General features: G+C 38.6%; 1 protein-coding gene, 1 long non-coding RNA gene and 6 pseudogenes across 2 annotated transcripts; 6 read left to right on the top strand and 2 right to left on the bottom strand.

The window, feature by feature from the left end:
• Positions 1–27,277: 27,277 nt before the first annotated feature.
• On the top strand, positions 27,278–29,538 carry LOC139477086 (protein transport protein SEC31-like; annotated as a pseudogene).
• Position 29,539: 1 nt separating this feature from the next.
• Positions 29,540–65,109, top strand: LOC139477087 (rho family-interacting cell polarization regulator 1-like; annotated as a pseudogene).
• A 26-nt stretch (positions 65,110–65,135) lies between these two features.
• Positions 65,136–66,035, top strand: LOC139477088 (rho family-interacting cell polarization regulator 1-like; annotated as a pseudogene).
• Positions 66,036–72,847: 6,812 nt separating this feature from the next.
• Positions 72,848–73,990, top strand: LOC139477089 (uncharacterized; annotated as a pseudogene).
• Position 73,991: 1 nt separating this feature from the next.
• On the top strand, positions 73,992–74,604 carry LOC139477090 (uncharacterized; annotated as a pseudogene).
• Positions 74,605–82,145: 7,541 nt separating this feature from the next.
• Positions 82,146–92,606, bottom strand: LOC139477091 (putative ankyrin repeat protein RBE_0220). Its single transcript, XM_071259640.1, has 3 exons — positions 92,465–92,606; positions 83,760–83,960; positions 82,146–82,465 (listed from the first exon to the last, which is right to left on the bottom strand). Exons 1-3 carry the CDS (start codon positions 92,604–92,606, stop codon positions 82,146–82,148), a joined length of 663 nt encoding a protein of 220 aa, XP_071115741.1.
• Positions 92,607–93,086: 480 nt separating this feature from the next.
• Positions 93,087–95,644, top strand: LOC139477092 (rho family-interacting cell polarization regulator 1-like; annotated as a pseudogene).
• A 19,624-nt stretch (positions 95,645–115,268) lies between these two features.
• LOC139477170 (uncharacterized) lies at positions 115,269–115,837 on the bottom strand. Its single transcript, XR_011654143.1, has 3 exons — positions 115,751–115,837; positions 115,581–115,661; positions 115,269–115,338 (listed from the first exon to the last, which is right to left on the bottom strand). It is a non-coding gene; the product is annotated as an uncharacterized lncRNA (long non-coding RNA).
• Positions 115,838–144,179: the final 28,342 nt, after the last annotated feature.

Here is a 144,179-nt window from a genome sequence, read left to right on the forward strand (position 1 = left end):
GATTTAACGGATATAGGTTTCTCCAGTCCTTGTACAGCCTTCTTCTCACCCATTGTAACTTTACCTTCAACATCTTGAATGAGGAGCTTATGTGTTACTGAACTGATGGTAGAACGGATAAATATAGCCATCCCAACGTCCCCAATGCAGGCAAAAAGACATGAAGAAATGAAGGGAATATTTCTGTAAAAAAAAACGAAATATATTTTTGTATATATTCATATATACATGTGACATACTAGTTTTTGCAAACGAATCTTGCAAATAGAAGTTGCAAGTTTGTTAATACAGTAAATACACAATTGAACATAGAGATGTAATTATATCAATGATCACCATGTTCAGCGGCAAATGTCTTTAGTTAACAGATTGGCCTTATGTGGGCTTGTTTCCTAAGCTATCAACTATTCTGAGATCTCTGACCAAACAGGTATTACATATAATGGATGTGTTATTCGTGGCTTTACCTGTGGAACAACTCCACAACTTTGATTTAGAGCAGCCAGACGTTCGACTACAGCTGGTTGGTGCAAAATGGGTTTGTTTCAATTGTGTTTTCAGTTTCAGAAGCCGACCAATGCCAAGAACGAGGCTTTAAACATTTTAAATGTAATGGCAATGGCTGTTACTTAAGCACTCATGTCAATGTAATGTCCATTTAAACTGTTCCCATTAACTTTAAATGTGATGTTAGTGAAGGGTGACTTTTTCTCTCCAACTGACAGTGGATTTGGACAACAATAAGATGATAGTGAACCTTGTGCTGTCAATGCACGGCGCGCCACTTTCACTTTACCAGAGGTAAATGGGAGTTGGTTGGGTCACGGATTCGTTCATTCACATGTTATTTAATTCGTTTGAGCCCATTATGAAAGTCTTAATCTTGAGGAGATGAGCAATTTTGAAGAAGACATAATGGCTTTATCCATAACAAATTTCATGTACGTACATATTTTTCCAGGACATACATTAGAATTAGTGAACAATTACATTTTAGAGTTAAACTTGAGTCAGGATATGTTATTTCCAGTAGTGCTATCAGTGTATCGACAAATAAAATAAGCAAGAATGGAGTTATACATACTTTCTTATTTCCACTTTCCTTTCCAACTCAAGAAGATGTGAAATCTTGACTTCCCGGTAAGAACGCAAATGTACCTCGAAAATAAGAAAATTCTGTTGCCTTCCGAATACATGTATGCAAGACATATCATTTGTCCAACACATCCCTGTGTCAATGTTGAGCCAGTCAACCTTTCTTTTATTAATTATCATCTCATCCCATTTATCCTGTTTCTTCAGTGAATTTCCTATCAGCATGTAAAGTTCAATGATGTATTTTCGCCCTTTTTTACTCAGACAGTAGAAATCATTAGCAAATGAAGGGCTCCAAGTCAACGATAAAATTCGGGCAGGTGGTCGTTGAAAGTCTTTTGTGATCCAATTGTCTTTCAAATCTGTAATGTAAAATATGTAACGTTGTCAAAAGCTATTGGAACATGCAGTAACACTGTCAAATTGATTTTTTAACAGAGGTAAGATCAGAGTCAGGTTTAGGTTTGATTTTGGTGGGCGGTGGGTGGTGTTAGTGGTAGAGGTAGAGGTGTGGGTGTGGGTGTGGGTGTCAGTGTCGGTGGTCGCGTTTGAGAATGGAATTGTCATCTTAGGTGTCGCAATTAGCTATCAAGAATAACAACCCCTGAAATGTTTCAGGTACAAACGTGACATTCACCCGGATTAGTTTTCTAGGTCTGCTGTCTTTGTCAGTACCGAACCAGCGCTCGTTGGTAGACGCCTAAGACCTGCACCACGCCATGATAAAAATGGAAATTCGAAATGCAATATTTTTCCAACTTTAAAGAGACATTTAATGAAATAATAATTCGAATTCCGTGTAACAAACAGTATTTCAGAAGCACATACATATGCTATGTATCTTCACATTGTAGCTCTGATTACTGGTTGCAAATTCAAAAAGCAAGCTTACTGTTACCCATTCTACCATGACGAAATAATAGAGAATATACAATTAGGAGATAAAGCTACTGTGTTTTAATGTTGTCTCACTTATGGTTAGATATCTCTTTTTTTCCAAATCTATAAATAAGAAGTATCTACGCCACCTTGGAACTACATCACATTTCAAAACTTTAAATTATCTCAAATCTAAATTAATGTCTTGTTATAAAATAAAATTTACTTAAACATATCCCTACTGCCAAAGCAATCGTATTCGGTCGATAAGAAGCGATTTTTGTTCTTAGTTTATGAAATAAGCGTGAATTTGCCAGAAATGAGGTTTGGTGATGTAACAGGAAATGCACGTGCAAACTGTCTGTCTCAACAACGCGCCTCTAACGCCGACTCCGCTGTTCCCGTGTTACCGTCAGCATTTTTACGACAGACTGGTTGGACATTGGACAGGCCACGAAGAGGTCGACCACCCGTGACTATGACTATGACTAAGACCGCCACATCCACCCATTTCAGAAACCACAGCGATGTCAAAGGCAGCAACAGCACTGGGACATCGAGTCAGTCTGCAGACTGTATACCGACGATTCAGGAAATATGGAATTCGAGCTCGTCGACCGTACCACGGCGCAATGCTAACGCATCAAAATCGACATGTCTGGTTGATATGGACCGAGCAAGTTGGACGCTGGCAAGTGCGTGAATGGAGTCGACTGATGTTTTCTGATGAAAGCAGATTTTGTCTGAACAAAAACGATGGTAGGGCTCGCATATACAGACTACAGGGTGAATGTTTAACGAAAACTTGTGTCCAACATGTTCGAACATTTCGAGGCGGTAGCGTTATGATCTGGGCTGTCATCTGCGGTGATATGACAACGAGGCTGGTTGTTACTCGGGGGAACCTAAGGTGACTGGCAAGCGATATAGGGACGAACTTCTGCAACCACCAGTGCAGCCATTTATTCCTCAACAACCATATGGTGTTCTTTTTCAGCATGTTAATTCTACGCAGCATACTGCAAGGATTACAACCAACTTGCTAAATAACGTCAACAATCATGTCTTACCCTGGCCTGCACGTTCCCAAGACATGAATCCGATTGAACACACGTGGGACAATCTTGACCGACAGTTGAAAAAACTAACCGTGGCCTGACCCACCGTTCAGGAGTTGGAACATTATCTCATTGACGAAAGGCAGATAATCCCACCTAACTTCATCCGACGTCTACATTCCAAAATCATTTTCTACAGGTCAAATTCTTCCTATACAAAAAGGCCATGGTAAACCAAAATATGACCTTGACAATTATTGAGGAATAACAATGACGCCTGTATTAAGCAAACTCTTTGAAAGACTTCTTCTCAACAGAATGACGCCTGTATTAAGCAAACTCTTTGAAAGACTTCTTCTCAACAGAATAGAGTCGTGGGTAGATAATTACATAGACTTTCCCCATCATTTGCAATTTGGATTTAGACGTCACTGTGGTGCTAAAACGGCTGTACTTACGTGAACAGAAAATATTGCATATTACAATGAAAGGATGTCGCCTGTATTCTGTGCGTCCTTAGATAACGAAAAAGATCTGGGGGAAAGATGATGATGTTATTCTTTCGTTTTTACTTGGTGGATGCCCACGAGAATGAATTTTGGAACTAGAAAATGATGTGTGGGCCGAACATGTATGGGACCATCTTAACCGACAGTTGAGAAAATCAATCATGACCTGAACCACCGTTCAGCAGTTGAAACATTGTTTCATTGACACATTATTAATTTAGGAGATAAATATTTCGTTTTGTAAGATTTGTGTGATGTTATGCTGAATGGATGTACGGAAATTTCATTTGAACACGACGCCGTAAGGCGGAGTGTTCAAATGAAAAATTTCCGAACATCCATTCAGCATAACATCACGCAAATCTTACAAAACGAAATATTTATCGACATTGTAACATGAACGTTAATTAAATCGATATTTAGGAGGAACTAATTTACAGAGCGCATGACACAACAAGACTGTCGTTAGTAATACGTCTCCTTGTGCTCACCTTCGAAAAGATGCATGATATGGGGTGCCGCGAAACCGATCAATGGTTTCGAGGTACTCCAATAATGATGGTCCATTTTACGAAAGGGGTGGTCACATGTTCAAGCCCATTTCTCAGAAAATAAACAAACAACAGGAAATATCACAAATTCAATTCTTTATCACAGTTCCTCATCTTACTTGTAATTTGTAATTATGCGTATCTATTAAATACAAATAATCAAAATTAGAAAAGGCGTACATACTGTTTGGCACCTATACAAGAAAGTGTCAACTCGCTGAGGTAGTGACAAGAGAGGTCAAACATGTGCGAGATTTTAGATATGCAGCTTAGCTGGGATGGAAAAAGTTGTTTACTGTCACAGTGGAATTACATATGTGAAAGAGACCATGGGAATTAGCAGAAGAATTAACGTGGAAGTTATTCACGGGAGCAGTGGACAGTGGCAGGATATTTGTATCTTGGACAGGTACCAAATTACGTTCGTTAGCGAGCTGCTGCTGTCCCTGAAGAATGTTCGAATAATGTCGTTTTTGAGCCGAGCTCGAGTCAATGGAATACGACTTCAATGATTCATCGGTTTTGTGGCCGGTAATTTTGCAAATCTCGCGATTTTCGATGCCTGCGTTTGACAGCAAAGTAACAGCAGTTGCCCGAAGACAATGGTTTGTATACACTTTGAGACCAGCGTTGGTAGAAATTTCTTTCATCATGTTGCCAATGACATTTACAGCAACTGGCCTCGTGGTGTACCATTCGGTGTCGTCGACGTGGACTCGCCTCTTGGGAGCCTGGTAAAAAAGCACCATTGTTGGGATTGAGGAGAGACATGTATTTTTTTAATGAAAGTACAGGACAGAATTGGTCCGATGTTGCATAAATGCATTTGTTGGGCCCATTTGAGTCTTTGAGGTCCCCCCTGTGATTTTTTGTGACTTCGGAGTGTGTCATTTCAATGAACTCAAACCCCTGTTCATCGGTGGATACACGAAAGGAAAATGCAGTTAATTCACTTTGGTTTTCTTTACCACGATGAGCGAATAGCAGCATGATAGCAGCATGATGTGTTGTCTGGTCAAGGCCATCGCGCTTGAGTTTTTTTATCATGGACAGAAAAACATTGTTTGCAGTGTGAAATTCCCGGTCTTGGATAATGTTTATGCTGCGCTCAAATGGCGGTCCCCTGATGTGCCTGTGTATGGCAGCACGCAACCAAACAAAACTCGATTTTGAGTAAAGATCTCCCTCAGCATTTCTGACTTCGGCATAAAAGAACCTCACTCTCTCATTCAGTTGAGAAGCAGGAAGCTCTTCGAACTTGGGTTCAAAACCTCGGAAACCAAGCCATTCTGGAAGTGAAAAAGATTGCCTTGTTCAGGGTACAAATGTGACAGTAAGTGGGAGTAATTTGTTATTAGTCCTATTACGGCGTCGTGTTTAAATGAAATTTCCGTATATCCATTTAGCATAACATATCTCAAATCTTACAAAACGAAATATTTAATTTACGTTAAGATTTTGGTTAATCTCGTTATATCATTGCCAATTTTTGCGATGACACATTGGTCACGCTTTACATTGCTATCATGGCAATGGTGAACTCTCGCTGATGTTGATCGAATCTGCGTAGGAATTTTAGGTATGTGTATTTGTATTCTTTTATGTTTCAATGGCTTACGTCGAAATATTTTAACTCCCCAGGAGGTATTACGCCCAGTAGATTTGGAGAGGTTCCCATCCGCGATGTCCTGTACTGCATTTGCATCAAGGGACGCGAAGCGGTCACTGGACGCTTGAACTTTTGGCTCTACGGAAACGCTGGCTGTATTTCCTAGTTCAGGGGCCATCTCAGAAAGGTTTTCAGCTTCAACAGCTGTTGTGAGTAATAATAATAACAAAATTAGGTGGGTGTATGAAAGTCATAACTATTATAGAGTTGCTATAAATGTTTTTACTCTGTTAAAAAATGATTTTCTTTTCTTTTCCCTTTGGCCAAGCCCAAGAAAACTACATCATTTATGATTATGATTAGGTAATTATTGAAAATAGGTAAATTTCATTTACCTTCAAATTCTTGAACTATCTCAGCAAATGTCTCGTCGTCCCAATCACTCAATATTTCATCGAAATCTCCGATGTGGAAGTCAGGGTAAATTTCCATCTGTTCCTCCATGTTGATGATTTCAAAAATAGTTCCATTGATTAATGTATACATACACGGTGATGAGACCCCAAAAATTCAGCGATGTTATGCTCATTCGACAACACTTTTTAACCAATCAGATCAGAGAACATACCTACTTTTATGTTACAATAGACATTAGACACTCTTATACCCCTTTTTTAAGCATTTTCTCACAACTGTCGTAATGTGAATTTTGTAATTTTTGACCCAACATGTCCTTGTGTCTGAGTCAGATCACGAGTTTATCATTGAATGAAATGAAGCTTTCCGAACCTGATGGTCAACGATTATTCTAATGAGTTATATACATCTCGATTGTCTACATGCGTTCGTTGTTAGTAACTCTTCCAACATGGTGTACACTTTCTTTTGGGCATTATTTTACTATGACAACAGTGATTTGAAAACAGCGGTCACTTGCAATGCTGACCTACACAGGATACAAAGGTCCGCTATACTAAAACATTCCAAAAAGGGGTCATGGGTTGTTATAAATGTAATAATTATCATTGAAGTGCAAATTAGCTGGACTATTGCTGAGTGCGGCGTAAAACAACAAACCAACCAAACAAACCAACTTTCCACTTTTTATCCTTGGACATTTGCGACATTCAAACTTGTAACAGGTATCAAATTTATATGTTCTAAATCAGTTCAGTATTTTCACTTGATTTTCTTGGGTTTTAAGCCGCAAAAAATTACCTCCTGCTGTTATGTTGAATACGTGAGTTTTTCGTCGTGTCGACATTCCGCCTGTTCTTTGTAATTTGCCTTGTAGGTCTGGAAAGAAAATATAAGTACTGGTAAACGAAACAATGATGTACAGAACAATATTCATCATTGTAACATTAAGTATCAGTAGCATGTACGTTTCTTTCGGATCAAAGAGTGTGTTTTTATCATAGACAAACTACATGCAAGTGACATGTACAATTGTTGTGTTACGCGGTATTGAGCCATACTCCAGATATATGACGACAGCCTGTGAATAATCAAGACTGGATCAGACAACCGAGTGATTAATACTGTGATTGATTGATTAATTGTTGTTAAACGAGGCACTTAGCAATATCCAAACTATTTGACGGCGCTCTGTAAATAATCGAGTCATGACCAGACAAACCAGTAATTGACATCACGAACATCGATCCACGCAATTGATGACATGCAATTAACCAAGTCACCGAGTTTGACCACTCGAACCGCGATGTTGTCTCCCAAAACCCCTGAATCCAGACAAGATGACGTGGAAGTAATTGTAAATAAATATAAGAAATCAGTACTTGTTCCTATTACAATGTAGAGTGGCAAAACTCATTCCATAAGCAAAACAAATCTAGTAAAATTGTTCACCTACCATAAACACGGGAGGATAGGGTACAAATCAAAATTTCAAATTTGAAAATGTTCTCCCCATGTGAACCATGAAACATTTTCGAAGCTTTACTGAGGACTTAGTGAGTGAGTGAGTTAAATTTTAAGTCACATCGGCAATATTTCAGCCATATCATGACTATCAATAGTTAAACATTGTACATATATTGAAAGTGATTTAAAAACCTGTCAACAAAGGACAGTAAAATCACTAGATTAATAACAGAAAAAAGATATAAAACTAGTAAGGAATTATAAAAGAGCATAGCACAGTACATGACGATACAATATAAAAATTGGCTACAGATCGTCAGCAGTTGAAGGTAGATCACCATGCTAGGGTCCATGGGGACTTACAGTACTTTTGCTACCTGCATGGACCCCAGCCGGATTTACATTATCCTTTCAGCTGTTTGCGATTATTGACAAGTTTAGCCAAAGTTAAACGAACATAAATACTACGAATAAAAACGTGGCTGAAATAAATATACTTTGAAAGACGTGGTCTTACATACTGAGGACTTACTGTTGTAACCCAGATGAAACAACGATTTGAGCAAGAGTTAAATAACGCTCTTTGAATTGTTCACCTGAAAATCATGGGAACATATGGTACAAGTCATAATAGGGAATTGCATCATGTCGCTGATGCGTCAAATTTGGAAATGTCATCCCCATTCTACCAGATAACATTTTGGACTCTTTACTGAATGTTGTAATCGTAATACAACTTTAAGACTTTGAGAATAAACAAATATGTAATATGTTTCCCAAAGGCTCATATCATACATTGTTTTATTCCTAGCATATTTTGTTTACGATACGGAGAAATACACGGTTAATACTCTCTCTATATGTGAAGTCATCGCTTTATCTGTACCATATCAATTTGTGATGTAACGTCTGATTCAATAACCAGACAGGACCATCAAGCCTTGGCACGCTGTACCTTTTGTAACACATTTCCCCGAAGCATATGTAGACAAACGTTTTTTGCCCAGAAATTCATATTTAGCACATACCATTCTGAACACACTTTGTTTCACCAACTCGAGACTGCAAACATCTGCAACGTTGCTGACGCTCGGTACAGGGAACCTGTGAAATAACAGAATGTGTTAACGTCCGCTTGGAGCAACATTTATATTATATGTGTCAGATGCATGTGGAAGGAATGCTGAAGTGCTGCAGGTCGGTGACGTTACCTACATTTGTGTTTGTTTAGTTGTTTAACGCCGCACTCAGCAATCTTCCAGCCGTAGGACAGAGGTCTGAAATTTAATCTTAGCCAGACAATCCAGTGATTGACATCATGAGCATCGATCTATGCAATTGCTTTACGATACGATGCATTAACCAAGGCACCGATCCTGTTAGTCGCTGCACAAATTATGATAAGCATAGGACCTATTCTAACCTGGATCTCCACGGGTAACCTATGTTAGTAAAACCCATGAGCTCAGATGTGGTGCAGACGGACATAAGGATCAAGTTCGGTCAAACTTGTCCCTGACGCGAAACGCAATTATAAAGTGAGCTGTGACACGATGACCAGTGACCACTGACCACTGACCCTGTGTCCATGTCTATGACACAAACACCCGAGCCCAGTGCAATAATGTAAAAGTGTACTGCTGGACAGCTGAAGTTATCACTTGTTTAGTCTTGTGAATTTTTGTTTGTCACTGTGGATAAGTTGTGTTTTCAAGACACCGTTGTTTACTTCGTGCACCAAATGCATACTTCCTTCAACATTTAGATTATTTACTTGCATCAAAATTTCACTGAAACTGCACTAGCAAAGATATTTGAAGGTATTTTCTTTATAATAATTCTTCGTATTCCCAAATAGGTACATTGTGTAAAGCCCTTTTCCAAAATCTACCATCGTTACAGTGCTGGCATGTCACTAGAACCGACATAAAACTGAAATTCAACAAACAAGCATGAGACTGATGCAGAAAAACTGGAACACCTAAGGGACGCATCTCCGCACTGCAAATATCAGCACCTAGAGTAGGCCCAATCTTCACAGGTAAAGTAGGGTACCATTGATCATCCCAATCAATTATATCTATCAATGAAAGCGTCTCTCTCTGGGTTCAGATTACAATACCGTACGTGTACTTACTGAACTTGTTTTCTTCCAACAAATCCAGTCTTCGTCACTCTGTGAATCCTTTGGTTTACCATCCGGCACATTCTTTGATATACTGCCTAACCTGCAAGTCAGCGTCTTGGAGTTAAATCTCACATGACTGCAACTAGCAAGCTGCAAGCATTTAGTGAGACACTGCAAACACCCGAATGGCTCGAATTCAGCAAGAGTGGTGTCGTGAGGACACTGCTTTTCTTGGGCATATTTTCTAAAAACAGTCATGTCCTTGATCTCCTCTATCATATACACTGAGACCCACGCCATGCTAAACCAAAACCAATACACTCGAGGTGTCATTGTTGAACAACAAGGTGTAAGAAGCTTGAAATCTTTGATACCAACACTGCAGGGAATGTAAAATGTTCTTCCTGTGTAATCGTCTCAAAGCTACTGCTCCGTCTGTAGCATGTACAATGACGTGGCACGGGGTTATCTTTTTTATCGTCCGCTCAGCCAATTACAATAACTGGGGCGGCAAGTTTGCAGGTTGGCCAGTCATGTGAACAACTACAGTCCATGTGTCGCTCTTAACAGTTGACTCACCATTATCGTTAAAACATCATCATCATTATTGCTATTGACGAATGCACGATAGCGTGGACTTCATGTGCACTGCTCCAACTCCTCCACAGTTTCCTGTACAGATGAAATGGATTCTTCCACTGATCGCACCAGCGATGTTAAACGCTTATGGAGAGATTTATGGAGATCATCAATATTTCACACTGATTCCAACATTAAATTGAGAGTTATTATGTTCAAGGCTTTCTATATATTGTTTTCTATTAAGAGATAAGCTTGCGTTCTCCACTCACTGTGACAGTGATCGATGACTATGACGTCTTTAGCACATATCGTTTACCTTTATAGTCAATATAATGAATAATCTCATCAGCAAAACTAAACTTGACAGACTATTATCACTTAATTAGCTATTTAAATGACGTGTGAATGTATCATAAGACATTAGATAGTTAAACCGAAGTGTTAATGCCATAAAGTCTTCATGAACTTACAACATATATTGATATATTAATATGTGAAATATCATTTATGTTCGTCCCGTGTTATTAAACATAATAAACCATATACTAATACATAATACTTAAATTTAGACGAATAAAAACCTGTCATCGACGGACAGTATGATAATTAGACTATCACAGTTTAGAAGTAAAACTAGTGGATAAGAATTAAAAAAATAACCTATGATTCAACAATACATTATAAATAAACGGGCTATAGATTGCCAGCAACCAAAGTTAGGCCACCGCCAACATTGAAGTCTCAACAATACCAATACATACTCTTCCTTGGTGTATTAATACGTTCCAATCGATATAAGCGGGAGTTTTTGTGCATGTGCAGCTTGGTGGTTTGGAACTACAATGTTTTTCTTAAGAATGTTTTCCAACATTTGTCCCTGTATATTTCATCATATACGTCGTTTGTATCGTGAAATACCTTCCTTGAGACAAAAAGGGCACAATCGCATTAAGTATTCAATATTATTATGACGTCCCGTTTCTATTGCAATTACCACATCTAAATCTTGACATGGCTGTGCTGATAGATAAAGGTAGAGTAATGACTTAAACTGACTATAATAATATGTCTTTGAAGAACTACCTAGTTCTGTAACCCATTTTTGATGGAGATTATCAAACAATCTCTGCTTGAATGTTGAAATAAATGTATCAATATGACCCACATCCTGTGCAACTCAAACAAATCCAAATCCAAATTGAAACAGAATATGTTTTATATGTGTGACCCAATTTACTTTTTCATTCTCATCCTGTGATAACATCATGCTATAACATTGAAATGGTAATATATTGTCATTGAAATTAATAAGTTTAGTCTAATATTTAACGGCTCTTGTCATATAAATATACTGGAGAGGAATTCTTAAACATTCCCCTAGAACCATATCATTTGTAGCACTTCTACCAACTGTAAGTATCCATTTACATAACTTTATCTGTACACTTTCAAATCTCCTACAGTAATTCACACCCCATGTCTCTGCACCATAACAAAGAATGGGTACAACTGTAGCATCAACTATTTTAAACAAATCTTTACATGATAAATTACCAAATTTCCTGGAATATGTATAAATAGCCAATAAAGCCTTTTGTGCTTGGGTGGTAAGTGAAAGATGTGCCTTACTCGAAACAAGTTAGGGCGTAAAAACCAGATCCAGATATCTATATGACGATACAACATCAATCTGTTTTCCCATAAAATACCACTTCTCATATGCACACGAAGGGCCTCCATTACGAAAAAACATTATCTTTGTTTTATTCAAATTAACTTTCATACTCGTTACATCACAAAAGTGTTCCAAGGCATATATCTTTTTTTGTAACTGTAAACACTTATCTGCCATAGATGACACATCGTCAGCAAACATCAAAACAAACATCTCTTTAAGGAAGGTGAAACATAGACACCCCTGCCACCGGTTTCTTGCATGAAGTACATTAACTTGTTTATAAAAATAATAAAAAACTGCAGGCTAAAGGTACATCCCTGCCTCGTACCAATTTTACACCTAAAATAATTTGATAAACCACCAGAGAGTCTTACACAAGCACTTAAATGTGAATACATTGAAACTATTATCTTAAAGAAATTGCCTCTAACTCCTACTTCATTTAAGCTTTTTAACAAAACGTCATGTTTAGTTGAATCAAAAGCCTTTGAAAAGTCTATAAATAAACAATAAATCTTCCATTTTTCTATGGGCATATTTTTGGGCAATATATTGCCAACAGAAAATACTATCAATAGTGGAGCGATTAGCTCTGAAGCCAAACCGTGCTTCATTAATGACATTATGTTTTAATGCTGCAGGCTGGAGTTAAAGAGTAGAGCAAAAAACTTTACAAATAATATCTATCAAGGAGATTCCACGATAATTGTCAATACAGTGTTTATCTCCTGCCTAAAATAATATTATACTTATCCCCCATTCTTTAGGGAATTCACTATTATCAAATATGTTGTTAAACAATAAGACCAACACATGAAGAATGTAATCTGATGATGCTTTCAAAAATTCAGCAGCAAGGCCATCAGGACCAGGGGATTTATTTAATCCCAACTTATCAATATGAAACAAAACTTCTATCATGGTAATAGGGCCATTTAAGTTAAATATAGATGCCTCTTCTACCTCCATATTACACATGTTATCATCAAAACTCTCAGTGGATATGTTATCTACACACAGAAGGTTACTAAAATGCTGTATCCTATCATAGCTACTTATTTGTTGTGACATGCTTTCACCATAAGCACCCTGTTTTAGCCTTCTCCAAAATAATTTAGCATTGTTTCTACAGTCAATTAAATTTTGTCTCATATCAACCTGGTAAACATATCTCTTCAATCTAAATTTAGATTTAAACAAGTTTTGCAACTTTCTAAATTCACTAAAGCCATAACCCTGGTCTCTATGGGCCCGTAGAGCATGATACTTTCTATTGTTTTTAAATCTTCTAAATCACTTTCCCACCTTTGAGTATGCACAGGTCAAATTCTGGGTTGCAGAATTTAAGAGGGGTCGGGTGAACCTGGAAGATGAGCCACGCCCTGGCAGGCCTGTAGAGGTGACCAATGACCAATCCAGTGAAGCTGTGAGACAACTGGTTGTGAAAGACAGGCGAATGAAGGTGTCAGAAATGGCCAAGGCCTTGGACATTTCATAGGGAAGTGTCCATACCATTTTGCATGATCGTCTGGGTATGAGGAAGCTGTCTGCCCGATGGGTCCCGAAATGTCTGAGTGATGATCAGAAGGCTGTATGTGCGTCAATGTGTCAGGCACTTTTGACACAATGCAGTCGGGATGCAGACAACTTTATGGAGAGAATTGTTACTGGTGAAGAAACCTGGGTACACCACTATGACCCAGAAACCAAAGAATAGAGTGAGCAGTGGACTGGCTTTGCTTCACCCCTTCCCAAAAAGTTTAAGACTCAACTATCGGCTGGCAAAATCATGGCAACCATCTTTTGGGATACCAAAGGGGTCTTGCTCATTGACTACTTGCCACGTGGCCAGACTATTACTGGAGAGTACTACTCCGATCTCCTGGACCGTTTGTGGACTGCTATTCTTGCCAAACGTCATGGAAAGATCACAAAAGGTGTGTTTCTCCAAAATGATAATGCCAGAGTGCACACCTGTTGACTTGCGGTTGCCGCAGTGAAGCGGAACGGGTTCAAAGTATTGCCTCATCCACCTTACTCACCAGACCTGGCACCAAGCGACTACTTTCTCGTCCCAAACTTGCAGAAAGACGTCATTTCCGGTCCGATAATGAACTCACGACAGCAGTGGAGGGTTGGTTACAGGAACAACCCCATGGTTTCTATCACAACGGGCTTTTAGCACATCACTGGACAAAGTGCATAGACCTCAATGGTGATTATGTGGAAAAAGAAGTGAGGAGCAGTAGCAAATAGGTTAGGCTGGTTATATATTGAATGGCCCTCGTATATCTTAACCACTCTCTGCCAACATTAGGACCCTTATCAGTATCAGAAAAAATCCTTACTTACACAACCTTCATGTTCATTATTAATATCATCCAAGGAAATTCTTAACGAGCAGTACCAAATAGCTATACCAAAATCGGATATAGAAAAGATAGTTGTTGATGACATCATGAAGTCAACAACACTATGGCCATTATGTGTAAAACATGTGAAATTACCACATTTGTCATTAAACAATCTGCCATTAAATAGATGTATACCAAATGTACAACATGTTGCGACCAATGTTTTACCATAGTTATTATGAGAAGTATCTTTATTAGATCTAGGCATACAAAAATCGTCAGCTGGGTATCCATCAATGCTATCACCATTACTAGATAAATTAATATTATCATCTGGAATGTAGTCCTGAAAATCCTTTGTTCTGGCATTAAAATCGCCAGCGATATATATTTCTTTATCACTATGGTCACTTACAATAGTTTCCAAATACCGTTCAAACACAACCATGCCATTATCTTTGTTGTGATATATAGGGGAATTTTCCGGAGAAATGTATAGGAATATCATAACCGTATCAGAGTTCCACGAAAGTTAAGTGTTTTTCAAAAAGGAAAACGACCATGTCATGAAAACCATCATAAATTCTAGATATATAGTTATGTAAAATCCAGTATTCCTTTATAAGAACAGTCACTCCACCACTAGGTCGGCCACGACGTTTAGTTTTCTGGCGTACACTGTTAAAAGATCAAAACGGGACATGAAGGTTGTGAAATCGTCAGGACTTGTAGCAAAAGATTCACAGAGTGCTATTATGTCTTAGTCGTGACAGAAGAGTTTGACCTGTGAATATTCATTATCGTGTCTCCTTATTCCTTCAATGTTCCATGACAGAATACGAAAGTCAAAAGGGCCATGGCCAATTCTTCATTTTCTTTGAGTATTGTCCCGTGGAGTTACCTCCCTTGAGCGACGGATTGATAACCGGACCAATCCTCACATGCAGCAGCCTCATTATCAGTGATATCACTTGCAATATCATTAAACTTGAGAACGTTTTTCTTCTCTCTATCAAACATGAACACATCATTGTCCACAGTTAGCTTGTTCACAAGCATTTTCGGCTTTTCCCCATCACTTAAAGCATGACCAAAAAATGCAAATAAAGCTCTCCTGTTCTCCCTGATTTTCTGAGGAAAGTCCTCGGATACTCTTTTGTCTGAATCCTTGGGAGGTGTTCCACGGCTACGTTTATAAATGTCACTTTTCTTTTTCGGAAACAAAAACTTTGCAACAATAGGGGACGATTCTCTTCTAAGGTTTAAACACTGGTGTCATCCCATGATGTGTATTACTGTTTATGTCGACAAGTAAGGACAAACTTCACTATATCAATATCTCCTCCACGAAAGGCTAAATGAAGGATGTTGCTACCAGCTTTATCTACGACAGATAGATCAGCTTCTTTTTCCAAAATACACTCAAATACTGCTCTATTGCCCCAAACCACTGCATTCAACACTGGCGTCATCCCTTCAAACTGTTTACTGTTTACGTCCACAATGTTTTGTGTGAGAACATATTTTACAATCTCCACGTTTCCTCCTGAACTTGAAAGATGAAGGATAGTTTCATTATCATCATCTACCTTTGTCATATCAGGTCCTTTAGTCACAAGTAATTTAAATACTTTGCTATACCCCACTGATGCAACCAGCATCAATGGTATGGTCTGATCCCAAAACTAAGTGTTGATGTCCGCAATGGTTAGATTGTCCCCTAACAACGCTGCTAGCAAGACTGGTGTTTTACCATCATTCGCTTTACTGTTTATGTCCACAATGTTTTGTGTTTGGACATAATTCACTGTATCTACATTTCCTCCTCTGTAGTCCCAATCAAGGATAGTTTCTGCTTTTGATCAACTGCTGATGGATCAGCTCCTCTCTTTATTAGTAAGTCAATCATGTCTGTTTCCTCAACATGCTGCCAGCTACACTGGCGTAATCTCTTTGTGCTCCTTTCTATTTATGTCCAAAATGTTTTGTTTGAGGACATACTTCACTATATGTACGTTTCCTCCTCGACAGGAAAGTTGAAGGATATTATCACCGTCCATATCTACTTTTGATATACTGGCTCCTACTTCTATAAGAAAAGAAAAGACTTCCATCTTTCCAGACTCTACTGCAAACATCACTGGCGTTTCCTCGAAATATCCGCTTCTTTCAATGTCATTGATGTTCTGTGAGTGGATATATTTCACTATCTCCACGTTTCCCTCTTTACAGGCCACATGTAAGATATTGTTTTCATCATCATCCAATAGACCATGTAGGTAGCAGAAGTACCGTAAGTCCCCATGGTCCCTAGTATGGTGGCCGAACTTTGGTTGCTGGCGATCTACAGCCCGTTTTTATAATGTGTCGTCTGATATAATTTGATCTTTTTATTGCTCTAAAAATAGTTTTTAAATTATAATCTGTGATATATTGCTAATTGTTTTACTGTTTTACAGGTTTTTATATATAATATAAATGTTTAACTTGTTCAAGTCACGATATGGCTGAAATAGTGCCGATGTGACTTTAAATATTAACTAACTCACTCACTCACTCATCATCCAATAGACACAGATCAGCACCTTTCTTCACAAGTAATTCAAGTATTTCCCTGTGTCCTTTCTCTGCAGCTATCATCGCCGGTGTACCATTCTTCCCTCTTGTATTGATGCCCACAGTATCTTGAGACAAAATCACCTTGACTTGAGGCAGATCTCCAATTGTGCAGGCATCAATGAGATTGGTGTTGTCAAAGGTCTGGTTTTGGTCTTGGTTATCTCCACCTGAAGGCCAACATGCAGACATGACACAATGTTCAGTTTTAGACGTTTACATGTTTCTAATGAACTTTTAACAATATATGTCAGTAAGTACCTTTGACACAGGCAGCCTTTCCAACACGAGTCTCCAGGCACCTGCTCCCTTGGCAAGTGCTAATTGCACAGACGGCAGCTCGGACCTAAAGACAGACACTAAGGGCTCATTAGCTCACTTTCACTTAATTTCGTAATTTTTTTCATCATCATTTGACATAGAGTCAGCAAATGAACTGGGCTTAACACTGCTTAGAACAGTATTTCAGTCATATGACGTCGTATCGAACAAGGAAAGATGCAGTCTTTTTAGGTTTAGGACTCGTGAAACCCATTAGTAGTGAAGAACTTGTTGGTGTTGGTCAAGTACTTGTATATTTTGGAAGTCAAGTATTTCCTTGTTTCGTCCAAGTGACATTAGTCTATAAGGCTAACTAGGCGTATTCGTCTAACTTTAGTGTCCCAGAGACCTATTTTGGGGAAAGGCCTTCAGTGCCCATTTCTCCTCATCTAGCTAAGTCGGTTGTCTGTGCACCTTGTCGATTGTCTTGTCAGAGTGTGGTTTTAGTCATCTTTGTAATAGCTGGTATAAAATTGTTTAGTTGACGAGCTTGTACATTCGTTGTCTGTATATTCATTCATCTGTGATCGATGTATGTGACAAATAGGACCGACTCTTTAGATAATGATAATAAAAATAATAATAATAATAATAATAATAATAATAATAATAATAATAAAAGAAGAAAAAGAAGAAATGAGTGTCAACCAAGCAAAGTGCCATATCACGACGATCCGTATTTACGGAGAGGCTATCTGAACGACCACAGCATCGAGTTTATGTGCAGTGTGTTGAGAAGATCAACAATACTGCAGAGTCTTTCGCTGTGAAAGAACTTGTTTTACTGGCCTGAAAAGTGACACAGATGGTTTTCTGTTTGTTGCTCAGGACCAGTCACTTCCCACTCGAAACCGTCAATGTTTGATTTTGCAGCAACACATTGTCACTGGATGCCCAGCTTTGACACAAACACAGTATCTTAAACGACATGATGGTATAACTCAATCTTTTTATTACCGTCTTCGCCATGCTTGTAGTTTTGACACCTAGGTCCATCCTCCATGGACTTCATGGAAAATGATAAATACGATTTCTTTTGGAATAGGCCCATTTACAGCCTCAGACGTATCTAGGCCAACCAAGCTACTTTTGTCCTTTCTGATAAATCCGATGAAATCATTTATATCATTGATTTTTTTCCCCACTATTGTGATTGAAAAGATTGAGGGAAAACATGGCGGACATCACTTTCAAAATGTCACGCTTGAAACCCAAGTTTTCCGACTCCCCATGGTTCTTGGTGCCTTAGGTTTGGTACCTACTACTACTACTAATAATAATAATAAAAACTGTAAACTTTATCACTTTGTCTATTATTCGTACATTTTGCTTCATTGTGTTTATTTTGCACTCATCAGACACATAATGTTCATTCCTTATCTGAACTTTTAAACACAGTTTCTAATCACATGATTTTAGCATATTAAAAAGAAATCAGTCTGCATGAGAGAATATAGATTTTTATCTAAAAAATCCCTTTTTACCCTTGAATGTAATATTGATATGTAAGGTTTTAGTGATTTTCAGCATCACTTTTATTTGTTTGATTTGATATGGTTAGATTAGACATTTTCTCGCCACGAATAGCTGCAAGATTTCTTTTGCGGCGTTAAGCAAAAAATACTCACTCAGTCACTCTTTATTTAAAACCTTAGTAGTATGACAAAGCGAGATACACAACTGAAAACTGAATGTAAGTCGACCATGGGTCGACACGGCTAAGAAGGACGATGCTGCCTCTCACACCTGACCTTTATGCAGTGCATTGGATCCAGAACAGTATCTTCACGATTACCCGATAATAGTTCCATATTCACAGCAGAAGCACACGCAATTTTAACAGCACTAACATATATCAAGAACAAATCCAAATAGAAAGAATTCATTATTGTTTTTGATTCACTTTCGTGCCTTGTAAACATCCATTTTTAATTGATATTTTCGAGTTTTTTAATGATCTTGCGACATGAAATCATCTTTTGTTGGTTACCAAGCCATTTTGATATCGCTGGTAATACAATGGCTGATGCTGCTGCACTCAACAAATCTATGTTTTTTTAAAAGAAATATAACTTCTTCATAACTTTTGATGTAGTAACTGTATTGTTTTACAAATTGGTAAAGCTAATTATTAACTTAGATTGTTAATTGCTGTACCCTCGAGGGGATTTGGAGTAGCGTAAAACTATTGTCCCCCTTGAGAGGGTATGTAAGTCCCATATCATTCGAAGTATTTTTCTGCATGCAAGGCTTTTAAACGTAGAATATTCGTCATTTTAATCTTTGGCTTAATTGGTACACTGTCGCCAGTGACTGAAGGGATGATATAAATCCTGCCGGGGTCCATGCAGGAAGCAAAGGCACTGTAAGTCCCCATGGTTCCTAGTCTGGTGATCTCCCTTTAGTTACTGACGATCACTAATATTGTGTTGTTCACTAATTCTTCTGACTATTATATATTCTCAACTAATTTTAATAGACTCTGTGATATTCTTGTTATTGTACTGTCCATCGTTGACAGCTTTTTATTTTGTATAAATATATGTATTATTAATGTACTTCTCGTCACGATATGGCTGAAATACTGCCGATGTGACGTTAAATCTTAACTCATTCACTTACTTAATGTGGTTTCTTTAGTTCTTTGGTTGGAACCCAGATGAACAATGATTACCACCCCAGGTTTGATAGCTCTCTCACCTCACAAATTCAGCTCCTATGTCATAAATGGTACTCAAATGAATTACTGATGTCAAAATGTGGTGACGATAATTCTAAGTAGGTAAGGTGACGTACATTCCAGCCAAGACGAAGTTATGGTACTGTGAATATACTGGAATATACTGAAAGATGTAACTGTGTCTGAGTCTTATGTCTGAGACATTTAAACAGGTTTTAGAAAGTGAGTTAAATACGCTTGATCTGGAGGAGTGTGATAACGTCTCATCAAATAAGTACATCGCTTGTGGCCCATACTCTTATTGACAGTATAAAACTGTGGTATGATACCGAGTGTAAATAACAATACATTCTCAAAGAATATTGCACAGTTTAATAAAGACTGCAGTAAGTTGAAAAGAGACAAATATAAATCAGTAAAATCACATGTGACTTTGGACATTTGAGACAGTTTAATAAGTTCTGATATAAATTCAGAGGGATGTGTGGTCATCGTTAAGATATCACAAATTATATTTTATTACCCTGTAATAGTTCGAATACAAAGGCATTTTGGACTTGTGATCCTAAACTTAGAAAAGGTTCTGGACACGAAATGTTCGACTATAACAGTGATGCTCTGTTTGTGGGAAGATATTCACAGCCGTGACTTTGTTAAATGGTTTTGTTGAGCTTATGAAAACGTATCCTGAGTGCCCAAGTGATTTCCGTAAAGGGTATTCTACCATAGACTATATGTTTACTTCACAAAGCATCGTACACAAGTGCTTATCTAAATGCAAGTGTTGTTCTGTAAGGCTTTTAAAAGATTAGGTTAACAGGGACCTTGTATATTTTGTTTTGTGATCTGGTAACATTCATAAGGAAGAAAATTTATGGATTTTAGCTTCTTTATTATGAGGAACATCTGTCAACAAACTAGACCTGAAATTCGCTATTTCGGAACACATCCTCAAGTGATGGTTTTTACATTTCCAAATGCTAATCACCTATCGGCGCCAATTATGTGGTGGCTTCCCTTGTTACGCTTCAACCTTTTGTTACCTTATTACCTTTGTTGTACATAGATATGCTATCTGCCTCATTGTATTCATTCACCTCATGAAGCAGTAAGCATGTACTACGAAACGTTGTTCTCCTCATAATAAAGAAGTTGACATTCATAAATTCCCTTCTGGCTCGTCTGCAGCCTAAAAAGCGGCTGCTCAGTCATGCTCAGTCACATCCGTGTTGATGCGTTTGTAAATACAATATAGCAACAAAATATAGATGGAAACGGTGAGACGCTTATGATACAACTCAGAAGCATGGTCTGTAAATAATTCACTCTGGCAGTCACAATCCAGTGATTATTATCATGAGCATCGATCCTCGCAACTTGGATCGATGACATGCATCGACCAAGTCAGAGAGCCTGACCACCCGATACCGCTGGTCACCTCTTACGAGAAGCGTGGATCGATGTTCATGATGTCAATCACTGTATTGTCTGGTACAGATTATTAACAGACCGCCGTCATATAGTTGGAATATTGCTTAGCGCGGCGTTAAACAACAAACAAAAAGCAAAAGTAAATATATAAAACTAAGAACTCACATATAACGTTATAATCATATTTTAAGCCAGCAAATGGTTGTAGGCATTGTGAACATAACTTTTGAACATGACAGCTACAGAGAAGTATTTGGTCTTCTCGATAATCATTCCTAAAAAATATGCTTGACGACGATTCATAGCACTGTGTAACACGAGTTCATTGTATATGGTCAAGTAATCTAATTGATGTATTGTAAAAAATGTATTTGCTATTGTAAAATCTTGGCATCAACTCTGGAGGAAATAAAGAAATTCATTCAGTCATTTATTCGTTGGCATATGGACACTCAGAATACCAAGCAACCATTTAAGAGGTTAGGGTCTTGACTACACAATTTCCATCAGCTTGCTAACCTATATATGATAGATATCCAGGTCCAGTTCAATAAGGTACAGTTGGGGACCACGATGACCAGCACCAGCGCCGTCCCAGATGAGAATGATAATGATATCTCTCACACCTGACCTTTATGTAGAATCTTTAGTGACAGCATTTTAGGCTGGAACCCATCTTAACCATGATTACCACCCCAGGTGATATAGCTCTCCTTTCACATTTAGCTGGTGTGTTATCACACTATGTAAATGAATTAATGATGTAATAATTTTAAGTATACAAGCGTGTGTGGCCACATTCAGATGATGTACACAATATGTAGCCAGTAACAACCCATGTCTCTCCTCAAGCCACAATATATCTACGGAAAGGTTTTTGTCGCCTTTATTATTTTTGCCAGTGTTTGTGATAAACTAAAGGATTGATAAAAAATGTTATTGATTTAATCTGTATGAAAATATGATTTATAGCTGTACCATTGCCATTGTCTTCAGCAACCCATGCTTGCCGTAAGAGGTGACGATGCTTGTCGTAAGAGGCGACTAACGGGATCGGGTGGTCAGGCTCGTTGATTTGGTTGATGCATGTCATTGTATGCCGATTGCGTCGATCGAAGCTCATGGTGTCAATCACTGGACTGTCTGGTCCAGACTCGATTATTTACGATTATGTCACAACAGACATATGTGAACATATCTCCTTGTCAAATTTATAGGAATAATCCTCTTTGGGGTAGTGTTCACACAAGCTCTAAGGGTAAGATTATTGAAGAGTTCATTTCCAACAACGATTTGTGTATCTCCAATGATAGTTCTAACACTAAAATACATCCTGGAAAAGGAACATGCTCCTCTTTAGATGTAACACTGACAGACACAGACTTACTTAATGAATGTGAATGGTCGGTCCATGAAGATCTTTGTGGAAGTGGTCATTTTCCAACTACATTAAAACATATTACCCCCTGTGATATCCCTCCTTCCACAAGATGGAACTTTACTCAGGCCAACTGGCACTTATTTGAAATACTTGCGTCTGAAAATATTCCTGATCCTATACAATCTTTTTCTGATGAAGTTCACAAAAATTGCGGATGAATGTATTCCAAAGTCCTCTGCAAATTCACACATCCAAAAGCCGTAGTAACGAAAACTGCAAACAAGCTAGGAAGTCAAGGAAAAATGCAGAACAATATATCCGTCGCAATCCTATGGTACATAATTTGAATAAATTAAGATTTTAAATGCTAAAGAAGGCGCACGTTTAAACAAAATATACGCCAATCGTGGCAAAACTATGTCTGAAAATTAAATGCACGAACTCCAATATCCAAGGTTTGGAACATGATTCAGAAAATAAAATAAAAATTCTCCAAATCCAGCATTCACCATCTTAAAAATGGGGATGAACTATTAACACATACTAAAGATATTGTAAATAAACATGGTGAAACACTCGCTGCACATTTTACCCATCGAACTATGTCCATAAATTTCAAAAACAGCAAGAAAAGAAAACTCTTAATTTTCAGTCAGATAATGGAGAAGATTACAATGAATTGCTTTCCATACATTAACTCCATACTGCCCTTGGGCCAGCTTATGATACTGCTTCAGGTGGTGATTACATCCACCATCACCTCCTGAAACACCTGCCAGGACCATGTTTGGAAACCCTACTTCTGATTTTTGTTGAGATAAGGACATCCAGCAAAATCTTCGTGGCGTGATGCCACAGTTGTTCCAATACCGAAACCTGGATGGGATCATACTGATCCCTCAAATTATCGACCTTTACCAGTTGCGTTTGCAAAACCGTGGAATGCATGATCAATAATTGATTTATATGGTGCGTGGGAATCTAATAATTTAATAACAAATATAAGACGTGTTTTCCGTGAAAACAGGAGTACCACTGATCATCTAGTTCGTTGAGAATAATTTGTAAAAACATTCATTAACAAACAATATGATGTGTCTATCTTTTTCGATCTCGAAAAAGTATAGGACATAACGTGGAAATATCCTGTCTAAGATTTTAAACGATTCCATTGATTGATCTCTGTTCATGGATGATTTTAACATTTCCTGTCGTGGTATCAGTAAGAATATAATCAATTAAGAAGATCATACAATACTTACAAGTCTTTCTTAACCGATGGCTCCAAGGATGGTGACGCAGTTGCTTGCCCTACAGTCATTGGATCCAGAACCATATCATCCAGATTACCGAATAAAAGTTCAACTTTTACAGCAGACTCACAGGCAATACTAATAACTCTCAATTATATCAAGACTATTTCATATGAACATCCACTTTTACACGAAATTATCGAATTATATAACGATCTTGCTTCTGGCCAATATGAGATCGTCTTTTGTTGGTTACCAAGCCATATTGGTATCATTGGTAACACAATTGCCGATGCTGCTGGAAAAGTAGCACTCAACAAATCTGTGACAGCACTTCTTATCCCATACAAGACCTCGTAGACCTCGTAATACCCATGATGTATTTGCCTGAGGGGAGAGTGAGTGAGTTAAGATTTAACGTCACATCGGCAATATTTCAGCCATATCGAAGTTATTATATATTATCAATTGATTAAAACCTGTCATCAATGGACAGTAAAATAACTACAATATCAGAGATAAATCGTTCCCCAGCAGGATTTACACCATCCCCCTGAGGGGAGAGAGAGATGGTACATGTGAGCCACTTCTTTACGTTGAGATCGACAGGCGCACAGCCCAAATGACATATTGTATAACGCACCTGATATAATGTACCATGTACGCGATATACTGTATAGTGAATGTAATACTATGTTTAGAAATGACAATGTGCAGTAGCATATTATGCAGTAATTCACTGAGTGGTAGTCTCTATAAGCAAAATATGTCACTTGATGGGTCCTAAAATATTTGAAAAGTGAGACACTGAATCCCTTGCTTTGATGTGTTATTGGGGCGGTCGGGTAACCTAGTGGTTAAAGCTTTCGCTCGTCACGCCGAAGACCCGGGCTCGATTGCCGACATGGGTACAATGTGTGAAGCCCATTTCTGGTGTCCTCCAACGTGATAATACTGGAATGTTGTTGAAAGCGGCGTAAAACCATACCCACTCACTCGATGTGTTATTTTATTAATTTGTTGATATCATGTTTGTTTTGTTTTGTTTTTAATTTTTTCAATCATTTTACATTTATTTGATAAAATGTGACATTCCAGTACGTAGTTGATGAATCATCTAAATAGATGATGGCAAGTTGACCAAAATTTATAGAATAGGCCAATGTCACATTCAATAATCACTGAACATTTAGTAAGGTTGTAGTAGTTTCTTATTTGGTTCTGAAAGATTTGAAATGACGGAAGACTCTGATTTAACTTACTTTTAAATATAAGGTCTTTTGTTATCAAAAAGGTGATATTTAGAGGGTCGTTGTGCTTTTCTGGAAAACCAATCATCATTTTTCTTTGGAATTTCGATTTGGATGTTAGCCTTTTGAAGTAGCCAAACTTCAGGACCAAAAAAGGTGGATTGGTGTCTCGATATCAACTGAACAACAACTGCAATTTCGACTTTCAACGTAATCTAAATTACACAAGAAAACGTTAGTCGGAAGTATATGATGAAGTATTTTGTATTGGAGCCATTGCAGTTTAGTGTCTCTCGTACATCGAAAAGGCATTCTATTGTATTGGGACCAGTTATCAATTGAGTCATCCTTTAGAGTATTCTTTTCCCATTTCGTACAGTGTAATTTTTTGTAGTGATATCTGAAATTGGTAAGTTGTAGAAGCATTTCGATCCATTTGCAAATTTAAGAACATTTTCGATACTTGGGGGTATAATTGGATTTTGCAACTTGTTCAGTTCTTCTAGTTGAACATTACTTATCTCGAAAGATTTTGAAAAGTTGTTAAATGACAGAAATTTTCCATCTTTGTCAAGGAGGTCATTTATGAAACGTACCCCCTTTTGATTCAAGGTGCTATAAAAGACGGGCTTACGCCCAATACATATATTTCTGTTAAACCTATTATTATCGGCCAGTAAATGATTTGCGTTATGTTCCAGTTGAGCGTTTAAATTCCACCAGGCAGTCAGAATATATTTGTAGTAATTGTTAGGGGTAAGTGGTAGTAGTTTATTTCTTAAGTAGTTACAGTTATGTTCTAGTATATTGCCTGCACCTACCGGTAACTTGGGAAGATTAAGATTAAATAGATAACTCCACTTGGATTTCCAAATAAGAAAGCGTCTTATCAATGATATTATTTTTAGCCTGGATTGTTGCTTTAATGTTAGGGACATTGAACCCTCCATCCTTTTTTTTCACAAATGATTTGGTTTCTCATTATTTTGTTAGGCTTATTCTTCCAGATAAACTTAAAACAATTTGTTTGAAACGCATTTACAACATCAAGGTTTGTATTTGGTAGTGAACTGAATAAGTGATGTAGCTTAGGAATAATTAACGATCTTAAAATCGTGTTTCTGCCAAGGGGTGTTGATATTTGTTGATATCATAATATGTATCGTGAAAATGAGCCCGCTACAGTCATTCCACCATATCAATTAGAATCTAAGCAAACATGTGCGCGCCGTTGTCATCAGGAAATTATTGTCATAGACCAGAATGCATGTGTTCCCCCACACAGGGGCAAACCATCCCCTCCATTTGTGCTGTACTTCCGTGATAACTTGTTCCTCATCATTGTAATACCTTACGAAATATAACTTTCGAAGGGACATGGCAAAGAGAAATGTACCATCACTATTCCATTTCATGTACTCAGGTTTCTCCAGTCCTTGTACAGCCTTCTTCTCACCGATTGTAACTTTACCTTCAACATCTTGAAGGAGGAACTTATATGTTACTGAGCTGTCGGTAAAACGGACAAATATAGCCATTCCGACGTCCCCAATGCAGGCAAAAAAACATGTAGAAGTCGAGCACAGATGTCTGTAAAAAAACGAAACATATTTATATGTATATACACAGTAAAGTTCCAACTCTCAGGTACAATATAGTAATAATTAAATAAGTGGAGTAAGATTGAACACAGTTTTAATAGGCTAGCCCTTTCAACTTACCACATAAGAGTCTCATCAGGCCATAACTGAATAACAGACATGAAATTTGGGAAACATATTTATATGTATATACACAGAAAAGTTCCAACTCTCAGGCACAATATAGTAATAATTAAATAAGTGGAGTAAGATTGAACACAGTTTTAATAGGCTAGCCCTTTCAACTCGTACCACGTACGAGTCTCATCAGGCCATAACTGAATAACGGACACGAAGTTTGGGAAGCATGTGCCATTTGATCCTAAGGGACCAATCATTATTTTAGAAATGAAAGTTAAGTGATTTGTCACTAATGCTATGGTTCACTACTGTAACAGTGTCATGTGTGTTATGATGTAACATTTGGGACAGAAATTTTACAGTGAGGACATATCGTCAGTTGAACTAGTATTCTGTAGGAAAATTGCAAGAATAATTCATGGCTGTTTGTACGCATAATAATTATAATGAACTCAATGAATTTGCTTGAAAGTTTTAAAAAATGCACATGCATGGCCAGAAAACAGACAATACGGCAAGTATATGTTACAGTTGTGACGTAGGATGGTAACAGTTGTAACTGAAATGGATCTCAATACAGATTCTGCGTTACTCACATCACCACTGAAACTAATAAATGTTGTTTCAATTACGTTTCATGAATTTATTTTCAAAATTACCAAACTTACATGTGTGATTGCAACAGTAATGAGTATTTTAAATACTGGTAACAGTTGGGACACTTAATTGTAACAGTAGTGACGAGAGATTTAGCGATTGTAACAAATTTTGTCCATTGATAAAAATGTTAGCTTATTCCATAGCTGTTTTGAAACAATATTATATGTAAGCTTGACATTGCTTGACAGATTTGTTTGAACTGATTGACATTATTGTTCTAATCTTAGTTGCTTTGTAACAGTGGGGACACAAAATGTAAGAGAAGGGACAACTGATTTAAAGTTGTAAGAAAATGGTTTTGGAGATGAAGTTTTACATTTGCAGAGAATTACTTTCAAGGTGCATTTCTCATTAAGAACTGTTTCACAAAAACTGAAACCGATTTCTTTGAATTACCAATAGCTTTACTCGAAGTGCATATGTTGTAACAGTGATGACACTGAATTGTTAGAGTAGTGACTTGGGATTTTACAGTATGTTAGTGTTTTTTATTTTTAATATGTGTTTAAAACATATCTATTTTACGAAACTGACTTGAACTAAAATATTGTTAGACATATTTTCTCCAATATAATGAATTAAGTGGTTCTGTAACAGTGGTGACAGAGGGATATAAGGGTTTTGACTAACTGGTTACAAATAGGTTTATGTTTTCAATAGTGACAGAGTACTGTAAGGTTAGTGATAATGTATGTACAAACCCAATTTATTCCGTTTGACGTCTTTGACTATTGATTATGTTTTCCTTGCAATTTTTTTTGATATTATTGTTAACATAATTTCTCCATTCAGTTAACACATGTTTTTGCAACTATAGTGACTAGGGTTGTGAAATATTTTCAATCATATATTTGGCTTTTTCAGTGCAAAGAATCAAAGATAGATTTGAATGCGGTGTGAACGCCAAAGGCGCTACAGGCAAAAGAAGAGATGGCACTCCAGAAGCATATTCATCTCTGAATAGTTTTGCACCTATGACACAAGTGGTTAGAGTCAATTTGGAAACACCTATGACACCAGTGAATCTTGGTCAGTCCATGATGTAGGATATTCAAAAGACATCTTTACCTCTGGACAGTTTGGAAGCACCTGCATATATCAACAGTGAATCCTAGTCAATCCATGATGCAGGATGATCAAAAGAAATTTTTACCTCTGGACAGTTTGGAAGCACCTATGACAACAGTGAATCCTAATCAGTCCATGATGCAGGATGATCAAAAGACATCTTTACCTCTGGACAGTTTGGAAGCACCTACGAGAACATTGAATCCCTGTCGATAAGTGATGCAGGATGGTCAAAAGACATCTTCACCTCTGAACAGTTTGGAAGCACCCATGACAACAGTGAATCTTGGTCAGTCTATGATGATGGATGTTCAAAAGACATCTTTACCTCTGGACAGTTTGAAGCACCTATGACAACAGTGAATTCTAACAAATCCATGATGTGGGATGTTGAAGAGACATCTTTACCTCCGGAAAGTTTGGAACCACCTATGACACCAGTGAATCCCGGTCAATCCGTGATGCAGGATGTTCAAAAAACATCTTCACCTCTGGACAGTTTGAAGACACCAGTGAATCCCGGTCAATCCATGATGCAGGATGTTCAAAAGACAGCTTCACCTCTGGACAGTTTGGAAGCGCCTATGACAACAGTGAATCCCAGTCAATCCATGATGCAGGATGTTCAAGAGACATCTTCACCTCTGGACAGTTTTGAGGCACCCATGTCATCAGTGAATCTCAGTCAATCCATGATGCAGGGTGTTCCAAAGACATCTTCTCCTCTGGACAGTTTGGAGGCATCTATGACAACAGTGAATCCCAGTCAATCCGTGATGCAGGATGTTCAAAAGACATCTTCACCTCTGGACAGTTTGGAAGAACCTGCGTATGACAACAGTGAATCCCGGTCAATCCATGATGCAGGATGTCCAAAAGACATCTTCCCCTATGGACAGTTTGGAAGAACCTACGTATGACAACAGTGAATCCCAGTCAATCTGTGATGCAGGATGTTCAAAAGACATCTTCACCTCTGGAGAGTTTGGAGGCATCTATGACAACAGTGAATCCCGGTCAATCCATGATGCAGGATGTCCAAAAGACATCTTCCCCAATGGACAGTTTGGAAGAACCTACGTATGACAACAGTGAATCCCAGTCAATCTGTGATGCAGGATGTTCAAAAGACATCTTCACCTCTGGACAGTTTGGAAGTACCTACAACAACAGTGAATCTTGGTCAATCCATGATGCAGGATGTTCAAGAAATATCTTCAGCTCTGGATGAAGGGGGAGATGGAAAATCACATGTCAATGATGTTTATGTTGTTTTGTGAGTTACCCATGTCTCAGTATTTTTCTACAACAGTGTTTTGAAAGTGTTTTTCGTTGTAAAACCAACATGTTAGACAGGCTGTTTTCATTCAAATTAAAGCTTATTCACTTTATATGATGTGTTTGTGTTTGATAACATCATTTGTTGCGTTGAAAAAAGGAATGTTGAAGTCATATCAAATTTCATGTTTCATCCAAAAGTCACCACTGTTATGCTTGTCACAACCATTACAAGTAATGTCAATACTATTATCGGCCTAAATTATAGTAAATATTAATTATCTTCCTTTTGTTTTATGTTTTATCTGTTATTGTCTAATAAATAAGCATGTAATTGTATGTTTTGACAGAAATCCGCCAGAACAAACAATGTTTTAGTACAAGAAGACTTGTGTCATAGCTTAAAATTTTATCAAAATGTAAATGATAAACCAAAACTTACCATGATTTTTTTTATATTTTCTTCAATTTTGTTTCTTTTGAGTTTTCTGTGTATAACTTTTCACAGAAAATGATATTAACACTAAAAAGCCCAGTTCAAATAACAATTTAAAAAAATCCTTCCTTTACAAGTAAAAGTAGTGACTTGTAATTTGCATTTTTCGTTTTCAAAAGTCCACAAAAGCAATATTAGGATTCATTAAGGTTGCAAACTCTCTACCTTAACTCGAAAACATGTTGTTTTTGTATTATTGAACCAAAATCAAGGAAAAGAAATATTTGCTTTTTGAAATTCAGAGGCACAAAATATCTCACACATTGTGAAAATGATAGGTTGTCCTTTCTTGCTGGACACCAAGTGGACATTTTCAAGTTGAACGTTTGTTAATACAGTAAAAACACATTTGAACATAGAGATGTAATTATATCAATGATCACCACGTTCAGTGCCATATATCTTTCAGTTTCTGAAGTAGTCCAATTCCAAGATCAAGGCTTTAAACATATTAGATGTAATGGCCATGGCTATAGGTGTTTCTTAAGCACTCATGTCATTGTAATGTCCATTTTAACTGTTCCCATTAACTTTACATGCGGATTTAAAAGTGGATTTGGACTAGAATAAAAGATAAGATGATAGTGAATCTTGTGCTGTCAATGCTTGGCGCTCCACTTTGACTTTACCAGAGGACTAAATATATATATGCCATACCTTCACCTGAGCTGTCATTCCACACTACATGGGAGCTGGTTTGGTCAAGGATTCGCTCATTCACACGTTATTTTATTCGTTTGAGCCCATTGAGTAAGTCTTAATCTTGAGCGTATGAGTAATTTTGTACAAGACATAATGTAATTTGTCCTTAACAAGTTTCATGTAGCTACATATTCTCCAAGGGCATTCATTAGAATTAGTGAACAATTACGTTATAGAGTTAAACTGGATGTGCTTTTTCCAGTGCTGTCTGTGTATCGACAATTAAAATAAGCAAGACTGCAATTATACATACGTTCTTATTTCCACTTTCCTTTCCAATTCAAGATGATGTGAAATCTTGTCTTCCCGGTAAGAATGCAAATATACCACAAATGTCAACACATCCGGTGGCTTTCCAAATACATGTATGCAGGACATATCATCATTTGTCCAGCACATCCCTGTGTCAATAGTGCCCCAATTAACCCTTTTTTGACCAATAAAGATGTTAGCCCATTTAGCCTGTTTCATCAAGGAATTTCCTTTCAGCCTGAAAAGTTCAATGACGCTTTTTGTCCCAGTTTGACTCAGACTGTAGAAATCATGAGCAAATGAAGGGCTCCAAGTCAACGATAGAATATCGTAGTCAGGTCGTCGTTGAAATTCTTTTGTGATCCAATTGTCTTTCAAATCTGTAATGTAATATGTTTAATGTTGTCAAAACCTATAGGAACACGCAGTAACACTGTCAAATTGTTTTTCTAACAGGGGTAAGATCAGAGTCAGGTTTAAGCTGGGTTGGGTGGGTGGAGGTAAATATGTCGGTGGTCACGTTTGGGGAGGGTGGTCACAATTGTCATCTTGGGTCGCACAATTAGCTATCCAGTGTATCAATCCCTGAGATTTGCCAGGTACTAACGTGACATTAAGGCCGATTAGTTTTCTAGGTCTGCTGGCTTTGTCAGTACCGAACCAGTGCTCGTTGGTAGTCGCCTAAGACCTGATCCACGCCGTGATGAAAATAGAAATTCGAAATACAATAGTTTTCCAAATTTAAAGAGACATTTAATGAAATAATAATTCGAATTCCTGTAAAACACGGTATTTAAGAAGCACACACATATGCTATGTATCCTCCTTTGTAGCTCTGATTATTGGTTGATAATTCAAAGCAAACTTACTGCTACCCATTCTACCATGACGAAATAATAGAGAATATACATATATATTTTCTTATAAAATATAAATGTTTCACGACATTTTACTTAAACATGTCCTTACTGCCAAACCAAACGTATTCGATCGATAAAAGCGAATTTTATTCTTAATTTGTGAAATATACGTGAATTTGCCAGAAATGAGGTTTGGTGATGTAACATGAAATGCACATGCAAACTGTCTGTATGAAACGGCTTAGGCGACTCGTTACGAATACAGTTACAAAAAGCACACATCATTATGCCCCGTTTAACAAGCAAATTAGAGAGAGAGGGCGATGTGAATGTCTCAACAACGCGCCTCCAACGCCAACTTTGCCAGAAGACGCCGCCGGTCTGTGTTACCATCAGCAATTGAATGCAACGTTTACGACAGTCTGGTCGGACATTGGACAGGCCACGAAGAGGTCAACCACCCGTGACTACATGTATGACAATGACTAAGACCCCCACATCTAGGCAACTCATTTAGGAAACCACAGCGATGTCAATGGCAGCGACAGCACTTGGACATTGAGTCAGCCTACAGACTGTATACCAACGATTTAGGAAATATGGAATTCGAGCTTGTCGACCATACTGCACATTGCCAACGCATCAAAATCGACATTACCGGTTGATATGGACCCAGCAAGTTCGAGTTTGGCAAGTGTGTGACTGGAGTCGACTGATGTTTTCTGATGAAAGCCGATTTTGTCTGTACAAAAATGATGGTAGGGCTCGTATATGCAGACGACAGGGTGAACGTTTAGCGAAAATATGTGTCCAACATGTTCGAGCATATGGAGGCGGTAGCGTTGTGATCTGGGCTGGCATGTGCGGTGATCTGACAACGATGGTGGTTGTTACTCGGGGAAACCTGACTGCCAAGCAATAAAGGGACGAACCTGTACAACCACTTGTGCAGCCATTTATTCATCAACAGCCATGTGGTGTTCTTTTTCAGGATGTTAATTCTTCGCCACATACTGAAAGGATTACATCCAACTTTCTGAATATCGTCAACACTCATGTCTTACCCAGGCCTGCACATTCCCCAGACATGAACCCAATTGAACACATATGGGACCATCTCGACCGACAGTTGAGAAAACTAACCATTGCCTGAACCACCGTTCAGGAGTTGGAACAATGTCTCATTGACGCATAGCTGGAGTGCGGCGTAAAACTACAAACCAATCAACTAAACCAACTTTCCACTCATCATCTTCGGAAATTTGTGATATTCAAACTCGTAACATGCATCAAAATAGTTCAGTTTTTTCACTTGATTTTCTTTGGGTTCAAGCTGCAACAAATTACCTTCTGATGTTATGTTGAGTACTTGAGTATAGCGTTGTGTCGACATTCTGTCTTTCCTTTGTAATTTGCCTTGTAGGTCTGAAAAATATATATATATATGTACTGGTAAACGTAACACCGAAGAACAGAACAATATTCATCATTGTAACATTACATTTCAGTAGCATGTACGTTTCTTTCAGATTAAATGGTGTATTTTTATCATAGGCAAACTACATGCAAGGGAATGTACATTTGTTGTTTAACCCAGATATATGACAACAGCCTGTGACTGATTAAGACTGGATCAGACAACCAAGTGATTAATACTATAATTGATTGATTGATTGATTAACACCGCAGTTAGCAATATCCAAGCTATATGACGGCGCTCTGTAAATTATCGAGTCTGGACCAGACAATCCAGTAATTGACATCATGAACATCGATCCACTCATTTGGAATTGATGACACGATGTCAACCAAGTCACAGAGTTTGACCACTCGAAACGCGATGTTGTCTCCCAAAACTAGCATAGGTTACTGCTGACATTTAATTCAAATCGGAATCCTCACAAGGTGACGTGGAAGTATTTGTAAATAAATATAAAAAAATCTGTACTTTTTCCTATTACAATATATAGTGACGAACCCCATTCCATGAGCATTAAATGTCTAGTAAAATTGTTCACCTACCATAAAACACGGGAGGGTAGGGTACACGTAAAAAATTGTCACATTTGAAAATGTTCTCCTCATGTGCACAATAAAACATTTTGTAAGCTTTACTGAGGACTAAGGTAACTGTTGTAAACCCGATGGAACAACGTATGGAGTAAGAGTTGTAGTGTTGAATTGTTCAACTGAAAATCACGGGAACATATGGTACAAGTCTAAATAGGGAATTGCATCAGACATCATTCATGTCACTGATGCGTCAAATTTGGAAATGTCGTCGCCATTCTACGATACAACTTTGTGGACACTTTACTGAGGCCTTGATTGTTGTAACCTTAATAAAACAGCAAAGGCAAGAGGTGTGTGACGCTCTCGGTAATCTTGGTAGAACGAACTTGAACTGCTCAAATATTGACATGAAGGGAAAGCTATGCATGTTGTCTTGGTGAAAGACTTTTAGATTAAACAAATATGTAATATGTTTGCCAAAAAATCACGATTCATTTTTTTCCTAGCATATTTTCTTTACGATACGCAAAAATACAAGGTTAATACCCTCTAAATATCTGAAGTCATCGATTTATCTGTACCATATCAATTAGTGACATAACGTCTACTTAAATAACGAGCCAGAATATACCTTTTGTAAAACATTCACGCGAAGCATATATAAACAAACGTTTTGTGCCCAGAAATTCATATTTAGCACACACCATTCTGAACACACTTTGTTTCACCACCTCGAGACTGCAAACATCTGCAACGTTGCTGACGCTCGGTACAGGGAACCTGTGAAATGAGAGAACAGGTTAACGTCCACTTGGAGCAACATTTATATTATATGTGTATCAACTGTCAGATGCATATGGAAGGAATGCTCAAAGTGCTGCAGGTCGGAGACGTTACCTACATTTGTGTTTGTTTAGTTGTTTAACGCCGCACTCAGTAATCTTCCAGCCGTAAGACGGAGTTCTGAAATTAAATCTTAGCCAGACAATCCCGTGACTGACATCTATGCAATTGCTTTACGATACGATGCATTAACCAAGGCACCGAGCCCGACAACTCGATCCTGTTAGTCGCTTCACATATTATGATAAGCATAGGACCTATTCTAACCTGGATCTTCACGGGTAACCTACGAGCTCGGATCTGGTGCAGACAGACATAAGGATCAAGTTCGGTCAAACTTGTCCCTGACGCAAAACGCAATTATATAGTGAGTTGTGACACGTTAACCAGTGACCAGTGACCACTGACCCTATGTCCATGTCTGTGACACAACCACCAGAACCCTATGCATTAATGTAAAAATGTACTGTTGGGCAGCAGAAGTTATCACTCTTCTTTAGTCTTGTGAATATTTGTTTGTCACTGTGGATAAGTTCTTTACTTCGTGCACCAAATGCATACTTCTTTCAACAATTAAGATTATTTACTTGCATCACACTTAACTGAAGCTGCACTCTAAACATATTTGAAGGTATTTTCTTAATAATAACTCTTCGTTATCCCCAATGGGTACATTGTGTAAAGCCCTTTTCCAGAGTCTACCATCGTAACAGTGCTGGCATGTCACTAAAACCAACATAAAACTGAACATAAGACATTGAACAAACAAGCATGAGACTGATGCTCAAAAACGGTAGAAACACAATCAGGGGGATCCCAACTGGTGGTCAGTGGCTTCTGGCACGCCTAATGGGCGCATCTCAGCGTTTCAGATATCATCGCCTAGACTAGGCCTAATCTTCACAGGTAAAGTAGGGTACCATTGATCATCCCAATCAATTATATCTATCAATGAAAGCGTCTCTCTATGTTCAGATTACAATACCATACGTGTACTTACTGAACTTGTTTTCTTCCAACAAATCCAGTCTTCGTCACTCTGTGAATCCTTTGGTTTACCATCCGGCACATTCTTTGATATTCTGCCAAGCCTGCAAGTCAGCGTCTTGGAGTTAAATCTCACATGACTACAACTAGCAAGCTGTAAGCATTTAGTGAAACACTGCAAACTTCCGTACGGCTCGAATTCAGCAAGAGTGGTGTCGTGAGGACACTGCTTTTCTTGGGCATATTTTCTAAAAACAGTCATATCCTTGATCTCCTCTATCATGTACACTGAGATCCACAGCATGCTAAAACAGAACCAATACACTCGAGGTATCATTGTTGAACAAAATGGTGTAAGCGGCTTGGAATCTTTGATACCAGACTTGCAGGGAATGTAAAACGTTCTTACTGCGTAATCGTCTCAAAGCTACTGCTCCGTCTGTAGCATGTACATTGTCGTGGCATGGGGCTATCTTCTTTATCGTCCGCACAGGCGACTACAATAACAGGGGCGGCAAGTTTGCAGGTCGGACAGTTATGTGAACAAATACAGTCCATGTGTCGCTCTCAACAGTTAACGCACCATTATCGTTAACACATCATCATCATTATTGCTATTGACGAATGCACGATAGCGTGGACGTGTGCACTTCTATTGACGAATGCACGATAGCGTGGACATGTGCACTGCTCCACACTCCTCAACAGTTTCCTGTTCAGTTGAAATGGATTCTTCCACTGATCGCACCAGCGATGTTAAATGGTTATGGAGACATTTATGGAGAAGTAGGCATCAACATTTCCCACTGATTCCATTATTAATTTGAGAGTTATTCTGTTCCGGGCTTTCTATATATTGTTTTCTATCAAGAGATTAGATTGCTTTCTCCACTCACTGTGAAATTGATCGATGACTATGACGTTTGTAGCACATATCGTTCACCTTAATAGTCAATAAAATTGATTAATCAAAACAGCAAAACAAAACTTAACAGACTAGTAACACTTAATTAGCTATTTAAATGACGTGTGCATCTATTAAAAGGCATTAGATAGTTAAACCGACGTATTAATGTCATAAAGTATTCATGCACTTACAATATATATTGATATATCTTATATATTCATATTTATTAATCAAATTAGATCCCGATTACAATGCATAATTTGTATTATGTGAGTAACTTGGTGTTCCATCATGTGTGTCTTACTAATTAATAAGCCAACGATCTGGCAATAAACGATACTTTAGCAATAAGATTATCACGCAACGTTTGTTATCTAAACTTTTAACATGAATATATTGAATTGAGTTTCTTTCTTGTTTTCGACGTGCTTCCTCGAATAATAATTAATATATTGCACCTCAAACATTAAGACACAAGATTAACATTTGAGATATAGTGATATATCTGGGACAGATTGAGTGACCTCGTAACACCCATGATGTATTTGCCTGAGGGGAGAGTGAGTGAGTTAACATTTCACATCTTATCGGCAATATTTCAGCCATATCGTGACGAGAATATTTATGATACTTAAATCTAGACGAATGAAAACCTGTCATGGACGGACAGTATGATACCTAAACAATCACAGTTTAGAAGTAAAACAAGTGGAGAAGAATTAAAAGAATAACCTATGATTCAACAATACATTATAAAAAAACGGGCTGCAGATCGTCTGCAACCAAAGTTGGGCCACCGTACTAGGGACCATGGGGACTTACAGTAATTCTCCTACAGAGATAGATTGAACATGTAAAACGACACGTTAATAATAGAGACATGGTGACTTGTGTCAGTGAACATTTAAGTCTCAACAAAAAATACTCTTCCTCGGTGTACTAATACGCTCCAATCGATAGAAACAGTTCTAGTGGATGTGCAGCTTTGAGGTTTGGAACTGCAATGTTTTTCTAAAGAATGCATTCCAACATTTGTCGCAGTATATTTCATCATTGTATCGCGAAATAGTGTCACGATATACGAAGGTACAAGGAAAGTACTGGGAGAACGACACATAGAACATGGCACTAGAGTTTTTGGCACAAATAAATTGACAGGATAGTGGCGCAAACTTGGCACGATTCTGAAGCAGAACTGACGCGAATATGGTGCGCTCAGCTAATGTTGCGATTTGGGCACTCAACATTTTCAAAATAGTACTCATATCTTAAAGCAGATCTGTATCAAGATGTTGGGTACCATGGACCTGTTATATAACTACGGATATAGGGACTACGCTCACCTGTGTCCCCACGGAGTTAATCCTTAGATGTGTATCAAGTCGTAGGGTACAACGGACTGTGTAGGGTACTGTGTCCCAACGGAGTCGGTATGCAAGCAGATCTGTATCAGGCTATTGGGTACTGAGGGCCTACACTCACCCTTGTCCCCACTGAGTTAATCAGTATCAGATCTGTAACAAGCTATTGGGTACTAGGGACTACGTTTACCTGTTTCCCCACGGAGTTAATCTGTAGCAGATCTGTGTCAAGCTGTAGGGTACGATGGACTAGGCTCAACTGTTTCCCTCCGGAGTTGGTATGCAAGCAGATCTGTACCAAGCTGTAGGGTACGAGGGACTAGGCTCAACTGTGTTCCCACGGAGCTGATCAGTAGCAGATCTGTTTCTAGTTATTGGGTACTTTCACGAAAGTCCTTTTCCACCCCTTAAATATTTGTGCTATTTCACAAAGACACCCTAACTTTACACCCCATCGTAAACAACCTCCTAACCTTCGATAGGTTAGGGGCAATTGTAACTAGCTTACGACATCCTAAGTCAGCGTCTGATATGGCAACACTATTGAGAATAAAATAAATATTGTACAGGAGAAACATTTGGTGAGAACGTATATTCAGGGATAGGGCTCAAGTGTTGGATACTTTGACAGACACAGAACTGATTGCCAGGTATCGCGTTCAGCGGCAGCCCATCAATCAGATGGTTGATCTGGTCAGCTCGAAGATCTCTCGGCCGACCCAACGTTCGTGTGCCTTTTCTATCAATGTTCAAGTGTTAGTAATGCTTAGCTACTATTCAAAAGGTCTGTTCCTAAGCGAATTAGGAGATATACATGGTATTGCGAAATCAAGGCGATATACAAATGTGGGCCCATATGACCATATATGACGGGAACAATATATAAGTACAATTTCGCGATGAATAAATGTGGTCCCTTCTGTTGCAATCAATTTGACGGAAGAACGTCTGCACTCATTTAGGAACTGATTATCAGAACCAATGAAACAAACTAACGCAGCTAGGTGAATTACAAATGTGGGCCCACTTATTTCGATCACCATAGATGACGGGAAAAATGTGGGCCCACATTTTAGAAAATGGTTATCAGCACTAAACCAATCCTAGAAGATGTACGGATGCATTCAAACATTTAATTAAGAATACGTTTTACCTTAGAGATAAGCTGGGCATTTAATAGCTGGACAAACAACGTACGGCGTTGGTGACGCCATTTCTTGCAAATACGAAAACAACGGAGATAGCTCCCATTTGAAATTAGAGTGACCTCCCTTCCCCAATATGAACCACTGATAATGCGGTTTCGCCAAAGACATTGTGTCATAATTGATTTGTCAATCACTCATGTGTCCACAGCACCCAATTGCTTGTCGTAAAAGGCGATCAAGTTGGGCAACCTGTTTGCCGTGAGTTGTGCCCCTGTGTCGGTGGAGGATGGGATTCTGGTGGTTGAGGACATTGGAGCCAGGAACAGGTGTTCCTTTTGCTCACGACACCACTTCTACCCTTACTTTACCTGGACGGGTGCTAGAATTTGCCTGTTTCTATAAATCGGCTGGTCCAAACTTACCTTTTCACTTTTGCTCTCATAACGCTTCAGAAGTACATAAGAGCATGTTAGATCTATGTTTCAAATCCACTCCGATGTTACAAGTGTTAAAGATTTGGTGATGGTGCCAAAACTTGAACTAAGAAGGCAAGGTGCTTCCGTTGCAGTGAAACTCATGAGAATTCAGACTGTACAAGTGAGATCCGGTGTGCCAACTGCAACGGGAGGCACTTGTACTCATCAGAATACCGACCAACTCGACATCAGGCAGTATAATTCCTATAATTTCCTTTCACTCCCAGGGGTTAAGGCCACTGGAGGTTCTTCAGTTTAAGTGAGGCAAGGTATCATCTACATTTCTGTATCTCTCGCTACACCCCTCCAAGCTGTTGCTGTCCACATAACATTTCACATTGATTTTACTTTGTGTTTTCTTTATATTCCTCCATCTTCATCTATTCAGCAAAATGATCTAGAAGCACAATATGACGCGCTTTCTAAGCCATGTCTGATAATTGGTGATTTGAATGGACATAATCAACTATGGGGTTGTGATTATACCATCCCTAAGGGGAAGAGTCGCGATCGAGAAGATTTTATTTCCAACAATGCTTTATGCCTTTTTAATGATACCTCCAAAACATATTTACAGCCCGGTACATACTTTGTAAATTACAGGCTCTGATCTGTTCAATGAATTTAAGAAAATTAAAGGTAAGGGTTCCAAATCCAGCATCCAACATCTCCAAAATGGTATGTACTAATAACTGATAAAGCTGAAATTGCAAAAAGACTTTGTGAAACTTTGGCCAAACATTCTTCCTCTACTAACTCTGACCCTAAGATCCCCCCAAAATCAAATACAGCAAGAAAAGAAAGCTATTAATTTTTAATCAGACAACGGGGAAAATTACAATGAACTTTTCTCTATTCATGAACTCCATACAGCCCTTGAACAAGCTCACGATACTGCTACATTAGCTGATAACATTCATTATCAACTCCTGAAACACTTACCAGAAGCATCCTCAATAACATCATTGACCACTTTTTTTTCAAATTTTGACTTTCTGGGAAGTTTTCTCCTTCACGCCGTGATGCTGTAGTTATTCCATACCCAAACCTGGGCGAGATCATACAGACCCTCTAAATTATCGACCAATATCATTGACAAGCTGCGTTTGCAAAACAATGGAACGCATGATTAATAATCGACTAATTTGTTACTTAGAGAGCAGCAATCTCATTACTGACATACCATGCGGTTTCAGGAAAAACAGAAGTACCATCGATTATTTGGTTCGCTTAGAATCATTTGTTAAAAATGCAATAATAAATAAACAACAAACAGTGTCTATGTTTTTCAATCTCGAAAAAGCATATGGCACTGCATGGTGATATTTTAAAAGATTTACATGATTTTGGATTGCGAGGCCGTTTTCTTCAATTCATATCCGAGTTTTTAATCCTCATTAACATCAGGATCAGGGTGTCCGACAAGGCAGTTTTTGTCTGTCACTTTATTTAGTATAAAAATAAATAGTATATCAATGGTTTTAAGTGATTCGATTGATGGACCACTGTTTGTGGATGATTTTAGCATTTCTTGTTGGCCCTAGCCCCTGGAGGGAAAAAGTAATGATATGTTTGTTTGCTTGTTGTTTAACGACACACTCAGCAATATTCCAGCTATATGACGGCGGTCTAAATAATTGAGTCTGGACCAGACAATCCCGTGATTGACGTTGTGAGCATCGATCCACGTAATTGGGATAAAATGACATGCATCAACGAAGTCAGCGAGCCTGACCACACTGTTTTCCATCTCGAATAACAGATTTCCCTGCTGTTACCTTAAAAATTAAGTTAAGGTCACCAAAATCGACTGGTGTCTGCGGAATAGGAAGTACCAAATAGGAAGACAATCCAGAGATTAGTTCTTGAGATATCGCGGCAACACCGTTTTCCAACTCCAAAAGCAGATTTGCCTGCTGTGACCTTGAAAATGGGGTCAAGGTTACCAAAACCGACTGGTGTCTGCAGTGTTTGTATATACACCTTAGTTCCAAATATGAAGACAATCCAGAGATTAGTTCTTGAGATATCGCGGCAACACCGTTTTCCAACTCCAAAAGCAGATTTGCCTGCTGTAACCTAGGAAATGGTGTCAAGGTCACCAAAACCGACTGGTGTCTGCGGATTCTGTATATACACCATAGTTCCAAATATGGTGACAAACCAGTGTTTAGTTCTTGAGATATCGCGGCAACAAACAGGTGGGACGTACGGACGGATGTACGGACGTACGGACGGTCGTGAATACTATGTCCCCCGCTCCGCGCTTTCGCGCGGCGGGGGACAACGATCTGTATGCGAATTGTACGACATGACAGGGCCGTTAGCAGCAAGGGCTTTGACAATATTGACGGGACGTCAATCCACAACGGGTATTATGGTTATTTTCTGGAATGTGATATGAATGTGAGTGCTGAATTGTTGACCCGTGAAAATCCGGGGTAATATAGGTCTTCAGCACTCAGTCTGCTTTACGTTCAAACAATGACATTTCAGTGTGTTAAACTGCGTGATTCAAATTGACACTTCGAAAAACGAGGAAGGCATCAATGATTTCACGTCAGAAATGTTCTTAATTGCGAAAGCGATCCACTTTACTATAGAGTCGATAGCTTTAAATATATTTCTATCCAAGTCCATGCTGAAGAAGTACCGTGAAACAACGTACCCTTTCGATAATTTGGGAAGGATAATAATGGAAGGTGTCGGCAGGCTCTAGTTATGACCGTAACCTTATTGATAACTCAGGGCAGCTAATCTTAGATCATACTCCAGTTGAGAGTGTTTTCCGTTTGTATACCCCCGGTGAGAGTTTGTTCTATCTAACAGAATTTGATGAAGCGCAGAGTTCCCATGGTATATTTTCTAGATCGCATTTGTGTCAATGCTTTAGTCTTTATTTTCGCATTTTATAAAATTATATCAATCTTTATATGTAAAAAACCCATAAAGGTTTCGCACTAATTTTTACATCTAAAATCGTGTGGGACGAGCGGTTTTACCAGTTGGATTTTTACTATACAGTGTAGTATTTTTTTACTTATTTATTGACAATTGCATTCTTCATAAACAGGTGATTAACGACATATAGATGTATTCCATTAAATATAACAATTTATTTACAATTTTGACAGCAAAAGTTAAGCACAGATATTCGTATCGAAACATAAAATACAAAATGGGTTCCTATGCTTGTTGGGGTTTAAAGTGTCGTATAAAAATAGAATAGTTTGCACATCATCCAAAATTCACTTTCCAGTATATGTTCGCAGATAACGTTTTAATGAATGAAATTTAATTATCAATACAATATAGAATAGACGTTTACAACACAATAATCTTTGAATTTTGCATTCAATAAACCAATTTTAAAATGATAATTGATTTTGGTCTTTTTAATATTAAAGTGTACATCTACCCGTTTTATCACTGAAAAGGATAGGGTCACCGGACAAAAACTATGAGCCAAGCGTCATCGAACTACGGATACCTTCTGGAATGTAGACATTTCGCTCTTCACCCAGATTTACTTTGAAATGACCCTCACCAATACTGCCAAACGTCATCAAACTACGTTCGGGAATAGATTTCACACATTTACAGCGTAGATATTTGGCTTATCAGCCAGATTTAAATCAAATAAAAAAATCTGTTCATTAGCTCTACATAATTTAAAAGGATAGAAAAGGACTACATAATATGTATGTTAACGTTAACTTTTGGCATTGTTTATGCCATATACAAATGCCAACAATTTGGTCATTGTGCAAAGACATGTCTTTTTTATAGTTATTACAGTCTCAATGCAGTGCCAGACAGTTCTCTCTTGATCAAAACATGTCCATCCGAGCTTCTCATACTGAAAACTCTCTATCAACCGCTACTTCACAGACCACTTCTTTAACACCAAAACAAATTATTAGAACCAGCAGTTCAGGGCGATGCCCATCTAAAAAAGTTAAAAAAGGAAATGAAGAAAAGAGCCAAGGCACTCCAACACTTGGAGTTATCAACCATTGTAGAAGTGCATAATTCTTATGAACCTCTGGCGGTCGCTTCTACATGGCCAGTCCATGGGAGTGGAACGTCCTCTCGCTCAAGATCTCCAGTTGAGCCACCATGGGCGGCTCAATCTGACAGTGGAATTGCAGAGGACTGCGCAATAATTTTGATGACTTACAATTACTTATACAAGATTTTATACCATCAGCATTATGTATTCAGGAGACTTACGTCAAACAAACACATATGATTAACATAAGACAATATGAATCATATCGGATCGGGTGGTCAGGCTCGCTGACTTCGTTGATGCATGTCATTTTATCCCAATTACGTGGATCGATGCTCACAACGTCAATCACGGGATTGTCTGGTCCAGACTCAATTATTTAGACCGCCGTCATATAGCTGGAATATTGCTGAGTGTGTCGTTAAACAACAAGCAAACAAACATATCATTACTTTTTCCCTCCAGGGGCTAGGGCCACTGGGGGTTCTTTGATCTTAGTGAGGGAGGGCGTTATCCACAGCCCTGTTCCTCTAGAAGCCCTATTTCAAGCTGTTTGCTGTACGTGTGACGATGCAAATTGTTTTCACTTTGTGCTCTCTGTACCTTCCCCAATCATCGACTCTCAATCAAACTGAATTTTCAGGCACTTTATGACCAACTCCCGAAGCCCTGTATTATCATGAAAGATCTAAATGGACATAATCCTCTTTATGGGAGTGCTCACACAAACTCTAAGGGTAAGATCATTGAAGAGTTCATTTCCAACAACGATTTGTGTATCTACAATGATGGTTCTAACACTAATCTACATCCTGTAACAGGAACACACTCCTCTTCAGATCTATCACTGACAAACCCAGACTTACTTTATGAATTTAAAGGGTCGGTCCATGATGACCTTTGAGGAAGTGATCCTTTTCCGACTACATGAAAACCTATTACCCCCTGTGATATCCTCCTTCCACAAGATGGAACTTTACGAAGTCCAACTGGCACTTATTTGAAATACTTGCCTCTAAATATTTAAAACCTGAGCTGTTTATTGACATTCCTGATCCTATACCATCTTGTTCTGATGAACTTCACAAAATTGCTGATGAATGTATTCCAAAGTCCTCTGCATATTCACACATCAGAAAGCCTTGGTTTAGTGATAACTGCAAATAATGAGTGAGTATGGTTTTACGCCGCTTTTAGCAATATTCCAGCAATATCACGACGGGGGACACCAGAAATGGGCTTCACACATTGTACCCATGTCGGGAATCGAACCCGGGTCTTCGGCGTGACTAGCGAACGCTTAAATCACTAGGCTACCCGACCGCCCCGATAACTGCAAATAAGCTGGGAAGGAAAAAGGCAGAACGTTATTTCCGTTGCCATACCATGGTACATATTGCATATATATATATATATTTATACCGAATATCTCACATCACCAAAAAAACAAACCCCGCATCAGTCACCAGGGATGAGTGTGGTTACCTCAGTCTTAGTAAATTTAATATATACCCGGCATAATAATCAGATGTACAATAACTTTGACCAGGTGACCCATGATGATTCTGAAATTGCATGTGCAACCCGGTCAATGCACGCATAACATCCCATGAGAACAAAATCATCACCCATTCATGTGAGTGAGTGAGTGAGTTAATATTTACGTCACATCTGCAATATTTCAGCCATACCTTGACGAGAAGTTATACATTAAATATGCATATATTTATACTTAGATTTAAATATAGTTTAAATAACAAACCTCGCATGATAATCTTGAGGCTAAAGTATCGTTTAATGACAGATCTATGGCTAATTAATCAGTAAGACACTTATGTTCGAACACCAAGTTACTTATATAATACAAATTATGCATTTTAATCGTGATCTAATTTGTTTAATAACACGGGACGAACAAAAATGATATTTCACATATTCATATATTAATATATATTGTAAGTTCATGAAGACTTTATGGCATTAATACTTCGGTTTAACTATCTAATGTCTTTTAATACATGCACACGTCATTTAAATAGCTAATTTAGCGTTAATAGTCTGTCAAGTTAAGTTGTGCTGATGTGATTAATCATTATATTGACTATTAAGGTAGACGAAATGTGCTACAGATAGCAAAAATAGAAAATAAAACGGGTGCTACTTGACGTCATAGTCATCGATCAATTTCACAGTTAGTGGAGAACGCAATCTTATCTCTTAATAGAAAACAATATATAGAAATTCTGGAACACAATAACTCTCAATTTAATGTTGGAATCAGTGTGAAATATTAATGCCTACTTCTCAATTAATCTCTCCATAAGCGGCAAACATCGCTGGTGGGATCAGTGGAAGAATCCATTTCAACTGAACAGGAAACTGTGGAGGAGTGTGGAGCAGTACACATGAAGTCCACCCTATCGTGCATTCGTCAATAGCAATGACGATGATGATGTTTTAACAATAATGGTGAGTTAACTGTTTAGAGCGACACATGGACTGTATTTGTTCACATAACTGGCCGACCTGCAAACTTGTCGCCCCTGTTATTGTAATCGCCTGCGCGGACGATAAAGAAAATAACCCCGTGCCACGTCATTGTACATGCTACAGACAGAGCAGCAGCTTGGAGAAGATTACGCAGGAAGAACTATTTACATTCCTAGCAGTGTTGGTATCAAAGATTTCAAGCTGCTTACACCTGGTTGTTCAACAATGACACCTCGAGTGTATTGGTTTTGATTTAGCTTGCCGTTGGTCTCAGTGTACATGATAGGGGAGATCAAGGACATGACTGTTTTCAGAAAATATGCCCAAGAACAGCAATGTCATCACGACACCACTCTTGCTGAATTGGAGCCATACGGAAGTTTGCAGTGTTTCACTAAATGCTTACAGCTTGCAAGTTGTAGTCATGTGAGATTTAACTCCAAGGCGCTGAATTGCATGCTCGGCAGAATATCAAAGAATGGGAATTGGTTGGGTCAAGGATTCACTCATTCACACGTTATTTTATTTGTTTGAGCCCATTATGAAAGTCTTAATCTTGAGGAGATGAGCAATTTTGAAGAAGACATAATGTCTTTTATCCATAACAAGTTTCATGTAGCTACATATCCCCCAGGACATACATTAGAATAAGTGAACAATTACATTTTAGGGTTTAACTTGAGTCAGGATGTGTTATTTCCAGTAGTGCTATCAGTGTATCGACAAATGAAATAAGCAAGAATGCAGATATACATACTTTGTTTTTATCACACGCCTTTCCAACTCATGAAGATGTGAAATCTTGTCTTCCCGGTAAGAACGCAAATATACCATTAAAAAAAGAAGACTCTGTCGCTTTCCGAACACATGAATGCAGGACATATCATCATTTGTCCAACACATCCCTGTGTCAATAGTGACCCAAGTAATCTTTCTTCTATTAAGAAAGATGTTATCCCATTTAACCTGTTTCATCAGTATGTAAAGTTCAATGATGCTTTTCTTCCCAATTTTACTCAGACTGTAGACGTCATTAGCAAAAGAAGGGCTCCAAGTCAACGATACAATTATGGCAAGTCGTCGTTGAAATTCTTTTTGTGATCCAATTGTCTTTCAAATCTGTAATGTAATATATTTAACGTTATCAAAAGCTATAGGAACATGCAGTAACGCTGTCAAATTGTTTTTTTTAACAGGGGTAAGATCAGAGTCAGGTTTAGGTTGGATTTGGGTGGGCGGTGAGTGGTGTTAGAAGTAGAGATACACATGTGGGTGTGGGTGTGGGTGTGGGTGTCGGTGGTCGCGTTTGGGGATGGGATTGTCATCTTGGGTGCGCAGTTAGCTCTCCAGCGTATCAACACCTGAGATTTGCCAGGTACGAACGTGACATTCACCCGGATTAGTTTTCTAGGTCTGCTGTCTTTGTCTGTACCGAACCAGTGCTCGTTGGTAAACGCTTAAGACCTGCACCACGCCGTGATAAAAATGGAAATTCGAAATGCAATATCTTTCCAAATTTAAAGAGACATTTATAGAAATAATAATTCGAATTCCTGTAACAAACAGTATTTCAGAAGCACATACATATGCTATGTATCTTCACATTGTAGCTCTGATTATTGGTTGATAATTCAAAAAGCAAACCAACTGTTACCCTTTCTACCATGACGAAATAATAGAGAATATACAATTAGGATATAAAGCTAGTGTGTTTCAATGAAACATAGACACCCCTGCCACCGGTTTCTTGCATGAAGTACATTAACTTGTTTATAAAAATAATAAAAAACTGCAGGCTAAAGGTACATCCCTGCCTCGTACCAATTTTACACCTAAAATAATTTGATAAACCACCAGAGAGTCTTACACAAGCACTTAAATGTGAATACATTGAAACTATTATCTTAAAGAAATTGCCTCTAACTCCTACTTCATTTAAGCTTTTTAACAAAACGTCATGTTTAGTTGAATCAAAAGCCTTTGAAAAGTCTATAAATAAACAATAAATCTTCCATTTTTCTATGGGCATATTTTTGGGCAATATATTGCCAACAGAAAATACTATCAATAGTGGAGCGATTAGCTCTGAAGCCAAACCGTGCTTCATTAATGACATAATGTTTTAATGCTGCAGGCTGGAGTTAAAGAGTAGAGCAAAAAACTTTACAAATAATATCTATCAAGGAGATTCCACGATAATTGTCAATACAGTGTTTATCTCCTGCCTAAAATAATATTATACTTTTCCCCCATTCTTTAGGGAATTCACTATTATCAAATATGTTGTTAAACAATAAGACCAACACATGAAGAATGTAATCTGATGATGCTTTCAAAAATTCAGCAGCAAGGCCATCAGTACCAGGGGATTTATTTAATCCCAACTTATCAATATGAAACAAAACTTCTATCATGGTAATAGGGCCATTTAAGTTAAATATAGATGCCTCTTCTACCTCCATATTACACATGTTATCATCAAAACTCTCAGTGGATATGTTATCTACACACAGAAGGTTACTAAAATGCTGTATCCTATCATAGCTACTTATTTGTTGTGACATGCTTTCACCATAAGCACCCTGTTTTAGCCTTCTCCAAAATAATTTAGCATTGTTTCTACAGTCAATTAAATTTTGTCTCATATCAACCTGGTAAACATATCTCTTCAATCTAAATTTAGATTTAAACAAGTTTTGCAACTTTCTAAATTCACTAAAGCCATAACCCTGGTCTCTATGGGCCCGTAGAGCATGATACTTTCTATTGTTTTTAAATCTTCTAAATCACTTTCCCACCTTTGAGTATGCACAGGTCAAATTCTGGGTTGCAGAATTTAAGAGGGGTCGGGTGAACCTGGAAGATGAGCCACGCCCTGGCAGGCCTGTAGAGGTGACCAATGACCAATCCAGTGAAGCTGTGAGACAACTGGTTGTGAAAGACAGGCGAATGAAGGTGTCAGAAATGGCCAAGGCCTTGGACATTTCATAGGGAAGTGTCCATACCATTTTGCATGATCGTCTGGGTATTAGGAAGCTGTCTGCCCGATGGGTCCCGAAATGTCTGAGTGATGATCAGAAGGCTGTATGTGCGTCAATGTGTCAGGCACTTTTGACACAATGCAGTCGGGATGCAGACAACTTTATGGAGAGAATTGTTACTGGTGAAGAAACCTGGGTACACCACTATGACCCAGAAACCAAAGAATAGAGTGAGCAGTGGACTGGCTTTGCTTCACCCCTTCCCAAAAAGTTTAAGACTCAACTATCGGCTGGCAAAATCATGGCAACCATCTTTTGGGATACCAAAGGGGTCTTGCTCATTGACTACTTGCCACGTGGCCAGACTATTACTGGAGAGTACTACTCCGATCTCCTGGACCGTTTGTGGACTGCTATTCTTGCCAAACGTCATGGAAAGATCACAAAAGGTGTGTTTCTCCAAAATGATAATGCCAGAGTGCACACCTGTTGACTTGCGGTTGCCGCAGTGAAGCGGAACAGGTTCAAAGTATTGCCTCATCCACCTTACTCACCAGACCTGGCACCAAGCGACTACTTTCTCGTCCCAAACTTGCAGAAAGACGTCATTTCCGGTCCGATAATGAACTCACGACAGCAGTGGAGGGTTGGTTACAGGAACAACCCCATGGTTTCTATCACAACGGGCTTTTAGCACATCACTGGACAAAGTGCATAGACCTCAATGGTGATTATGTGGAAAAAGAAGTGAGGAGCAGTAGCAAATAGGTTAGGCTGGTTATATATTGAATGGCCCTCGTATATCTTAACCACTCTCTGCCAACATTAGGACCCTTATCAGTATCAGAAAAAATCCTTACTTACACAACCTTCATGTTCATTATTAATATCATCCAAGGAAATTCTTAACGAGCAGTACCAAATAGCTATACCAAAATCGGATATAGAAAAGATAGTTGTTGATGACATCATGTAGTCAACAACACTATGGCCATTATGTGTAAAACATGTGAAATTACCACATTTGTCATTAAACAATCTGCCATTAAATAGATGTATACCAAATGTACAACATGTTGCGACCAATGTTTTTACCATAGTTATTATGAGAAGTATCTTTATTAGATCTAGGCATACAAAAATCGTCAGCTGGGTATCCATCAATGCTATCACCATTACTAGATAAATTAATATTATCATCTGGAATGTAGTCCTGAAAATCCTTTGTTCTGGCATTAAAATCGCCAGCGATATATATTTCTTTATCACTATGGTCACTTACAATAGTTTCCAAATACCGTTCAAACACAACCATGCCATTATCTTTGTTGTGATATATAGGGGAATTTTCCGGAGAAATGTATAGGAATATCATAACCGTATCAGAGTTCCACGAAAGTTAAGTGTTTTTCAAAAAGGAAAACAACCATGTCATGAAAACCATCATAAATTCTAGATATATAGTTATGTAAAATCCAGTATTCCTTTATAAGAACAGTCACTCCACCACTAGGTCGGCCACGACGTTTAGTTTTCTGGCGTACACTGTTAAAAGATCAAAACGGGACATGAAGGTTGTGAAATCGTCAGGACTTGTAGCAAAAGATTCACAGAATGCTATTATGTCTTAGTCGTGACAGAAGAGTTTGACCTGTGAATATTCATTATCGTGTCTCCTTATTCCTTCAATGTTCCATGACAGAATACGAAAGTCAAAAGGGCCATGGCCAATTCTTCATTTTCTTTGAGTATTGTCCCGTGGAGTTACCTCCCTTGAGCGACGGATTGATAACCGGACCAATCCTCACATGCAGCAGCCTCATTATCAGTGATATCACTTGCAATGTCATTAAACTTGAGAACGTTTTTCTTCTCTCTATCAAACATGAACACATCATTGTCCACAGTTAGCTTGTTCACAAGCATTTTCGGCTTTTCCCCATCACTTAAAGCATGACCAAATAATGCAAATAAAGCTCTCCTGTTCTCCCTGATTTTCTGAGGAAAGTCCTCGGATACTCTTTTGTCTGAATCCTTGGGAGGTGTTCCACGGCTACGTTTATAAATGTCACTTTTCTTTTTCGGAAACAAAAACTTTGCAACAATAGGGGACGATTCTCTTCTAAGGTTTAAACACTGGTGTCATCCCATGATGTGTATTACTGTTTATGTCGACAAGTAAGGACAAACTTCACTATATCAATATCTCCTCCACGAAAGGCTAAATGAAGGATGTTGCTACCAGCTTTATCTACGACAGATAGATCAGCTTCTTTTTCCAAAATACACTCAAATACTGCTCTATTGCCCCAAACCACTGCATTCAACACTGGCGTCATCCCTTCAAACTGTTTACTGTTTACGTCCACAATGTTTTGTGTGAGAACATATTTTACAATCTCCACGTTTCCTCCTGAACTTGAAAGATGAAGGATAGTTTCATTATCATCATCTACCTTTGTCATATCAGGTCCTTTAGTCACAAGTAATTTAAATACTTTGCTATACCCCACTGATGCAACCAGCATCAATGGTATGGTCTGATCCCAAAACTAAGTGTTGATGTCCGCAATGGTTAGATTGTCCCCTAACAACGCTGCTAGCAAGACTGGTGTTTTACCATCATTCGCTTTACTGTTTATGTCCACAATGTTTTGTGTTTGGACATAATTCACTGTATCTACATTTCCTCCTCTGTAGTCCCAATCAAGGATAGTTTCTGCTTTTGATCAACTGCTGATGGATCAGCTCCTCTCTTTATTAGTAAGTCAATCATGTCTGTTTCCTCAACATGCTGCCAGCTACACTGGCGTAATCTCTTTGTGCTCCTTTCTATTTATGTCCAAAATGTTTTGTTTGAGGACATACTTCACTATATGTACGTTTCCTCCTCGACAGGAAAGTTGAAGGATATTATCACCGTCCATATCTACTTTTGATATACTGGCTCCTACTTCTATAAGAAAAGAAAAGACTTCCATCTTTCCAGACTCTACTGCAAACATCACTGGCGTTTCCTCGAAATATCCGCTTCTTTCAATGTCATTGATGTTCTGTGAGTGGATATATTTCACTATCTCCACGTTTCCCTCTTTACAGGCCACATGTAAGATATTGTTTTCATCATCATCCAATAGACCATGTAGGTAGCAGAAGTACCGTAAGTCCCCATGGTCCCTAGTATGGTGGCCGAACTTTGGTTGCTGGCGATCTACAGCCCGTTTTTATAATGTGTCGTCTGATATAATTTGATCTTTTTATTGCTCTAAAAATAGTTTTTAAATTATAATCTGTGATATATTGCTAATTGTTTTACTGTTTTACAGGTTTTTATATATAATATAAATGTTTAACTTGTTCAAGTCACGATATGGCTGAAATAGTGCCGATGTGACTTTAAATATTAACTAACTCACTCACTCACTCATCATCCAATAGACACAGATCAGCACCTTTCTTCACAAGTAATTCAAGTATTACCCTGTGTCCTTTCTCTGCAGCTATCATCGCCGGTGTACCATTCTTCCCTCTTGTATTGATGCCCACAGTATCTTGAGACAAAATCACCTTGACTTGAGGCAGGTCTCCAATTGTGCAGGCATCAATGAGATTGGTGTTGTCAATGGTCTGGTTTTGGTCTTGGTTATCTCCACCTGAAGGCCAACATGCAGACATGACACAATGTTCAGTTTTAGACGTTTACATGTTTCTAATGAACTTTTAACAATATATGTCAGTAAGTACCTTTGACACAGGCAGCCTTTCCAACACGAGTCTCCAGGCACCTGCTCCCTTGGCAAGTGTTAATTGCACAGACGGCAGCTCGGACCTAAAGACAGACACTAAGGGCTCATTAGCTCACTTTCACTTAATTTCGTAATTTTTTTCATCATCATTTGACATAGAGTCAGCAAATGAACTGGGCTTAACACTGCTTAGAACAGTATTTCAGTCATATGACGTCGTATCGAACAAGGAAAGATGCAGTCTTTTTAGGTTTAGGACTCGTGAAACCCATTAGTAGTGAAGAACTTGTTGGTGTTGGTCAAGTACTTGTATATTTTGGAAGTCAAGTATTTCCTTGTTTCGTCCAAGTGACATTAGTCTATAAGGCTAACTAGGCGTAACTTTAGTGTCCCAGAGACCTATTTTGGGGAAAGGCCTTCAGTGCCCATTTCTCCTCATCTAGCTAAGTCGGTTGTCTGTGCACCTTGTCGATTGTCTTGTCAGAGTGTGGTTTTAGTCATCTTTGTAATAGCTGGTATAAAATTGTTTAGTTGACGAGCTTGTACATTCGTTGTCTGTATATTCATTCATCTGTGATCAATGTATGTGACAAATAGGACCGACTCTTTAGATAATGATAATAATAATAATAATAATAATAATAATAATAATAATAATAATAAAAGAAGAAGAAGAAAAAGAAAAAGAAGAAATGAGTGTCAACCAAGCAAAGTGCCATATCACGACGATCCGTATTTACGGAGAGGCTATCTGAACGACCACAGCATCGAGTTTATGTGCAGTGTGTTGAGAAGATCAACAATCCTGCAGAGTCTTTCGCTGTGAAAGAACTTGTTTTACTGGCCTGAAAAGTGACACAGATGGTTTTCTGTTTGTTGCTCAGGACCAGTCACTTCCCACTCGAAACCGTCAATGTTTGATTTTGCAGCAACACATTGTCACTGGATGCCCAGCTTTGACACAAACACAGTATCTTAAACGACATGATGGTATAACTCAATCTTTTTATTACTGTCTTCGCCATGCTTGTAGTTTTGACACCTAGGTCCATCCTCCATGGACTTCATGGAAAATGATAAATACGATTTTTTTTGGAATAGGCCCATTTACAGCCTCAGACGTATCTAGGCCAACCAAGCTACTTTTGTCCTTTCTGATAAATCCGATGAAATCATTTATATCATTGATTTTTTTTCCCACTATTGTGATTGAAAAGATTGAGGGAAAACATGGCGGACATCACTTTCAAAATGTCACGCTTGAAACCCAAGTTTTCCGACTCCCCATGGTTCTTGGTGCCTTAGGTTTGGTACCTACTACTACTACTAATAATAATAATAAAAACTGTAAACTTTATCACTTTGTCTATTATTCGTACATTTTGCTTCATTGTGTTTATTTTGCACTCATCAGACACATAATGTTCATTCCTTATCTGAACTTTTAAACACAGTTTCTAATCACATGATTTTAGCATATTAAAAAGAAATCAGTCTGCATGAGAGAATATAGATTTTTATCTAAAAAATCCCTTTTTACCCTTGAATGTAATATTGATATGTAAGGTTTTAGTGATTTTCAGCATCACTTTTATTTGTTTGATTTGATATGGTTAGATTAGACATTTTCTCGCCACGAATAGCTGCAAGATTTCTTTTGCGGCGTTAAGCAAAAAATACTCACTCAGTCACTCTTTATTTAAAACCTTAGTAGTATGACAAAGCGAGATACACAACTGAAAACTGAATGTAAGTCGACCATGGGTCGACACGGCTAAGAAGGACGATGCTGCCTCTCACACCTGACCTTTATGCAGTGCATTGGATCCAGAACAGTATCTTAACGATTACCCGATAATAGTTCCATATTCACAGCAGAAGCACACGCAATTTTAACAGCACTAACATATATCAAGAACAAATCCAAATAGAAAGAATTCATTATTGTGTTTGATTCACTTTCGTGCCTTGTAAACATCCATTTTTAATTGATATTTTCGAGTTTTTTAATGATCTTGCGACATGAAATCATCTTTTGTTGGTTACCAAGCCATTTTGATATCGCTGGTAACACAATGGCTGATGCTGCTGCACTCAACAAATCTATGTTTTTTAAAAGAAATATAACTTCTTCATAACTTTTGATGTAGTAACTGTATTGTTTTACAAATTGGTAAAGCTAATTATTAACTTAGATTGTTAATTGCAGTACCCTCGAGGGGATTTGGAGTAGCGTAAAACTATTGTCCCCCTTGAGAGGGTATGTAAGTCCCATATCATTCGAAGTATTTTTCTGCATGCAAGGCTTTTAAACGTAGAATATTCGTCATTTTAATCTTTGGCTTAATTGGTACACTGTCGCCAGTGACTGAAGGGATGATATAAATCCTGCCGGGGTCCATGCAGGAAGCAAAGGCACTGTAAGTCCCCATGGTTCCTAGTCTGGTGATCTCCCTTTAGTTACTGACGATCACTAATATTGTGTTGTTCACTAATTCTTCTGACTATTATATATTCTCAACTAATTTTAATAGACTCTGTGATATTCTTGTTATTGTACTGTCCATCGTTGACAGCTTTTTATTTTGTATAAATATATGTATTATTAATGTACTTCTCGTCACGATATGGCTGAAATACTGCCGATGTGACGTTAAATCTTAACTCATTCACTTACTTAATGTGGTTTCTTTAGTTCTTTGGTTGGAACCCAGATGAACAATGATTACCACCCCAGGTTTGATAGCTCTCTCACCTCACAAATTCAGCTCCTATGTCATAAATGGTACTCAAATGAATTACTGATGTCAAAATGTGGTGACGATAATTCTAAGTAGGTAAGGTGACGTACATTCCAGCCAAGACGAAGTTATGGTACTGTGAATATACTGGAATATACTGAAAGATGTAACTGTGTCTGAGTCTTATGTCTGAGACATTCAAACAGGTTTTAGAAAGTGAGTTAAATACGCTTGATCTGGAGGAGTGTGATAACGTCTCATCAAATAAGTACATCGCTTGTGGCCCATACTCTTATTGACAGTATAAAACTGTGGTATGATACCGAGTGTAAATAACAATACATTCTCAAAGAATATTGCACAGTTTAATAAAGACTGCAGTAAGTTGAAAAGTGACAAATATAAATCAGTAAAATCACATGTGACTTTGGACATTTGAGACAGTTTAATAAGTTCCGAAATAAATTCAGAGGGATGTGTGGTCATCGTAAAGATATCACAAATTATATTTTATTACCCTGTAATAGTTCGAATACAAAGGCATTTTGGACTTGTGATCCTAAACTTAGAAAAGGTTCTGGACACGAAATGTTCGACTATAACAGTGATGCTCTGTTTGTGGGAAGATATTCACAGCCGTGACTTTGTTAAATGGTTTTGTTGAGCTTATGAAAACGTATCCTGAGTGCCCAAGTGATTTCCGTAAAGGGTATTCTACCATAGACTATATGTTTACTTCACAAAGCATCGTACACAAGTGCTTATCTAAATGCAAGTGTTGTTCTGTAAGGCTTTTAAAAGATTAGGTTAACAGGGACCTTGTATATTTTGTTTTGTGATCTGGTAACATTCATAAGGAAGAAAATTTATGGATTTTAGCTTCTTTATTATGAGGAACATCTGTCAACAAACTAGACCTGAAATTCGCTATTTCGGAACACATCCTCAAGTGATGGTTTTTACATTTCCAAATGCTAATCACCTATCGGCGCCAATTATGTGGTGGCTTCCCTTGTTACGCTTCAACCTTTTGTTACCTTATTACCTTTGTTGTACATAGATATGCTATCTGCCTCATTGTATTCATTCACCTCATGAAGCAGTAAGCATGTACTACGAAACGTTGTTCTCCTCATAATAAAGAAGTTGACATTCATAAATTCCCTTCTGGCTCGTCTGCAGCCTAAAAAGCGGCTGCTCAGTCATGCTCAGTCACATCCGTGTTGATGCGTTTGTAAATACAATATAGCAACAAAATATAGATGGAAACGGTGCGACGCTTATGATACAACTCAGAAGCATGGTCTGTAAATAATTCACTCTGGAAGTCACAATCCAGTGATTATTATCATGAGCATCGATCCTCGCAACTTGGATCGATGACATGCATCGACCAAGTCAGAGAGCCTGACCACCCGATACTGCTGGTCACCTCTTACGAAAAGCGTGGATCGATGTTCATGATGTCAATCACTGTATTGTCTGGTACAGATTATTAACAGACCGCCGTCATATAGTTGGAATATTGCTGAGCGCGGCGTTAAACAACAAACAAAAAGCAAAAGTAAATATATAAAACTAAGAACTCACATATAACGTTATAATCATATTTTAAGCCAGCAAATGGTTGTAGGCATTGTGAACATAACTTTTGAACATGACAGCTACAGAGAAGTATTTGGTCTTCTCGATAATCATTCCTAAAAAATATGCTTGACGACGATTCATAGCACTGTGTAACACGAGTTCATTGTATATGGTCAAGTAATCTAATTGATGTATTGTAAAAAATGTATTTGCTATTGTAAAATCTTGGCATCAACTCTGGAGGAAATAAAGAAATTCATTCAGTCATTTATTCGTTGGCATATGGACACTCAGAATACCAAGCAACCATTTAAGAGGTTAGGGTCTTGACTACACAATTTCCATCAGCTTGCTAACCTATATATGAGAGATATCCAGGTCCAGTTCAATAAGGTACAGTTGGGGACCACGATGACCAGCACCAGCGCCGTCCCAGATGAGAATGATAATGATATCTCTCACACCTGACCTTTATGTAGAATCTTTAGTGACAGCATTTTAGGCTGGAACCCATCTTAACCATGATTACCACCCCAGGTGATATAGCTCTCCTTTCACATTTAGCTGGTGTGTTATCACACTATGTAAATGAATTAATGATGTAATAATTTTAAGTATACAAGCGTGTGTGGCCACATTCAGATGATGTACACAATATGTAGCCAGTAACAACCCATGTCTCTCCTCAAGCCACAATATATCTACGGAAAGGTTTTTGTCGCCTTTATTATTTTTGCCAGTGTTTGTGATAAACTAAAGGATTGATAAAAAATGTTATTGATTTAATCTGTATGAAAATATGATTTATAGCTGTACCATTGCCATTGTCTTCAGCAACCCATGCTTGCCGTAAGAGGTGACGATGCTTGTCATAAGAGGCGACTAACGGGATCGGGTTGTCAGGCTCGTTGATTTGGTTGATGCATGTCATTGTATGCCGATTGCGTCGATCGAAGGTCATGGTGTCAATCACTGGACTGTCTGGTCCAGACTCGATTATTTACGATTATGTCACAACAGACATATGTGAACATATCTCCTTGTCAAATTTATAGGAATAATCCTCTTTGGGGTAGTGTTCACACAAGCTCTAAGGGTAAGATTATTGAAGAGTTCATTTCCAACAACGATTTGTGTATCTCCAATGATAGTTCTAACACTAAAATACATCCTGGAAAAGGAACATGCTCCTCTTTAGATGTAACACTGACAGACACAGACTTACTTAATGAATGTGAATGGTCGGTCCATGAAGATCTTTGTGGAAGTGGTCATTTTCCAACTACATTAAAACATATTACCCCCTGTGATATCCCTCCTTCCACAAGATGGAACTTTACTCAGGCCAACTGGCACTTATTTGAAATACTTGCGTTTGAAAATATTCCTGATCCTATACAATCTTTTTCTGATGAAGTTCACAAAAATTGCGGATGAATGTATTCCAAAGTCCTCTGCAAATTCACACATCCAAAAGCCGTAGTAACGAAAACTGCAAACAAGCTAGGAAGTCAAGGAAAAATGCAGAACAATATATCCGTCGCAATCCTATGGTACATAATTTAAATAAATTAAGATTTTAAATGCTAAAGAAGGCGCACGTTTAAACAAAATATACGCCAATCGTGGCAAAACTATGTCTGAAAAATAAATGCACGAACTCCAATATCCAAGGTTTGGAACATGATTCAGAAAATAAAATAAAAATTCTCCAAATCCAGCATTCACCATCTTAAAAATGGGGATGAACTATTAACACATACTAAAGATATTGTAAATAAACATGGTAAAACACTCGCTGCACATTTTACCCATCGAACTATGTCCATAAATTTCAAAAACAGCAAGAAAAGAAAACTCTTAATTTTCAGTCAGATAATGGAGAAGATTACAATGAATTGTTTTCCATACATAAACTCCATACTGCCCTTGGGCCAGCTTATGATACTGCTTCAGGTGGTGATTACATCCACCATCACCTCCTGAAACACCTGCCAGGACCATGTTTGGAAACCCTACTTCTGATTTTTGTTGAGATAAGGACATCCAGCAAAATCTTCGTGGCGTGATGCCATAGTTGTTCCAATCCCGAAACCTGGATGGGATCATACTGATCCCTCAAATTATCGACCTTGACCAGTTGCGTTTGCAAAACCGTGGAATGCATGATCAATAATTGATTTATATGGTGCGTGGGAATCTAATGATTTAATAACAAATATAAGACGTGTTTTCCGTGAAAACAGGAGTACCACTGATCATCTAGTTCGTTGAGAATAATTTGTAAAAACATTCATTAACAAACAATATGATGTGTCTATCTTTTTCGATCTCGAAAAAGTATAGGACATAACGTGGAAATATCCTGTCTAAGATTTTAAACGATTCCATTGATTGATCTCTGTTCATGGATGATTTTAACATTTCCTGTCGTGGTATCAGGAAGAATATAATCAATTAAGAAGATCATACAATACTTACAAGTCTTTCTTAACCCATGGCTCCAAGGATGGTGACGCAAGTTGCTTGCCCTACAGTCATTGGATCCAGAACCATATCATCCAGATTACCGAATAAAAGTTCAACTTTTACAGCAGACTCACAGGCAATACTAATAACTCTCAAATATATCAAGACTATTTCATATGAACATCTACTTTTACACGAAATTATCGAATTACATAACGATCTTGCTTCTGGCCAATATGAGATCGTCTTTTGTTGGTTACCAAGCCTTATTGGTATCATTGGTAACACAATTGCCGATGATGCTGGAAAAGTAGCACTCAACAAATCTGTGACAGCACTTCTTATCCCATACAAGACCTCGTAGACCTCGTAACACCCATGATGTATTTGCCTGAGGGGAGAGTGAGTGAGTTAAGATTTAACGTCACATCGGCAATATTTCAGCCATATCGAAGTTATTATATATTATCAATTGATTAAAACCTGTCATCAATGGACAGTAAAATAACTACAATATCAGAGATAAATCGTTCCCCAGCAGGATTTAAACCATCCCCCTGAGGGGAGAGAGAGATGGTACATGTGAGCCACTTCTTTACGTTGAGATCGACAGGCGCACAGCCCAAATGACATATTGTATAACGCACCTGATATAATGTACCATGTACGCGATATACTGTATAGTGAATGTAATACTATGTTTAGAAATGACAATGTGCAGTAGCATATTATGCAGTAATTCACTGAGTGGTAGTCTCTATAAGCAAAATATGTCACTTGATGGGTCCTAAAATATTTGAAAAGTGAGACACTGAATCCCTTGCTTTGATGTGTTATTGGGGCGGTCGGGTAACCTAGTGGTTAAAGCTTTCGCTCGTCACGCCGAAGACCCGGGCTCGATTGCCGACATGGGTACAATGTGTGAAGCCCATTTCTGGTGTCCTCCAACGTGATAATACTGGAATGTTGTTGAAAGCGGCGTAAAACCATACCCACTCACTCGATGTGTTATTTTATTAATTTGTTGATATCATGTTTTTTTTGTTTTGTTTTTAATTTTTTCAATCATTTTACATTTATTTGATAAAATGTGACATTCCAGTACGTAGTTGATGAATCATCTAAATAGATGATGGCAAGTTGACCAAAATTTATAGAATAGGCCAATGTCACATTCAATAATCACTGAACATTTAGTAAGGTTGTAGTAGTTTCTTATTTGGTTCTGAAAGATTTGAAATGACGGAAGACTCTGATTTAACTTACTTTTAAATATAAGGTCTTTTGATATCAAAAAGGTGATATTTAGAGGGTCGTTGTGCTTTTCTGGAAAACCAATCATCATTTTTCTTTGGAATTTCGATTTGGATATTAGCCTTTTGAAGTAGCCAAACTTCAGGACCAAAAAAGGTGGATTGGTGTCTCGATATCAACTGAACAACAACTGCAATTTCGACTTTCAACGTAATCTAAATTACACAAGAAAACGTTAGTCGGAAGTATATGATGAAGTATTTTGTATTGGAGCCATTGCAGTTTAGTGTCTCTCGTACATCGAAAAGGCATTCTATTGTATTGGGACCAGTTATCAATTGAGTCATCCTTTAGAGTATTCTTTTCCCATTTCGTACAGTGTAATTTTTTGTAGTGATATCTGAAATTGGTAAGTTGTAGAAGCATTTCGATCCATTTGCAAATTTAAGAACATTTTCGATACTTGGGGGTATAATTGGATTTTGCAACTTGTTCAGTTCTTCTAGTTCAACATTACTTATCTCGAAAGATTTTGAAAAGTTGTTAAATGACAGAAATTTTCCATCTTTGTCAAGGAGGTCATTTATGAAACGTACCCCCTTTTGATTCAAGGTGCTATAAAAGACGGGCTTACGCCCAATACATATATTTCTGTTAAACCTATTATTATCGGCCAGTAAATGATTTGCGTTATGTTCCAGTTGAGCGTTTAAATTCCACCAGGCAGTCAAAATATATTTGTAGTAATTGTTAGGGGTAAGTGGTAGTAGTTTATTTCTTAAGTAGTTACAGTTATGTTCTAGTATATTGCCTGCACCTACCGGTAACTTGGGAAGATTAAGGTTAAATAGATAACTCCACTTGGATTTCCAAATAAGAAAGCGTCTTATCAATGATATTATTTTTAGCCTGGATTGTTGCTTTAATGTTAGGGACATTGAACCCTCCATCCTTTTTTTTCACAAATGATTTGGTTTCTCATTATTTTGTTAGGCTTATTCTTCCAGATAAACTTAAAACAATTTGTTTGAAACGCATTTACAACATCAAGGTTTGGATTTGGTAGTGAACTGAATAAGTGATGTAGCTTAGGAATAATTAACGATCTTAAAATCGTGTTTCTGCCAAGGGGTGTTGATATTTGTTGATATCATAATATGTATCGTGAAAATGAGCCCGCTACAGTCATTCCACCATATCAATTAGAATCTAAGCAAACATGTGCGCGCCGTTGTCATCAGGAAATTATTGTCATAGACCAGAATGCATGTGTTCCCCCACACAGGGGCAAACCATCCCCTCCATTTGTGCTGTACTTCCGTGATAACTTGTTCCTCATCATTGTAATACCTTACGAAATACAACTTTCGAAGGGACATGGCAAAGAGAAATGTACCATCACTATTCCATTTCATGTACTCAGGTTTCTCCAGTCCTTGTACAGCCTTCTTCTCACCGATTGTAACTTTACCTTCAACATCTTGAAGGAGGAACTTATATGTTACTGAGCTGTCGGTAAAACGGACAAATATAGCCATTCCGACGTCCCCCATGCAGGCAAAAAAACATGTAGAAGTCGAGCACAGATGTCTGTAAAAAAACGAAACATATTTATATGTATATACACAGTAAAGTTCCAACTCTCAGGTACAATATAGTAATAATTAAATAAGTGGAGTAAGATTGAACACAGTTTTAATAGGCTAGCCCTTTCAACTTACCACATAAGAGTCTCATCAGGCCATAACTGAATAACAGACATGAAATTTGGGAAACATATTTATATGTATATACACAGAAAAGTTCCAACTCTCAGGCACAGTATAGTAATAATTAAATAAGTGGAGTAAGATTGAACACAGTTTTAATAGGCTAGCCCTTTCAACTTACCACGTACGAGTCTCATCAGGCCATAACTGAATAACGGACATGAAGTTTGGGAAGCATGTGCCATTTGATCCTAAGGGACCAATCATTATTTTAGAAATGAAAGTTAAGTGATTTGTCACTAATGCTATGGTTCACTACTGTAACAGTGTCATGTGTGTTATGATGTAACATTTGGGACAGAAATTTTACAGTGAGGACATATCGTCAGTTGAACTAGTATTCTGTAGGAAAATTGCAAGAATAATTCATGGCTGTTTGTACGCATAATAATTATAATGAACTCAATGAATTTGCTTGAAAGTTTTAAAAAATGCACATGCATGGCCAGAAAACAGACAATACGGCAAGTATATGTTACAGTTGTGACGTAGGATGGTAACAGTTGTGACTGAAATGGATCTCAATACAGATTCTGCGTTACTCACATCACCACTGAAACTAATATATGTTGTTTCAATTACGTTTCATGAATTTATTTTCAAAATTACCAAAATTACCAAACTTACATGTGTAATGAGTATTTTAAATACTTGTAACAGTTGGGACACTTAATTGTAACAGTAGTGACGAGAGATTTAGCGATTGTAACAAATTTTGTCCATTGATAAAAATGTTAGCTTATTCCATAGCTGTTTTGAAACAATATTATATGTAAGCTTGACATTGCTTGACAGATTTGTTTGAACTGATTGACATTATTGTTCTAATCTTAGTTGCTTTGTAACAGTGGGGACACAAAATGTAAGAGAAGGGACAACTGATTTAAAGTTGTAAGAAAATGGTTTTGGAGATGAAGTTTTACATTTGCAGAGAATTACTTTCAAGGTGCATTTCTCATTAAGAACTGTTTCACAAAAACTGAAACCGATTTCTTTGAATTACCAATAGCTTTACTCGAAGTGCATATGTTGTAACAGTGATGACACTGAATTGTTAGAGTAGTGACTTGGGATTTTACAGTATGTTAGTGTTTTTTATTTTTAATATGTGTTTAAAACATATCTATTTTACGAAACTGACTTGAACTAAAATATTGTTAGACATATTTTCTCCAATATAATGAATTAAGTGGTTCTGTAACAGTGGTGACAGAGGGATATAAGGGTTTTGACTAACTGGTTACAAATAGGTTTATGTTTTCAATAGTGACAGAGTACTGTAAGGTTAGTGATAATGTATGTACAAACCCAATTTATTCCGTTTGACGTCTTTGACTATTGATTATGTTTTCCTTGCAATTTTTTTTGATATTATTGTTAACATAATTTCTCCATTCAGTTAACACATGTTTTTGCAACTATAGTGACTAGGGTTGTGAAATATTTTCAATCATATATTTGGCTTTTTCAGTGCAAAGAATCAAAGATAGATTTGAATGCGGTGTGAACGCCAAAGGCGCTACAGGCAAAAGAAGAGATGGCACTCCAGAAGCATATTCATCTCTGAATAGTTTTGCACCTATGACACAAGTGGTTAGAGTCAATTTGGAAACACCTATGACACCAGTGAATCTTGGTCAGTCCATGATGTAGGATATTCAAAAGACATCTTCACCTCTGGACAGTTTGGAAGCACCTGCATATATCAACAGTGAATCCTAGTCAATCCATGATGCAGGATGATCAAAAGAAATTTTTACCTCTGGACAGTTTGGAAGCACCTATGACAACAGTGAATCCTGATCAGTCCATGATGCAGGATGATCAAAAGACATCTTTACCTCTGGACAGTTTGGAAGCACCTACGAGAACATTGAATCCCTGTCGATAAGTGATGCAGGATGGTCAAAAGACATCTTCACTTCTGAACAGTTTGGAAGCACCCATGACAACAGTGAATCTTGGTCAGTCCATGATGATGGATGTTCAAAAGACATCTTTACCTCTGGACAGTTTGAAGCACCTATGACAACAGTGAATTCTAACAAATCCATGATGTGGGATGTTGAAGAGACATCTTTACCTCCGGAAAGTTTGGAACCACCTATGACACCAGTGAATCCCGGTCAATCCGTGATGCAGGATGTTCAAAAAACATCTTCACCTCTGGACAGTTTGAAGACACCAGTGAATCCCGGTCAATCCATGATGTAGGATGTTCAAAAGACAGCTTCACCTCTGGACAGTTTGGAAGCGCCTATGACAACAGTGAATCTTGGTCAATCCATGATGCAGGATGTTCAAGAGACATCTCCACCTCTGGACAGTTTTGAGGCACCCATGTCAACAGTGAATCTCAGTCAATCCATGATGCAGGGTGTTCAAAAGACATCTTCTCCTCTGGACAGTTTGGAGGCATCTATGACAACAGTGAATCCCAGTCAATCCGTGATGCAGGATGTTCAAAAGACATCTTCACCTCTGGACAGTTTGGAAGAACCTGCGTATGACAACAGTGAATCCCGGTCAATCCATGATGCAGGATGTCCAAAAGACATCTTCCCCTATGGACAGTTTGGAAGAACCTACGTATGACAACAGTGAATCCCAGTCAATCTGTGATGCAGGATGTTCAAAAGACATCTTCACCTCTGGACAGTTTGGAGGCATCTATGACAACAGTGAATCCCGGTCAATCCATGATGCAGGATGTCCAAAAGACATCTTCCCCAATGGACAGTTTGGAAGAACCTACGTATGACAACAGTGAATCCCAGTCAATCTGTGATGCAGGATGTTCAAAAGACATCTTTACCTCTGGACAGTTTGGAAGTACCTACAACAACAGTGAATCTTGGTCAATCCATGATGCAGGATGTTCAAGAGATATCTTCAGCTCTGGATGAAGGGGGAGATGGAAAATCACATGTCAATAATGTTTATGTTGTTTTGTGAGTTACCCATGTCTCAGTATTTTTCTACAACAGTGTTTTGAAAGTGTTTTTCGTTGTAAAACCAACATGTTAGACAGGCTGTTTTCATTCAAATTAAAGCTTATTCACTTTATATTATGTGTTTGTGTTTGATAACATCATTTTTTGCGTTGAAAGATGGAATGTTGAAGTCATATCAAATTTCATGTTTCATCCAAAAGTCACCACTGTTATGCTTGTCACAACCATTACAAGTAATGTCAATACTATTATCGGCCTAAATTATAGTAAATATTAATTATCTTCCTTTTGTTTTATGTTTTATCTGTTATTGTCTAATAAATAAGCATGTAATTGTATGTTTTGACAGAAATCCGCCAGAACAAACAATGTTTTAGTACAAGAAGACTTGTGTCATAGCTTAAAATTTTATCAAAATGTAAATGATAAACCAAAACTTACCATGATTTTTTTTATATTTTCTTCAATTTTGTTTCTTTTGAGTTTTCTGTGTATAACTTTTCACAGAAAATGATATTAACACTAAAAAGCCCAGTTCAAATAACAATTTAAAAAAATCCTTCCTTTACAACAAGTAAAAGTAGTGACTTGTAATTTGCATTTTTCGTTTTCAAAAGTCCACAAAAGCAATATTAGGATTCATTAAGGTTGCAAACTCTCTACCTTAACTCGAAAACATGTTGTTTTTGTATTATTGAACCAAAATCAAGGAAAAGAAATATTTGCTTTTTGAAATTCAGAGGCACAAAATATCTCACACATTGTGAAAATGATAAGTTGTCCTTTCTTGCTGGACACCAAGTGGACATTTTCAAGTTGAACGTTTGTTAATACAGTAAAAACACATTTGAACATAGAGATGTAATTATATCAATGATCACCACGTTCAGTGCCATATATCTTTCAGTTTCTGAAGTAGTCCAATTCCAAGATCAAGGCTTTAAACATATTAGATGTAATGGCCATGGCTATAGGTGTTTCTTAAGCACTCATGTCATTGTAATGTCCATTTTAACTGTTCCCATTAACTTTACATGCGGATTTAAAAGTGGATTTGGACTAGAATAAAAGATAAGATGATAGTGAATCTTGTGCTGTCAATGCTTGGCGCTCCACTTTGACTTTACCAGAGGACTAAATATATATATGCCATACCTTCACCTGAGCTGTCATTCCACACTACATGGGAGCTGGTTTGGTCAAGGATTCGCTCATTCACACGTTATTTTATTCGTTTGAGCCCATTGAGTAAGTCTTAATCTTGAGCGGATGAGTAATTTTGTACAAGACATAATGTAATTTGTCCTTAACAAGTTTCATGTAGCTACATATTCTCCAAGGGCATTCATTAGAATTAGTGAACAATTACGTTATAGAGTTAAACTGGATGTGCTTTTTCCAGTGCTGTCTGTGTATCGACAATTAAAATAAGCAAGACTGCAATTATACATACGTTCTTATTTCCACTTTCCTTTCCAACTCAAGATGATGTGAAATCTTGTCTTCCCGGTAAGAATGCAAATATACCACAAATGTCAACACATCCGGTGACTTTCCAAATACATGTATGCAGGACATATCATCATTTGTCCAGCACATCCCTGTGTCAATAATGACCCAATTAACACTTTCTTGACCAATAAATATGTTAGCCCATTTAGCCTGTTTCATCAGGGAATTTCCTTTCAGCCTGAACAGTTCAATGACGCTTTTTGTCCCAGTTTGACTCAGACTGTAGAAATCATGAGCAAATGAAGGGCTCCAAGTCAACGATAGAATATCGTAGGCACGTCGTCGTTGAAATTCTTTTGTGATCCAATTGTCTTTCAAATCTGTAATGTAATATGTTTAATGTTGTCAAAACCTATAGGAACACGCAGTAACACTGTCAAATTGTTTTTCTAACAGGGGTAAGATCAGAGTCAGGTTTAAGCTGGATTAGGTGGGTGGAGGTAAATATGTCGGTGGTCACGTTTGGGGAGGGTGGTCACGATTGTCATCTTGGGTCGCACAATTAGCTATCCAGTGTATCAATCCCTGAGATTTGCCAGGTACTAACGTGACATTCAGGCCGATTAGTTTTCTAGGTCTGCTGGCTTTGTCAGTACCGAACCAGTGCTCGTTGGTAGTCGCCTAAGACCTGATCCACGCCGTGATGAAAATAGAAATTCGAAATACAATAGTTTTCCAAATTTAAAGAGACATTTAATGAAATAATAATTCGAATTCCTGTAAAACACGGTATTTAAGAAGCACACACATATGCTATGTATCCTCCTTTGTAGCTCTGATTATTGGTTGATAATTCAAAGCAAACTAACTGCTACCCATTCTACCATGACGAAATAATAGAGAATATACATATATATTTTCTTATAAAATATAAATGTTTCACACATTTTACTTAAACATGTCCTTACTGCCAAACCAAACGTATTCGATCGATAAAAGCGATTTTTATTCTTAATTTGTGAAATATAGGTGAATTTGCCAGAAATGAGGTTTGGTGATGTAACATGAAATGCACATGCAAACTGTCTGTATGAAACGGCTTAGGCGACTCGTTACGAATACAGTTACAAAAAGCACACATCATTATGCCCCGTTTAACAAGCAAATTAGAGAGAGAGGGCGATGTGAATGTCTCAACAACGCGCCTCCAACGCCAACTTTGCCAGAGGACGCCGCCGGACCATCAGCAATTGAATGCAACGTTTACGACAGTCTGGTCGGACATTGGACAGGCCACGAAGAGGTCAACCACCCGTGACTACATGTATGACAATGACTAAGACCCCCACATCTAGGCAACTCATTTAGGAAACCACAGCGATGTCAAGTGCAGCGACAGCACTTGGACATTGAGTCAGCCTACAGACTGTATACCAACGATTTAGGAAATATGGAATTCGAGCTTGTCGACCATACTGCACATTGCCAACGCATCAAAATCGACATTACCGGTTGATATGGACCCAGCAAGTTCGAGTTTGGCAAGTGTGTGACTGGAGTCGACTGATGTTTTCTGATGAAAGCCGATTTTGTCTGTACAAAAATGATGGTAGGGCTCGTATATGCAGACGACAGGGTGAACGTTTAGCGAAAATATGTGTCCAACATGTTCGAGCATATGGAGGCGGTAGCGTTGTGATCTGGGCTGGCATGTGCGGTGATCTGACAACGATGGTGGTTGTTACTCGGGGAAACCTGACTGCCAAGCAATAAAGGGACGAAGTTGTACAACCACTTGTGCAGCCATTTATTCATCAACAGCCATATGGTGTTCTTTTTCAGCATGTCAATATCATGCCACATACTGCTAGGATTACAACCAACTTTCTGAATATCGTCAACACTCATGTCTTACCCAGGCCTGCACATTCCCCAGACATGAATCCAATTGAAAACATATGGGACCATCTCGACCGAGAAAACTAAGAATGGCCTTAAACACTGTTCAGGAGTTGGAACAATGTCTCATTGACGAATAGCTGGAGTATTGCCTCATGCAGCGTAAAACTACAAACCAACCAACCAAACCAACTTTCCACTCATCATCTTCGGACATTTGTGACATTCAAACTCGTAACATGTTTAAAATAGTTCAGTATTTTCACTTGATTTTCTTGGGGTTTAAGCTGCAACAAATTACCTTCTGCTGTTATGTTGAGTACTTGAGTATTTCGTTGTGTCGACATTCTGCCTTTCCTTTGTAATTTGCCTTGTAGGTCTGAAAAAAAATAATATATATACTGGTAAACGAAACACCGAAGAACAGAACAATATTTGTCATTGTAACATTACATTTCAGTAGAATGTACGTTCTTTCAGATTAAATGGTGTATTTTTATCATAGGCAAACTACATGCAAGGGAATGTACATATGTTGTTTAACTCTGCATTGAGCCATATTCCAGATATATGACGACAGCCTGTGACTGATTAAGACTGGATCAGACAACCAAGTGATTAACACTGTAATTGATTGATTGATTAACGCCAGACTTAGCAATATCCAAGCTATATGATGGCGCTCTGTAAATAATCGAGTCTGGACCAGACAATCCAGTAATTGACATCATGAACATCGATCCACTCAATTGGACCACTCGAAACGCGATGTTGTCTCCCAAAACTAGCATAGGTTACTGCTGACATTTAATTGTAACCCGGAATCCTCACACGGTGACGTGGAAGTAATTGTAAATAAATATACAAAATCAGTACTTTTTCCTATAACAATATATAGTGACGAAGCCGATTCCACGAGCATTAAAAATCTAGTAAAACTGTTCACCTACCATAACACACGGGAGGATAGGGTACAAGTCAAAACTGTCACATTTGAAAATGTTCTCCACATGTGCACAATAAAACATTTTAGAAGCTTTACTGAGAACTTGGAAGTCTAAATAGGGAATTGCATCACACATCATTCATGTCACTGATGCGTCAAATTTGGAAATGTCCCCATTCTACCATACAACTTTTTGGACTCTTTACTGAGGCCTTGAATGTTGTAACCTTAATAAAACAGCAAAGGCCAGAGGTGTGTGACGTTCTCGGTAATCTTCGTAGAAAGAACTTGAACTCCTGAAATGTTGACATGAACGGAAAGCTTTGCATATGGTCTTGGTGAAAGACTTTTAAAATAAACAAATATGTAATCTGTTTGCCAAAGAATCACGTAATTCATTTTTTTGATAGCATATGTTGTTAACTATACGGAAACATATGAGGTTAATACGCTCTAAATATGTGAAGTCATCGATTTATCTGTACCATACTGTTAAAAGGTTAAAAATGCATCTCAAAAACATTAGAAAATGATAACAAATATAACCATTATAGCTGCAATGAGGAGTTGCAATAGATATAGTTTGTGACAGAACTTTTAGTTTGAAAGGAATCAATAGATAAAAGACATTTCACATTTATCACAAGTGTATTCTGGACATTTTATAATTATCAATGGATTGAAACAAATAGAGAGTTTTAAGGGTATATTTCATTAGGAGCTTCCGGATGCGTGTCACAAAATCAATGGAGAGATGAGCAATATGGCACGTATGCTTCTGTATTTTTCCAATTACGACACACATGAGTTCATGGTCAGATCTAACTTTTAACGAATCAAAATGAGGTATTGTGACATGTGACAAGGACAGGCCAGACTCGAACACTATAAAATGATACCTTCAACATTCAGAGAGGAGAGCGCGGTTTGCAATCGATTCCCCCAGTTAGTGACGAGTCTGGCCAGTCTGATCCCGTCCTGTATTGATAGATGGGCTGAGAGTAAATAAAACTATGTGAGTATAAAACTGGTGTTGCGTTTCTTTATTATGCGAGTGTGAATGCTGATAAAGACAACTTGGAGTAAGTGTCGTTAGACCAATCACCCCATGACGGAGCCGAGCCGCGGCGGACAAGGCGAATGGCAATGTCATGGCGTAATTGACCACAAGGACCAGGAACGGCAATACATTTAGTAACTGTATTAGGGTCGCTCTGGACGCCCGAAAGCAGTTACGACATGGTGGAGTATGTGGATTTTCTCTTGAACAAAATGTTTAAGACGATCCCATTCTTTGTTTATCCTATTGTCGTTCCCGGAGCTATGTCCATGTGTCGGAATTCCTTTCTACGGAGGACACCTTTCTCCGCCCCTCATCCCCTCCCCGCTTGCATCCGCTCCGCTCTTACAGAGATTACGGAAGTCCATATGGCAATCTGAGCGAAAAGTATGCTACCTATTGGCGACAGTTATTTTTTTCGCCGTCCGAGATCAATACTTTTCACTGGAGTCAGAATCAGTATCTGCAATCCCTCGGGCCATATCCTCCCTACCCAACTCGGCCGTGTGAACAGACAGGACACGAGTTTCAGCACCAGCAGGACCAACAGCATCTTTCACGACGGCAATCAACTTCTCAACGGACTAACCTCACCAGTGGTGGTAAGTATGTCTTTCTTTTACACTGATAGGTGTCCCGCATGTAATGGAAAATCTCAGAGTGTGTAAAGCTAGGTGTCACTCAGGTCCCCCACCCAGCCATGGATAATTATAATCACAACTCTTCAGGCAACTTTCCCACTGTGCTGAGCAAACCATACTTATTGACTTTTGACCATACGTATTTGACGTCAAGTGACCCACCCGTTTCCAATTCTCCATGTTGCCTCACTGGCAAGTCACTTAAAACAAAATGACAACAGGCATAGGATTCATGTTATTTAGTGAGAAAGTTAGTTTCTACAATTGTGGATTCAGGAGATGCTACTAGATTTTTAAGTCTTGAAGTTTTCAATGTCTCATGTATGTGGAATGACTTCATTTTGCAAAAGTCAGATATGTTACCTCAAATTATTCGTGGTTTTTAAATAGAACTAATTTACCGTCTTTTAGGCTGAGATTTTCTGATACAACAAAACGCTGTCAAAATTATACTTTGACCGTTCAAAATGGTTCAAGAGTTCTTGATTTCTTTATAAATAGTATTTCCTTACCACCTGTTGCTGGTCAACAAACAGTACTGGCCACAGAACAAGAACAAATTACCGTTCTCTAGCTCTCAAATTTTATAATTCCTCCCCAATCAAAAACAATAAGTTACTTCACTTGCGCAGTTCAATATCGATCAGGCAAAATATGTAACACTGTTACTGATAAGAACCGTGCAGACAATCATCTCGCCCAGACGGCTGACGGTATATCAATTGACTGTACCAGATATAGTATCAGAGTTGTATGATGGACAGTGCAGTTCCTTTCTCTCTTAGTGTAATTTTAGTCGATAGCATAAACGCAGTATGACGATTCAAGTGAATTGTAACATATTACTTACAAACTATCTTATTGTAATGATCACAGAGTATTTAAGTTTTTTCCAGGCGATCCGGTTTAAACGGTTTGTCACCACGGAGATGACATTAACCCCCGCGCAGGCACAGATTCGAGGTTACATGATACAAAAGTCATTAAAAAAGAAGTGCTAGCAATAGAAATCTCAATATATATTTTGAATAGCGTTTCAAATTAATTGGTATGCTTCGTTTCCTTTTTAGTTCAGACACTGCAGACTTCGTGTTGGCCCCTCTAATATTGATTTTTGCATGTGTTTTATTTCAGGTTTCGAATTAAATGATGCTATATGCATGGAGCTAGCACATGCTATAGATCGTTATTACATTATTAAGATGATTCAATTGTCACAAGGTTATAGGAAAATACAGTCGTGCAATCATGTTGAGAATGTGAAATGTTATCGTTAAATATGGTGTTTTGAATACTCAGAATACTTGGATTATTTACAGAGATGTGTTGGCGCACATGTTCGTGGGGTTATGGCCGCACATGTATTTCGTGATATATGAGTGATATATGATATTTTATTTGAAGTTAATATTTATGTTTATGCATTTATCTCTTTGAATTTTGAATCCAGAGGCCTCCGACGACCAGTATGGGTCTTATTCATTGTCATCGCGTTGGTTAGCATCCAGAATCGGGTTAATTCTGTGCATACGGAACCACGACTTCCATGGGGAGTTGTCTTCGTACATATGTCACAAATCGACATTTCCCAGAATAAATGGATTCATATCTTTCAATATAAATTGCCTGATTTAGATGGAATGGGCAATAGATCAAAATATCGAGACTTTTGTGCCACATTTACTTTGGCTTGTTATACCGTTTCGGCGGTAGATGGATATATAGAACAGGCCGAACAAGAGTTGTTCGCATACTAGACAAATGTCCATAAATACATTTACATGTTACTTCCCCATATTAACATTTTTCACAAAGATTCCCGCACGAAACGAGCGATACTTCCTTTTATGTGATCAATAAGTCGTTCGCTGTTTGGTACTGCTACAGTCGAGGGTGTTGAACGACTGGCGCAGTATGTTAAACATTTGTCGTTTCATGCTGCTAATACTTCTCGTGCTTTCGGAAGTAAAGAAAGCGTTAAAAATGATTAAAAAACGTCTCAATGCAGAATACCTGTTGTTGCACGTAAGCATCCAGGTTATTATTATCGGGAATGCACTGTTCACTGCTCTTGGAATTCAAATTCAGTTTTAATTTCGCTTATTGCTCCTATCCAGATTCATTCTACTCTCCTTGATGTATATCAAATAAATTATTTTGGCTTACCACTTAATCAATCAAGTACGCATGTCACTCAGGTTATGAATTGACCAGATTATCTTGCTGTTTTGGAATCTAAAGATCAGTTTATTGAAATTTTCAAACATGTTATGGTGAACACGAAAAACACTGTCCAATTTTTCAAAGTTCGAAACCAAAAACATCGCTCACATGCTCACTTGCTTTGTTTACTCAAGACACACAAGAAATAAAATCCTTTTGTGATACAAAATTCCGATTAAATGGGCTACGTTCAATGGCTCTCGAAATTGAACCAGGCACAATTCTTTTAACTGGCATAAAAACCATAAAGCTAACGTGCAAGGGTCGCATTGAATAGCGTCCAGCTTGTCAGATTTGTATATTTAAAATTCCTTGTTACTGTGCGTTGAAACTGGATAAAAAACATTGATAGTTTACAGGCCCTTCTTAAGGATTCCGCTTTTAAGATCCCACATTTATTAATTGTTGATAAAGTTTTCGATGAAATTCCTAGAATTTTAAGTGAGTGAGTGAGTTTGGTTTAACGCCGCTTTTAGCAATATTCCAGCAATATCACGGCGGGGGACACCAGATGTGTGAAGCCCATTGTACCCATGTTGGGAATCGAACCCAGGTCTTCGGCGTGACGAGCGAACGCTTAAACCACTAGGCTACCCGACCGCCCCGAATTTCAAGTTGAATTACGCCTTATTTCTCAACATATGAAAAAGGCACAGGTTATTTCGGATAATTTAACTGATGGTTATTGGATGGATTCCCTTCCACCTTACGCTTTAGATGGGAATGTAACCAACCCATATCACTTAACGGCAAGTATAGCCGCGGGCTTGTCCCTATTTCTCTTAATAATCGTTCTTTTCTTGTGGTTTAAAGTTCGACACTTATTTTTTGCATCGACCTTACTTACAGCAGACTCTCCAACTGACGGTTTGACAAGTTTTACAGTATTTCTGGTATTCATTTTGCTTTTACGAAGAATAAAAAAGTCAATCGACCGGTTACGTCACTGTTTTCATATTTGACAAATTCCTTTGCTTGTCATGAAATTATGGTCTCACAGTTCTATCTTTGTCCCCGAGACCTCACGTTAACGGCCGGAAATCCTTGAACTAATTTTCGTATTCAGCGGGTATTCCTCACTTATTATTTACTGTTTCATTGTCACAATTTGCGAATTCAAACCCCGACACAATCTATATATAAAGTATATTTTGGGAAAAAATTATGTAAGTTCGCTAATGGCGTTTCGTTTAAAACGATTCCTTCCTTCCACGACAGGTGCTTCTATGGTACTTCAGCATTGTGGAGTTGCTTTCCCGTTACCTCTGAGATGATTCACATCGAGGGCAGTTTCCTATGAGTTTTTTTAAAAGCTATGTTGACCTCTCCATTTTTTGCCAGCTGCCTTGAAATAATGATGATGGTTTTCTTTGCCCAAATCGGATATTGTGGCACGTATTACTTCATAATTTAATGTCTTTGTTTTAAAAAAACTTTTAACGACAGGCCACTTGTCACCCTCAGCATCATGGTCGGTAGTGTATACTAGGTATTTAAGGCCCCTACAACCCTACAATCGACCCCACTCTCGTCGCTTCTTTTATTGGTTTCGGTGAGACGTTGGTTTTTTTCACCTTTGTCTATCACATTGTACATTGTGCCCTTGTGCTATTAGGCTCATTCCCTTTTAAAAAAATGTTATTGTTGAGACACAGTTAAGCTCCGTCGTTGAGATTTTTGCTATTCATCCTCTTGCTCCTTTCTCAGTCAGTTAAACTTTTGATCATGGATGCCCTTAACAATAATGCTTATTTCCAATGGTTAGCTTATGATAGGGTCCTGGTAGTTGACCCGACACTGGCGGACACTATACGAGACCATTCGCCTCGTATAGCTGGAGGTCCTCGCACCTGCGCGACCATTATCTGTCTGATATTTTCCCGCGCGCTACCATTTTGGAGGGTGGTTTTGTACTTGGCAGGTTTATTACCCTGCCTAATAGAACTTGGAAAGAAATGGACGATGCGGCGGAGTATTTCCGATGACAATACCTGTTCCTTGCCTGTGCAAGGGCGACATGCCATTCAGGAGACCGATACGGCGTCGCTTTCTCTGCTGGAAGACTGTCTTCGATGCAATCAAATTTCACGATGGTCTTCTAGTGCTCCGTTACTAAACTTACAGCGTTTACCAGAAGAAAGGCGTTCCTCTCCTCCGCTAGTTTACTCACGCCCCCTATCACCAAGCCGCATCGCCTCGCCTAGCAGTGGGTCGTCTTCTTTCGATCCCGACATGCCAGGGTTAGAAATAGCGTGGTCGGATGTTGAGTAAGGTTACTACTTTTCAACTTTATTACCCACGTGGTGAAGATACAGGTGGTAAGATACTAAATCCGTACGTCACACGTGTGTCGTACGAGGTTGACCTTGTTTTATTCGTTTTGATTGGATAACCGTGACCTCAGTCACACCGGGACTACTTTTTTCATTCATTAAAAATCGCGAGACGTCATTCATTTTGCAACTACATGTACAAGGCAGAACTGAAGAACTTGATGAGAACGAGAGATATTTACAAAGACTTTATTAAACCGAAAAGAATAGCCACACGGTTTGCATTCTATATAAGTTATGCATAGAGCTTCTACAGACATATATAATCGAGCTAGATCTATATATCGATTCACAATGTACGTCTGCCGATCGAGCGCGTCCCTGCACCTGACCACTCTCGCAACTTTCAATTTGATTATACCCAATAAAGGATAAGCGTGGTGAAATGAAGTCTGTTTAAACTATCTGGACAGATATCGAGACTTACTTGTGATGATCCGGTTGTGCCATCGGTGTTCCCTTTGAAGTGTATTTTGTTGCGCTGTTTCGGGAGGCGTTGTTCATGAATGAACGTACACGACAGCACGACCAGATCACTTAAAGTTAACAGTTCCGATACAAATCAATCGAAAACTCCGTGGAAGTGTTCCTGACTTCTGATTTTGTGGCCCCAAACATCCCAAATATGAACAATAACATTCCTTATCTTTAGCGTAAAACGCTGTGAGTGGATCGCGGTTGTCTTTTCTTATTCCGGTGGTGACATTGCCCTTCGATTGTTCGAAGCTGTCACTGACATGCAAGCTGACTTGAGTTTGTTGTTTTTCACGTCTTCGGTATATAGGGTGGTATAGTTAACATGGATGTCTTTGGCAAACACTCTGATTTCCCTCTTCCAAAATGGGCACGAACATGATATAAATTCAGCTGATGGATCAAGGAAACCGAACCATTTTGATTGCATAGACGGGACACCGGCAATGCGAGAGACCGACTATCAGTCCGATATTCAAAGCGCGGAGCTTATGTGACTTTTCAAATTTTCATATAGGTGTCCACGGTACTAACATGGCGCTTGAATAACCATAAGTTCTTTCAAAAGGATCTTGAGCTTCGGTGCTGCATTGTTTGCAAACACAACTGCAGGCGTATGTTGTTAATGCGTATGCATAGAAATGTCAACAATGCCCCTATTTGGGCATATATCAATATTCATGCGCAACCAGATTTTGCAACTGGTTTCAGTTTCGTCTGTCAACGAACGAAATTTGTTATGTTTTTACACTTAAATATATATTTAACGTGGGTAATAAATAAAATACCACACTCCTTCTCGTTAGATACCATTTTTAAGAAACTCGTGAACTTTCTATGGTATCTGACCTCGCTTTCGCTCGGTCAGATGCCATAGAAAGTCCACTCGTTTCGTAAAAATGGTATCTATCGAGAATGAGTGTAGTATTCTCTATATACGTTTCTCTTCTTCTGTCCGTCTCACTTTCATCTATTTTTACCTTCCTCTTATAAGTGTAAGACGAGAGTGTTTATAGGAACCATATGGCGACAGTGTTTTAATGTTTTCAAGTAGGGTTGTTAGTGATAAATGAGACTTAGTTAACGTTGGTAACGGCTAAGCATCATAACGACATATAGTCTCCGATTATCTTGCTAGTGCAAGGATATATTTATCTACTACGTTTTCATGGTAATCTAATAATTATTTCATGTAAACGTAATTCTAGGTCTTTGATCGTCTATTATCTGTGTTTCAATGTGTGCTCTCAGTCCATCCCTTGATAATTTTATATGTTGTTCGTTTTGGTGTTAAATAACTACAAAGCATTTGCTGGATGTTGTTGGTTAGAATTTTATGATAGTTTATCCGAATGTAGTGTTCAAGCAGTATATGGGTTTTGCGATTTGTTCGTGCTTATTAATGTCTTTTTAGGATTGTTTTTGTCTACGCAAGTGAACCTGTAATGAAGAATCCAGAAATTCGATTCCTGCTGCTATGATCCTCATATGCAAATATGCATATAGCAGAAGACTACTATTGCTTATATGGTCTTATTTTTCCAAGCAGAAGTCTGAGCAGTTACGACAATATCAATAAGTGATATAACGTCCGATTGAATAACCAGCCAGAACATATCAAGGCGTGGCACGCTGTACCTTTTGTAAAACATTTACGCGAAGCATATGTAGACGAACGTTTTGTGCACAGAAATTCATATTTAGCACGCACCATTCTTAACACTCTTTATTTCACCACCTCGAGACTGCAAACATCTGCAACGTTGCTGACGCTCGGTACAGGAAACCTGTGAAATGACAGAATGGGCTAACGTCTGCTTGGATCAACATTTATATTATATGTGTATCAAGTGTCAGATGCATGTGGAAGGAATGCTCAAAGTGCTGCTGGTCGATGACGATACCAAAATTTGTGTTTGTTTAGTTGTTTAACGCCGCACTAAGCAATATTCCAGCCGTAAGACGGAGGTCTGAAATTAAATCTTAGCCAGACAATCCAGTGACTGACATCATGAGCATCAATCTATTTCTTCATAATAACTCTTCGTATTCCCGATTGGGTACAATGTGTAAAGCCCTTTCCCAGGGTCTACCATCGTAACAGTGCTGGCATGTCACTGAAACAGACATAAAACTGAACATTGAACAAACAAGCATGAGACTGATGCTGAAAAACTGGCACATCTAAGTGACGCATCTCCGCACTGCAATATCAGCACCTAGAGTAGGCCTAATCTTCACAGGTAAAGTAGGGTACCATTGATCATCCCAATCAAGTATATATATCGATGAAAGCGTCTCTCTGGGTTCAGATTACAATACCGTACATGTACTTACTGAACTTGTTTTCTTCCAACAAATCCAGTCTTCATCACTCTGTGAATCCTTTGGTTTACCATCTGGCACATTCTTTGATATACTGCCTAGCCTGCAAGTCAGCGTCTTTGAGTTAAATCTCACATGACTACAACTAGCAAGCTGCAGGCATTTAGTGAGACACTGCAAACGTCCGTATGGCTCGAATTCATCAAGAGTGGTATCCTTTATCTCCTCTATCATGTACACTGAGACCCACGGCATGCTAAAACAAAACCAAAACACTCGAGGTGTCATTGTTGAACAAGGTGTAAGCAGCTTGAAATCTTTGATACCAACATTGCAGGGAATATAAAATGCTATTCCTGTGTAATCGTCTCAAGGCTACTGCTCCGTCTGTAGCATGTACAATGACGTGGCACGGGTTTATCTTCTTTATAGTCCGCGCAGCCAATTACAATACCAGGGGCGGCAAGTTTGCAGGTCGGCCAGTTATGTGAACAACTACATTCCATGTGTCGCTCTTAACAGTTAACTCACCATTCTCGTTAAAACATCATCATCATTATTTCTACTGACGAATGCACGATAGCGTGGACTTTATGTGCACTGCTCCACACTCCTCAACAGTTTCCTGTTCAGTTGAAATGGATTCTTCCACTGATCGCACCAGCGATGTTTGACGCTTATACAGAGATTTATGGAGAAGTAGGCATCAATATTTCATACTGATTCCAACATTAAATTGAGAGTTATTGTGTTCCAGGCTTTCTATATATTGTTTTCTAATAAGAGATTAGATTGCATTCTCCACTCACTCTGACAGTGATCGATGACTATGACGTCTTTAGCACATATCGTTTACCTGAATAGTTAATATAATGATTAATCTCATCACCAAAACTAAACTTGACAGACTATTTTCACTAAATTAGCTATTTAAATGACGTGTGCATGTATTAAAATACATTAGATGGTTAAACCGAAGTATTAATGCCATAAAGTCTTCATGAACTTACACATATATGGATATATTAATATGTGAAATATCATTTATGTTCGTCCCGTGTTATTAAACATGATAAACCATATACTAATACAATACTAAAATTTAGGCGAATGACAAACCTGTCAACGATGGACAGTATGATAACTAGACTATCACAGTTTAGAAGAAATACTAGTGGAGAAGAATTGAAAAAATAACATTGATTCAACAATACATTATAAATAAACGGGCTATAGATTGCCAGCAACCAAAGTTAGGCCACCTTACTAGGGACCATGGGGACTTACGGTACTTCTGCTACGGAGATAGGTTTAACATGTAAAACGAAACATTAATAATAGAGACATGGTGACATGTGTCAGTGAACATTTAAGTCTCAACAATACCAATACATACTCTTCCTCGGTGTATTAATACGTTCCAATCGATAGAAGCAGCAGTTCTAGTGGATGTGCAGCTTTGAGGTTTGGAACTACAATGTTTTTCTTAAGAATGCATTCCAACATTTGTCCCTGTATATTTCATCATATACGTCGTTTGTATCGCGAAATAGTGTCACGGTATATGAAGGTACAATGAAAGTGGCTGGGAGAACGGCACATATATTTTGCTCAATATCTAGTGTTTGTGGCACATACAAATTGACAGGAGAGTGGCGCAACCGTAGCGCGATTGTAACGCCCATCTGACGCGATTATGGTTCCGATTTGGGCAATCAACAGTTTAAAAAAAGTACTCATCCCTTATAGCAGATCTGTATCAAGTTGTTGATGGACCTGTTACATAACCTGCGTCTCTTCGGAGTCGGCCTGCAAGCAGATCTTTATCAAGCTATTGGGTTCTGAGGGCCTGCTCTCACCTGTGTCCGCATGGAGTCGGTATGCAAGCAGATCTGTGTTAAGCTATTGGGTAATGAGGGCCTACTCTCACCTGTGACCGCACGGAGTCGGTATGCAAGCAGATCTGTATCAAGCTATCGGGTACTGAGGGCCTACGCCCACCTAGGTCTCATCGGAGTCAGTATGTAAGGAGATCTGTGTGAAGCTGTTTGGTTCTGAGGGCCTACGCTCACCTGGGTCTCCTTGGAGTCGGTATGCAAGCAGATCTGTATCAAGCTAATAAGTTCTGAGGGCCTACGCTCACCTGTGTCCCAACGAAGTCGGCCTGCAAGCAGATCTGTATAAAGCTATTGGGTACTGAGGGCCTACACTCACCTGGGTCCGCACCGAGTCGGTATGCAAGCAGATCTGTTTCAAGCTGTAGGGGACTAGGGACTACGCTCACCTGTGTCCCCACGGAGTTAATCCATAGCCAATCTGTGTCAACGTATTGTGTACTTTTACGAAAGCCTCTCACTGCTACGACCTCTCAAACCACGTTAGCCGTACAATGCATCGTTTTGTTGATTATCATGTTACAAATAGCCATTCTTTTTTTATACATCTGTAACCAGTACTCGATACTTCTTTGCATTTTACTGTAATCATCTGGATTCTCCTGCATCATCTGAATAGTATATAAAATGAAAATGATCATTCTATCTTTTTCAGTGCCGCTGGAAAAAATGAATCATACTATATAATTATTTAACATATCACAGGGAAGATTAATGATCCTTATTTCTGCGCTATCACCTTGCTTGAGACACTTATTGAGAGAGTAGTTTTGGAACAGATACTTTTCCTAGCTATCATAGTTGTAGTGTCCCTTCTTGGTGGTTTTATCTACCATGCCTTGTGATAGCACATATTTCACAAATTACTCATTTACTTCTTGACAGGCCAAATTAAGGATGCTGTCACGATTAATATTTAATCTTGATGTATTAGCTCCTTTCTCTATCAGCAGGTCAAACACTTCTATTGATCCCACTTCTGCTGCAAACAACAGAGGTGTCATCCCATTACCTGTATTACTGTTTATGTCCACACTGTTTTGTGCGAGGGCATCCTTCACTTTCTCCACATTATATCCTTGACAGGAAAGATGAAGGATGTTCTCACTCTTATCATTTACACTTGATGTATCAGCTCTGCGCTGTATCAGTATGTCAAACACTTCACTTGATTCTCCTTTCACTGCAAACAACACTGGTGTCATCCCATGATGTGTATTACTGTTTATGTCGACATGTAAGGACAAACTTCACTATTTCAATATCTCCTCCACGAAAGGCTAAATGAAGGATGTTGCTACCAGCTTTATCTACCACAGATAGATAGGCTTTTTTTTTGCCCCAAATCGCTGCATTCAACACTGGCGTCATCCCTTCAAACTGTTTAAGTCAACAATGTTTTGTGTGAGAACATATTTTAGAATCCCCACGTTTCCTCCTGAACTTGAAAGATGAAGCATAGTTTCATTGTTATCATCTACCTTGTCATATCAGGTCCTTTAGTTACAAGTAATTTAAATACTTTGCTATACCCCAAGGATGCAACCAGCATCAATGGTATGGCCTGATCCCCCAAACTAAATGTTGATGTCCGCAATGGTTAGATTGTCCCCTAACAACGCTGCTAGCAAGACTGGTGTTTTACCATCATTCGCTTTACTGTTTATGTCCACAACGTTTTGTGTGAGGACATAATTCACTGTATCTACATTTCCTCCTCTGTAGTCCCAATCAAGGATAGTTTCTGCTTTTGATCAACTGCTGATGGATCAGCTCCTCTCTTTATTAGTAAGTCAATCATGTCTGTTTCCTCAACGTGCTGCCAGCTACACTGGCGTAATCTCTTTGTGCTCCTTTCTATTTATGTCCAAAATGTTTTGTTTGAGGACACACTTCACTATATGTACGTTTCCTCCTCGACAGGAAAGTTGAAGGATATTATCACCGTCCATATCTACTTTTGATATACTGGCTCCTACTTCTATAAGAAAAGAAAAGACTTCCATCTTTCCAGACTCTACTGCAAACATCACCGGCGTTTCCTCGAAATATCCGCTTCTTTCAATGTCATTGATGTTCTGTGAGTGGATATATTTCACTATCTCCACGTTTCCCTCTTTACAGGCCACATGTAAGATATTGTTTTCATCATCATCCAATAGACCATGTAGGTAGCAGAAGTACCGTAAGTCCCCATGGTCCCTAGTATGGTGGCCGAACTTTGGTTGCTGGCGATCTACAGCCCGTTTTTATAATGTGTCGTCTGATATAATTTGATCTTTTTATTGCTCTAAAAATAGTTTTTAAATTATAATCTGTGATATATTGCTAATTGTTTTACTGTTTTACAGGTTTTTATATATAATATAAATGTTTAACTTGTTCAAGTCACGATATGGCTGAAATAGTGCCGATGTGACTTTAAATATTAACTAACTCACTCACTCACTCATCATCCAATAGACACAGATCAGCACCTTTCTTCACAAGTAATTCAAGTATTTCCCTGTGTCCTTTCTCTGCAGCTATCATCGCCGGTGTACCATTCTTCCCTCTTGTATTGATGCCCACAGTATCTTGAGACAAAATCACCTTGACTTGAGGCAGGTCTCCAATTGTGCAGGCATCAATGAGATTGGTGTTGTCAATGGTCTGGTTTTGGTCTTGGTTATCTCCACCTGAAGGCCAACATGCAGACATGACACAATGTTCAGTTTTAGACGTTTACATGTTTCTAATGAACTTTTAACAATATATGTCAGTAAGTACCTTTGACACAGGCAGCCTTTCCAACACGAGTCTCCAGGCACCTGCTCCCTTGGCAAGTGCTAATTGCACAGACGGCAGCTCGGACCTAAAGACAGACACTAAGGGCTCATTAGCTCACTTTCACTTAATTTCGTAATTTTTTTCATCATCATTTGACATAGAGTCAGCAAATGAACTGGGCTTAACACTGCTTAGAACAGTATTTCAGTCATATGACGTCGTATCGAACAAGGAAAGATGCAGTCTTTTTAGGTTTAGGACTCGTGAAACCCATTAGTAGTGAAGAACTTGTTGGTGTTGGTCAAGTACTTGTATATTTTGGAAGTCAAGTATTTCCTTGTTTCGTCCAAGTGACATTAGTCTATAAGGCTAACTAGGCGTATTCGTCTAACTTTAGTGTCCCAGAGACCCATTTTGGGGAAAGGCCTTCAGTGCCCATTTCTCCTCATCTAGCTAAGTCGGTTGTCTGTGCACCTTGTCGATTGTCTTGTCAGAGTGTGGTTTTAGTCATCTTTGTAATAGCTGGTATAAAATTGTTTAGTTGACGAGCTTGTACATTCGTTGTCTGTATATTCATTCATCTGTGATCGATGTATGTGACAAATAGGACCGACTCTTTAGATAATGATAATAAAAATAAAAATAATAATAATAATAATAATAATAATAATAATAATAATAATAATAATAATAAAAGAAGAAAAAGAAGAAATGAGTGTCAACCAAGCAAAGTGCCATATCACGACGATCCGTATTTACGGAGAGGCTATCTGAACGACCACAGCATCGAGTTTATGTGCAGTGTGTTGAGAAGATCAACAATACTGCAGAGTCTTTCGCTGTGAAAGAACTTGTTTTACTGGCCTGAAAAGTGACACAGATGGTTTTCTGTTTGTTGCTCAGGACCAGTCACTTCCCACTCGAAACCGTCAATGTTTGATTTTGCAGCAACACATTGTCACTGGATGCCCAGCTTTGACACAAACACAGTATCTTAAACGACATGATGGTATAACTCAATCTTTTTATTACCGTCTTCGCCATGCTTGTAGTTTTGACACCTAGGTCCATCCTCCATGGACTAAGAAATATAACTTCTTCATAACTTTTGATGTAGTAACTGTATTGTTTTACAAATTGGTAAAGCTAATTATTAACTTAGATTGTTAATTGCTGTACCCTCGAGGGGATTTGGAGTAGCGTAAAACTATTGTCCCCCTTGAGAGGGTATGTAAGTCCCATATCATTCGAAGTATTTTTCTGCATGCAAGGCTTTTAAACGTAGAATATTCGTCATTTTAATCTTTGGCTTAATTGGTACACTGTCGCCAGTGACTGAAGGGATGATATAAATCCTGCCGGGGTCCATGCAGGAAGCAAAGGCACTGTAAGTCCCCATGGTTCCTAGTCTGGTGATCTCCCTTTAGTTACTGACGATCACTAATATTGTGTTGTTCACTAATTCTTCTGACTATTATATATTCTCAACTAATTTTAATAGACTCTGTGATATTCTTGTTATTGTACTGTCCATCGTTGACAGCTTTTTATTTTGTATAAATATATGTATTATTAATGTACTTCTCGTCACGATATGGCTGAAATACTGCCGATGTGACGTTAAATCTTAACTCATTCACTTACTTAATGTGGTTTCTTTAGTTCTTTGGTTGGAACCCAGATGAACAATGATTACCACCCCAGGTTTGATAGCTCTCTCACCTCACAAATTCAGCTCCTATGTCATAAATGGTACTCAAATGAATTACTGATGTCAAAATGTGGTGACGATAATTCTAAGTAGGTAAGGTGACGTACATTCCAGCCAAGACGAAGTTATGGTACTGTGAATATACTGGAATATACTGAAAGATGTAACTGTGTCTGAGTCTTATGTCTGAGACATTTAAACAGGTTTTAGAAAGTGAGTTAAATACGCTTGATCTGGAGGAGTGTGATAACGTCTCATCAAATAAGTACATCGCTTGTGGCCCATACTCTTATTGACAGTATAAAACTGTGGTATGATACCGAGTGTAAATAACAATACATTCTCAAAGAATATTGCACAGTTTAATAAAGACTGCAGTAAGTTGAAAAGAGACAAATATAAATCAGTAAAATCACATGTGACTTTGGACATTTGAGACAGTTTAATAAGTTCTGATATAAATTCAGAGGGATGTGTCGTCATCGTAAAGATATCACAAATTATATTTTATTACCCTGTAATAGTTCGAATACAAAGGCATTTTGGACTTGTGATCCTAAACTTAGAAAAGGTTCTGGACACGAAATGTTCGACTATAACAGTGATGCTCTGTTTGTGGGAAGATATTCACAGCCGTGACTTTGTTAAATGGTTTTGTTGAGCTTATGAAAACGTATCCTGAGTGCCCAAGTGATTTCCGTAAAGGGTATTCTACCATAGACTATATGTTTACTTCACAAAGCATCGTACACAAGTGCTTATCTAAATGCAAGTGTTGTTCTGTAAGGCTTTTAAAAGATTAGGTTAACAGGGACCTTGTATATTTTGTTTTGTGATCTGGTAACATTCATAAGGAAGAAAATTTATGGATTTTAGCTTCTTTATTATGAGGAACATCTGTCAACAAACTAGACCTGAAATTCGCTATTTCGGAACACATCCTCAAGTGATGGTTTTTACATTTCCAAATGCTAATCACCTATCGGCGCCAATTATGTGGTGGCTTCCCTTGTTACGCTTCAACCTTTTGTTACCTTATTACCTTTGTTGTACATAGATATGCTATCTGCCTCATTGTATTCATTCACCTCATGAAGCAGTAAGCATGTACTACGAAACGTTGTTCTCCTCATAATAAAGAAGTTGACATTCATAAATTCCCTTCTGGCTCGTCTGCAGCCTAAAAAGCGGCTGCTCAGTCATGCTCAGTCACATCCGTGTTGATGCGTTTGTAAATACAATATAGCAACAAAATATAGATGGAAACGGTGAGACGCTTATGATACAACTCAGAAGCATGGTCTGTAAATAATTCACTCTGGCAGTCACAATCCAGTGATTATTATCATGAGCATCGATCCTCGCAACTTGGATCGATGACATGCATCGACCAAGTCAGAGAGCCTGACCACCCGATACCGCTGGTCACCTCTTACGAGAAGCGTGGATCGATGTTCATGATGTCAATCACTGTATTGTCTGGTACAGATTATTAACAGACCGCCGTCATATAGTTGGAATATTGCTTAGCGCGGCGTTAAACAACAAACAAAAAGCAAAAGTAAATATATAAAACTAAGAACTCACATATAACGTTATAATCATATTTTAAGCCAGCAAATGGTTGTAGGCATTGTGAACATAACTTTTGAACATGACAGCTACAGAGAAGTATTTGGTCTTCTCGATAATCATTCCTAAAAAATATGCTTGACGACGATTCATAGCACTGTGTAACACGAGTTCATTGTATATGGTCAAGTAATCTAATTGATGTATTGTAAAAAATGTATTTGCTATTGTAAAATCTTGGCATCAACTCTGGAGGAAATAAAGAAATTCATTCAGTCATTTATTCGTTGGCATATGGACACTCAGAATACCAAGCAACCATTTAAGAGGTTAGGGTCTTGACTACACAATTTCCATCAGCTTGCTAACCTATATATGATAGATATCCAGGTCCAGTTCAATAAGGTACAGTTGGGGACCACGATGACCAGCACCAGCGCCGTCCCAGATGAGAATGATAATGATATCTCTCACACCTGACCTTTATGTAGAATCTTTAGTGACAGCATTTTAGGCTGGAACCCATCTTAACCATGATTACCACCCCAGGTGATATAGCTCTCCTTTCACATTTAGCTGGTGTGTTATCACACTATGTAAATGAATTAATGATGTAATAATTTTAAGTATACAAGCGTGTGTGGCCACATTCAGATGATGTACACAATATGTAGCCAGTAACAACCCATGTCTCTCCTCAAGCCACAATATATCTACGGAAAGGTTTTTGTCGCCTTTATTATTTTTGCCAGTGTTTGTGATAAACTAAAGGATTGATAAAAAATGTTATTGATTTAATCTGTATGAAAATATGATTTATAGCTGTACCATTGCCATTGTCTTCAGCAACCCATGCTTGCCGTAAGAGGTGACGATGCTTGTCGTAAGAGGCGACTAACGGGATCGGGTGGTCAGGCTCGTTGATTTGGTTGATGCATGTCATTGTATGCCGATTGCGTCGATCGAAGGTCATGGTGTCAATCACTGGACTGTCTGGTCCAGACTCGATTATTTACGATTATGTCACAACAGACATATGTGAACATATCTCCTTGTCAAATTTATAGGAATAATCCTCTTTGGGGTAGTGTTCACACAAGCTCTAAGGGTAAGATTATTGAAGAGTTCATTTCCAACAACGATTTGTGTATCTCCAATGATAGTTCTAACACTAAAATACATCCTGGAAAAGGAACATGCTCCTCTTTAGATCTAACACTGACAGACACAGACTTACTTAATGAATGTGAATGGTCGGTCCATGAAGATCTTTGTGGAAGTGGTCATTTTCCAACTACATTAAAACATATTACCCCCTGTGATATCCCTCCTTCCACAAGATGGAACTTTACTCAGGCCAACTGGCACTTATTTGAAATACTTGCGTCTGAAAATATTCCTGATCCTATACAATCTTTTTCTGATGAAGTTCACAAAAATTGCGGATGAATGTATTCCAAAGTCCTCTGCAAATTCACACATCCAAAAGCCGTAGTAACGAAAACTGCAAACAAGCTAGGAAGTCAAGGAAAAATGCAGAACAATATATCCGTCGCAATCCTATGGTACATAATTTGAATAAATTAAGATTTTAAATGCTAAAGAAGGCGCACGTTTAAACAAAATATACGCCAATCGTGGCAAAACTATGTCTGAAAATTAAATGCACGAACTCCAATATCCAAGGTTTGGAACATGATTCAGAAAATAAAATAAAAATTCTCCAAATCCAGCATTCACCATCTTAAAAATGGGGATGAACTATTAACACATACTAAAGATATTGTAAATAAACATGGTGAAACACTCGCTGCACATTTTACCCATCGAACTATGTCCATAAATTTCAAAAACAGCAAGAAAAGAAAACTCTTAATTTTCAGTCAGATAATGGAGAAGATTACAATGAATTGCTTTCCATACATTAACTCCATACTGCCCTTGGGCCAGCTTATGATACTGCTTCAGGTGGTGATTACATCCACCATCACCTCCTGAAACACCTGCCAGGACCATGTTTGGAAACCCTACTTCTGATTTTTGTTGAGATAAGGACATCCAGCAAAATCTTCGTGGCGTGATGCCACAGTTGTTCCAATACCGAAACCTGGATGGGATCATACTGATCCCTCAAATTATCGACCTTTACCAGTTGCGTTTGCAAAACCGTGGAATGCATGATCAATAATTGATTTATATGGTGCGTGGGAATCTAATAATTTAATAACAAATATAAGACGTGTTTTCCGTGAAAACAGGAGTACCACTGATCATCTAGTTCGTTGAGAATAATTTGTAAAAACATTCATTAACAAACAATATGATGTGTCTATCTTTTTCGATCTCGAAAAAGTATAGGACATAACGTGGAAATATCCTGTCTAAGATTTTAAACGATTCCATTGATTGATCTCTGTTCATGGATGATTTTAACATTTCCTGTCGTGGTATCAGTAAGAATATAATCAATTAAGAAGATCATACAATACTTACAAGTCTTTCTTAACCGATGGCTCCAAGGATGGTGACGCAGTTGCTTGCCCTACAGTCATTGGATCCAGAACCATATCATCCAGATTACCGAATAAAAGTTCAACTTTTACAGCAGACTCACAGGCAATACTAATAACTCTCAATTATATCAAGACTATTTCATATGAACATCCACTTTTACACGAAATTATCGAATTATATAACGATCTTGCTTCTGGTCAATATGAGATCGTCTTTTGTTGGTTACCAAGCCATATTGGTATCATTGGTAACACAATTGCCGATGCTGCTGGAAAAGTAGCACTCAACAAATCTGTGACAGCACTTCTTATCCCATACAAGACCTCGTAGACCTCGTAATACCCATGATGTATTTGCCTGAGGGGAGAGTGAGTGAGTTAAGATTTAACGTCACATCGGCAATATTTCAGCCATATCGAAGTTATTATATATTATCAATTGATTAAAACCTGTCATCAATGGACAGTAAAATAACTACAATATCAGAGATAAATCGTTCCCCAGCAGGATTTACACCATCCCCCTGAGGGGAGAGAGAGATGGTACATGTGAGCCACTTCTTTACGTTGAGATCGACAGGCGCACAGCCCAAATGACATATTGTATAACGCACCTGATATAATGTACCATGTACGCGATATACTGTATAGTGAATGTAATACTATGTTTAGAAATGACAATGTGCAGTAGCATATTATGCAGTAATTCACTGAGTGGTAGTCTCTATAAGCAAAATATGTCACTTGATGGGTCCTAAAATATTTGAAAAGTGAGACACTGAATCCCTTGCTTTGATGTGTTATTGGGGCGGTCGGGTAACCTAGTGGTTAAAGCTTTCGCTCGTCACGCCGAAGACCCGGGCTCGATTGCCGACATGGGTACAATGTGTGAAGCCCATTTCTGGTGTCCTCCAACGTGATAATACTGGAATGTTGTTGAAAGCGGCGTAAAACCATACCCACTCACTCGATGTGTTATTTTATTAATTTGTTGATATCATGTTTGTTTTGTTTTGTTTTTAATTTTTTCAATCATTTTACATTTATTTGATAAAATGTGACATTCCAGTACGTAGTTGATGAATCATCTAAATAGATGATGGCAAGTTGACCAAAATTCATAGAATAGGCCAATGTCACATTCAATAATCACTGAACATTTAGTAAGGTTGTAGTAGTTTCTTATTTGGTTCTGAAAGATTTGAAATGACGGAAGACTCTGATTTAACTTACTTTTAAATATAAGGTCTTTTGTTATCAAAAAGGTGATATTTAGAGGGTCGTTGTGCTTTTCTGGAAAACCAATCATCATTTTTCTTTGGAATTTCGATTTGGATGTTAGCCTTTTGAAGTAGCCAAACTTCAGGACCAAAAAAGGTGGATTGGTGTCTCGATATCAACTGAACAACAACTGCAATTTCGACTTTCAACGTAATCTAAATTACACAAGAAAACGTTAGTCGGAAGTATATGATGAAGTATTTTGTATTGGAGCCATTGCAGTTTAGTGTCTCTCGTACATCGAAAAGGCATTCTATTGTATTGGGACCAGTTATCAATTGAGTCATCCTCTAGAGTATTCTTTTCCCATTTCGTACAGTGTAATTTTTTGTAGTGATATCTGAAATTGGTAAGTTGTAGAAGCATTTCGATCCATTTGCAAATTTAAGAACATTTTCGATACTTGGGGGTATAATTGGATTTTGCAACTTGTTCAGTTCTTCTAGTTCAACATTACTTGTCTCGAAAGATTTTGAAAAGTTGTTAAATGACAGAAATTTTCCATCTTTGTCAAGGAGGTCATTTATGAAACGTACCCCCTTTTGATTCAAGGTGCTATAAAAGACGGGCTTACGCCCAATACATATATTTCTGTTAAACCTATTATTATCGGCCAGTAAATGATTTGCGTTATGTTCCAGTTGAGCGTTTAAATTCCACCAGGCAGTCAAAATATATTTGTAGTAATTGTTAGGGGTAAGTGGTAGTAGTTTATTTCTTAAGTAGTTACAGTTATGTTCTAGTATATTGCCTGCACCTACCGGTAACTTGGGAAGATTAAGATTAAATAGATAACTCCACTTGGATTTCCAAATAAGAAAGCGTCTTATCAATGATATTATTTTTAGCCTGGATTGTTGCTTTAATGTTAGGGACATTGAACCCTCCATCCTTTTTTTTCACAAATGATTTGGTTTCTCATTATTTTGTTAGGCTTATTCTTCCAGATAAACTTAAAACAATTTGTTTGAAACGCATTTACAACATCAAGGTTTGGATTTGGTAGTGAACTGAATAAGTGATGTAGCTTAGGAATAATTAACGATCTTAAAATCGTGTTTCTGCCAAGGGGTGTTGATATTTGTTGATATCATAATATGTATCGTGAAAATGAGCCCGCTACAGTCATTCCACCATATCAATTAGAATCTAAGCAAACATGTGCGCGCCGTTGTCATCAGGAAATTATTGTCATAGACCAGAATGCATGTGTTCCCCCACACAGGGGCAAACCATCCCCTCCATTTGTGCTGTACTTCCGTGATAACTTGTTCCTCATCATTGTAATACCTTACGAAATACAACTTTCGAAGGGACATGGCAAAGAGAAATGTACCATCACTATTCCATTTCATGTACTCAGGTTTCTCCAGTCCTTGTACAGCCTTCTTCTCACCGATTGTAACTTTACCTTCAACATCTTGAAGGAGGAACTTATATGTCACTGAGCTGACGGTAAAACGGACAAATATAGCCATTCTGACGTCCCCAATGCAGGCAAAAAAACATGTAGAAGTCGAGCACAGATGTCTGTAAAAAAACGAAACATATTTATATGTATATACACAGTAAAGTTCCAACTCTCAGGTACAATATAGTAATAATTAAATAAGTGGAGTAAGATTGAACACAGTTTTAATAGGCTAGCCCTTTCAACTTACCACATAAGAGTCTCATCAGGCCATAACTGAATAACAGACATGAAATTTGGGAAACATATTTATATGTATATACACAGAAAAATTCCAACTCTCAGGCACAATATAGTAATAATTAAATAAGTGGAGTAAGATTGAACACAGTTTTAATAGGCTAGCCCTTTCAACTCGTACCACGTACGAGTCTCATCAGGCCATAACTGAATAACGGACATGAAGTTTGGGAAGCATGTGCCATTTGATCCTAAGGGACCAATCATTATTTTAGAAATGAAAGTTAAGTGATTTGTCACTAATGCTATGGTTCACTACTGTAACAGTGTCATGTGTGTTATGATGTAACATTTGGGACAGAAATTTTACAGTGAGGACATATCGTCAGTTGAACTAGTATTCTGTAGGAAAATTGCAAGAATAATTCATGGCTGTTTGTACGCATAATAATTATAATGAACTCAATGAATTTGCTTGAAAGTTTTAAAAAATGCACATGCATGGCCAGAAAACAGACAATACGGCAAGTATATGTTACAGTTGTGACGTAGGATGGTAACAGTTGTAACTGAAATGGATCTCAATACAGATTCTGCGTTACTCACATCACCACTGAAACTAATATATGTTGTTTCAATTACGTTTCATGAATTTATTTTCAAAATTACCAAACTTACGTGTGTGATTGCAACAGTAATGAGTATTTTAAATACTTGTAACAGTTGGGACACTTAATTGTAACAGTAGTGACAGAGATTTAGCGATTGTAACAAATTTTGTCCATTGATAAAAATGTTAGCTTATTCCATAGCTGTTTTGAAACAATATTATATGTAAGCTTGACATTGCTTGACAGATTTGTTTGAACTGATTGACATAATTGTTCTAATCTTAGTTGCTTTGTAACAGTGGGGACACAAAATGTAAGAGAAGGGACAACTGATTTAAAGTTGTAAGAAAATGGTTTTGGAGATGAAGTTTTACATTTGCAGAGAATTACTTTCAAGGTGCATTTCTCATTAAGAACTGTTTCACAAAAACTGAAACCGATTTCTTTGAATTACCAATAGCTTTACTCGAAGTGCATATGTTGTAACAGTGATGACACTGAATTGTTAGAGTAGTGACTTGGGATTTTACAGTATGTTAGTGTTTTTTATTTTTAATATGTGTTTAAAACATATCTATTTTACGAAACTGACTTGAACTAAAATATTGTTAGACATATTTTCTCCAATATAATGAATTAAGTGGTTCTGTAACAGTGGTGACAGAGGGATATAAGGGTTTTGACTAACTGGTTACAAATAGGTTTATGTTTTCAATAGTGACAGAGTACTGTAAGGTTAGTGATAATGTATGTACAAACCCAATTTATTCCGTTTGACGTCTTTGACTATTGATTATGTTTTCCTTGCAATTTTTTTTGATATTATTGTTAACATAATTTCTCCATTCAGTTAACACATGTTTTTGCAACTATAGTGACTAGGGTTGTGAAATATTTTCAATCATATATTTGGCTTTTTCAGTGCAAAGAATCAAAGATAGATTTGAATGCGGTGTGAACGCCAAAGGCGCTACAGGCAAAAGAAGAGATGGCACTCCAGAAGCATATTCATCTCTGAATAGTTTTGCACCTATGACACAAGTGGTTAGAGTCAATTTGGAAACACCTATGACACCAGTGAATCTTGGTCAGTCCATGATGTAGGATATTCAAAAGACATCTTTACCTCTGGACAGTTTGGAAGCACCTGCATATATCAACAGTGAATCCTAGTCAATCCATGATGCAGGATGATCAAAAGAAATTTTTACCTCTGGACAGTTTGGAAGCACCTATGACAACAGTGAATCCAGTGAATTCTAACAAATCCATGATGTGGGATGTTGAAGAGACATCTTTACCTCCGGAAAGTTTGGAACCACCTATGACACCAGTGAATCCCGGTCAATCCGTGATGCAGGATGTTCAAAAAACATCTTCACCTCTGGACAGTTTGAAGACACCAGTGAATCCCGGTCAATCCATGATGCAGGATGTTCAAAAGACAGCTTCACCTCTGGACAGTTTGGAAGCGCCTATGACAACAGTGAATCCCAGTCAATCCATGATGCAGGATGTTCAAGAGACATCTTCACCTCTGGACAGTTTTGAGGCACCCATGTCAACAGTGAATCTCAGTCAATCCATGATGCAGGGTGTTCAAAAGACATCTTCTCCTCTGGACAGTTTGGAGGCATCTATGACAACAGTGAATCCCAGTCAATCCGTGATGCAGGATGTTCAAAAGACATCTTCACCTCTGGACAGTTTGGAAGAACCTGCGTATGACAACAGTGAATCCCGGTCAATCCATGATGCAGGATGTCCAAAAGACATCTTCACCTCTGGACAGTTTTGAGGCACCCATGTCAACAGTGAATCTCAGTCAATCCATGATGCAGGGTGTTCAAAAGACATCTTCTCCTCTGGACAGTTTGGAGGCATCTATGACAACAGTGAATCCCAGTCAATCCGTGATGCAGGATGTTCAAAAGACATCTTCACCTCTGGACAGTTTGGAAGAACCTGCGTATGACAACAGTGAATCCCGGTCAATCCATGATGCAGGATGTCCAAAAGACATCTTCCCCTATGGACAGTTTGGAAGAACCTACGTATGACAACAGTGAATCCCAGTCAATCTGTGATGCAGGATGTTCAAAAGACATCTTCACCTCTGGACAGTTTGGAAGTACCTACAACAACAGTGAATCTTGGTCAATCCATGATGCAGGATGTTCAAGAAATATCTTCAGCTCTGGATGAAGGGGGAGATGGAAAATCACATGTCAATGATGTTTATGTTGTTTTGTGAGTTACCCATGTCTCAGGATTTTTCTACAACAGTGTTTTGAAAGTGTTTTTCGTTGTAAAACCAACATGTTAGACAGGCTGTTTTCATTCAAATTAAAGCTTATTCACTTTATATGATGTGTTTGTGTTTGATAACATCATTTTTTGCGTTGAAAGATGGAATGTTGAAGTCATATCAAATTTCATGTTTCATCCAAAAGTCACCACTGTTATGCTTGTCACAACCATTACAAGTAATGTCAATACTATTATCGGCCTAAATTATAGTAAATATTAATTATCTTCCTTTTGTTTTATGTTTTATCTGTTATTGTCTAATAAATAAGCATGTAATTGTATGTTTTGACAGAAATCCGCCAGAACAAACAATGTTTTAGTACAAGAAGACTTGTGTCATAGCTTAAAATTTTATCAAAATGTAAATGATAAACCAAAACTTACCATGATTTTTTTTATATTTTCTTGAATTTGGTTTCTTTTGAGTTTTCTGTGTATAACTTTTCACAGAAAATGATATTAACACTAAAAAGCCCAGTTCAAATAACAATTTAAAAAAATCCTTCCTTTACAACAAGTAAAAGTAGTGACTTGTAATTTGCATTTTTCGTTTTCAAAAGTCCACAAAAGCAATATTAGGATTCATTAAGGTTGCAAACTCTCTACCTTAACTCGAAAACATGTTGTTTTTGTATTATTGAACCAAAATCAAGGAAAAGAAATATTTGCTTTTTGAAATTCAGAGGCACAAAATATCTCACACATTGTGAAAATGATAGGTTGTCCTTTCTTGCTGGACACCAAGTGGACATTTTCAAGTTGAACGTTTGTTAATACAGTAAAAACACATTTGAACATAGAGATGTAATTATATCAATGATCACCACGTTCAGTGCCATATATCTTTCAGTTTCTGAAGTAGTCCAATTCCAAGATCAAGGCTTTAAACATATTAGATGTAATGGCCATGGCTATAGGTGTTTCTTAAGCACTCATGTCATTGTAATGTCCATTTTAACTGTTCCCATTAACTTTACATGCGGATTTAAAAGTGGATTTGGACTAGAATAAAAGATAAGATGATAGTGAATCTTGTGCTGTCAATGCTTGGCGCTCCACTTTGACTTTACCAGAGGACTAAATATACATATGCCATACCTTCACCTGAGCTGTCATTCCACACTACATGGGAGCTGGTTTGGTCAAGGATTCGCTCATTCACACGTTATTTTATTCGTTTGAGCCCATTGAGTAAGTCTTAATCTTGAGCGGATGAGTAATTTTGTACAAGACATAATGTAATTTGTCCTTAACAAGTTTCATGTAGCTACATATTCTCCAAGGGCATTCATTAGAATTAGTGAACAATTACGTTATAGAGTTAAACTGGATGTGCTTTTTCCAGTGCTGTCTGTGTATCGACAATTAAAATAAGCAAGACTGCAATTATACATACGTTCTTATTTCCACTTTCCTTTCCAATTCAAGATGATGTGAAATCTTGTCTTCCCGGTAAGAATGCAAATATACCACAAATGTCAACACATCCGGTGGCTTTCCAAATACATGTATGCAGGACATATCATCATTTGTCCAGCACATCCCTGTGTCAATAATGACCCAATTAACACTTTCTTGACCAATAAAGATGTTAGCCCATTTAGCCTGTTTCATCAGGGAATTTCCTTTCAGCCTGAAAAGTTCAATGAAGCTTTTTGTCCCAGTTTGACTCAGACTGTAGAAATCATGAGCAAATGAAGGGCTCCAAGTCAACGATAGAATATCGTAGGCACGTCGTCGTTGAAATTCTTTTGTGATCCAATTGTCTTTCAAATCTGTAATGTAATATGTTTAATGTTGTCAAAACCTATAGGAACACGCAGTAACACTGTCAAATTGTTTTTCTAACAGGGGTAAGATCAGAGTCAGGTTTAAGCTGGATTGGGTGGGTGGAGGTAAATATGTCGGTGGTCACGTTTGGGGAGGGTGGTCACGATTGTCATCTTGGGTCGCACAATTAGCTATCCAGTGTATCAATCCCTGAGATTTGCCAGGTACTAACGTGACATTCAGGCCGATTAGTTTTCTAGGTCTGCTGGCTTTGTCAGTACCGAACCAGTGCTCGTTGGTAGTCGCCTAAGACCTGATCCACGCCGTGATGAAAATAGAAATTCGAAATACAATAGTTTTCCAAATTTAAAGAGACATTTAATGAAATAATAATTCGAATTCCTGTAAAACACGGTATTTAAGAAGCACACACATATGCTATGTATCCTCCTTTGTAGCTCTGATTATTGGTTGATAATTCAAAGCAAACTTACTGCTACCCATTCTACCATGACGAAATAATAGAGAATATACATATATATTTTCTTATAAAATATAAATGTTTCACGACATTTTACTTAAACATGTCCTTACTGCCAAACCAAACGTATTCGATCGATAAAAGCGAATTTTATTCTTAATTTGTGAAATATACGTGAATTTGCCAGAAATGAGGTTTGGTGATGTAACATGAAATGCACATGCAAACTGTCTGTATGAAACGGCTTAGGCGACTCGTTACGAATACAGTTACAAAAAGCACACATCATTATGCCCCGTTTAACAAGCAAATTAGAGAGAGAGGGCGATGTGAATGTCTCAACAACGCGCCTCCAACGCCAACTTTGCCAGAAGACGCCGCCGGTCCGTGTTACCATCAGCAATTTAATGCAACGTTTACGACAGTCTGGTCGGACATTGGACAGGCCACGCAGAGGTCAACCACCCGTGACTACATGTATGACAATGACTAAGACCCCCACATCTAGGCAACTCATTTAGGAAACCACAGCGATGTCAATGGCAGCGACAGCACTTGGACATTGAGTCAGCCTACAGACTGTATACCAACGATTTAGGAAATATGGAATTCGAGCTTGTCGACCATACTGCACATCGTATGTTTTCTGATGAAAGCCGATTTTGTCTGTACAAAAATGATGGTAGGGCTCGTATATGCAGACGACAGGGTGAACGAAAATATGTGTCCAACATGTTCGAGCATATGGAGGCGGTAGCGTTGTGATCTGGGCTGGCATGTGCGGTGATCTGACAACGATGGTGGTTGTTACTCGGGGAAACCTGACTGCCAAGCAATAAAGGGACGAACCTGTACAACCACTTGTGCAGCCATTTATTCATCAACAGCCATGTGGTGTTCTTTTTCAGGATGTTAATTCTTCGCCACATACTGCAAGGATTACATCCAACTTTCTGAATATCGTCAACACTCATGTCTTACCCAGGCCTGCACATTCCCCAGACATGAACCCAATTGAACACATATGGGACCATCTCGACCGACAGTTGAGAAAACTAACCATTGCCTGAACCACCGTTCAGGAGTTGGAACAATGTCTCATTGACGCATAGCTGGAGTGCGGCGTAAAACTACAAACCAATCAACTAAACCAACTTTCCACTCATCATCTTCGGAAATTTGTGATATTCAAACTCGTAACATGCATCAAAATAGTTCAGTTTTTTCACTTGATTTTCTTTGGGTTCAAGCTGCAACAAATTACCTTCTGATGTTATGTTGAGTACTTGAGTATAGCGTTGTGTCGACATTCTGTCTTTCCTTTGTAATTTGCCTTGTAGGTCTGAAAAATATATATATATATGTACTGGTAAACGTAACACCGAAGAACAGAACAATATTCATCATTGTAACATTACATTTCAGTAGCATGTACGTTTCTTTCAGATTAAATGGTGTATTTTTATCATAGGCAAACTACATGCAAGGGAATGTACATTTGTTGTTTAACCCAGATATATGACAACAGCCTGTGACTGATTAAGACTGGATCAGACAACCAAGTGATTAATACTATAACTGATTGATTGATTGATTAACACCGCAGTTAGCAATATCCAAGCTATATGACGGCGCTCTGTAAATTATCGAGTCTGGACCAGACAATCCAGTAATTGACATCATGAACATCGATCCACTCATTTGGAATTGATGACACGATGTCAACCAAGTCACAGAGTTTGACCACTCGAAACGCGATGTTGTCTCCCAAAACTAGCATAGGTTACTGCTGACATTTAATTCAAATCGGAATCCTCACAAGGTGACGTGGAAGTATTTGTAAATAAATATAAAAAAATCTGTACTTTTTCCTATTACAATATATAGTGACGAACCCCATTCCATGAGCATTAAATGTCTAGTAAAATTGTTCACCTACCATAAAACACGGGAGGGTAGGGTACACGTAAAAAATTGTCACATTTGAAAATGTTCTCCTCATGTGCACAATAAAACATTTTGGAAGCTTTACTGAGGACTAAGGTAACTGTTGTAAACCCGATGGAACAACGTATGGAGTAAGAGTTGTAGTGTTGAATTGTTCAACTGAAAATCACGGGAACATATGGTACAAGTCTAAATAGGGAATTGCATCAGACATCATTCATGTCACTGATGCGTCAAATTTGGAAATGTCGTCGCCATTCTACGATACAACTTTGTGGACACTTTACTGAGGCCTTGATTGTTGTAACCTTAATAAAACAGCAAAGGCAAGAGGTGTGTGACGCTCTCGGTAATCTTGGTAGAACGAACTTGAACTGCTCAAATATTGACATGAAGGGAAAGCTATGCATGTTGTCTTGGTGAAAGACTTTTAGATTAAACAAATATGTAATATGTTTGCCAAAAAATCACGATTCATTTTTTTCCTAGCATATTTTCTTTACGATACGCAAAAATACAAGGTTAATACCCTCTAAATATCTGAAGTCATCGATTTATCTGTACCATATCAATTAGTGACATAACGTCTACTTAAATAACGAGCCAGAATATACCTTTTGTAAAACATTCACGCGAAGCATATATAAACAAACGTTTTGTGCCCAGAAATTCATATTTAGCACACACCATTCTGAACACACTTTGTTTCACCACCTCGAGACTGCAAACATCTGCAACGTTGCTGACGCTCGGTACAGGGAACCTGTGAAATGAGAGAACAGGTTAACGTCCACTTGGAGCAACATTTATATTATATGTGTATCAACTGTCAGATGCATATGGAAGGAATGCTCAAAGTGCTGCAGGTCGGAGACGTTACCTACATTTGTGTTTGTTTAGTTGTTTAACGCCGCACTCAGTAATCTTCCAGCCGTAAGACGGAGGTCTGAAATTAAATCTTAGCCAGACAATCCAGTGATTGACATCTATGCAGTTGCTTTACGATACGATGCATTAACCAAGGCACCGAGCCCGACAACTCGATCCTGTTAGTCGCTTCACATATTATGATAAGCATAGGACCTATTCTAACCTGGATCTTCACGGGTAACCTACGAGCTCGGATCTGGTGCAGACAGACATAAGGATCAAGTTCGGTCAAACTTGTCCCTGACGCAAAACGCAATTATATAGTGAGTTGTGACACGTTAACCAGTGACCAGTGACCACTGACCCTATGTCCATGTCTGTGACACAACCACCAGAACCCTATGCATTAATGTAAAAATGTACTGTTGGGCAGCAGAAGTTATCACTCTTCTTTAGTCTTGTGAATATTTGTTTGTCACTGTGGATAAGTTCTTTACTTCGTGCACCAAATGCATACTTCTTTCAACAATTAAGATTATTTACTTGCATCACACTTAACTGAAGCTGCACTCTAAACATATTTGAAGGTATTTTCTTAATAATAACTCTTCGTTATCTCGAATGGGTACATTGTGTAAAGCCCTTTTCCAGAGTCTACCATCGTAACAGTGCTGGCATGTCACTAAAACCAACATAAAACTGAACATAAGACATTGAACAAACAAGCATGAGACTGATGCTCAAAAACGGTAGAAACACAATCAGGGGGATCCCAACTGGTGGTCAGTGGCTTCTGGCACGCCTAATGGGCGCATCTCAGCGTTTCAGATATCATCGCCTAGACTAGGCCTAATCTTCACAGGTAAAGTAGGGTACCATTGATCATCCCAATCAATTATATCTATCAATGAAAGCGTCTCTCTGGGTTCAGATTACAATACCATACGTGTACTTACTGAACTTGTTTTCTTCCAACAAATCCAGTCTTCGTCACTCTGTGAATCCTTTGGTTTACCATCCGGCACATTCTTTGATATTCTGCCAAGCCTGCAAGTCAGCGTCTTGGAGTTAAATCTCACATGACTACAACTAGCAAGCTGTAAGCATTTAGTAAAACACTGCAAACTTCCGTACGGCTCGAATTCAGCAAGAGTGGTGTCGTGAGGACACTGCTTTTCTTGGGCATATTTTCTAAAAACAGTCATATCCTTGATCTCCTCTATCATGTACACTGAGATCCACAGCATGCTAAAACAGAACCAATACACTCGAGGTATCATTGTTGAACAAAATGGTGTAAGCGGCTTGGAATCTTTGATACCAGCCTTGCAGGGAATGTAAAACGTTCTTACTGCGTAATCGTCTCAAAGCTACTGCTCCGTCTGTAGCATGTACATTGTCGTGGCATGGGGCTATCTTCTTTATCGTCCGCACAGGCGACTACAATAACAGGGGCGGCAAGTTTGCAGGTCGGACAGTTATGTGAACAAATACAGTTTATGTGTCGCTCTTAACAGTTAACGCACCATTAACGTTAACACATCATCATCATTATTGCTATTGACGAATGCACGATAGCGTGGACTTGTGCACTTCTATTGACGAATGCACGATAGCGTGGACATGTGCACTGCTCCACACTCCTCAACAGTTTCCTGTTCAGTTGAAATGGATTCTTCCACTGATCGCACCAGCGATGTTAAATGGTTATGGAGACATTTATGGAGAAGTAGGCATCAACATTTCCCACTGATTCCATTATTAATTTGAGAGTTATTATGTTCCGGGCTTTCTATATATTGTTTTCTATCAAGAGATTAGATTGCTTTCTCCACTCACTGTGAAATTGATCGATGACTATGACGTTTGTAGCACATATCGTTCACCTTAATAGTCAATAAAATTGATTAATCAAAACAGCAAAACAAAACTTAACAGACTAGTAACACTTAATTAGCTATTTAAATGACGTGTGCATCTATTAAAAGGCATTAGATAGTTAAACCGACGTATTAATGTCATAAAGTATTCATGCACTTACAATATATATTGATATATTTTATATATTCATATTTATTAATCAAATTAGATCCCGATTACAATGCATAATTTGTATTATGTGAGTAACTTGGTGTTCCATCATGTGTGTCTTACTAACTAATAAGCTAACGATCTGGCAATAAACGATACTTTAGCAATAAGATTATCACGCAACGTTTGTTATCTAAACTTTTAACATGAATATATTGAATTGAGTTTCTTTCTTGTTTTCGACGTGCTTCCTCGAATAATAATTAATATATTGCACCTCAAACATTAAGACACAAGATTAACATTTGAGATATAGTGATATATCTGGGACAGATTGAGTGACCTCGTAACACCCATGATGTATTTGCCTGAGGGGAGAGTGAGTGAGTTAACATTTCACATCTTATCGGCAATATTTCAGCCATATCGTGACGAGAATATTTATGATACTTAAATCTAGACGAATGAAAACCTGTCATGGACGGACAGTATGATACCTAAACAATCACAGTTTAGAAGTAAAACAAGTGGAGAAGAATTAAAAGAATAACCTATGATTCAACAATACATTATAAAAAAACGGGCTGCAGATCGTCTGCAACCAAAGTTAGGCCACCGTACTAGGGACCATGGGGACTTACAGTAATTCTCCTACAGAGATAGATTGAACATGTAAAACGACACGTTAATAATAGAGACATGGTGACTTGTGTCAGTGAACATTTAAGTCTCAACAAAAAATACTCTTCCTCGGTGTACTAATATGCTCCAATCGATAGAAACAGTTCTAGTGGATGTGCAGCTTTGAGGTTTGGAACTGCAATGTTTTTCTAAAGAATGCATTCCAACATTTGTCGCAGTATATTTCATCATTGTATCGCGAAATAATGTCACGATATACGAAGGTACAAGGAAAGTACTGGGAGAACGACACATAGAACATGGCGCTAGAGTTTTTGGCACAAATAAATTGACAGGATAGTGGCGCAAACTTGGCACGATTCTGAAGCAGAACTGACGCGAATATGGTGCGCTCAGCTAATGTTGCGATTTGGGCACTCAACATTTTCAAAATAGTACTCATATCTTAAAGCAGATCTGTATCAAGATGTTGGGTACCATGGACCTGTTATATAACTACGGATATAGGGACTACGCTCACCTGTGTCCCCACGGAGTTAATCCTTAGATGTGTATCAAGTCGTAGGGTACAACGGACTGTGTAGGGTACTGTGTCCCAACGGAGTCGGTATGCAAGCAGATCTGTATCAGGCTATTGGGTACTGAGGGCCTACACTCACCCTTGTCCCCACTGAGTTAATCAGTATCAGATCTGTAACAAGCTATTGGGTACTAGGGACTACGTTTACCTGTTTCCCCACGGAGTTAATCTGTAGCAGATCTGTGTCAAGCTGTAGGGTACGATGGACTAGGCTCAACTGTTTCCCTCCGGAGTTGGTATGCAAGCAGATCTGTACCAAGCTGTAGGGTACGAGGGACTAGGCTCAACTGTGTTCCCACGGAGCTGATCAGTAGCAGATCTGTTTCTAGTTATTGGGTACTTTCACGAAAGTTCTTTTCCACCCCTTAAATATTTGTGCTATTTCACAAAGACACCCTAACTTTACACCCCATCGTAAACAACCTCCTAACCTCCGATAGGTTAGGGGCAATTGTAACTAGCTTACGACATCCTAAGTCAGCGTCTGATATGGCAACACTATTGAGAATAAAATAAATATTGTACAGGAGAAACATTTGGTGAGAACGTATATTCAGGGATAGGGCTCAAGTGTTGGATACTTTGACAGACACAGAACTGATTGCCAGGTATCGCGTTCAGCAGCAGCCCATCAATCAGATGGTTGATCTGGTCAGCTCGAAGATCTCTCGGCCGACCCAACGTTCGTGTGCCTTTTCTATCAATGTTCAAGTGTTAGTAATGCTTAGCTACTATTCAAAAGGTCTGTTCCTAAGCGAATTAGGAGATATACATGGTATTGCGAAATCAAGGCGATATACAAATGTGGGCCCATATTACCATATATGACGGGAACAATATATAAGTACAATTTCGCGATGAATAAATGTGGTCCCTTCTGTTGCAATCAATTTGACGGAAAAACGTCTGCACTCATTTAGGAACTGATTATCAGAACCAATGAAACAAACTAACGCAGCTAGGTGAATTACAAATGTGGGCCCACTTATTTCGATCACCATAGATGACGGGAAAAATGTGGGCCCACATTTTAGAAAATGGTTATCAGCACTAAACCAATCCTAGAAGATGTACGGATGCATTCAAACATTTAATTAAGAATACGTTTTACCTTAGAGATAAGCTGGGCATTTAATAGCTGGACAAACAACGTACGGCGTTGGTGACGCCATTTCTTGCAAATACGAAAACAACGGAGATAGCTCCCATTTGAAATTAGAGTGACCTCCCTTCCCCAATATGAACCACTGATAATGCGGTTTCGCCAAAGACATTGTGTCATAATTGATTTGTCAATCACTCATGTGTCCACAGCACCCAATTGCTTGTCGTAAAAGGCGATCAAGTTGGGCAACCTGTTTGCCGTGAGTTGTGCCCCTGTGTCGGTGGAGGATGGGATTCTGGTGGTTGAGGACATTGGAGCCAGGAACAGGTGTTCCTTTTGCTCACGACACCACTTCTACCCTTACTTTACCTGGACGGGTGCTAGAATTTGCCTGTTTCTATAAATCGGCTGGTCCAAACTTACCTTTTCACTTTTGCTCTCATAACGCTTCAAAAGTACATAAGAGCATGTTACTTTAACATCGGAATGGAGATCTATGTTTCAAATCCACTCCGATGTTACAAGTGTTAAAGATTTGGTGATGGTGCCAAAACTTGAACTAAGAAGGCAAGGTGCTTCCGTTGCAGTGAAACTCATGAGAATTCAGACTGTACAAGTGAGATCCGGTGTGCCAACTGCAACGGGAGGCACTTGTACTCATCAGAATACCGACCAACTCGACATCAGGCAGTATAATTCCTATAATTTCCTTTCACTCCCAGGGGTTAAGGCCACTGGAGGTTCTTCAGTTTTAGTGAGGCAAGGTATCATCTACATTCCTGTATCTCTCGCTACACCCCTCCAAGCTGTTGCTGTCCACATAACATTTCACATTGATTTTACTTTGTGTTTTCTTTATATTCCTCCATCTTCATCTATTCAGCAAAATCATCTAGAAGCACAATATGACCCGCTTTCTAAGCCATGTCTGATAATAGGTGATTTGAATGGACATAATCAACTATGGGGTTGTGATTATACCATCCCTAAGGGGAAGAGTCGCGATCGAGAAGATTTTATTTCCAACAATGCTTTATGCCTTTTTAATGATACCTCCAAAACATATTTACAGCCCGGTACATACTTTGTAAATTACAGGCTCTGATCTGTTCAATGAATTTAAGAAATTAAAGGTAAGGGTTCCAAATCCAGCATCCAACATCTCCAAAATGGTATGTACTAATAACTGATAAAGCTGAAATTGCAAAAAAAACTTTGTGAAACTTTGGCCAAACATTCTTCCTCTACTAACTCTGACCCTAAGATCCCCCCAAAATCAAATACAGCAAGAAAAGAAAGCTATTAATTTTTAATCAGACAACGGGGAAAATTACAATGAACTTTTCTCTATTCGTGAACTCCATACAGTCCTTGAACAAGCTCACGATACTGCTACATTAGCTGATAACATTCATTATCAACTCCTGAAACACTTACCAGAAGCATCCTCAATAACATCATTGACCATTTTTTTTATCAAATTTTGACTTTCTGGGAAGTTTCCTCCTTCACGCCGTGATGCTGTAGTTATCCCAATACCCAAACCTGGGCGAGATCATACAGACCCTCTAAATTATCGACCAATATCATTGACAAGCTGCGTTTGCAAAACAATGGAACGCATGATTAATAATCGACTAATTTGTTACTTAGAGAGCAGCAATCTCATTACTGACATACCATGCGGTTTCAGGAAAAACAGAAGTACCATCGATTATTTGGTTCGCTTAGAATCATTTGTTAAAAATGCAATAATAAATAAACAACAAACAGTGTCTATGTTTTTCAATCTCGAAAAAGCATATGGCACTGCATGGTGATATGATATTTTAAAAGATTTACATGATTTTGGATTGCGAGGCCGTTTTCCTCAATTCATATCCGAGTTTTTAATCCTCATTATCATCAGGATCAGGGTGTCCGACAAGGCAGTTTTTGTCTGTCACTTTATTTAGTATAAAAATAAATAGTATATCAATGGTTTTAAGTGATTCGATTGATGGACCACTGTTTGTGGATGATTTTAGCATTTCTTGTGAAGCGTGAATACTATTAAAAGGCAACTGCAGCTTTGTTTTGTTCATAAATGGTCTTAAGAAAATGGATTTAAGTTCTCAAAATCTAAAACAAACTGTATTCATTTTTGTAGAAAATATAAACCTCACAAAGACCCAGAAAAAATATTAGATAAAACTCCTATTAAAGTTGTACAAGAAGGCATAATATTTGATCATCATTTGACCTTTCTGACCCACATGAAATACTTAAAACATAAATGTCTGAAGGCCCTAGATTTGTTAAAAGTTGTCTCTAATTCTAAGTGGGGAGGTGATAAGAAAACCCTCCTCCAACTATACAGAGTCTTATTCGTTCTAAACTTGATTACAGCTCCATCATCTATGGTGGGGCTTGTAGATGCAATTTAAATTTATTACATTCCAACTATTAGCCGCACCTTCTTGGGTTGTCAGTCCAGATTTGAAGAGGTCATTATGCGACGATGTGGTATTGGCTTTTCGAGATATACACATGAGTATTTGTTAATAGGTGAGGCCCCTCCGTTTGGTATCACTTGTGATGAAAAAATTCCAGCCATGTCCTGCTTGACTGTATTGATTTTTCCATAACAAGGGATAAATATTTCAGTTAAAGCAGTTAAGGACCCTTTCAATGACGTTATTTATCATTTAATATTATGCTTTTAAAAAGAAATAGAACTTTTTCATAAATTATGATGTAATTAGGGTATTATTTTATAAATTGGTAGTGCTTATTTATAACTTAGATTGTTAGTGGCTGTACCCTCGAGGGGGGTTGGAATAACATAACATTATTGTCCCCCAAAGAGGGTATATAAGTTCAACATCATTCGAAGTATTTTTTATGCATGCCAGACTTTTAAACGTGGTATTTTCGTCATTTAAGGCTTTACCTGGTAAACTGTCGCCAGTGACTGCAGGGTGATAAAAATCCTACCAGGGTCCATGCAGGAAGCAAAGGGACTGTGAGTCCCCATGGTCCCTAGTATGGTGATCTCCCTTCAGTGACTGACGATCTCTAGCACATTTTCATGTTGTGTTGTCAACTAGTACTTTCTGCTTTTATATATTCTCAACAATTTGTATCCAGTACCAACCCATGTCTCTCCTCAAACCACAACATCACTTGTCTATGGAAAGTTTCTTTTCCAAATATTTTATTCCTTTTGAATAATATTATTTTCTGTGTTAGATAACTCCATGGAACAATGTGTCGTACCATTAGAAATAATTACCCAAATTCCTGCAAATCAAATTCCCCAAAACCCAAACAACATGACAAAGAAAAAAAAGAAAGGCAGAATTCTCTTATTGTTTTTCATAGGACACATCAAACATCAAATTAGTTACAAAACCATAATCATACTCCATGACAAATACATGCACACCAACCTGTTACATCTTCACCCACACCAGAAAGTGGTCTGTGAACTATACTGGTACTGGGTCTGTAGGTTCCATACAGGTGCTGTTTGTGAATATCAGATCTAACTGACCTCCCTGAATGCGAGTACTTCTATGAGTTCCTTGAACAAGATGAAGATTAAACTTCATCAGCATGTTACACAACTTAGTATGATTGTTCATATTGAAGTCTCCACTCAAAACAGTAACATTATCTCTCCATGAAAGTTAACAAAGAGCTTCTTCCAGCAGATGGAGAAAGTTTCTCATTGCACCTGGGGGTCTATACACTGACACAACCAGAACAGACTTTGTAGAGTCATTGATATGTGTGGCAATCAGTTCCAGAGAGGTGTCACAGTGAATATGAGTGAAAGTAAGTTCTGTTTCGATGAGCATTGACACACCATGTGCAGATACAGGGTTCATAAGTGAATGAGATGGGATTTGATTGTACCTGTGAATCATTTCCTGTTGAAGGTGAGTTTCAGATAGACACAACACTGACATGATCGTGGTAAACAGTTCTTTAAGGAGATGAATGTAGTGACTGTAGAAGCCTCTGATGTTCAAGTGTCCAAAAAAAGACCATCTTGGGGCATGTTGAGTATAGGTGGTAACCAATTAAACAAATTCTCTTCTCTTAGTCTATCCATTTCTTCGAGCACATCCTTGTCGACCTTAATCTTCTTTGGATCAAAACCACGTAGATAACGCCCTTCTCGAGATGTGACTCTACTGAGCATAGTATAGACAAGGCCCTGCATAATTGGAGTGTGTTTCTGGGTTGAGAGGTCCCCTACCATAGTTGCATCTTTAAGGTTCGGAGGGTTTCCTTTTCTAGCTTGTGCTCCTGCCTGTTCATTATCAAACTGCACATAGATGACACCACTTAGCGGATCTCTCTGGGGTATATCAAGCCTGACGACAGTTCGAATTGTTCCATTAACAAGCATATCAGCTGTGTTTATACTCTTGGTGAGCATGAATTGTGCCCCTAATGCGACTGATAACCTATCAGGAAGATTTCCAGATTCATGAATGTTTCTTGTCTGTTATCTGACTGTGTTATCAAGTCCTTTGACTAATCATCAGCCTCATCAGCCTTTTTGTTGGTGATAAATGAGCGAATGGTATCTTCTGGAGGTTCAGTTGTATACTCACAGGTTTTAAAGATGTTAATGTCCTCTTCTGTGACTGATCCAGTTCGAACCCTTGAAAGAACATCTCTGAACAAAGGGTCAACTCTCTGCCTGATCACTTCATTTAACTCATGGAGACTGAAATGTCTTTTCCACAAAAAGCCATATAGAGCTTGATAATTGATGATTTGAATACTGCTCTATCTCCGACTGGGTTAAGCTGTAGAAGATCTCCAACCACAAGAAGTGACAATCCACCAAAGGGCACCCTCTGTTCTGTAATGTCTTGAAGAGCCGAAGACAAATTCTCTAATGTACTCCCTCCCACCATTGAAATCTCATCAATGATTAGCATTTTCAAATTATCATATCTGTTGTGAAGTTTTGCTAAACGCTCTGAAGATGGCTTCTTGTACTCTTTGGCAATATTGTCTCTAATTGGTAGCGGAAATGCACTATGTAAGGTTGTGCTATTTATGTTCGTTGCAGCCTTTCCTGTAGGAGCTGTAATCAGTACAGTTGGTTTGTCAGGGTCACTACCTGCCTCTCTTAATGTTCTAGTCACACAATGGCTGACCGCATGTACTAAATGACTCTTGCCAGTCCCTCCTTCTCCGCTCAGAAAAGGTCTTGACGTTGTTTCATGTTTAATGTGCACAGCCCACTCATATATGAATTGGAAGAGAATCTTCTGTTTCAGGTTGAGTGTAGAAATCAGAGAGAAGAAATCAATGTCTGGAAGCATAGAGATATTTCTTTCAGTTTCATACGGTTCATGTGATCGATCTTGAGGTTGTTGATCAATGTTGTCAGGGTCAAGAGCAGCATAGTTTGGATCTGGCATATCTGAGTTCTCAAGAATATCTCTTTCATGTTCTCCATAAAACTCATTCCATATGTCTTCATTGGCCTCATTTGGGTCAAATACTGTACAACATCTTCCACCTCAGCTGAGAAAGGCTCATATTTCTGGATGGTGTCACAAATAGTATCTTGAACCTCTTTGAAGCGACTCTCGTATGTTTCATCTCTGTGTCGGAGGGATTCCTCTTCACGCCATGGGAAGTACAGGAGGAGAAATCTGTGGTAGTAGCACTCACTGTCTTTTTCTCTTGACACAAAGTGATATCTTAGTATAGAAGGTCTTTTTCTTTTCCTCAGTTTTCCTAAGTTGTTCTGTGGAGTGATGGTTGCATTTGCCAGGTTGATGTCAATTTCAGGTTGTTCTGTTTCTTCTTCTTCTTCATTCCTCCTCTGACAGTTTGTATATGTTGTAGAAAATTCTGCTTAACATATGTCCTCCAGAATGTATGGTCTTGAAGCATATTTGTCATGTGTAGAAGCAACAAAGAGATCTTCATCATCCTCATGCAGTGAAGAAATGACAAATATTGGTTTCATGAGACGAGTTCGGTTTTCTTTGAGGTCAGTTGAAATGTAGGAAACATCCAGATCAGATTTTCGTAGACAGAGGGGAAGAAGACGTATTATAGCTTCGTGTGTTGATACTTCCCAAGATTTGAGGAAGATCTGACCAATGCTGAAGAGTTGTTCATGGACAGGTTTTGAATTAGATTCTTTGCTGGCTTTCTTCATAAGTTCAGACACAGATAAGCGATACATGCCCATACATCTGTGATAAACTGAATGTCCATGTTACTTCTCACGGCAGGAAGCATGACTCTGTTGTAGTTATTCACATTAGTGTCATCCGGCAATCTCTTCATGATAACAAAAACCTTTTTGCATTTGTTATTGAGTGCAAACTGGTACTGGTCAAATGTAACTCCGGCTTTGTCAAGTAGATCTTGAAGTGTTCCAGAGAATTGTGTTTGTAGGACATTCATCACCCTAATCAGAGTTTCTCTTGCCAAGTTTTCACCAAGTTTGTCTTCATCAGAAATCGATGTTCTAGCGATAAATGTCTTGCCAGATGGTGGCTTAGCAAATTCAAATCTGCAGTGTTTCTTTTTATTTTTCTTTCAGGTTGAAGTATGATGATGGGTTTGTCGGGACTCGACAAGCCCATGAAGTTCAAGGTCTACAGTTTCATCTGGAAAAGAACAGCAGATGTGTTTATCAATGAAAGATGCAACTTCTTCATCTGATTGAACATCAAGTCTTGGGGCATCTTTTACATGTACTGCAGCATGCCAGTGAGCTGTTCCGAGACCTTGCATTTCAATGCGACGATCATAATTTAGAATTTGACCAACAGGCTGATTTCCACTCAATATGATTTTTCTCCAGAGCTGTTCAAAAATATAATCTATGTGTCGAGCAGCTGACACTGGATTCCGTTGCAGCCATGATCTCTTTGTCTGCCAAGACATTTCATTGACCTCTGCATCAGTGAAACATTGTCCATATTGCTGTGCAATCACTTGTATTACTTCTGTCCAGTGGAATTCAGCAGATGATCCAGTTAGGAAGAAAGTGTATGGGCCCAATTGTCTTACCTTGGCAAGCATGTCCAATTGTAAAGCATGCCAATATTGCGGTGTGCCACAGATGTTCTTGTTCACGAATAATTGATCGTTTGAAATCAGTCTCTGTAGTCTTGACGGATCTCGGAACTGTCCAGCAGTTATGGTTTCGTGTGCTCTCTTTCTTTGAGTTATACTCAGGTTACTTTGCAGAGCCATGGTTTCTAACCAATGGAAGGACTGGAAAATGTATTCAGTCCTCTCTGCACATCTACTATCACTTGATAATAAACGGGCATTAATATACTTCTTTGCAGAGATTGGTACACTACGAGGAGTTGATGGGTTATTGAATGTCCCTTTGCCATCAGGAAAAAGTCCAGGAAATGCCATTCCCTCCCAGTTTGGCTCCTTTGAAACAGAAACTGGCTTATTCCCCTCTCCTGGGGCAATGTTCAACAACCCATTTGTCACGATATCTAGTCCAAATGTTGGTGTCATACAGGTAATGTTGTTTAAGGACCGCTTATTATTTGTTTCAAGTTGCACTGCAAATGGGTTATCTGCTTCCACATCATCCTCACTGTCAGTTACATCTGATTCACAATGAACATCATTGTCTTGGTTCGGATCTGATGTAACAGCTGTCCAGGTATCAGAATCTTGATCTTGGCACAACTCTTTCCACATAAAATTTACAGTGACATCTTGGTAAAATGCATTGTGTTGAAGGAGGTTCTGCAGAGCCATGTTGACCCTTTCTGGGTTGATGTATTTTCTATGAACAGAATGTGCATCTGATAACCTTCTTTTCAACGCCAATGTTATCAATCCTGATGAAGATAAAATGTCCTTGGAAGTGCCGTAGTGATTTTGCTAAGGTCTGCAGGTACTAGCACAACAGAACCTTTAATGCCATGCTGAGTTCCTCTTGGCTTGGACACTATCTTCATTAATGGCAGGATTTTGCTTATCAAGTGACATTCAAGAAGTGATAGATCTTTCATTACATTTGGAATTGGAGACAGTTGTAATCCATTCCAGTTTGCTTTTGGAGGTGTTTTATTTTTTTTTTTGTGATCAATGACATGACTTGCATATATACTGTACTTCAGTAGCATCTGTCTGATCTGGAAGTTTGTCCTTAAGGTTTCTTGATACTGAATATTGTCCCTTCTTGTATTTCACAACAGACCTCTTGTAAAGCAACCGTGAACAACAAACACATGGATGCACAGGGCCCTATTTTATGGCTTTACTGAAGGAGTTAAATAATCGAGTTGTCCAGGTTCAACTGGTTGATTTTGTAGTTTACTTTGTACTTGTTGTCGGCTTGTCTTTCTCAGCTTAGCCTCGGTACATCTTCTCATTGCTCTTTCTGATTGGCTTAAGCTTTCATTTTGTTCCTGTCTGTATCTTTTAACACGGTCCTTTTCTCTTGCATTATTAGCCTTACTTTCAGTCATATTCTTCTTGGTTGATGTTCTGTGTACTTTTATTCGATTTTTATCTTTTTCTAGCATTTCTGTTTTCTCTGGTATTGTCATTTTATATTGTTGGCTTCTTGTTTGTCTTTGCTTACGGTCTTTTTCACGTTCATTATTAGCAGTAATTTCAGTTTCTGTCATATTCTTCTTGGTTGATGTTATGTGTTCTTTTAATCGATATTTTTCTTTTTCTCGCATTTCTGTTTTCTCTGATGTTTGCTATTTGAACGATTTTCCTAAGGTTTTTGAGCAAAGTATTTTTGCAAGCCTTCATTACCTGCAAAGAGTAAGGATAAAGATTTTGCCTGAAGTTCTTAAAAAGTTACTTGTGGAATAAAAACAGTTCCTGATTCATTTCTTGAATTCCTTGCATAGACAGATACTTGTGTACATTCAAATGGAACATTAGGTACGCCCAGTGAACGTCCAAGGGCTTTGAATCTCTCACAAAAAACACTAAGAGTGTGGAATTTCATATAAAAAATATTTCTTATGGCATCTTTCAGTGTATGGAAAGGAGGTTCACTCACTCTCCTGATCAATGAACCACTTATCGCATCTGATGTATAAATGTGGAAAATGTTTCTTTATACTGTATATGTTGTAGACCTTATGTGTAACCCTTTGTCGCAAATGCTTACAGTCCAAGAGGTTGAGAGAAAATTCAGTATATTCAGCAAGGCATAAAGAACACACTCCTGAAACAATTTAAAATCACAATATATCACGTGTTTCAGAATAAATGTACAATAACAAATTAAATGTAAAGTATCGATCTGCTTCTTAATAACTCATTACATTGTTACAGCAGATACACAAATATATTTCTGCCTCGATATCTAATTAGTGCAGATGTACCTTCATATACAAAGACAATATAATTACACATTATTAAACGCATATCTGAGGAAATCATTAAGTCATTACATAATCATATTATGCATAATGAATGCACAACATGAACACATTATATAGATAAACTATATACAAAACATACCCTGTGTGTGACACGAGAGTGTAACATGCCTTCTGCAAGTCGTCTCACATGACCCTAAATACAGATACAATATTAATTATAATATGGTAAATAACATATATAATCACGGCATATACATGCATCACTGAAATACAATTTCAGTCATTCATTCATACAACTATCAATAAAAACATGCATACATCTAGAGAGATATGTACAAAGTCTAGAAATATTTGATGGTAGCTCAGTGATCATTAAACAGTCAGCTGTTCTTTCTATATCAAGAGAGAGATATGATGCATGGCAGATGATGTTATCCATATCAGTTGGCCTCCATGATTACAAGTTTCCATCCAGAATGAAGTTCAAGATGAACACTAAACTGGCACAAGTGCACGGTTTCCCTGCAGCAGAGACATACTTGGGATGTCCTTGGTGACATGTCCCACGAATAACACACTCTACACTTGTAGTACTCTGACGGGCACCATTGCCTTCAGCACTCTGAAATAAAACAAACAATATAAATAAACATAGTTTGAAAAAGGAATTTGCTACACGCAACAGTCACAGATATTCAAATGAATATTTTACAGTGCATATAGTTCTGATATAGCATGCGAACAATTTACTTTTAATCATAACCCAAACAAATCCTACCCTATTTTCTGTTGTAGGATTGTTGGATGTCTTATTCAAATATGTGCTGCTCTGGTAGGGTACATGTACATCATCTGACTGTAAATGAAAAAGGAAATACATGTATACAGTATGAAGAATAAATCCACAATTAATTTTCATTAACAGTATAAAGAATAAATCAACAATCAATTTTCATTATCAAAAATAAACAAATTTTTGTCAAAGTTTTGAAAGATTTTCAAAACATATCAAGACATTAAACAGGGAAATGTAATATTTCAAACTGTGTTATATTTCAATTGAATATATAAATATTGACAAAATATTTGTAAGAGTACCTTATCATTAGCACAATAATGTTCTGTTGTGTTTTTCTCCTTTGATGTGGGGGACCTGCTTGGTGCATCACCTGCCTGCTTCTGTAACGAGAAAAATGAAACAAAATGAGTCTTATGTGTAGTTTGAGGACTATCACTACATTGTATTGTTGTATAAAATGGATAAATACCTTGCTATGGTGTTTCTGTCTCTGCTGTTCCCTCTTCTTTGCAGCACGTTTTGCTGGACTGTCAAACTTCGTCCTCATCCTCTGTTATCTGTGGATGAACCACTTTATTAATTTAAACATCAAATACATTGTAAGAGCTGTCAGGTATTGAATGTAAGAGATTTTTGAGATACTTGGAACAGTATCTGCTCACATATAATACATAACCATACATAATACAGTTAATGGCAGTGCATAAATGGATATGTAAGTAAAGGCATATATATAGTATAAAGTTAGAGTGAAGGTGTTTCAGGTACCATTCACTAATGATGATAGCAAAGGTAAACATTAAAGAACAGACATAACAAATCGCAGCAAACAATATCAAGCACAAGTAGTAGCAAAATAAAAACTATTAAGAAAGGGAGTATATATAGTGCACTAAAAAGAAATGTTCCCGTCAACATGTACAAGAAAAGTAAATCTAAACTAAAATGTGAAAAAGGTGTGAAGTAATGGACACAATAAGTGTAGCATGATGTTCATGCATCATCCTAAGGAGCTGGAGCGTCGTTGCGAGCTGGAGCTGAAGTGTCCTTGGGAGCTGGAGCGTCCTAGCGAGCTGGTGATGAAGTGTCCTAAGGAGCTGGAGCTGGAGCTGGAGCTGGAGCCTCCTTAGCTGTGTTATCATCAACAACATCTAAATCCATATCGTCCCACAGAGCATTTTGGTTTTTTCTCTTTTTCAAGTTCATTTCGAAGGGATGATATGTTTTTCTCCCTTGCTTCCAAAGATTGTCTTAAGAAGTTGACACTTCGCCTCAAACAGGCAATGTCATTTTGCATTACATTCTCCATCCTGCTTAATAGCATTACTGCAGACTTCACTTGGGGCTGTGGGAGTTCAAGAACCGCCCTTGTGGCACTCATGTAATGTTCTAAGTCTTTGTGCAGCTGCTGTACACTGCGTCCATAGGTGGGGGCTGAAGAACACCCAGGGCTGTCAGCATCAAGACGTTGGCGCTTGGTAGGTGTGGAAGTGTTGTCAGACATGTTTATAATAGGTGCAGATTTATCTGAAATGGTTAATACTGTGATAGTGACAAACTAGGTTAGATGATTAATAAACCCTCCCAATGACCAGTGAATGGCAGTGCTAAATTTATATAAACATAAAAGGAGGTATATCTCTATAGTAAGGGTGAAGGGTGAAGATGTTTCAGGTACCATTCACCAATGGATGCTGTGAAACACAAAGCCTAGTGATGAATCTGTCTACAACGTCCATATAATTCCATATTCTAAAAATATGATGATAGCAAAGGTAAACAATATAGGACATATAGAGATCACTAAGCAATGTGTAAAGGAAACACAATCATAAATATTAGGGTAAGCATGCAGGTGGACATCTATACTTGGACAGACTGTGACAGGCTGACAGCAAAGCAGGAATTACACTATACACATGCAGGGAGGAAGTCACATTTATGTTACACATTACCATGTTGTTTCGTTGAGAGTTTATTTCCATGTCAAATAGACAATATCTGAAAGGAATAAACAATTATTGTTAGAAAAACGTGGCTGATTTTGACATGGAAAACTACTTATTTTTGTCTGTTCTATTCTGAAGATCTATAAAGAGACACAAAATACAAAAGATCTCTTTCTCCTCATTGAACATAATAAACATAATATAAGTTAATGTAGTAGTTGTCCATGTTGCCCGGTGGTACCACGTGGAGGCTCTGCCACTTCAGAGATATCCATCTCACTTTTTGGCATGATTAAGGAATAAGATAAATATGCAATTTGTAACATTCTCTGATCAGTGACGAATATAAAAGTGCCAATCAAAGATGTTTGATGAATACCTTTTCAACAGTGAATTTCAAACAAATTCTGAAACAATCATTCCTTTAATGAAATTTAACATTTTGACAATTGCAACTAAATCAATGAACAAAATAATAAAGTATCAAATTTAGAATTTTGAACATTGCAACTAAATCAGTCTCATTGCGCATAAATTTCAAAGAAAATATATCATTTTGAATTTGAAACGAGAAATAAATGAAGTTGCTGGTTGGTTTGAAATATACTGCTACCACCTTATCACAAATGAAACAGAAAATATGATAAAACAAAGATACTTACCCTTTAGCTTTACTACATCAGACAGGACGATGTGCTTCACTGACATACTGAACACTTGAACACTTTATAAATGTTTTCAACAATCAAGTACCACAGTACTGATTAGTTTTGGATATAACGAGGCAACATCCGTTTTCCAAAAGCCAATATCATCAAACATAAGGGAATCCAGAAATTAGTTCTTGAGATATCACAGCAACACTGTTTTCCATCTCGAATAACAGATTTCCCTGCTGTTACCTTAAAAATTAAGTTAAGGTCACCAAAATCGACTGGTGTCTGCGGAATAGGAAGTACCAAATAGGAAGACAATCCAGAGATTAGTTCTTGAGATATCGCGGCAACACCGTTTTCCAACTCCAAAAGCAGATTTGCCTGCTGTGACCTTGAAAATGGGGTCATTGAAAATGGGGTCAAGGTTACCAAAACCGACTGGTGTCTGCAGTGTTTGTATATACACCTTAGTTCCAAATATGAAGACAATCCAGCGATTAGCTTGAGATATCACGCCAACACCGTTTTCCAACTCCAAAAGCAGATTTGCCTGCTGTGACCTAGGAAATGGGGTCAAGGTCACCAAAACCGACTGGTGTCTGCGGATTCTGTATATACACCTTAATTCCAAATATGAAGACAATCCAGCGATTAGTTCTTGAGATATCGCGGCAACACTGTTTTCCAACTCCAAAAGCAGATTTGCCTGCTATGACCTAGGAAATGGGGTCAAGGTCACCAAAACCGACTGGTGTCTGCGGATTCTGTATACACACCATAGTTCCAAATATGGTGACAAACCAGTGTTTAGTCCTTGAGATATCGCGGCAACAAACAGGTGGGACGTACGGACGGATGTACGGACGTACGGACGGTCGTGAATACTATGTCCCCCGCTCCGCGCTTTCGCGCGGCAGGGGACAACAATCTGTATGCTAATTGTACGACATGACAGGGCCGTTAGCAGCAAGGGCTTTGACAATATTGACGGGACGTCAATCCACAACGGGTATTATGGTTATTTTCTGGAATGTGATATGAATGTGAGTGCTGAATTGTTGACCCGTGAAAATCCGGGGTAGAATAGGTCTTCAGCAACTCAGTCTGCTTTACGTTCAAACAATGACATTTCAGTGTGTTAAACTGCGTGATTCAAATTGACACTTCGAAAAACGAGGAAGGCATCAATGATTTCACGTCAGAAATGTTCTTAATCGCGAAAGCGATCCACTTTACTATAGAGTCGATAGCTTTAAATATATTTCTAGCCAAGTCCATGCTGAAGAAGTGTGAAACAACGTACCCTTTCGATAATTTGGGAAGGATAATAATGGAAGGTGTCGGCAGGCTCTAGTTATGACCGTAACCTTATTGATAACTCAGGGCAGCTAATCTTAGATCATACTCCAGTTGAGAGTGTTTTCCGTTTGTATACGCCCGGTGAGAGTTTGTTCTATCTAACAGAATTTGATGAAGCGCAGAGTTCCCCTGGTATATTTTCTAGATCGCATTTGTGTCAATGCTTTAGTCTTTATTTTCGCATTTTATAAAATTATATCAATCTTTATATGTACAAAACCCATAAAGGTTTCGCACTAATTTTTACATCTAAAATCGTGTGAGACGAGCGGTTTTACCAGTTGAATTTTTACTATACAGTGTAGTATTTTTTTACTTATTTATTGACAATTGCATTCTTCATAAACAGGTGATTAACGACATATAGATGTATTCCATTAAATATAACAATTTATTTACAATTTTGACAGCAAAAGTTAAGCACAGATATTCGTATCGAAACATAAAATACAAAATGGGTTCCTATGCTTGTTGGGGTTTAAAGTGTCGTATAAAAATAGAATAGTTTGCACATCATCCAAAATTCACTTTCCAGTATATGTTCGCAGAAAACGTTTTAATGAATGAAATTTAATTATCAATACAATATAAAATAGACGTGTACAACACAATAATCTTTGAATTTTGCATTCAATAAACCAATTTTAAAATGATAATTGATTTGGTCTTTTTAATATTAAAGTGTACATCTACCCGTTTTATCATTGAAAAGGATAGGGTCACCGGACAAATACTATGAGCCAAGCGTCATCGAACTACGGATACCTTCTGGAATGTAGACATTTCGCTCCTCACCCAGATTTACTTTGAAATGACCCTCACCAATGCTGCCAAACGTCATCAAACTACGTTCGGGAATAGATTTCACACATTTACAGCGTAGATATTTGGCTTATCAGCCAGATTTAAATCAAATAAAAAAATCTGTTCATTAGCTCTACATAATTTAAAAGGATAGAAAAGGACTACATTATATGTATGTTAACGTTAACTTTTGGCATTGTTTATGCCAAATACAAATGCCAACAATTTGGTCATTGTGAAAAGACATGTCTTTTTTATACTTATTACAGTCTCAATGCAGTGCCACACAGTTCTTTCTTGGGTGAATGATCAAAACATGAGTAATGAGTCCATCCGAGCTTCTCATACTGAAAACTCTCTATCAACCTCTACTTCACAGACCACTTCTTTAACACCAAAACAAATTATTAGAACCAGAACCAGCAGTTCAGGGCGATGCCCATCTAACAAAAAAGTTAAAAAAGGAAATGAAGAAAAGAGCCAAGGCACTCCAACACTTGGGAGTTATCAACCATAGTAGAAGTTCATAATTCTTATGAACCTCTGGCGGTCGCTTCTACATGGCCAGTCCATGGGAGTGGAACGTCCTCTCGCTCAAGATCTCCAGTTGAGCCACCATGAGCGGCTCAATCTGACAGTGGAATTGCAGAGGACTGCGCAATAATTTTGATGACTTACAATTACTTATACAAGATTTTATACCATCAGCATTATGTATTCAGGAGACTTACGTCAAACAAACACATATAATTAACATAAGACAATATGAATCATATCGGATCGGGTGATCAGGCTCGCTGACTTCGTTGATGCATGTCATTTTAACCCAATTACGTGGATCGATGCTTACAACGTCAATCACGGGATTGTCTGGTCCAGACTCAATTATTTAGACCGCCGTCATATAGCTGGAATATTGCTGAGTGTGTCGTTAAACAACAAGCAAACAAACATATCATTACTTTTTCCCTCCAGGGGCTAGGGCCACTGGGTGTTCTTTGATCTTAGTGAGGGAGGGCGTTATCCACAGCCCTGTTCCTCTAGTAGCCCTATTTCAAGCTGTTTGCTGTCCGTGTGACGATGCAAATTGTTTTCACTTTGTGCTCTCTGTACATTCCCCAATCATCGACCCTCAATCAAACTGAATTTTCAGGCACTTTATGACCAACTCCCGAAGCCCTGTATTATCATGAAAGATCTAAATGGACATAATCCTCTTTATGGTAGTGCTCACACAAACTCTAAGGGTAAGATCATTGAAGAGTTCATTTCCAACAACGATTTGTGTATCTACAATGATGGTTCTAACACTAATCTACATCCTGTAACAGGAACACACTCCTCTTCAGATCTATCACTGACAGACCCAGACTTACTTTATGAATTTAAAGGGTCGGTCCATGATGACCTTTGAGGAAGTGATCCTTTTCCGACTACATGAAAACCTATTACCCCCTGTGATATCCCTCCTTCCACAAGATGGAACTTTACTAAGGCCAATTGGCACTTATTTGAAATACTTGCCTCTAAATATTTAAAACCTGAGCTGTTTATTGACATTCCTGATCCTATACCATCTTGTTCTGATGAACTTCACAAAATTGCTGATGAATGTATTCCAAAGTCCTCTGCATATTCACACATCAGAAAGCCTTGGTTTAGTGATAACTGCAAATAATGAGTGAGTATGGTTTTACGCCGCTTTTAGCAATATTCCAGCAATATCACGGCGGGGGACACCAGAAATGGGCTTCACACATTGTACCCATGTCGGGAATCGAACCCGGGTCTTCGGCGTGACTAGCGAACGCTTAAACCACTAGGCTACCCGACCGCCCCGATAACTGCAAATAAGCTGGGAAGGAAAAAGGCAGAACGTTATTTCCGTTGCCATACCATGGTACATATTGCATATATATATATTTATACCGAATATCTCACATCACCAAAAAAAACAACAACGCATCAGTCACCAGGGATGAGTGTGGTTACCTCAGTCTTAGTAAATTTAATATTTACCCGGCATAATAATCAGATGTACAATAACTTTGACCAGGTGACCCATGATGATTCTGAAATTGCATGTGCACCCCGGTCAATGCACGCATAACATCCCATGAGAACAAAATCATCACCCATTCATGTGAGTGAGTGAGTGAGTTAATATTTACGTCACATCTGCAATATTTCAGCCATACCTTGACGAGAAGTTATACATTAAATATGCATATATTTATACTTAGATTTAAATATAGTTTAAATAACAAACCTCGCATGATAATCTTGAGGCTAAAGTATCGTTTAATGACAGATCTATGGCTAATTAATCAGTAAGACACTTATGTTCGAACACCAAGTTACTTATATAATACAAATTATGCACTGTAATCGTGATCTAGAATGTTTAATAACACGGGACGAACAAAAATGATATTTCACATATTCATATATTAATATATATTGTAAGTTCATGAAGACTTTATGGCATTAATACTTCGGTTTAACTATCTAATGTCTTTTAATACATGCACACGTCATTTAAATAGCTAATTTAGCGTTAATAGTCTGTCAAGTTAAGTTGTGCTGATGTGATTAATCATTATATTGACCATTAAGGTAGACGAAATGTGCTACAGATAGCAAAAATAGAAAAAAACGGTTGCTACTTGACGTCATAGTCATCGATCAATTTCACAGTTAGTGGAGAACGCAATCTAATCTCTTAATAGAAAACAATATATAGTAATTCTGGAACACAATAACTCTCAATTTAATGTTGGAATCAGTGTGAAATATTAATGCCTACTTCTCAATTAATCTTAAAAAGGCAGAAGTGTGTCTAATGTCTAATTAATAATGTGTGTGTCCACATTGGACATTAATACATGACATAACACACTGACGCATTGATGACGTTAGACGTCGGATGAGTTTAGGGGGAATTCTCTGCCTTTCGTCAATGAGATATTGTTCCAACTCCTGAACGGTGGTTCAGGCCATGATTGGTTTTCTCAGCTGTTGGTCAAGATGGTCCCATATGTGTTCTGCCCACACATCTCTTTCTAGTTACATAAAACATTCTATTGGGCATTCACCAGGTGAAAACGCAAGAATAACATCATCGTCTTTTCCCAGATCTTTTTCGTTATCTAAGAATGCACATTTTACAGGCGACATCATTTCATTGTAATATGCAATATTTTCTGTTAACGTAAGTACAGCCGTTTCAGCACCATAGTGACGTCTTAATCAAAATTACAAAGGATGGGTAAATTCTATGTTATTATCTACTCACGACTCTATTCTGTTGAGAAAAAGTCTTTCAAAGAGCTTGCTTAATACAGGGCGTCATTGTTATTCCTCAATAACTGGCAGGGACATATTTTGGTTTACCATGGCCTTTTTCTATAGGAAGAATTTGACCTATATAAAATGATTTTGGAATGTAGACATCGGATGAAGTTAGGTGGGATTCTCTGCCTTTCGTCAATGAGATAATGTTCCAACTCCTGAACGCTGGGTCAGGCCTTGGTTAGTTTTCTCAACTGTAAGTCAAGATGGTCCCACATGTGTTCAATCGGATTCATGTCTGGGGAACGTGCAGGCCAGGGTAAGACATGATTGTTGACGTTATTCAGAAAGTTGGTTGTAATCCTTGCAGTATGCGGCGTAGAATTAACATGCTGAAAAAGAACACCACATGGTTGTTGATGTATAAATGGCTTCACTAGTGGTTGCAAAACTTCGTCCCTATATCGCTTGGCAGTCAGGTTTCCCCGAGTTACAACCAGCCCCGTTTTCAGATCACCGCAGATGCCAGCCCAGATCATAACGCTACCGCCTCGATATGCTGGAACATGTTGAACACAATGTTTCACTAAACGTTCACCCTGTCGTCTGTATATACGAGCCCTACCATCGTTTTTGTACAGACAAAATCCGCTTTTATCAGAAAACATCAGTCCACTCCAGTCACGCACTTGCCAAAGTCCAACTTGCTGGGCCCATATCAACCGGTTATGTCGATTTTGATGCGTTAGCATTGCGCCCTGGTACGGACGACGAGCTCGAATTCCATATTTCCTTAATCGTCGGTATACAGTCTGTCAACTGACTCGATATCCCAGTGCTGTCGCTGCCATTGACATCGCTGTGGTTTCTGAAATGGGTTGCCTGGATGTGTCGATCGCTTTGTGGCCTGTCAAATGTCCGACCAGTCTGTTGTTAACGTTGCATTAAATTGCTGACGGTAACACGGGAACAGCGGAGTCTTCTGGCAATGTCGGCGTTTGAGGCGCGTTGTTGAGACATTCAGATCACCCCTCTCTCTCTGTGCTTGTTGAACGGGGCATAATGTTGTGTGCTTTTTGTAACTGTGTTCGTAAGGAGTCGCCGTTTTATACAGATAGTTTACACGTGCATTCCGTGTTACATCACCAAACCTCATTTCTGGCAAATTCACGTTTATTTCACAAACTAAAAATAAAAATCGCTTTTATCGACCGAATACGTTTGGCTTTGCAGTAGTGATATGTTTAAGTAACATATCATGATTTTTTTTTATTTTATAAGAAAATATAAAACATTTTCGTGGGTAAAGTTTCCTCAGGACATTAATTTAGAATTGAGATAAACTATAGTTTTGAAAATGTGCTCGGTCCCAAATCGAAAAAAAAGAGATATCTACTCTTAGGAGGGACAACATTGAAACACACTAGCTTTATATCCTAATTGTATATTCTCTATTATTTCGTCATGGTAGAAAGGGTAACAGTTAGTTTGCTTTTTGAATTATCAACCAATAATCAGAGCTACAATGTGAAGATACATAGCATATGTATGTGCTTCTGAAATACTGTTTGTTACAGGAATTCGAATTATTATTTCTATAAATGTCTCTTTAAATTTGGAAAGATATTGCATTTCGAATTTCCATTTTTTATCACGGCGTGGTGCAGGTCTTAGGCGTTTACCAACGAGCACTGGTTCGGTACAGACAAAGACAGCAGACCTAGAAAACTAATCCGGGTGAATGTCACGTTCGTACCTGGCAAATCTCAGGGGTTGATACGCTGGAGAGCTAACTGCGCACCCAAGATGACAATCCCATCCCCAAACGCGACCACCGACACCCACACCCACACCCACATGTGTATCTCTACTTCTAACACCACTCACCGCCCACCCAAATCCAACCTAAACCTGACTCTGATCTTACCCCTGTTAAAAAAACAATTTGACAGCGTTACTGCATGTTCCTATAGCTTTTGATAACGTTAAATATATTACATTACAGATTTGAAAGACAATTGGATCACAAAAAGAATTTCAACGACGACTTGCCATAATTGTATCGTTGACTTGGAGCCCTTCATTTGCTAATGACGTCTACAGTCTGAGTAAAATTGGGAAGAAAAGCATCATTGAACTTTACATACTGATGAAACAGGTTAAATGGGATAACATCTTTCTTAATAGAAGAAAGATTACTTGGGTCACTATTGACACAGGGATATGTTGGACAAATGATGATATGTCCTGCATACATGTATTCGGAAAGCGACAGTCTTCTTTTTTTAATGGTATATTTGCGTTCTTCCCGGGAAGACAAGATTTCACATCTTCTTGAGTTGGAAAGGCGTGTGATAAAAACAAAGTATGTATATCTGCATTCTTGCTTATTTCATTTGTCGATACACTGATAGCACTACTGGAAATAACACATCCTGACTCAAGTTAAACTCTAAAATGTAATTGTTCACTTATTCTAATGTATGTCCTGGGGGATATGTAGCTACATGAAACTTGTTATGGATAAAAGACATTATGTCTTCTTCAAAATTGCTCATCTCCTCAAGATTAAGACTTTCATAATGGGCTCAAACGAATGAAATAACGTGTGAATGAGTGAATCCTTGACCCAACCAATTCCCATTCTTTGATATTCTGCCGAGCATGCAATTCAGCGCCTTGGAGTTAAATCTCACATGACTACAACTTGCAAGCTGCAAGCATTTAGTGAAACACTGCAAACTTCCGTATGGCTCCAATTCAGCAAGAGTGGTGTCGTGATGACATTGCTGTTCTTGGGCATATTTTCTGAAAACAGTCATGTCCTTGATCTCCTCTATCATGTACACTGAGACCCACGGCAAGCTAAAACAAAACCAATGCACTCGAGGTGTCATTGTTGAACAACCAGGTGTAAGCAGCTTGAAATCTTTGATACCAACACTGCAGGGAATGTAAATAGTTCTTCCTGCGTAATCTTCTCCAAGCTGCTGCTCTGTCTGTAGCATGTACAATGACGTGGCACGGGGTTATTTTCTTTATCGTCCGCGCAGGCGATTACAATAACAAGGGCGACAAGTTTGCAGGTCGGACAGTTATGTGAACAAATACAGTCCATGTGTCGCTCTAAACAGTTAACTCACCATTATTGTTAAAACATCATCATCGTCATTGCTATTGACGAATGCACGATAGGGTGGGCTTTATGTGTACTGCTCCACACTCCTCCACAGTTTCCTGTTCAGTTGAAATGGATTCTTCCACTGATCGCACCAGCGATGTTTGACGCTTATGGAGAGATTAATTGAGAAGTAGGCATTAATATTTCACACTGATTCCAACATTAAATTGAGAGTTATTGTGTTCCAGAATTTCTATATATTGTTTTCTATTAAGAGATAAGATTGCGTTCTCCACTAACTGTGAAATTGATCGATGACTATGACATCAAGTAGCACCCGGTTTTTTTTCTATTTTTGCTATCTGTAGCACATTTCGCCTACCTTAATAGTCAATATAATGATTAATCACATCAGCACAACTTAACTTGACAGACTATTAACGCTAAATTAGCTATTTAAATGACGTGTGCATGTAATAAAAGACATTAGATAGTTAAACCGAAGTATTAATGCCATAAAGTCTTCATGAACTTACAATATATATTAATATATGAATATGTGAAATATCATTTTTGTTCGTCTCGTGTTATTAAACATTCTAGATCACGATTACAGTGCATAATTTGTATTATATAAGTAACTTGGTGTTCGAACATAAGTGTCTTACTGATTAATTAGCCATAGATCTGTCATTAAACGATACTTTAGCCTCAAGATTATCATGCGAGGTTTGTTATTTAAACTATATTTAAATCTAAGTATAAATATATGCATATTTAATGTATAACTTCTCGTCAAGGTATGGCTGAAATATTGCAGATGTGACGTAAATATTAACTCACTCACTCACTCACATGAATGGGTGATGATTTTGTTCTCATGGGATGTTATGCGTGCATTGACCGGGGTGCACATGCAATTTCAGAATCATCATGGGTCACCTGGTCAAAGTTATTGTACATCTGATTATTATGCCGGGTAAATATTAAATTTACTAAGACTGAGGTAACCACACTCATCCCTGGTAACTGATGTGGGTTTTTTTTTTGGTGATGTGAGATATTCGGTATAAATATATATATATGCAAGCAGCATATAGTTGAATTTTCAAGATAGAGAAGTTGAAATTTCAAGATACTATCTTGAAATTTCAAGATACTAAGTTGAAATTTCTAGGTACTAAGTTGAAATTTCAAGATAATGAGCAACCTCGGAATACATTTATATAGTGTACATGTTTTGATAGTTCATTGCACCACAGGTTCCATTTTGTAGTGGTGGCAAAATGGAACCTGATCGTGTTCAACTCATACTTCTCCTTTGGATTGACGATTCTTCAATGCGATTCTGTGTTTCCTCGCGCATGACCACGGGATGATAATAAGCAACAGAACTCTAAAACGATTGCTGTCCAAGTGTAGGTTGTTTCGGAGAAAAGAATGCACAGACATTCTGCGAGTAGCTTTGTATATGTTACACGAGTGTGACTCTTCTGGTCGACAACACGGCTATCGTAGGATGCATCGAAAGTGTCAGGAAAAAGGTTATGTTTTTGATAAAGAGACTGTTCAGTGTTTATTTTATATAGTAGATCCTGATGGAGTCAACTGTCGCAAAAAGCATGCATTGTTACGGCGAACCTAGATCTGTTTAGGACCAAATTCTGTATGGCACATGGATGGTTAAGATAAATTGAAACCCTACGGCATTTGTATACACGGATGCATAGATGGCTTTTCAAGATATGTAATCTGGCCTGAAGCTTGGGTGACAAAGAATGACCCTAAGGTAATTGCTGGGTACTACACTGAAGCTGTGAGAAGACTAAACGATTGTCCAGAACGAGTTCGATCTGATCTGGGGACAGAAAACACATCAGTAGAACACATGCATCGTTTACTACGAAGCCAACATACTGACAGATTTTCAGGTCACAAGAGATTCTTGTGTGGATCCAGTCATACAAATCAACGGAGAGAGTCGTGGTGGTGTATTTTCAGGAAGCAATGGGCACAGTACTGGATGGACCACTTCAAACAGCTTATGGAGGATGGCTATTTTTCAGGAGATTTCATAGACAAGAATCTTGTTCAATTCTGCTTTCTGCGTTATATACAGGTTTGTAGATGTATTTTGTGTTTGAAGTATCTTGAAAGTATCAATGATGGCGTTATTTATAATATCTAATTAATATTTTTGACATAATTATATATGTCACACACAATTCATTATGCCATGTTTAATGTAACGTAAAATAAATACTCTTCAAATATTACGTTCATGTAATGTATGGGGAATTCACTGTTAAATTTATTGTATTTATCAGTATGTTAAGTATATGTAAATTCAGTGTTACAATTGTCTGTTTCAGGATGAACTCAGAAGTGTCACACACACATGGAATTTTCATCACATGAGAGCAAACAAGAAAAACCCAGGTCAACATGGTAAACCAGCAGTGTTGTATTCACTACCCACATTGTATGACAAGGCTGACCATGTGCACGCTGTTGACGCAGTTGTCCTGCAACTGTGTGGGGAAGAGGCCACTACATGAGACATGCAAATGACATGCGACCCAACAGTGTTTGAGTTGTGTGTTTTGATCATGGAAGGAAACAATTGCTATTTCCAAAGGACAAGACTGATTTAAATAAACTGTATTTGGGTCTCAGGAGAAAAATGTGAATGACGACTCAGCTCAATATTGCTAACAAATGTCTAATATGGTATATATAGACATGATGAGTGTGTATTTTCTGTTCTTTTAATCTGGATAAATTTTATTTGTACCCTTTGTCGATGTTAATGTTATTGAACTGCGATTGCGATTGTAACTTGATAAATACTCCGAGTGAAGATAAAAATATCCTTACATTGTTTTGTTTTTATGAAACCCCAACCTTGAAAAAACCAGAAACAAAATCTGGCTTCAAATTCACAAAATGGGGAGGTGTACTGGTACATAAAACCTCTAACAAAACCCGGGCCACGGGTGACCCAGTCGTCTAAGGCGCCGCAATTCGCTGTGCAGAGTTGCGTCACTTGGACAAGCCAGAAACCTATGATTGTGGGTTCGAAGTGGTAAACGTCTAAGACTTGCATCGGGATTTCCTCCCACATTAAAGTGACCCGCCGTTATATAACTGGAATACTGTTAAAAGCGGCGTTCAATTAGTGGCAGTACCGTACACAGCCGGTTGAGGGAGCACACCATCCAGCCCTGACGCCCAGTGATACGCCCAATTTAGCTTCCACGTCACCGCCAGGCACGCCTAGGCGATTGTAGACCGCATCTCCGGTTCAGAAGACAAGACTGAGACAGTATACAGTTTCATCTGGTAAGCTCTGTTGGCGTTCAAGGGTCATCAGGCGTCCAGAACACTTTAGCGACACTTCCGTTACTCAATGTTAGTATGGGGGTGGAAGTGTAATGGCATCACAACTCATGGGAGAAAACAACCCATCATTGTTTATGGCAATGTGAATGGCGTACGTTACCAGGGCGACATCGTCTATTCTTTGTGCAAATGCAGGGACGTAACGTCACGTTGCAGCAGGATAATACCCGCCCACGCATTGAGGCAGCATTGCATTGCTGTACTGCCATGGCCGGCTGTTTCTCCAGACTTCTCCCCCATAGAACATGTCTGTTATGAGATGGACGTACGCCTACGACAGGACCCTAACCAACCAGTTAAGCTAATGTTTAGTTGACACCCTTCAGGCTGTTTTCAATCGCCTGGTGCTTCAATGCGCCGCCGCTGCCTCGCCTGCATCAACGGAAATGGTGTTCACTACTGATATTGACATAGTTAATTGAGGTGTTACACCACCCCTCTTTCAGAGCGTTTGGCTCTGTCTCCTGTTTCCAGGTATGGGTTTTGTCAATGAATTCGATATGATAAAACACTGATCAGACGAATGACAAAATATTATGTTATTTTCAATAACATAACATTTGCTCTACTTTTTATGAAGCACAGTTACTTTTTTCCTGTTAGTATACATGAATTCCTCAGTTCAAAATGTTCACAACAATACCCGATACCATGTGATGACTATAAATATATATCAAACCATAATAATATTTCAAAAGACAACTCAAGAACTAATTAAACATAACAATAGTATTTGTATTGGTCATTGTTTATTGTAATTTCACATTGCACTGATATCAAAATAATGAGATCTAACAATGCAAATGGCAGGAATATTTGACAGGTCACAATATTGGCTATCACTAAATTGCTACTTTACTGCATTTCTCTTGCAATAATAGCTCTACATTAAACAGAAACTCCCCTTGGATTGTAATTATGATAAAAGTTTCATAAAATGACACATACAATGAATACAAGATTTTCTTGTTCCACCAACTATAATTCAAACTGACAAATCAGTAAAACATCATAGCAAACATATAATCAAAGGAGGATACTTAAGTCATTAATGTACAAATCTTAAATTATATTGTAAACAATGCTTTGTTTTCATCATTAATATTTGTTCTTTATTAATCATTTGTCAATGAACATTTTTGACAGAATCAACTACTGAACTGTAAAGTGAAATAAAGCAAATAACGTCAAAAGTCAAACTTGTAGCATGGATTCTTAAACAAAATCCATCACCCACACACCACTCTGGAGGATCATGTTGAATTCTGTTCTAAAGTCAAGGAAGTTCTCGTACTGTTCAGGCAGTTCAAGTACTTGTCCACACGTGTGAGCAACAGGCCTCCTTGCCAGACCTGATACCATCGTGAAACGAATGTAGATGGGCTTCACTTGACCATGTACATCTGTGATACACAAGTCGGCTCCTGTGCAGAACCTTAGAAAGCGGGAAAGAGAATCTTTCTCCAGTTCACGAACATATTTTCTAAGGTAATACGATGTACCTTTTTGTTGCGTTGACATTTCTCCTGGAAATGAAAGCATCTTCATCACTTTCCGAGGATTTGGCTTGAGTGTTTCATAGAGTGATTCAAGTGATGCTTCTCCAAGACTGAACCCTCACAAATCAAGTTTGTCGAACCATGCTCCTTTCACATACATTGGTTGTTGAATCATCTCCTTGGGTGCTTTCTCACAAACCAACCTCTTGAGATTTTCCTTTGTGGGCAGAACTCTACATTCGTGGGCACTGAGGACATCAACAATGTCATCATCCTCAAAATCACCTTCCAAGGACGCCTTGAGTATGTCTGCCTCCGACAATGGAAGGAAGGCAAGATACTCTTGAATAAGGAATTCTTTTGTTGTTGAAAACATATCCATGTCATAAATGCAACATGACATGAATAATGTACACGGGGGAAGTAGTTCTGCCACTTCCAACCGAAATAGAGAACAGACGCAATTGCCTGCCAATCATCATTGCCATAGTCATGCCTTATAAAAGGCACCTTCCAAGCCCTTCCAAGACAACACTGTTCAAAGAAAGAATCCCAGAATTCTACCAAAGCATCCTCCATTGTCTTCGGCAACCTGTCATTTCCTTAAAGACATGTCCTCTGTGTATGCGGATGGTATGGTGGTTGATATTGGCGTGTTCTGTCTGGTGTTAAAGATCTGCAATGAAGTTATCCAGGAGATCAATGTCAACTGAATCTGGATTAATTTTAGCATGAAGAGGCAAGATATTTGGTAACCCATCATTATCATCACTTTGTTCAGCTCTTTTGCCTGTAGCCTGTGCCCAGTGATCTTGATTATCCTGTTGTTCAAAATTCGGCCAAGGTGGTTGATCCTGCTGAACTTGTTCAAAAGTTGGTGGTCTTGGTTGATCTTGCCTAGCCTCTTCCAAAGACTGCTGTCTTGGGAGCCATCACCAGGAGCAGGATCTCTGGTGGAGGGGTCTTGTACTTTTTTCATTGCCAAGTAAAACCTCGGCACTAAATTCTTTGATGTGTTATTAATTTGTTGATATCCTAATATGTATTGTGAAAGTGTGCCGGCTACAGTCTTCAACCATATCAATTACAATCGAAGAAACCGTATGCGCGCCGCTTTATGCATCAAATGATCGTCATAGACCAGAATCCATGTGTTTGCCCACACAGGGGCAAACGGTCCCCCCCCCCTCCCCCCATTCGTGCTGTACTTCAGTGGTCACTTGTTCCTCATCATTGTAATACCTTATGAAATACAACTTTTGAGAAGACATGGCAAAGAGATATGTACCATCACTATTCCATTTAATGTGCCCAGGTTTCTCCATTCCTTGTACAGCCTTCATCTCAACCATTGTAACTTTACCTTCCCCATCTTGAAGGAGGAACTTTTTTGTTACTGAACTGCCAGTAGAACGACAAATATAGCAATAGTGACCACAAATATAGCAATTTGATCACTGTCAAATTGTTTTTTTTTAAAGAGGGGTAGGATCAGAGTCAGGTTTAGGTTGGATTGCGGTGGGTGGTGGGTGATGTTAGGGGAAGAGGTAGAAATGTGGGTGTGTGTTTGGGTGGTAGCGGTTGGGAATGGAATTGTCAACTCAGGTGCTATCCAGTGTAGCACCCCTGAGATTTGCCAGGTACGAATGCGACATTCACCCTGATTAGTTTTCTAGGTCTGCTGGCCTCGTCAGTACCGAACCGGTGCTCGTTGGTAGACGCCTAACACCTGCACCACGCCGTGACAAAAATGGAAATTCGAAATTGAATATTTTACAATATAAGAGACATTTTATGAAATACTAATTCGATTTCCTGAAACCAATAGTATTTCAGAAGCACATACATATCCTATGTATCTTAACATTGTAGCTCTGATTATTGGTTGATGATTCAAAAAGCGAACTAATTGTTACCCATTCTACCATGACGAAATAATACAGAATATTCAAAAAGGAGACAATCCTACTGTGTTTCAATGTAGTCCTACTGAAGTATAGACATCTCTCTTTTTCGATTTGGAACCGAGCACTTTAAAGTGAGATTCCAAATGTATAAATAAGAAGTTTCTACTCTACAGTAGGACTACATCACATTTTCAAAACTTTAGTTTATCTCAATTCTAAACTAATGTCCTAAAGAGACTTTATGCCCGAAAATGTTTTAAATTTTTCTTATAAAATGAAAATGTTTCATGATATGTTACTTAAACATACCCCTACTGCCAAACCAAACGAATTCGTTCGATAAAAGCGGTTTTTGTTCTTAATTTGTGAAATAGAAGTGAATTTGCCAGAAATGAGGTTTTGGTGATGTAACATGAAACGCACATGCAAACACAAACACAGTTACAAAAGAGAGAGAGAGAGAGAGAGAGAGAGAGAGAGAGAGAGAGAGAGAGAGAGAGAGAGAGAGAGAGAGAGAGAGAGAGAGAGAGAGAGAGAGAGAGAGCCACGCGCCTCCAACGCCGTCATTGCCAGAAGACTCCGCTGTTCCCGTGTTACCGTCAGCAAGTTAACGTTTACAAGAGGATTATGTACATTCACATTATAGAATCATGTGTTGCATTAAGTTATGTTTCCTGTTTGTGTTCCAGATCTCCATCATTTGTGATGTCGAATAAAGATATTTCAAAACAGTATAACACCTACTCATTTATGATGGAGATCAATTAACTCAACAAGATGCCAACAGTACAGTGTCCGGTCCCATCATGTGACTTCGTCACAGAAGACCTTGACTCTGTGGTGATTGCTGCACTCCTGAATGCACATGCAGCGGTCCACACTATGACCACACATGCTAGTAGCATGCAAGTCGAGAAAGTAAAGCGACCAACTATATCCTCCGCTGGCTCAAGCGAGGACTGGTCATACTTCATTTCTAGGTGGAAAGACTATGTGGAGGCTACCAAGGTCACAGGGACGGATCTCGTTGCGCAGCTACTAGAATGCTGTGATGAGACATCACGCAGAGATCTAACACGTTCTGCAGGTGGGTCCCTGACAGACAAACCTGAAGCAGCATTTGAAGCCATTCGTGTCCTTGCCGTAAGAGAGGAGAACACCATGGTGGCGCGTGTTACTCTTCACAGTATGACCCAGGACCGTGATGAGACTGTTCGTTCCTTTGGTGCTTCGGGGTCAAGCTGGGGTGTGCAAGTTTGTCATTCCATGCCCAGGCTGTCACGATGAGGTAAACTACACTGAGGCTATTTTGCGGGATGTGCTTACACGTGGCCTGAATGACCTTGAAATCCAGTTAGACCTCCTTGTTGACAAAAACCAAGACATGACTCTTGAGCAGGCCTTCCAGTTTGTAGAAGCCAAAGAAGCTGGTAAGCGGTCCGCATCACGACTTCTTGACACTCAAGGTGCCGAAGCAGTTGGCAGCACTTACAGAATGCAGCTCACAGCGAAACTAAAAGGTTTGATAAATCTGAGGTGTGCCACTGCTGTGGCAGGAAAGGGCATGGAAAGACTGCAGCCCCCAAAATCAGAAAGAAAGAATGCCCAGCCTATGGCCATACTTGCACGCTGTGCAGTCGAACCAATCACTTTGATTCTGTGTGCTGCAGCAGAAACAAGCAAAAACACCAGAGGAATATTAAGGTGCAATCTTTGACACACTATGTGCAGTCACAAACCTTGGCTGGCATCGTGGTAAAAGAGCCATCACCCTTGCCCACCACCTGTATGACCAACTGTCTGACACATGGATAAGACAAGCCTCTCGACCCCAGCCTCTTTCTCATCTCACTGCAAAAGTTCTTGGGGAAGACTATGAGAAACTGGACTTTGGACACATCTTCACATTTAAACCAAAATCAGCTTCCCTTGCCGTCATGGCTGGCACTGGCTGTCAGAGTTGTCTTGCTTGTATCAAGGTTATGTATCAACTTGGGCTCAGGAAGCATGACCTCATTCCTGTGACAATGAAGATGCATGCTGCGGACAACAAGGGCATCACTATTCTCGGTGCAATCATCATGTGGCTATCAGGCAAAGACCCTGATGGTACTTCAGTTGAGACCCGCCAGCTCGTATACATTACAGACAAGTCTGACAAATTCTTCCTTAGCAGAGAGGCTTGCAATGCACTCGGCATGATTACCAGAAACTTCCCCATGATCGGTGAAGTTAGAGGAAGCATGAGTGAAGCAGTTGACTCCACTGAGGGCATTACGACTAAGGCTAAGGCACACATTGAGAACTGCCTTAGTGTAGAATGTGAGTGTCCCAGACGCAAGTTACCACCCACCATTCCTACTAAACTTCCCTATCCTGCAACCGAAGCAAACAGAGACAAATTAGAGCAGCACCTTCTTGACCTTTACAAGTCAAGCACATTCAACATTTGGGAGCACCGACCATTCCCCCTGATGGAGGGCCCTCCAATGAAGCTTATGGTTGACCCCGATGCTACACCAGCTGCTTACCACACACCTGTACCAGTCCCTCTCCACTGGCAAGATGATGTCAAAGCTGGCTTGGATCAAGACGTCCGGATATGTGTGAGCGAGCCAGTAACAATAGGTGAACCTGTCACATGGTGCCATAGAATGGTTGTTTGTCCCAAGAAGAATGGTAAACCCAGACGCACTGTTGACTTTCAAGCTCTTAACGCACATGCAATCAGAGAAACACACCACACACAGTCCCCATTCCACCAAGCCAGATCTGTACCGCATGGCAAAAAGAAGACTGTATTTGATGCTTGGAATGGTTACCATAGTGTACCCATTCGGGATGAAGACAAACATCTGACGACATTCATCGCACCCTGGGGAAGATACAGATATCTCACTGCGCCCCAAGGATACATTGCATCAGGAGATGGTTACACCCGGCGTTTCGATGAGATTGTTGCTGATGTACCTAACAAAACCAAGTGCGTAGATGATGCACTCCTCTGGGCTGATGACATTACAGAGTGCTACTTCCAAGCTTGTGCATGGCATCACACTGAACCCTGAGAAGTTTGATACGGGATACGTTTGAATTTGCAGGCTTTGAGATAGCACATGACTGTGTTCGCCCCTGTAAAGAGTACCTCCAAGCCATCTTAGACTTTCCCACACCAAGAAATATTACAGACATGCGGTCATGGTTTGGCCTAATCAATCAGGTATCTTATGCCTTCAGCATGGCAGAAAGGATGCAACATACCGTCAGCTATTGAAGCCTGGGACACCTTTTCGATGGGATGACCACTTAGACATGTTGTTTCAGGAATCAAAGGCAGTCATTGTCAGTGAGATTGAGGAGGGTGTACGAATATTTGACAAACACAAGCCGACATGCCTTGCTACTGACTGGTCAAAAGGTGGAATTTGATTTTGGCTATTCCAAAAACATTGCAAATGCCCCAAGACAGTGCCTTTCTGTTGTCACGATGGTTTGAAAATCACTCTGGTTGGCAGTCGATTCACACATGCAGCTGAATCCTGCTACGCCCCTGTGGAAGGAGAGGCATTGGCAGTTGCTGATGCACTGGACAAAGCCAGGTACTTCGTTCTCGGCTGTAACGATCTCACTGTTGCCGTCGACCACAAACCACTTCTCAAGCTGTTGGGAGACTGATCCCTCGAACATATCTCCAATGCTCGAATCCGAAACCTAAAGGAAAAAAGATTGCGCTACAAGTTCCAGATGGTTCATGTACCAGGTGCAAAACACTGTGCTGCTGATGCTGTGTCCCGCCATCCAACTGGCCACCCTCAGAAAATGGTGTTAATAGATGATGTCGCAGCCATCTGCCATCTCACCAAGGCGTGTCATTGATGATGGCAAGAGCTGAAGCATCTGTCTTCTGGCCTGGAATCACTCCAGCTGTCACAGCCCTCAGAATCGATTGCAATTACTGCAACCGTATGGCCCCCTCCCAACCTTGTGGCCCACCCACGCCACCTGTCTACCCAGTCTACCCATTTCAATGTGTGTGTGCTGACTTTTTCCATTACAAAGGGATCAACCACTTAGTGGTTGTCGACAGATACTCCAACTGGCCTATAGTTGAAAGAACTTCCAGTGGTGCCTCTGGCCTGATTGATTATCTACGCCAAACATTTGTCACCTTTGGCATCCCCAATGACCTATCCTCTGATGGTGGCCCTGAATTCACAGCCTCAGCTACCAGAGAGTTCCTTCGAACATGGGATGTGCATCATCGCCTGTCATCTGTTGCCTTCCCACACAGCAATTGTCGAGCAGAGGTCGGTGTCAAGACTGTCAAAAGATTGATAACGAACAACACTGGACCTAATGGGGAACTTGACACTGAGGCCTTCCAAAGTGCAATGCTAGAATACAGGAACACTCCAGACAGACACCAATTTATCCCCTGCGATGTGTGTCTTCGGTACCCATAAAGGACTTTATACCCATACTACCTGGTCGCTATAAACCACATGACACATGGCGCGATACCCTTTCCATGAGAGAGGATGCTTTGAGAAACCGACATATGAGGACGGCTGAACGGCTTACTGAGCACACCAAACAGCTACCACCCCTTGTTGTTGGGAATCTCGTCCGAATCCAAAATCAAACAGGCCCTCACCCACTGAAATGGGACAAAACTGGATGTGTGATCGAAGTTCGCCAATTCGACCAGTATGTTGTACGTGTGGACGGCTCAGGCAGAGTGACTCTACGCAACAGGAAATTCCTCTGCAAATACACTCCTGTATATCCACGCACACCAACAGTCACAGTTGCTGATCATTTGCCAGGCCATATCCATTCAACATCACCACCTCGTCTCAATGGTACACAATACCGTCCTTTTTTGCAGAAGGCCTCATCCAGGCCTAGCAATGCCAACAGAAATCAATCTGTTGCCCCCTCGCAGAAGGAATTGGACTTGATGGAACCATCATCCTCAGCTGTGCCAGCAACAACTACTATGAGTCCTTTAGACGTGTCATCGGAACTGCCAAGCTGTCAACACCAGGCTGTTGCTCCTCGACAACCTGCCGCACCGTCGTTGACAACACCACCAAATACAAGAACGCTACCATCCCCATGTCCTGCTCCAGTGGAGGTTGAACCCAGAAAGATTGCACCCTCGTGGCTTAATGACTATATTCATGCTATCTGGGTAGAATAACCATCACATCCGGGCAACCCATTTCAGAAACCACAGCGATGTCAATGGCAGCTACAGCCCTGAGACACCGAGTCAGTCGACAGACTGTACACCAATGATTAAGGAAATATGGAATTCGAGCTCGTCCACGTTGCTACCCATGAAGATTCCAGGGTAGAATAGGTCTTCAGGAACCGATGCTTGCTGTAAAAGGCAACTAACGGGATCGGGTGGTCAGGCTCGCTGACTTGGTTGATGCATGTCATCGATCCCAATTGCGCGGATCGATGCTCATGATGTCAATCACTGGATTGTCTGGTCCAGACTCAATTATTTACAGACTGCCGTCATATAGCTGGAATAGTGCTGAGTGCGGCGTTAAACAACAACAACAACAACAAAAAATCAAAGCTAGCAGGGAACTTACCGCAATACAGTTATTATGGAGTGATAATTGCCATATTTTTAACACTTTGTGTTAAAAGTCATCGTATATTTAAAGAAGTTTCCACAGAAAAAAAGGATTTTTTCAACCAAATCGAATCGAGAAATCCTCAACATCATGGTTGAATAACTAGTTGCAAAACAAACTAACAAAATTACATCTAACAAAACAGACGATATATAAGGTGGTGATACGTTAATATCTGAATTACTAATTTACCACCATTGAATATTGCTTCTTTATACTGTTCGTGTTTGATATGCTTTTTTACAACATACTTCTTAACACCCTTAGCTTTTCTTATCTCTCCACTTTATAGAATACATCTAAGGTCTTAATCCGACATACTCCGCAATAGGGGTCCCAGCACATTCATCCTTCATCACATCGACCAACTCAAAACCATTGTCCACAGTAGATATACACATGAATACTTATTAAAAGGTGAGGATCCTCCGTTTTGTGTCCCTTGTGATGAAAGAATCACGGTCAAGCATGTCCTGCTTGAGTGCATTAATTTTTCCATCGCAAGGGATAAATATTGTGGTGTAAAAACAGTCAAGGACCTTTTTAGTCAAGTTAATTCTCATTTAGTATTGTGCTTTTTAAAGGAAATTGAATTAATACATAAAGTTTGATGTACATAATATGTTTTTATATATTGGTAGAGCTAATAAATAACGTAGATTGTTAGTGGCTGTTTGACGTAGCGTAAAATTATTGTCCCCCTAAGAGGGTATGTAAGTTCCACGTCATTCAAAGTATTTTCTATGCATGGCAGACTTTTAAACGTAGTATTTTTGTCATCTTAATCTTAGGCTGAACTGGTTAATTATCGCCAGTGACTGGGGGGTGATATAAATCCTGCCGGGGTCTATGCAGGAAGCAAAGGTACTATAAGTCCCCGTGGTCCCTAGTATGGTGATCACCCTTCAGTGACTGACGATCTCTAGCCCATTTTTATACAGTGTTGTTCTCTAATACTTACTAACTTTTAATATTCTCAACTAGTTTTTAAATCAAATCTGTGATTTTTCTAGTTATTGTAATGTCCATCGTTGATGTTTAGTATTATAAATGTATAACTTCTCGTCACGGTATGGCTGAAATACTGCTGATGTGACGTTAAATACTAACTCACTCACACTAACACATTGTAAATGTAGAGGACTTAGGAATAATTATAATGATTTACAACTTTTTATTCAAGATTTCACTCCGTCATCATTATGTTTACAAGAAACCTACCTAAAATCCACAGACAAGTTTGATTTACGATGTTATGATTCCTACTATTGCTTCTCTCCTCCAGGTGCATATTGTTTTTATTTTGTGTTCACTATATATTCCGCCATCATTTTCTCTACGTCAGTCTGATCTGCAGGCTCTTTATGACCAACTCTCTAAGCCCTGAATTATCATGGGAGATTTCAATGACCACAGTCCACTTTATGGCAGTAATAACATCAACACAAAGGGTAATTTACTATTGGATTTCGTCTCAAATAATGATTTAGGTATATTTAATGATGGCTCTAACACATATCTACATCCTTTGTGGAAGTGACCATTTCCCCACTGTAATTTCACACGTAAATCCAACTGATGCGCCACCATCATCAAGATTGAATTTTACAAAGGCCAATTGGTCTTTATTTCAAACATTATGCACTGAAAGATTAAAGCCCGAATTGTTTCTAAATGACAATGATCCTATTCAAGGTTTTGCTGATGAATTGAATATAATTGCTGATGAATGCATCCCAAAGTCCTCTACGGTTCCACATATCCGTAAACCATGGAATAACATTGACTGCAAACAAGCTAGAAAGGCTAGGAAGAAGACAGAAAAATATTATCGTCGCCATCTAACAGTCCATAACTTGAATCAGTTTAAAATTTCTAATGCAAAAGCTCATGTCAAACATATGTTTCCAAAATTAAATCACGAACACCTATTTCAAAGGTTTAGAATATGGTTCAGAAAATTAAAGGAAAAGGGTCCAAATCCAGTGTTCGCCATCTCAAGGAGGGTGACATTCTTCTGACAGATAAATCTGATATAGCTAATAAAGTAGGTGAAACATTAGCTCAACATTCCTCATCATCCAATTATGCCCCTAACTTCCAGAAATTTAAGGAACAGCAAGAAAAACAACAACTCAATTTTAACTGTATAACGGTGAGGATTATAATGAAGTATTTTTCATTACGGAGATCCATACCGCCCTTGGGCAAGCTCATTATACTGTCTCCAGATAATATCCTTAAACATATACCTGAATCGTGTTTAGAAACAATGTTAAATATCTTTGACAATATTTGGACTTCTGGTAATTTTCCATCATCCTGGCGAAATGCTACTTTCGTTCCTATACCTAAACCTGGTCGAGATCATAACGATCCCTCAAATTACAGACCAATATCCTTTACTAGCTGTGTGTATAAGACTATGGAACGTATGATAAATAATCGTTTAGTTTGGTACTTGGAAACCAACAATCTCATTACTAACATTCAATGTGGGTTCCGCCAAAATCGTAGTACCATCGATCATTTAGTACGTTTAGAATCTTTTTTTTAAAAAGTCCATCATAAATAAACAACATGCTGTATCAATATTTTTCGATATCGAAAAGGCATATGATACCACATGGAAGTATGGAATTTTAAAAGATCTACATGATTTTGGTTTAAGACGTGGATTGCCTCTGATATCTGAGATTTTAAAAGACAGACAATTTTAAGTTCGTTTTGGATCAACCATGTCTGAGGTTGACGATAAAGATCAAGGTGTCCCAAAAGGTAGCATCTTATCAGTAACGTTGTTTAGTATAAAGATTTATTGTTTAGCTAAGGTTTTGGTATGATACTTATAAATCTATTTTTACTGATGGATCCTAGGATGGTGATGCCAGCGCCACTATAATTGGATCCTTAACATTATGAACTCGAGTACCTGATAATTCATCCCTTTTCACAGCTAAATCAAAGGCTTTTTTAACTGTTCTAAAATATTTCAATAAACAGACTAAAAATAAGGAATTCATTATTTTTCGCTGTCATGTCTCCAAGCAATAAAGAATACTTCGTGTCAGCATCAAGTTTTACATGACATAATTGAACCACACAATAGTCATGCTACTGGCCAATACGACATCGTCTGTTGTTGGTTACCCAGCCATGTTGGCATTGTTGGTAACACAATGGCTGCTGCTGTTGCTAAGGTAACACTCAACAAATCTGTGACACCACTTCTTATACCCGAAAGTGATTATAAACCTGTTATTAGATGTTTTATCAGAGACCTTATGCAGAAGAAGTGGGACACCCAAGTGAGTATAAATAAATTACATGCAATAAAAGCAAATATCGGTTATACCTACTGGGTTGTCAGTCCAGATTTGAAGAGGTCGTATTAAGACGATGTGGTATTGGCCATCATATATACTCTCATGAATATTTGTTAAAAGGTGAGGATCCTCCATTTTGTATCTTTTGTTGATGAAAGAATCACGGTCAAGCATGTGCTGCTTGACTGCATTGATTTTTCCATCACTTTGATTGAATTGAATTAAATCATAAATTTGGATTGCTATATTTTGTAAATAAATGAATAACTTTTATAATTGGTGGTATGAATCAATAACTGAGGTTAACGTTGTTGGTGGCTATATCCTCGAAGGGGGTTAAAGTAGTGTAAAATTATTGTCCCCCTCAAAGGGTATGCAAGACCACGTCTTTCAAAGTATGTTTATTTCTGTCACGTTTTTAATCGTAGTATATATGTTCCTTTAATGTCAATAATCGCCGACAGCTGAGGGAATGATGTAAATCCGGGTAGGGTCCATGCAGGTCCCTATGGATCCTAGAATGGTGATCTACCTTCAGATGATGGCGGTGGGGTAGCCCAGTGGTTTAAGCGTTCGCGTTCGCGTTCGCGTTCGCGTTCGATGACCCGGGTTCGATTCGATGGGTAAAATGTGTGTAGCGGATATCTGGTGTGCTCTTCCATATCACTGCTGAATCAAATTATCAAAATAGAATTATTAACCATTATCATGACAGCACTTAACTTTTCCTACATAGCCTTGTGCCCCTGTTTGGTCGCAGAAATGCCAGTCAACGTGTTGATGGCCTTCAACAGCCGCTCTGTTAATTCTCTCAACTTTGAAGATCTACATCACAGGACCAAAGGCCGGATTATATTCTCTTAAAATAAAACGACAAACGGATATTTTGGGCCATGAACGCAAAATGAGCGGACCAAGGGGTGCAAAATGAAGCGGTTTAATGCGTTATAGTGTCAGTGAGAACTGTCTCGGATAAAAAAGATCACAACAAGGGCATGCAAACCATTAGTCGGGAAACACGTACGGTTCGGAAAAAAACGCACTCAGTGCTTCAACAAAAGGGCCATAGAGCAGCAGCACTATGAACGGTATTAATGTACAGGATTCTTGATTGCCTGGCATCTGCGTAAATCGAACAATAACAACAATGTCAACATGACATGCCAAGATTAACAGAAGTGCAATGAAACAACGTCATAGGCCGCTTGCAGTCAGGGGAATCCCGATCAGCTGTAGCCAGGGTTTTCAATGTAGCACCAAGCACCATAATAAGGCTATGGGGTCGGTTTCAACAGCATTGGTCAATACGTGATCGGCCCGTAACCGACCCGGCCAAGATCGCTACATCCGACTGCACCACATACGTGAGAGGACGACCACAGCCACTTCAACAGCATCCCAAATACCATGACTGCGCAGAATCTCCGACGAGACCGTACCAAACAACTTAAATGAAACAGGTCTCCGACGTCCTGTTTGATGCGTCATACTGAGTCGACAAAATCGTCAACAACGACTGCATTGGTGTCGTCAACACAGGGTATGGCCTCAACTGCGATGGAGAGATGTCTGGTTTAGCGACGAATCAAGATTTCTCCTCCATCGAGGGGAGACAAGAGCACTGGTCTACATACGTCGGGGAGAAGGTTACGCCGGAAACTGCTCAAGGAAGTGGACAGGTTTAGTTGGGGAAGCGTTATGATGTGGGCGTCTATCTCTCATCATGGCAGGACAGGTTTGGTCAACATCAAGGGCAATGTTACGGCTCAACGATACATCAACGAAATTCTGCAACCGCATGTGCTCCCAATTGCAGCCGACGGCAACAGTGTATTCCAGCAGGCCAACGCTAGATCGCATACAGCGAGGATCACAAGAGCCTGTCTACACACCAACAATGATGATGGTTTCTTCTGGCCCTCCAGATGTG

This window comes from Haliotis cracherodii, unplaced genomic scaffold (genome assembly GCF_022045235.1).
Source record: "Haliotis cracherodii isolate W230 unplaced genomic scaffold, xgHalCrac1.p SCAF_31, whole genome shotgun sequence".
In the NCBI taxonomy this organism is placed as follows: Eukaryota; Metazoa; Mollusca; class Gastropoda; order Lepetellida; family Haliotidae; genus Haliotis; species Haliotis cracherodii.

Bases quoted from the DNA above. Each gene is read 5' to 3' on its own strand.
- LOC139477091 (XM_071259640.1), bottom strand. From the start codon at position 92,606: ATGGCTATATTTGTCCGTTTTACCGTCAGCTCAGTGACATATAAGTTC. The intron at 83,961-92,464 runs GTACATTTCTCT...GTTGGCCTTCAG, and splicing joins CATGAAATGGAATAGTGATG to GTGGAGATAACCAAGACCAA. The intron at 82,466-83,759 runs GTGCTGATCTGT...TGTTGTTTGCAG, and splicing joins TGAATTACTTGTGAAGAAAG to TGAAAGGAGAATCAAGTGAA.